The sequence below is a fragment of the Dryobates pubescens genome, chromosome 9 (genome assembly GCF_014839835.1).
Source record: "Dryobates pubescens isolate bDryPub1 chromosome 9, bDryPub1.pri, whole genome shotgun sequence".
Taxonomy (NCBI): Eukaryota; Metazoa; Chordata; class Aves; order Piciformes; family Picidae; genus Dryobates; species Dryobates pubescens.
Window position 1 is genome coordinate 43,532,638 of NC_071620.1, and position 133,379 is coordinate 43,666,016.

At 65.7% G+C, this 133,379-nt stretch overlaps 3 protein-coding genes across 3 annotated transcripts in view; all 3 read left to right on the forward strand.

Moving 5' to 3' along the window:
- The first annotated feature begins 669 nt into the window (after positions 1-669).
- Positions 670-67,099, forward strand: NFATC1 (nuclear factor of activated T cells 1). Its single transcript, XM_054164312.1, has 10 exons — positions 670-778; positions 8,127-9,306; positions 17,207-17,366; positions 29,313-29,515; positions 32,367-32,539; positions 33,106-33,246; positions 45,488-45,543; positions 46,483-46,615; positions 52,219-52,890; positions 66,786-67,099. The coding sequence occupies exons 1-10, from the start codon at positions 691-693 to the stop codon at positions 66,833-66,835; spliced, it is 2,856 nt and encodes a 951-aa protein (XP_054020287.1). The 5' UTR covers positions 670-690; the 3' UTR covers positions 66,836-67,099.
- An 18,552-nt stretch (positions 67,100-85,651) lies between these two features.
- CTDP1 (CTD phosphatase subunit 1) lies at positions 85,652-105,843 on the forward strand. Its single transcript, XM_054164028.1, has 14 exons — positions 85,652-86,108; positions 87,677-87,760; positions 88,357-88,450; positions 88,834-88,962; positions 90,389-90,539; positions 95,171-95,261; positions 96,177-96,343; positions 97,028-97,106; positions 97,162-98,237; positions 99,753-99,894; positions 100,519-100,749; positions 103,473-103,632; positions 104,933-105,138; positions 105,676-105,843. The coding sequence occupies exons 1-14, from the start codon at positions 85,804-85,806 to the stop codon at positions 105,821-105,823; spliced, it is 3,063 nt and encodes a 1,020-aa protein (XP_054020003.1). The 5' UTR covers positions 85,652-85,803; the 3' UTR covers positions 105,824-105,843.
- A 25,063-nt stretch (positions 105,844-130,906) lies between these two features.
- KCNG2 (potassium voltage-gated channel modifier subfamily G member 2) overlaps positions 130,907-133,379 on the forward strand; it is a 17,621-nt gene continuing 15,148 nt past the window's right edge. The window contains exon 1 of the mRNA XM_054164029.1: positions 130,907-131,026. The gene's annotated coding sequence lies outside the window, so the exon portion shown is untranslated. The remainder of the gene's footprint in view (positions 131,027-133,379) is intronic.

The window sequence follows — 133,379 nt, forward strand, 5'->3', positions numbered from 1 at the left end:
GGGGACACTCTCGGAAGAAGCCTTGGGGGCCCTCGGCCAAAAGGGGGCCCGGGCCGGTGGTCCCGAAGGCGCCCCCTCCCCGCCGAGGAGCCCCCACCCCGCGGGGGCCGGGGGTGGGAAGCGCCGCTCCTGCCGTCCTCATTGCGGTGGCGGCCTGGCACCTGTGCCAGTTAATTCGCGTGGGCGGCCGCTGGGGAGATGCCGCTGCCCGGCTACCCCCGGCCTCCCCATCCCACCCACGGCGAGCCGGGGGGCTGGAGCCCCCCTCCCCCCACTCCCCAGTGCCTGGAGCCCCCCGCTCGGGGGGGAAGGGGTGGTAAGCTCAGGGGGTGAGGGGAGGGGATCTCCCCTCGGCGCATAAGTAGTAGAGCCCGGGGCAGCGGCGGAGTGCGGGCACCGAGCCTGTTTGCATCGACCCGGAAACATCAACAGCGGCGAGGAGGAGGGCGCGGGGCGGACCAGAGGCGGTGGCACCGAGATAGGCCGCCCGTCGGGGCCGGGCTCACGTTACCGCCCCAGCCGCCGCCGCTGTCCTGTGCCTCGCCGGGACTTAGGCGCAGCCGCGGCCGCCGCTGCCCTGGGAGAGCTCGGCTCGGCTCGGCTCGGCTCAGCCCGGCCCGGAGGCAGCAGGTGTTCGGGCGCGACGGGGCAGGCTGGACGGGGCGGGCGGCGGAGGTGGCGGCGGGAGCCATGACTGGCGTGGAGGCCGAGCAGGAGTTTGACTTTGATTTCCTCTTCGAGTTCAAGCACAGCGATGAGGGCGGCGGAGGAGGAGGAGGTCTGTGGCGGCGGCCGGGGCACCCCCGGGGGGTTGCTGGCGGCGGGGATGCGGCGGGGAGCTCGCCGCGGGGCAGCGCGGTTCGGGACCGGGCAAAGGGTGGCCGGGGGTCGGCCCCCCCGCGACGGGAAGCGGCCAGAGGGAGGGAAACGCTGCCCTGGCAGCAGCTGGGTTCGGGTTTTGCAAAGGTTGGGGATTGTTCGAGCTCCTCCAGCCCCCCGCGGTGCCTGCCCGGCCGGTCTGTGCCCTCCGGCTGCGGGTCCCTGGCACAGCCTTCGCCGCCGGCAGATCCTCCGGGGGGACGAGCAGGGCTTTGGTTCGTGCTCGTTACAGGGCTGGGCCAGCTCAAAACCCACTCGTGTGCCCACCGTGAGCTGCAGCCCGTTAGGCTGAGGGTTAATTTGGAGGTCACCCAGGAATCAGACCAACGGGGCTGGCTTTATTGTGGGTCGCAGCGTGCCCAGCTCTGGTGCTGGCTCCAGCTGCCTTCCTTCATCACTTTTCACAATAGCTGAGGCAGAAGGAGGCAAAACAAAGTGTGGAATTGACCCCGGGAAAGTTGTTCCGTGGTAGGAGGTTGGCTGCTGGTAGCTGCTCACCATAAAAAGCTCTCCTGGGAGCATATGGTTTCAGGCATCCTCAGAGTAAGGCTGGCACCGACTCCGTGCTTCATCTTCTGCCTTTCCCTTGAGGCAGGGACCCCAGCCCCTTGCTGCAGCCCCTTGCAGCCTAGCTCATCCTGCCAGGGTGCAGTGAAGGTGTGGTGCTCCCCTGGCTCATCCTGTCTGGAGCACTGTCAGTGCCCAAACCGTTGTTAGGAGCCTCTCAAGGTTTAGTTTAATTGAAACACAAGAGGAACGTTATTCAGAGCTTCACCCCAAGCTTTGGGCACCTGGGAAGTGGCCTCGGCAAACTGAGTGTCCAGGTGGCAGTGAGGGAAGTCCCCAGCTCCAACAGGCAGCTTGGGAAAGGGTGAATTGAAACACACAGAGCTGGAGGTGGCTTCATCGTCATCATGTGAGATGTCCCCCAGCTGCTGGAGAGCTGCCGGCGCTCAGCATTCCCCTGCCCGGCAGCCGAGCGGCAGCTGGTGGTGCCCAGGTCCCGCTGGGGTCAGGCCCATTAGCAGCAGCAGCGGCAAGGACTCAAACCTTTGCTCTGTGAAGTGAACCAGAGGGGAAGAGACAAAGAGGAGCCTGTTTGTGTTGTCCCCCCGGTGAAATGTAAGCTGTGGAGATGTGATCCACCAACCAAGGGGTCCAGTTTCATGTCCTACTTACACCCCAGCCTGGGGGGTTGCTGGGGGAGAAGCCTTGCAGAGAGCTGCGCTGCCCTGCCTGGTGCTGGGGCTTGGCTGCAGGGGTTCAGAGCTCTAAGGGAGGTGCCTTGGTGAGGGCAGGTCCTGGTGCTGGGGTTTGGCTGCAGGGGTTCAGAGCTCTAAGGGAGGTGCCTTGGTGAGGGGAGGTCCTGGTGCTGGGGTTTGGCTGCAGGGGTTCAGAGCTCTAAGGGAGGTGCCTTGGTGAGGGGAGGTCCTGGTGCTGGGGCTTGGCTGCAGGGGTTCAGAGCTCTAAGGGAGGTGCCTTGGTGAGGGGAGGTCCTGGTGCTGGGGCTTGGCTGCAGGGGTTCAGAGCTCTAAGGGAGGTGCCTTGGTGAGGGGAGGTCCTGGTGCTGGGGCTTGGCTGCAGGGGTTCAGAGCTCTAAGGGAGGTGCCTTGGTGAGGGGAGGTCCTGGTGCTGGGGCTTGGCTGCAGGGGTTCAGAGCTCTAAGGGAGGTGCCTTGGTGAGGGGAGGTCCTGGTGCTGGGGCTTGGCTGCAGGGGTTCAGAGCTCTAAGGGAGGTGCCTTGGTGAGGGGAGGTCCTGGTGCTTGGGCTTGGCTGCAGGGGTTCAGAGCTCTAAGGGAGGTGCCTTGGTGAGGGGAGGTCCTGGTGCTGGGGCTTGGCTGCAGGGGTTCAGAGCTCTAAAGGAGGTGCCTTGGTGAGGGGAGGTCCTGGTGCTGGGGTTTTGCTCCGGGGGTTCAGAGCTCTAAGGGAGGTGCCTTGGTGAGGGGAGGTCCTGGTGCTGGGGCTTGGCTGCAGGGGTTCAGAGCTCTAAGGGAGGTGCCTTGGTGAGGGGAGGTCCTGGTGCTGGGGTTTGGCTGCAGGGGTTCAGAGCTCTAAAGGAGGTGCCTTGGTGAGGGGAGGTCCTGGTGCTGGGGCTTGGCTGCAGGGGTTCAGAGCTCTAAGGGAGGTGCCTTGGTGAGGGGAGGTCCTGGTGCTGGGGTTTTGCTCCGGGGGTTCAGAGCTCTAAGGGAGGTGCCTTGGTGAGGGGAGGTCCTCTGTGGGTCATGGTGGTGGCAGTGGCTCCATCATCAAGCGCTGCCTTCACAGAATCACAGTTTGGGTTGGAAGGGACCTTTTAAGGTCATCTGAGTCCAAGTACCCTGCAGTCAGCAGAGGTTTCTTCAGCTTGATCAGGTTCCTCAGAGCCTGGCCCAACCTGACCTTGAGTGTTTCCAGGGATGGGGCACCCACCACCTCCCTGGGCAGGCAGGGTCAGTGTTTCACCATGTGAAACCCGACTTAAATAACGACATTTGACTTAGGTTTTGGGGGACATGACTTCAATTCTACCAGTCTGTGAACCATTCCAGACCACAAGCAGGAGCAATGCCCCCAGCAGCTGTGCTGTGTGGTGCAGGTCCCTGCCCCTGCAGCCCACCCCACCTCCTGCCCCTCAGGGCTGGCACTTTGTTGCTGGGTGTCTTGCTGCACCCTGGTGAGGAACAGCAGCACGTTCTGGGTGCTGCCAGGGTGCAGCTGATGAGCTTGGAGCAGGCTGTGCCTGGGGGGGTTGTGAAGTTTCCCTTTCTGGAGATACTCCAAACCCACCTGGATGTGTTCCTGTGTGAGCTGCTCTGGCAGGGGGGTTGGACTGGATGATCTCTGGAGGTCTCTTCCAGCCCCTGGCACTCTGTGACTGGTGAGCCCAGAAGCTCTGGGGCAGAAAGTGCTGTCTCAGTAGCTGGGGCTGGTGGGGTTGAGCTCACAGCCCCTCCTTGGTCCTGTTCCTGCTCCTGGCTTTGGGGCTCCTCTGTTTGCTGGGCTGGCTTCTGGCCCTCTGCCTGCAGACCCAGCTGAGTCTTTGGAAGGCTTTGGGCCTTCCCCTGGTGCTCCTCAGCGCTGGGAGCTGTGCTGGGAGCAGCTGTGGCACACATTGCTTGGGTTTTTTCTTGGCCCTTTAAAAGCTGACCTCTTCAAAACCTGCATCGTGGCTCTGCAAGAGGCAGCTCCTTGCCACCTGCATTGGGGGGGGAGGGGATAGGGGACCTGTTGCTTGGAGCTTTTGAGGCTCTCTCTTAATTACTAATTAAAACCAAAACACCCCCGGGGTTTCCAGGCTGGGCTGAGCCTTTTACTGCCTCTTGGGCCTGGGCTGCAGATCTCCAGCAGGCTCCAGCCCCTGAGTTTCACCCTCGTGGGGAGCTTGCAGAGAGCTGCTGGGTCCCCAGTGCCCCTCTCACTGGTGCCAATTAGCCCTGCTGGGCTGATTGATTTGCTTAAGCCAAGATCTGCAGGCCCTGGTTCCACTGGCACCACCCTCTCTGCAAAGCCCACCTGGTGGGCACAGAGCTGGGGCAGCCTGTGGAGCCCAGGGTGTTCAGCTGTCTGTGGTGCCCAGCTATGCCATGGCACCAGTGGCATCTACACAAACGCCAGGCCAAGAGGCTGTGGAAGGGTCTGGGCAGCAGGGCAGTGCCAGGGGCATCACCTTCCTCCGGAGCAGGAGGAGGTGGTGAAAGGGTCGGAGGCTGCCTGGAAGGCAGTGCTGGGGTCCCCTCTCCGTGCTCACCAGGGCCGTGCCGCCTCGGGGGTGGTTTCTGTTCCCCTGAAGAGCGAGAGGGAAGCGGTGGTGGCTGTGGGGAGGCTGAGTGGCATGGCCATGTGGCAGGGCAGCCACCACAGGGGGCTAATTTTGGAAGGAGGGAAGGCTGATCCGCCCCCTCCCCCGCCCCGGGCAGCTCCGTGCCGCCCCGCAGCAGCATTTTCCATGCGCTGCCTCCGCGGCTCCTGCCCTGCCCCGGGGCTGGGCTGCAGCGGCAAGCTCTTCCCGGTGCCCTGCTTCATCCCTGCCACTCTCCCCTGGCACCCGCTGCCCACAGCGGGCAGGTCTGTGAGGGCAGGCTGCAGTGAGGCTCAGAAGGTGCTGATCACCCTTCCTGGCCGGGCACGGAGCCGGGCAGGGCCGGTGTGGAGCTCTGACAGCACCTCCATTGTTCCCCAGTTTGCCCTGGAGGGGTTGGCATCGGAAAGGGGAACACGGCCAGGGTGGCACCAGAGAGGGCTGAGCTGCTGGCAAACAAGAGCAGGAGAGGAGCTGATGGGTGAGCAGCACCCAGAGGCTCCCTGGCATCTGCAGGGCAGCTGGGCAGCAGGGTGTGTTGGGGGAACCAGTGGCTTCTCCAGCTTGCATAGAACCACAGCACTGCCAGGGCTGGGAGGGAGCTCAAGGCTCAGCCAGTCCCAGCCCCCTGCCATGGGCAGGGACACCTCACACCACAGCAGGTTGCTCACAGCCTCCCTGGGCAGCCTGTGCCAGGCTCTTACCACCCTCATGGGCAACAACTTCTGCCTAAGCTCTAATCTAACTCTCCCCTCCTTCCAGCTTGGATCCATCCCCCCTGCTCCTATCCCTCCCCAACACCCTCAAAAGTCCCTCCCCAGCTTTCTTGGAGCCCCCTGCAGATCCTGGAAGGCCACAATGAGGTCTCCTGGGAGCCTTCTCCTCTCCAGCCTGCACAACCCCAACTCCCTCAGTCTGTGCTCACAGCAGAGCAGCTCCAGCCCTCTGCTCCTCCTCCTGGCCCTGCTCTGGACACCTTCCAGCCCCTCCAGAGCCTTCCTGGCACAGAGGCTCCAGAGCTGGCCCCAGAGCTGCAGCTGTGGTCTCAGCAGAGTGGAGCAGAGGGGCAGAATCCCCTCCCTGCCCTGCTGGCCACACTTCTCTTGCTGCAGCCCAGGTTCTGCTTGGCTCTCTGGGCTGCCAGTGCTCACTGCTGGATCCTGTGGAGCTTCTCCTCCCCCAGCACCCCCAAGGCCTTTCCTGCAGGGCTGCTCTCAGCCAGTCCCTGCCCAGCCTGTGTTGGTGCCTGGGAATGCCCTGAGCCAGCTGCAGGACCTTGCCCTTGCCCTATCCCCAGCCAGACAAGAGGTGGTGGCACTGGGGGGCTCTGGCCATGGGTGCTGGTGGTGTCCCTGCAGCAGGCACTGGCACAGGCTGCCCAGGCAGGTGCTGGAGTCACCATCCCTGGAGATGTTCCAGAAGCCTGTGGCCCTTGGGGACAATGTCCCCAGGGTGGTGTTGGGTCAGTGGCTGGACTGAAAGATCTCAGAGGGCTTCTCCACCCCAACCCATTCTGTGTTTCCACGTCAGAAGGCACAGAGTGGATGGCTCCTGGCCCCTCCACTGCTCAGAACACCAGAGCCACATGGTTGCCCTTGGCTGAGGGCTGCCCATCTCCTGGCCTGTGGCCCTCCTGAGTGGCAAAGACAGAAAGCTGTAGCCCTGGCATGGGGGAGCAGAGCTGGAGGTGTCCCTTCAGCAGCCCAGCAGTGAGGAAGTTCTGCCTCAACACCAGAGAAAACTGAGGCTGCTGGAGCCCTGGGGCAGGCTGCCCACAGAGGCTGTGGAGTCTCCTCCTCGGGAGATCTTCAGGCCTCAGCCTGGCTGTGTTCTGTGTGCCCTGCCCCAGGTGCCCTGCTCTGGCAGGGGGCTCGGGCTGGGTGATCTCCCCAGGTCCCTTCCAACCCCTCCCATTCTCTGGTTTCCTACAGAGAGCTGTGGTGTGCTGGTGCCTGTGGTGCAGCAGGGCTGGAGGCACACAGAGGGCAGCTCCTTCCCTGGCACAAGCCTGGCTGTGTGCTCCCTGCCCTCCCCCCCCGAGCGTGCCCCCCTGCTGCCACCGCCTCGGTGCAGCCGGAGCCGTGCGGTGGGGAGGGCAGAGCCCTGCCTGGAGCTGCAGCTGCGTTGGAGCTGCCTTCAGATCCCTCACCTGGCCTCTGCCAGCTGGGCTGCAGGCTAAGTGGTCCCAGAAAGCAGAGCAGCAGGTCGGGAGCTGTGTCTGGTTCCTGGCTCCTCGTTAACTGGAACCAGTTGGAAAGTTGCTGTAATGGAAATCTGGGCTGAGAGTAATTCCTTCAGCAGGACGCAGCCAGCCCTGGGCCTTGCTGCACTCTGACTCCACTTCTCTTTTCTTCTGGGCTTTCCTTTTACTCTTTTATTGTCTCTCCTGGGTTCTCTGGGGGAGTTCCTTGTGTTTTGGTGAGGTCTTGGTGTGCTGCAGCTTTCCAGGAGGGAAGGAAGCTGCCTTGCTAAAAGCACATCCCCGGAGCACCCTCTGCAGGCGCTGGGCTTGCTGAGCTTGGAGGGCTTGAAATGGTCCTGGGGAAGGGCTTTTACAGTGCCAGGATGAGAGCAAAGGCCTGGAGCTGGGAGAGGGCAGGTTGGGACTGGAGAGCAGCAAGGAATTCTTCAGAGTGAGGGTGGTGAGACACTGGCACAGGCTGCACAGGGAGGCTGTGGATCTTCATCCCTGGAGGTGCTCAAGGCCAGGCTGGGTGAGGCCTGGAGTAGCCTGGGCTGGTGGGAGGTGTCCCTGCCCATGGCAGGGGCTTGGAACTGGATGGTCTTGAAGGTTCCTTCCAACTCAACCCATTCTAGGATCCTCCTGGAGCCCTCAGGCAGCTGTGTGCTGGCTGCAGCCAGGGGAGCGTGGGCAGGGGGCAGGAGAGGAGATCCTGCCCCTGGGCTCTGCTCAGACCTCACCTCCAACCCTGCCCCTGGGCTCTGCTCTGCTCAGACCTCACCTCCAACCCTGCCCCTGGGCTCTGCTCTGCTCAGACCTCACCTCCAACCCTGCCCCTGGGCTCTGCTCTGCTCAGACCTCACCTCCAACCCTGCCTCCAGCCCTGCTGTCCCCAGCAGCAGCAGGACACAGAGCTGCTGCAGAGAGCCCAGAGGAGGCCACAAGGCTGCTGCCAGGGCTGCAGCAGCTCTGCTGGGAGCACAGGCTGAGGGAGCTGGGGCTGTGCAGCCTGCAGAGGAGAAGGCTCCAGGGGCACCTCAGAGCTGCTGCCAGCCCCTGAAGGCATCCTGCAGGAAGGCTGCAGAGGGACTTTGGCTGAGGGGGGCTGGAGCCAGGCCCAGGGGCAATGGTTTGGAGCTGAGGCAGAGCAGGCTCAGGCTGCAGCTGAGGAAGAAGCTCTTCAGTGCCAGGCTGCTGAGGCTCTGGCACAGGCTCTCTCTGTGTCGCTCTGGGGCTCTCCCGGTGCAGCTCAGTCTCACCCCTGGTCTCTCTGTGTTTGCCTTCCAGAGCACTACGGCTACCCCCCGGCCAACGTGGGCGCCGGGCTGCCCCTGCCCGTGTCGCACCCCTCGCTGCCCGCCCCGTGCCACGGCCTGCAGACGCCCAACCCTCTCATCTCCGTGGTGCCCTCCTCTGCCGCTCACCCCTCGGGCTACGGAGGACACCTGGAGGGCGGCGGCGGCGCCTCCGACTACTACCTGCCGCCGCCCCCCGCGGCCAGGCCGAACGGCGCCCCCCCGGCGCTGGAGAGCCCCCGGATCGAGATCACCTCCTACCTGGGGCTGCACCAGGGCGCCGGCGGCAGCCACTTCTTCCAGGAGGAGGCGGCGGAGGAGGCGCTGCCCGGCGCCAAGCGCTCGCCCTCCACCGCCACCCTGCACCTGCCCAGCATGGAAGCCTACCGGGACCCCTCCTGCCTCAGCCCCGCCAGCAGCCTCTCCTCCCGCAGCTGCAACTCCGAAGCCTCCTCCTACGAGTCCAACTACTCCTACCCCTACGCCTCGCCGCAGACCTCCCCCTGGCAGTCGCCCTGCGTCTCGCCCAAGACCACGGATGCGGAGGGGGAAGGCTACCCGCGGGGCATGGCCGCCTGCGGGCTGCTGGGCTCCCCGCGGCACTCGCCCTGCGCCTCGCCCCGCACCAGCGTGACGGAGGAGAGCTGGCTGGGGGCGAGGGGCTGCTCCCGGCCGCCCTCCCCCTGCCACAAGAGGAAGCTGGGGCTGAACGGGCGCCAGGCTTCCTTCTCGCCGCACCGCTCGCCCACGCCGTCGCCGCAGGGCTCGCCGCGGGTCAGCGTCACGGACGACACCTGGCTGGGGGCGGGCGGCGGCCACTACGCCAGCTCGGCCATCGTGGCGGCCATCAACGCCCTCACCACCGACAGCACCCTGGACATGGGCGACGGCATCCCCATCAAGGCCAGGAGGACGGCTCTGGAGCACGGCCCCGGCGTGGAGCACGGCCCCGGCATGGAGCACGGCCCCGGGCTGGCTCTCAAGGCGGAGCCGGCGGCCGAGGAGCATCAGGTGGCCGCCGCCGCCTCGCCCGTCGCGGACCTCTCCCCCGAAGACTTCTCCGGCTTCCAGCACATCAGGAAAGGCAACTTCTGCGAGCAGTACCTGGCCGTGCCCCAGCATCCCTACCAGTGGGCCAAGCCCAAGGCGCTGTCCCCGGCGTCCTACGTGAGGTGAGCAGCGCTGTGGTGGCTTTGGTCACGGAGCCACAGCACTACCAGGGCTGGAAGGGACCCCGAGGCTCAGCCAGTCCCAGCCCCTGCCATGGGCAGGGACACCTCACACCACAGCAGGTTGCTCACAGCCACCTCCAGCCTGGCTGCAAACACCTCCAGGCAGGAGGCTTCCACCACCTCCCTGGGCAGCCTGTGCCAGGCTCTCACCACCCTCATGGGCAACAACGTCTTCCTCACAGCCAATCTGAGCCTACCCAAGCACAGAGTCTTCCAGGCACATAACCATAGAGTTACTGAGGCTGGCAAAGACCTCTGGGGTCATCAAGCCCAGCCTGTGACCCACCACCACCACATCAGCTAAACCATGGCCACCAAGTGCCACATCCAAGCTTTTCCTAAAGCCCCCCAGGGATGGTGACTCCACCACCCCCCGGGCAGTCCATCCCAGGCTCTGATTCCCCCTTCTGTGAGGAACTGCTTCCTAACATCCAACCTAAGCTCCCCCTGGCACAGCTTCAGGCCATGCCCTCTCCTGCTGGCACAAGTTGCCTGGGAGCAGAGCCTGGCACTCACCTGACTACAGCTTCCTTTCAGGTAGTGGTAGAGAGCGATGAGGTCACTCCTAAGGCTCCTCCAAGCTCAACTCTTAAGGTCTTTGAGTCCATCTCCACTGCCTGATTGCTTCTCCTCCTGCTTCACTGTGAGGCTCCCAGAGGCCTGAAGCAGGCTGCCCAGAGAGGTTGTGGAGCCTCCTTCTCTGGAGCCTTCCCAGCCCTGTCTGGATGTGTTCTGTGTGCCCTGTCCTGGGCTCTGTGCTCCTGCTCTGGCAGGGGGCTGGCACTGGAAGACCTCCAGAGGTCCCTTCCAACTCCTAACACCCTCTGGTCTGTGATCCTTCCCCTTCCTGCCTCTGCTGCTCACCACATCTTCTCATCCACTCATCCCAACCTGTGGTGTCGTGACGTGGCCAGGAGCAAAGCCTTGGGAAGGGTCAGCCCAGCAGCCCCAGCTGTGCCAGCGCAGTACCAGCTGTGCCAGGCTCACCAGCACGGTGCCCAGGCTCAGCCAAAGAGCAGAGGTGCAGAGCCCAAGCCCCAGCTCCCCCCCCCCCCCGTGTGTCTCTCTTTTTCCCCTCAGCGTTTTGGGTTTTTTCCACTGTCTGGGGCTGGTGCAAAGCTGTTTCCTGGCTCTCAAGGTGTTTCCACCTGATGTCATCCCTGGTGCTGGGGGGGGCTGGTGGAAGCTGACCCCCCTGCAGGGTGATTGCCGAGGGGGTGGTTGCCAGCCAGAGGGGCAGGGCCACGCTTCCTGCCGGGCACAGCACCCCTGGGGTGCTCCGCGGGGAGGCGCTGGGCAGGGACGTCAGCAGGGTCAGGACCCTCGCAGGGGCAGCGATGTTGTTGTGAGCCCTTCCCCACCCCTCCCTCTCCCCCAGGCTGGGGCAGGATCTGTCACAGCAGAGCTGGGGTCCTTTGTTTCCCTTCCTGTGCTGTCACACATCTGCTCCCCTTCAAACGGGAGGGCTGCAGGGGTGGCTTCCAGCAAACCGCTCCAGAGCCTCCCTCCGGCCACCAGTTGGAGATAAGCAGAGCTGGTTGCCTGCTCTGCCTCTTCCTGCCTCGGTGGGACAAATTCCATCAGCAGCCAGCATGCCCTGGAAAAGTCCCCCAGGCCTTTCCCTCCTGCTCCTGCGGGGACACAGCAGCCCCTGGCCAGGAGCCACCTCCTGCCCTGGGCCCGGAGGGTGGACGTCAGCCTGGCTGCTGGCTGGGTGGTGCTGCTGGCAGAGGTGATGGCTCCCGTGTGTTGTGATCAAAGCTCAGCCTGCTCCTCGCTCCCAGGAGGACACTGAGGGCTGGAGCAGGGCCAGGGAAGGGCAACCAGGCTGGGGAAGGGTCTGGGGAGCAGGGCTGGGGAGGAGCAGCTGAGGGAGCTGGGGGTGTTGAGTGTGGAGGAGAGGAGGCTGAGGGAGACCTCCTTGCTCTCTGCAGCTGCCTGAGGGGAGGCTGGAGCCAGCTGGGGGTTGGGCTCTTCCTAATGACAAGTGATAGAAGGAGAGGAAATGGCCTCAAGTTGCACCAGGGGAGGCTTAGGTTGGAGAGGAGGAGAAATTTCTGTGCTGCAGGAGAGGTCAGGGACTGGCACAGGCTGCCCAGGGGGGTGGTGGAGTCCCCATCCCTGGAGCTGTTCAAGGAGCCTGTGGCCATGGCACTTGGGGCCAGGGTTTGGTGGCCATGGTGGGGTTGGGTTGGTGTTGGGCTGGATGAGCTCAGAGGTCATGGCCATGGCACCTGGGGCCAGGGTTTGGTGGCCATGGTGGGGTTGGGCTGGTGTTGGGCTGGATGAGCTCAGAGGTCATGGCCATGGCACCTGGGGCCAGGGTTTGGTGGCCATGGTGGGGTTGGTTGGACTGGATGATCTTGGAGGGCTTTTCCAACCCAAACAAGTCCCAGAGCAAGGGATTCATGGCCACCTTCACAGGAGCCCAGCCTTGCTCCCAGTTCTCCTGGTTGCTTGCAAGGACACTGAGCTTGGAGACTCTTCCCAGTCCTTGGGCTCTCCAGGGCAGGTCTGGGCCCATGCACAGCCCTTGAGCTTTTATAGAACCACTGAGGCTGGAAAAGACCTCTCAGATCATCAGCTCCAACCTTCTACCCAACCCCTGCATGGCCACCAGACCACAGAATCATCAAGGTTGGAAGAGACCTCTTGGATCATCAGCTCCAATCTTCTCCCCAACCCCTCCATGGCCACTGGGCCAAGTCCCATCTTCCTTTCTTACCTGCCCCTGGGCACATCCCAAACCACCTTGTGCTGCACCAGAAGCTGGAGGCTCTGGTGGCCTCCTCTTCAGCCTGCAGTTTCCTCCAGGAAGAGCTGGGCTTGGGTTTGGTGGTTGGGTGTATAGCATGCAGGAGGTCTGCCAGCCAGAGGGGAGCCTCCAGGGACAGACACCCAGTGCCTGGTGGCTTCTGACAGCTGCCTGCTGTCTTCTTGACCAGTTTAGCTTTCTGAACCGTTGGAGGCCACACCTGCTTGAGCTGCAGCCTCCTTTCCAACCTCCCTGCATCCTCTTGCCCTCACAGGCAGAGGGCTGGACACGTGGAGGTCACAGTTTGCCCCCAGGGCAGGTGTGGCTGGCACTGTCCACCCCTTGCAAGAGGACATTTGCCTTCTGGGCTTGGTCAGGGCTTTCTTGGGGTTTTCTTGGGGTTCCACTTCTGTGAGTGACAGCTCTGGACCCAGGGGTGCCAGAGCTGGGCATCCAGGCCCCAAGCCTTGGGATTGCTTCCAAACTGGCATTTGAAAGGCTGCTTTTGTCTTTTCTCCTTCTTTCTGTGGAGCTGGGACCTTCCAGATGCTCTTGACCTTGGGGGTTGGTTGGTTTATTGGTTGGTTTCTTTGGGTCTTTCTTTGGTCTTTGGATGGTTTAGATGTCCTTTGGCTGCCTGGGGCTCAGCTGCTTGCTTGCTTGGATACTTGCTTGGTGGCTTGCTTGCTTGCTTGGTGGCTTGCTTGGTTGGTTGGTTGCTTGGTTGGTTGCTTAGTGGCTTGGTTGCTTGGTTGCTTGCTTGGTGGCTTGGTTGCTTGCTTGCTTGCTTGGATGCTTGGTTGGTTGGTTGGTGGCTTGGTGACTTGGTGGCTTGGTAGCTTGCTCAGTTGGTTGCTTGCTTGGCTGCTTGCTTGCTTGCTTGCTTGCTTGCTTGCTGGCTGGCTTGGTTCCTTGGTGGCTTGGTTGATTGCTTGGTTGCTTGGTGGCTTGGTTGGCTGGGAGCTTGGTGGCTTGGTTGGCTGGGAGCTTGGTGACTTGGTTGCTTGGTGGCTTGCTTGGTTGCTTGGTGGCTTGGTTGGCTGGGAGCTTGGTGGCTTGGTTGGCTGGGAGCTTGGTGACTTGGTTGCTTGGTGGCTTGCTTGGTTGCTTGGTGGCTTGCTTGGGGCTTGCTTGGTTGGAGGCTTGCTTGGGGTCTTGGCTGGTTGGTTGGGGGGTTGGACCATCAGCTCTGGGTGGTGGTGGGGGTTGGACTGTAAGGCTGAAGGCTGCCTGGGAGCCTCTCCCAGTGAGCTGATCTTTGCTGGTGGGATGTGGTCCTCCCCATGCTTTCTCCTGCTGTTCTTCAGGTCCCTCTGACCCCCCCTGTCAGCATCTTGCTCTTGACCTCCCTGCTCCAGCTCCTTTGGGCACCACGTGGGGCTAAACCCAGGGGGCTGGGGATGCCTCCTCCCTGGATGCAGTCAAGGCCAGGATGGATGAGGTCTAGTGGGAGGTGTCCCTGCCCATGGCAGGAGGGCTGGAGCTGGATGATCTTCAAGGTCCCTTCCATCCCAACCCATTCCATGACTCTCTGGTCTCCAAGGCACTCTGGGAGCAGGGAAGCTGCCCCAGCACTTGTCTCTCCATGCCCTCAGCAGCAGTCTGCTCTGTTCTCTGAGCCCCCAGATGCAGAATTCCAGAGGCAATCCCAGGCCTGGATGTGGAATTTAGGGGTGGAGAGCTGTTGTCTGTGAGGAATTCCTGCCCTGCTCAGAGGCAATCCCAGGCCTGGATGTGGAGTTTTGGGACGAGGAGCTGTTGTCTGGGAGCAGCTCCAGCCCTGCTGCAGGCCAGCAGAAGGCAGCCAAGCCTGGGGTGGGACACAGCAGCTCTGGGAGCAGCTCCCAGCCAGATTGCTCAACTCTCAGACAGGAAATGTGCAAAGAAAGGGGGAAAAGGGAGCAAAAACCCTGCCCAGAGCAGCTCAGAGGTGGAAGGGGAAGCAGGGAGGTTTGGTTTTCCCTGCCCACAGGCAGGCTGGTGGGGGCAGAGCCCTGGGGGTTGCTCTCTTGCTCTCCCAGGAAGCACCCAAGGGTGGGTGGCAGGCAGGCAGCAGCTGGGGTGTGAGGCACAGGTCAGGAATAACAAATAGCTGCAGCCCTGTTTGCTCCTGCAGAACAGCTGGAGCACAGCTGGAGCAGGGCAGGCTGGCAGCTGGGGGAAGCTTCAGCAGCCCTGCTGTGGAGCTCTGTGTCAGGAGTTCAGTGCAGGGCACCCAGTCCCAGCCATGCTCCTCCTGAGGCACTTCTGCTCTGGGGGCTGCCAGGCTGGCTGGTGGCACAGGCAGCTCTGGCTGGTGGAGGCCAGGGAATGGCTTGGGATGGAAGGCAGCTCAGAGCTCCTCTGCTCCAACCTCCCTCCATGCCCAGGGACAGCTCTCAGCCAGGCTCAGCTGCTCAGGGCCTCATCCAGCCTGGCCTGCAGCACTCCCAGGCAGGAGGCAGCCACAGCCTCCCTGGGCAGCCTGGGCCAGAGCCTCAGCAGCCTGGCACTGAAGAGCTTCTTCCTCAGCTGCAGCCTGAGCCTGCTCTGCCTCAGCTCCAAACCATTGCCCCTGGGCCTGGCTCCAGCCCCCCTCAGCCAAAGTCCCTCTGCAGCCTTCCTGCAGGATGCCTTCAGGGGCTGGCAGCAGCTCTGAGGTGCCCCTGGAGCCTTCTCCTCTGCAGGCTGCACAGCCCCAGCTCCCTCAGCCTGTGCTCCCAGCAGAGCTGCTGCAGCCCTGGCAGCAGCCTTGTGGCCTCCTCTGGGCTCTCTGCAGCAGCTCTGTGTCCTGCTGCTGCTGGGGACAGCAGGGCTGGAGGCAGGGTTGGAGGTGAGGTCTGAGCAGAGCAGAGCCCAGGGGCAGGGCTGGAGGTGAGGTCTGAGCAGAGCAGAGCCCAGGGGCAGGGCTGGAGGTGAGGTCTGAGCAGAGCAGAGCCCTGGGGAAGGGTTGGAGGTGAGGTCTGAGCAGAGCAGAGCCCAGGGGCAGGGCTGGAGGTGAGGTCTGAGCAGAGCAGAGCCCTGGGGAAGGGTTGGAGGTGAGGTCTGAGCAGAGCAGAGCCCAGGGGCAGGGTTGGAGGTGAGGTCTGAGCAGAGCAGAGCCCAGGGGCAGGGCTGGAGGTGAGGTCTGAGCAGAGCAGAGCCCAGGGGCAGGGTTGGAGGTGAGGTCTGAGCAGAGCAGAGCCCAGGGGCAGGGTTGGAGGTGAGGTCTGAGCAGAGCAGAGCCCAGGGGCAGGGTTGGAGGTGAGGTCTGAGCAGAGCAGAGCCCAGGGGCAGGATCTCCTCTCCTGCCCTCTGCCCACCCTCCCCTGGCAGCAGCCTGCCTGTGGGGTTTGGGTTGCTGGTGGCACAGCAGGCAGGGCACAGGTTTCCAGCAGGGAGTGGAAGATCAGCCCTGGGGGAGGCACAGCCATAGGAAGGCTGTGTGGGGACCTTTGGTTGCTCTTCTTGACCTCTCGTCCCCTCTGCCTGCTCCTGGCTGAGCTGCCCTGGGGCTCCCCATGCTGCTGGGCTTCACCTGCAGGCCTGCTTGCCCCCTTTGCTGGGGACCCTTTGGCTGTGGGCAGCTCAGGCTGCAGGAAATGAGGTGCAGGGTGGAGATAAAGCCAGGCTAGGAAACACCTCTGGCAGCCCCAGCCCCTGCCCGCGCCCCTCCGCTTCCTCCAGCAGGAAGAGTGCCATTAATTAGCAGGCTTTAATTGGGCAGGTGGGCTCCTGGCAGCCAAGGGGGGTCGGTTTGGTGCCCCTGGTGCTCCATCACATGTCTAGGGCCGGGGGGAGGCTCGGGAGAGGGGCTGGGGGTTGGCCATGAGGCTGTTAGGAGTCCTGGGGTCAGGAGGAGTTGGTTGTGGAGTTGTTGGTGTTGGTAATTACAGCATCACAGCACTGCCAGGGCTGGGAGGGACCCCAGGCATCACCCAGCCCCAGCCCCCTGCCATGGGCAGGGACACCTCACCCCACAGCAGGCTGCTCACAGCCACCTCCAGCCTGGCTGCAAACACCTCCAGGCAGGAGGCTTCCACCACCTCCCTGGGCAGCCTGTGCCAGTCTCTCACCACCCTCATGGGCAACAACTTCTTCCTCACATCCAACCTCAGTCTCCCCACTCTAGTTCTGCTCCATCCCATCCCCCCCAGTCCTATCCCTCCCTGACACCCTCCAAAGTCCCTCCCCAGCTTCCTTGCAGCCCCCTGCAGATCCTGGAAGGCCACAGGAAGGTCTCCTGGGAGCCTTCTCCTCTCCAGCCTGCACAGCCCCAACTCTCTCAGTCTGTGCTCACAGCAGAGCAGCTCCAGCCCTCTGCTCCTCCTCCTGGCCCTTCTCTGGATACCTTCCAGCCCCTCCAGAGCCTTCCTGGCACAGAGGCTCCAGAGCTGGCCCCAGAGCTGCAGCTGTGGTCTCAGCAGAGTGGAGCAGAGGGGCACAATCCCCTCCCTGCCCTGCTGGCCACACTTCTCTTACTGCAGCCCAGGCTCTGCTTGGCTCTCTGGGCTGCAAGTGCTCCCTGCTGGCTCCTGTGGAGCTTCTCCTCCCCCAGCACCCCCAGGGCCTTACCTCCAGGGCTGCTCTCCAGCCAGTCCCTGCCCAGCCTCTATCACTGCCTGGCATTGCCCTGAGCCAGCTGCAGGACCTTGCCCTTGGCCCTGTGGAGTTGTTGTTGTTAGTCATTACCTATGGGATTGGTGTTGGGAATTGGTTATGGGATGGGGCCCAGGGCATGGGGTTGGCATTGATGTTAGCCACTGGGCATGGGGTTGGCATTGGCCATGGAGCAGAGTGAATTGGTTTGGGGATTAGCAGCTGGTTATGGACTCTCAGTGATGAGTGATGGGGCTGGCATTAGCAATTAGTCCTGGGGTCATTAATTATTCCCATGTCCCTTTCCAAACCCCAGCACAGAGCCTCTCTCTCCTCTGGCTCCCTGAGCCAAGAGCCTGAGGTCTTGGCCAGCTGTGCCCTGCCCTCCTGCCCCGCAGCTTGGGCACCCCAGCAGCACCAACCTGCATCCTCTGCCCACCTCCCCCTCCCCTCCTCTGTCCCTGTGCAGGGTGGGGGGCTGAGCTGCTCTGGCTGTTGGTTCCTAACAGGATTTGCTTTCCCTTGCAGCCCATCCCTGCCTGCCCTGGACTGGCAGCTGCCCTCCCACTCCGGCCCCTACGAGCTGCGCATCGAGGTGCAGCCCAAGTCCCACCACAGAGCTCACTACGAGACAGAAGGCAGCAGAGGGGCGGTGAAGGCATCAGCTGGGGGCCACCCTGTCGTGCAGGTACCAAGCACAGAGCCTCTGGGCCGCACCCCTGCCCCTCCAGACCCCCAGAGGCAGGGGGGAACTGTCCCTGCCCTCAAAGACAGGGACGAAGGACATGGAGCTGCTGGAGCAGGACCAGCAGGGTGATCAGAGCGGGGAGAGCCTCCCCTGTGGGGACAGGCTGGCAGAGTGGGGGCTCTTCAGCCTGCAGAAGGCTCTGGAGCAGCCTGCCAGTAGCTGAAGGGCTCCAGGAGAGCTGGGGAGGGACTGTGGACAAGGGCTGGGGGTGCCAGGCCCAGGGACCATGGCTTGGAGCTGGGAGAGGAGAGACTGAGAGTGGAGATGAGGAAGGAATCCTTGAGAGGGAGGCTGGGGAGCCACTGGCACAGGCTGCCCAGGGAGGCTGTGGCTGTCCCCTCCCTGGAGGTGTTCAGGACCAGGCTGGATGAGGCCCTGAGCAGCCTGGGCTAGTGGGAGGGGTCCCTGCCCAGGGCAGGGGGCTGGAGCTGGATGAGCTTTAAGGACCCCTCCAACCCAACCCACTCTGTGACTGTGTGAATCATCAGCTGGGGATGAGCCTCAGGACAGGGAGCTGTGCCAGGGGAGGCTTAGGCTGGAGATGAGGAAAGATTTCTTGGCTGCAGGAGTGGTCAGGCACTGGCACAGGCTGCCCAGGGAGGAGGTGGTGGAGTCCCCAGGCCTGGGGGTGTGCAAGAAAGGTGTGGCCTTGGCACCTGGGGCCAGGCTCTGGTGGTGCTGGGCTGGTGCTGGGCTGGTGCTGGGCTGGATGAGCCTGGAGGTGATGGATTTGGCTCTTGGGGCCAGGCTCTGGTGGCTGTGGTGGTGCTGGGCTGGATGAGCCTGGAGGTGATGGCCATGGCTCTTGGGGCCAGGCTCTGGTGGCTGTGGTGGTGCTGGGCTGGTGCTGGTGCTGGCTCTTGGGGCCAGGCTCTGGTGGCTGTGGTGGTGCTGGGCTGGATGAGCCTGGAGGTGATGGCCATGGCTCTTGGGGCCAGGCTCTGGTGGCTGTGGTGGTGCTGGGCTGGTGCTGGGCTGGATGGCCTCAGAGAGCTTTTCCAGCCCAACCCACCCTCTGACTTGTCTGAAGCAAGCTGCAGGGTCTCTGACCTGGGGGACCCCCGGGGCTGGGTGGCTGCAGGCAGGGTGAATCCAATCCTGCCCAGAGGGATTCCCTGCAGGAGGCCTTGCAGCCACTCCCCTCTTGGAGCCATCTCCCATTGCTTCCCTCCAGGAGTGGTGCTGGGGAGCTGCATTCCAGCAGCCCTGGCTGAGGGCAGCAGTCTGGCAGCTGAGGGCTTGGGCTGGCTGGGGAGGGCTGGCAGCAGCTGGTGATGGATGGAGGCTGCGAGGTGCTCCGGTGGGGAAGGCAGCTCTGGAGGCAGGGCAGCACTGTGGCTGCCCCAGGTGGAATTTTTACAAGCAGGGAGTGGTGCATCTGGCAGATAAAACATCCAGGGGCTGGGGAATGCTTGGTGCAGGGCTGAGGAGCTGCTGCCAGGGCAGCCTGGGAGGGAGTCCAGCCCCGGGATGCACACAGGAGCCTGGCGAGCGCCGGCAGGGCTCGTGGGCAGCAGCCAGGGCTTGACCCCCCGGGTGCCAGGAGTGCTCTGCAGGGTCCCTGCTGGCATCAGGCAGGGAGCTTGGGCAGGAAAAGGCCTCTGAAGGGTTTTGCTCCTCTCTGCATCTGAGCAGAGCCAGGCAGGGGTTGAGTTCCTCCTGGCAGGGGGGTTGGAACAAGATGATCTTCAGCCTCCCACCAGCACAGGCTGCTCCAGGCCTCATCCAGCCTGGCCTTGAGCACCTCCAGGGATGGACATCCACAGCCCCCCTGGGCAGCCTGTGCCAGGCTCTCCCCTCCCTCACTGCCAACAACTCCTTCCTCCTCTCCACTCTGTCTGCGCTCCCCCAGCTCCAAGCCATTGTCCCTGGGCCTGGCACTCCCAGCCCTTGTCCACAGTCCCTGCCCAGCTCTCCTGCAGCCTCTTCTGCTCTGAGGTCTCCCTAGAGCCATCCAACCATGCCCCCATGTGCCATGTCCCCACCAGCCAGGCACTTTGGGTCCAGGTTCCAAAGCCTTTGAGGCACACCTGGGGACTTCTGAACCCTCTCCTGGCCTGCTTGGGTCCAGCCCTTCCCTCCAGCAGCTGCTGCCTCTGTCCTCTGCTCCACATCACTGCCAGAGTGGCCAGGGACTGCCCAGGGGGGTGGTGGAGTCACCATCTCTGGTGTGGCCATGGCTCTTGGGCCATGGTGGGGTTGGGGTTGGACTGGCTGAGCTCAGGTCGTGGCCATGGCACCTGGGGTCCTGTTTTTGCGGCCATGGTGGTTGATGTTTGGACTTGGATGAGCTCAGAGGTCATGGCCATGGCTCTTGGGCCAGGGTTTGGTGGCCATGGTGGTGGTTGGTTGCTGGCTGAGCTCAGGTCATGGCCATGGCACCTGGGGTCCTGGTTTTGTGGCCATGGTGGTGGTTGGTTGATGTTTGGACTTGGATGAGCTCAGAGGTCATGGCCATGGCTCTTGGGCCATGGTGGTGGTGGGTTGGGGTTGGACTGGGTGACCTCAGAGGGCTTTTCCAAGCCAACCAACTCCATGATTCCAAACTGCTGTAGCCTGGGGGGGTCAGCAGCCAGCCCAGCAAGCTGCAGGAGCAGCTGGGGCTGAGTGTGTGAGCACCTCCCAGCTTGGCAGAGCCACCTCTGCACATGGCCTCAGGGAGCCAGGCCATGAGGAGCAGGGCTGGGCAGACACACAGGAGGCAAGGTGGGAGGGAGGGAGAGAGGAGAGCTAAGGGAGAGGGAGGTGCTCAGGAAGGAGCTGGGGGGTTGAGGAAGCTGAGAGGAAGGCCCTTGCAGACAGAGCAGAGCCCTTGGCTGCTGCTGAAGTGCACAGCCTGGCACCCCTCAGCTGCCTGGCACAGGCTGCCCAGGGCAGTGGTGCTGAGGGCTGGGGTTCAGGGGTGGCCTGGCAGTGCTGGGGGACACTCAGTGCTCTCAGAGGTCCTTTCCACCCCACAGTGACTGTGGCTGCAGGGAGCTGTCCCCCAGCTGCTGCTGTGCCCCTCGGGGGCCCTGGCTCCAGCTCACAGCCATCTGCCCCCTGAGCAGGAGCAGTGGATGTGGAAGCACTCTGCTGGCTGCTGCCCCTGCCCTGAGGGTCTGCTCCTGGCTGAGCTGGGGCTCAGATCCCTCCCCTCCCCCAGGTGGGAGCAGGACCCTCTCCTCGGGGGGACATGGAGAAGTTATCCAGGCTGCAGCTGGCAGCACAGCCTCCAGCAGAGGCAGGGAGGCTTTGGTGGCCTCTGGCAGGCAGCTGAGCTCACTGCCTGCATCGCTGCCGCTGGAGCTCCCCTGGCAGCAGCAGCTGATGGGCAGCAGCCAGGAGCAGGACGCTGGGGCAGGGCTTTGCAGGCTGCCCCTTGCTGCTGGGGGGTCCCAGCCCCTGGCACCAAGCCCCCTGCAAGCCTGCTGGCAGATGGGGGCTGGGGCAAGGGGGCAGCTTCTCCTTTTGGCTGCTGCAGGTGAAGCTGGTCCCACAGGGCAGCCCCAGGGGGAGCAGCCCCAGGGAGAGCAGCTCCAGGGAGAGCAGCTCCAAGGGGGGCAGCCCCAGGGAGGGCAGCCCCAGGGAGGGCAGCCCCAGGGAGGGCAGCTCCAGGGGGAGCAGCCCCAGGGAGGGCAGCCCCAGGGAGGGCAGCCCCAGGGAGGGCAGCCCCAGGGGGAGCAGCCCCAGGGGGAGCAGCCCCAGGGGAGGAGCCAGGGGGGAGCAGCCCCAGGGAGGGCAGCCCCAGGGAGGGCAGCCCCAGGGAGGGCAGCCCCAGGGGGAGCAGCCCCAGGGGGAGCAGCCCCAGGGAGGGCAGCCCCAGGGAGGGCAGCTCCAGGGGGAGCAGCTCCAGGGGGAGCAGCCCCAGGGGGGGCAGCCCCCGCAGGCACAGCCCTGCACACCCAGAGCCCAGAGCCCCAGCGGCGGCGGCAGGCTGCGGGCTGTGCCGTGCCCCGGGCTGGGCTGTGCCGTGCCCCGGGCTGGGCTGTGCCGTGCCCCGGGCTGTGCCGTGCCGCGGGCTGTGCCGTGCCGCGGGCTGTGCCGTGCCGTGCCCCGGGCTGTGCCGTGCCGTGCCCCGGGCTGTGCCGTGCCGTGCCCCGGGCTGTGCCGTGCCGTGCCCCGGGCTGTGCCGTGCCGCGGGCTGTGCCGTGCCGTGCCGCGGGCTGTGCCGTGCCGTGCCCCGGGCTGTGCCGTGCCGTGCCCCGGGCTGTGCCGTGCCGTGCCGCGGGCTGTGCCGTGCCGTGCCCCGGGCTGTGCCGTGCCGTGCCCCGGGCTGTGCCGTGCCGCGGGCTGTGCCGTGCCGTGCCGCGGGCTGTGCCGTGCCGTGCCGCGGGCTGTGCCGTGCCGTGCCGCGGGCTGTGCCGTGCCGTGCCCCGGGCTGTGCCGTGCCGTGCCCCGGGCTGTGCCGTGCCGTGCCCCGGGCCGTGCCGGGCCGTGCCCCGGGCCGTGCCGTGCCGTGCCCCGGGCTGTGCCGTGCCGTGCCCCGGGCTGTGCCGTGCCCCGGGCTGGGCTGTGCCGTGCCCCGGGCTGTGCCGTGCCCCGGGCTGTGCTGGGCTGTGCCGTGCCCCGGGCTGTGCCGTGCCCCGGGCTGTGCTCTCAGCTGACTGCCCTGAATCAGTGGAAAGTGTGGGCTCAGGTTACTCGGAGGCTGTCTGCTGCCTGCAGGATGAGCAGGGCTGCAGCAATTCTTTCCTTGGGAAGAGCAGCTCCAGATCCTTCCTCCCCTCCCTCCCTCCTCCCCTCCCTCCCTGCTGGCTCTCCGGCAGCTGCCGTTGGCCTGCAGGTAGTAAATCTGCAGCAGCTTTGGCATCCCCTTGGGGAGCAGCTGGGGCTCGGGTTTCAGTGCCCCATGAAGCAGAGCAGCTCCTGGGTTTGCTCTGGGCCAGGGTTAGGCTCCCTGGGGGGCTTGGGGTCTGCTTGCCCTGGCCCCAGAGCAAGGCTGCAGGAGCAGAGAATCAGGAAGGGGCTGGGAGGGACCTGAGGGAGCAGTCATGGAATGGGTTGGCTGGGAAGAGGCCTCAGAGACCACAGAGCCATAGAACTGCTTGGGTTGGAGGAGACCTTCAAGCCCCAAGCCCCTGCCATGGGCAGCGACCCCCCCAGCAGCCCAGGCTGCTGCAGAGCTCCCCCAGCCCGGCCTGGAGCACCTCCCTGGCAGCCTGCTGCCGTGCTCAGGCTCCCAGCCAGCTGCTGCTTCCCTTCTGGGGGTTCCCAGGGGAGTGCTGCTGGCTGGACCCTGCCTCCCCCCTCCCGTGGTCCCTCTCAGGTCCCTAGGGATGCCCAAGCCTCCCTGCTCTGCCTCCCATCCCTGTGTCCCTCAGGCTGCCAAGCTCTTGCCTTTGCCCTCCTCTCTCTTTGGGCACACTGCAGCTTTCATGGTGTGCCCAGGTGGGCAAGGAGGGCACCAGCAGCCTGGCCTGGAGCAGCAGGAGCAGGGCAGGGAGTGTGCCCCTGGGCTGGGCACTGCTGAGGCCACAGCCTGAGTGCTGGCTTCAGCTTTGTGCCCTCACTGCCAGAAGGGCTTTGAGAGGATGGAGCAGGGGCAGGGAGGGGCAACAGAGCTGGGGAAGGGTCTGGGGAGCAGGGCTGGGGGGCAGCAGCTGAGGGGGCTGGGGGGAAGAGGAGGCTGAGGGAGACCTCCTTGCAGCTCCCTGAGAGGAGGCTGCAGCCAGGGCTGGGCTCTGCTCCCCAGCCTGCAGTGACAGAAGGAGAGGAAATGTCCTCAAGCTGCACTGGGGAGGTTCAGGCTGGAGAGGAGGAGAAGCTTCTGTGCTGCAGGAGGGGTCAGGGGCTGGCACAGGCTGCCCGGGGGGGTGCTGGGGTCCCCATGCCTGGCAGCTGTGACCATGGCACTGGGGGGCAGGGTTTGGTGGCCATGGTGATGCTGGGCTGGGGCTTGGCCTTGGCATCATGGAATCATAGAGTGGGTTGGGTTGGAAGGGACCTTCAAGACCTCCAGCCCCCTGCTGTGGGCAGGGAGACCTCCCCCCAGCCCTCCCCCAGCCTGGCCTCGAACAGCTCCAGGGAGGGCACATCCACAGCTCCCTGGGCAGCCTGTGCCAGTGCCTCCCCCTGGTGCTGCAGATCTTCCTCTGCTCTCAGAGGACTTTCCACCCCAAGCAGCTCCAGCACCTTGTGACTGCAGGGGGCTGGGAAGCTCTGTGAGGGGCTCTGGCCCCCAGCAGCCTGCTGGTGAAGCTCAGGGCAGGAGGCTGTGGTGGGCACTGCCCCGGCAGGGGTCTCCCCCAGCACCCTGCTGCATGTCTCCTTGGCCAGGGCTCCTGGGTGCTGGAGCAGCCTTGGCTGTGTCCCAGCTGGGCTGCAGGGGCAGCTCTGTGCTCTGGGGCTGGCTGCAGCTCTCTGGCCCCAGCTGGCTGCCTCAGTTTCCCCTCTAATTAGGGCGGCCTGGGGAGCTGTGGAGGGAAGATCTGAAGCAGGTCACACCTTCAGCCTGCCTCTGAAGGCAGCCAGCCTGGCTAGACCCTGCTGTCTGGAGCCACCTGGCCCTTGGCCACTGGACAGCCTAATTAGTGTCCCTGGGGCCACCAGGGGCCCTGGAAGCCCTCACCAGTCGCCCAGGAGCAGGGCTGGCTTCAGGTCGCCAAAGGAGGCTTGGCTGTGACTCACACCAGGGGCTGGGCTGCGGGGACCTTGAAGATCAATGCAGCTCCAAGCCCCAGCCAGGGGCAGGGACACCTCCCACAGCCCAGGCTGCTCACCCAGCTGCCTTTGAAGCCTTCACATCCTCCCGGCCCTGCCCTGGGAGGGGTCCGGGCTGCAGCCTGGGCTCTGCAGGCAGCAGGGTCAGCAGGGGCCGGCTGGGTGTGCAGGGAGTCAGCAGGGGCTGGCTGGGTGTGCAGGGAGTCAGCAGGGGCCGGCTGGGTGTGCAGGGAGTCAGCAGGGGCCGGCTGGGTGTGCAGGGAGTCAGCAGGGGCTGGCTGGGTGTGCAGGGAGTCAGCAGGGGCTGGCTGGGTGTGCAGGGAGTCAGCAGGGGCCGGCTGGGTGTGCAGGGAGTCAGCAGGGGCCGGCTGGGTGTGCAGGGAGTCAGCAGGGGCTGGCTGGGTGTGCAGGGAGTCAGCAGGGGCTGGCTGGGTGTGCAAAGGCTCAGCAGGGGCTGGCTGGGTGTGCAAAGGCTCAGCAGGGGCTGGCTGGGTGTGCAGGGAGTCAGCAGGGGCTGGCTGGGTGTGCAAAGGCTCAGCAGGGGCTGGCTGGGTGTGCAGGGAGTCAGCAGGGGCTGGCTGGGTGTGCAGGGAGTCAGCAGGGGCTGGCTGGGTGTGCAAAGGCTCAGCAGGGGCTGGCTGGGTGTGCAGGGAGTCAGCAGGGGCTGGCTGGGTGTGCAAAGGCTCAGCAGGGGCTGGCTGGGTGTGCAGGGAGTCAGCAGGGGCTGGCTGGGTGTGCAAAGGCTCAGCAGGGGCTGGCTGGGTGTGCAAAGGCTCAGCAGGGGCTGGCTGGGTGTGCAAAGGCTCAGCAGGGGCTGGCTGGGTGTGCAAAGGCTCAGCAGGGGCTGGCTGGGTGTGCAGGGAGTCAGCAGGGGCTGGCTGGGTGTGCAGGGAGTCAGCAGGGGCTGGCTGGGTGTGCAAAGGCTCAGCAGGGGCTGGCTGGGTGTGCAGGGAGTCAGCAGGGGCTGGCTGGGTGTGCAAAGGCTCAGCAGGGGCCGGCTGGGTGTGCAGGGAGTCAGCAGGGGCCGGCTGGGTGTGCAAAGGCTCAGCAGGGGCTGGCTGGGTGTGCAAAGGCTCAGCAGGGGCCGGCTGGGTGTGCAGGGAGTCAGCAGGGGCTGGCTGGGTGTGCAAAGGCTCAGCAGGGGCTGGCTGGGTGTGCAGGGAGTCAGCAGGGGCTGGCTGGGTGTGCAAAGGCTCAGCAGGGCTCAGGTTTCTCCTGGCAGGAGTCCCCCTGCCAGTGCAGCAGCCTGTGCCAGTGCAGCAGCCTGTGCCAGTGCAGCAGCCCTGTGCCAGTGCAGTGCCCCTGCAGTGAGGTGTCCCCACTGGCAGCAGCAGGTCCCTGGGCTGGTGGCAGCAGCAGGTCCCTGGGCTGGTGGCTGCAGCAGGTCCCTGGGCTGGTGGCTGCAGCAGGTCCCTGGGCTGGTGGCAGCAGCAGGTCCCTGGGCTGGTGGCTGCAGCAGGTCCCTGGGCTGGTGGCAGCAGCAGGTCCCTGGGCTGGTGGCTGCAGCAGGTCCCTGGGCTGGTGGCAGCAGCAGGTCCCTGGGCTGGTGGCAGCAGCAGGTCCCTGGGCTGGTGGCTGCAGCAGGTCCCTGGGCTGGTGGCAGCAGCAGGTCCCTGGGCTGGTGGCAGCAGCAGGTCCCTGGGCTGGTGGCAGCAGCAGGTCCCTGGGCTGGTGGCTGCAGCAGGTCCCTGGGCTGGTGGCTGCAGCAGGTCCCTGGGCTGGTGGCTGCAGCAGGTCCCTGGGCTGGTGGCTGCAGCAGGTCCCTGGGCTGGTGGCTGCAGCAGGTCCCTGGGCTGGTGGCTGCAGCAGGTCCCTGGGCTGGTGGCTGCAGAGCTCTGCTTGGCTCCAGGGCTCCACAGGAGCTTCTCTGCTGCTGGAGGCTCCCCAGGCCCTGGGGCCAGCTCCAAGCTTCCCACCAGGAGAACTGTTGGGCTGGAGGGGCTCAGAGGGCATGGCCATGGCACCTGGGGCAGGGTTTGGTGCCCATGGTGATGGGGGTTCGGGGTTGGACTGGATGAGCTCAGAGGGCATGGCCATGGCACCTGGGGCAGGGTTTGGTGCCCATGGTGATGGGGGTTCGGGGTTGGACTGGATGAGCTCAGAGGGCATGGCCATGGCACCTGGGGCAGGGTTTGGTGCCCATGGTGATGGGGGTTCGGGGTTGGACTGGATGAGCTCAGAGGGCATGGCCATGGCACCTGGAGCCATGGCACCTGGGGTGGTGTGGGGCCCCATGGCCCTGGAGGTCTTTCCCAACCCAGGCAGTTGCCCCATGGGGTCCTGTCCAAAGCAGGCCCCGAGGCTCTGGGGCAGGCTCTGGGGCAGGGCAGCAGCCAAGCCCAGCTGCACAGCCCCAGGCTGGCACAGCAGAGCCCAGCTGAAGGCCACCAGCTGCGGCCCCCCTGGCCGCGCCGAGCGCAGCCTGTGGGCACCTTGGCACAGGAGCTGCCCCGGGCTGCCAGGCTGGGCTTGGGTTACCCCTGGCTCTATTTTTAAGCCTGCAGCAGCCTGGTGACCTGAGCCCTGCTGCCTTCCCTGTGCCCTCTCCCTGAATAAAGCTCTGCCCATGACGTGGCACAGAGGTGGCATCAGCTGCTGCGTCACACAGCCCGTGCCCTGCCAGCCTGCCTGCTGCTGGGGCACGGCCAGCCCCGGGCACAGCCACCCCAGGGGCACCTCCTGCAGGGCCTGAGGGCAGCCTGGGCCCCATCCAGGTCACCCTCCCAGCCCCCAGGGCAGCAGTGCCCAGGCAGGGGGCATGGAGGCCAGGGGAGGCTGGTGGGGGGGCTCTGGGCACCACGGAACCACAGAGCTGCTGAGAGCTTGGAAGAGAACTCTGAGGTCATCAGGGTCCTGCTGCTCCCCTGCAGCTCACAACTCCCCCCCAGGTTTCTTGCAGCCCTGCAGAGGAGGACAGGGAAGGGAGGAGCTGGACAGGAGCCAGCAATGGGCACTGCCAGCCCAGAAGGCCAAGGGCAGCCCAAAGGCCTTCTGGGCTGGCAGTGCCCATTGCCAGAGGTGGAGGGAGAGGATCCTGCCCCTCTGCTCTGCTCTGCTCTGGGGAGACCTCTCCTGCAGGGCTGTGTCCACAGGCAGGACCTGGAGCTGATGGAGAGGGCCCAGAGGAGGCCACCAAGGTGCTGAGGGGGCTGGAGAGCCTCTGCCATGGGCACAGGCTGAGGGGGCTGGGGCTGTGCAGCCTGCAGGGGAGAAGGCTGCAGGCAGAGCTCAGAGCAGCCTGCCAGGGCCTGCAGGGAGCTGCAAGCAGGCTGCAGAGGGACTGCTGCCAAAGGGCTGCAGGGCCAGGCCCAGGGGCAGAGGTTGGGAATGAGAGCAGAGCAGATGGAGCTTGGCTGTGAGGAAGAAGCTCTGCCCCAGGAGGCTGCTGGAAGCCTGCAGCAGGTTGCCCAGGGAGGGGCTTGAGGCCCCCCCAAGCCTGGAGGTGTTCAAGGGGAGGCTGGAGAAGGCTGTGAGCAACCTGCTGTAGGGGAGGATGTCCCTGCTGGGTGCAGGGCTTGGGCTGGGGGTCTCTGGGGGTCCCTTCCAGCCCTGGAGGAATTCAAGCTCAGCCTGGAGGTGTCCCTGGGCAGCCTGCTCCAGCTGGAGCTGTCCCTGCTGCCTGCAGGGCGGTTGGACAGGATGCCCTTGGAGGGTCCCTGCCAACACCATCTGTGTCCCAAGGGGTGGCCTGGGGAGCTCAGGGCTGGGGGAGCTGTGCCCTCCCCACCTGCAGCCTCCAGCAGTTTGCCTCTCTCAGCCCTGGGCTGCAGGGGAGGTGACTTTGGTGCTCCTGGGGAGGTTGATTTTGGTGCTCCTGGGGAGGTGACTTTGGTGCTCCTGGGGAGGTTGATTTTGGTGCTCCTGGGGAGGTTGATTTTGGTGCTCCTGAGGAGGTGACTTTGGTGCTCCTGGGGAGGTTGATTTTGGTGCTCCTGGGGAGGTTGACTTTGGTGCTCCTGGGGAGGTTGATTTTGGTGCTCCTGGGGAGGTTGACTTTGGTGCTCCTGGGGAGGTTGACTTTGGTGCTCCTGGGGAGGTTGACTTTGGTGCTCCTGGGGAGGTTGATTTTGGTGCTCCTGGGGAGGTTGACTTTGGTGCTCCTGGGGAGGTTGATTTTGGTGCTCCTGGGGAGGTTGATTTTGGTGCTCCTGGGGAGGTTGACTTTGGTGCTCCTGGGGAGGTTGACTTTGGTGCTCCTGGGGAGGTTGACTTTGGTGCTCCTGAGGAGGTCATTTTGGTGCTCCTGAGGAGGTGACTTTGGGCATCCTGAGGGTCTCTGCCACCCTGAATGCCTCTCTGTGGTTGGTGCTGTGTGACTTGGTTGTGCTGAGGAGCACTGCAGGGCAGCTCAGGAGCTGGCCCAGGCTGAGCTGCCTGAGGTGCTTCAGGCACCGGCACTGAGTCAGGGGCAGAGGGAAGCTGGGGATGGACCTTCAGAGCTCTGCTCCTGCTGGGAGAGGTTCCAGGGGGTGCTTGGGAGTGTCCTGCTGCTGGGTGCTGTCCCCTGCTGATCAGTGTCCCCTGGTGCTGATTGCTGTCCCGCGGTGCTGTGCCCAGCTGCAGGGCGCCGCGGGTGCTGCGCAGCGGTGCTGAGCAGCGGTGCTGAGCGCCGCGGTGCTGTGCCCAGCTGCAGGGCGCCGCGGGTGCTGTGCCCAGCTGCAGGGCGCCGCGGGTGCTGCGCAGCGGTGCTGAGCAGCGGTGCTGAGCGCCGCGGTGCTGTGCCCAGCTGCAGGGCTACGCGGGTGCTGTGCAGCGCTGCCGAGCAGCGGTGCTGAGCGCCGCGGTGCTGTGCCCAGCTGCAGGGCTACGCGGGTGCTGTGCAGCGCTGCTGAGCAGCGGTGCTGAGCGCCGCGGTGCTGTGCCCAGCTGCAGGGCTACGCGGGTGCTGTGCAGCGGTGCTGTGCAGTGGTGCTGAGCGCCGCGGTGCTGTGCCCAGCTGCAGGGCTACGCGGGTGCTGTGCAGCGCTGCCGAGCAGCGGTGCTGAGCGCCGCGGTGCTGTGCCCAGCTGCAGGGCTACGCGGGTGCTGTGCAGCGGTGCTGTGCAGCGGTGCTGAGCGCCGCGGTGCTGTGCCCAGCTGCAGGGCTACGCGGGTGCTGTGCAGCGGTGCTGTGCAGTGGTGCTGAGCGCCGCGGTGCTGTGCCCAGCTGCAGGGCTACGCGGGTGCTGTGCAGCGGTGCTGTGCAGCGGTGCTGAGCGCCGCGGTGCCGAGCAGTGGTGCTGAGCGCCGCGGTGCTGTGCCCAGCTGCAGGGCTACGCGGGCAGCGAGCCGCTGACGCTGCAGCTGTTCATCGGCACCGCGGACGAGCGCCTGCTGCGGCCCCACGCCTTCTACCAGGTGCATCGCATCACCGGCAAGACCGTGGCCACCTCCAGCCACGAGGCGCTGCTCTGCAACACCAAGGTGCTGGAGATCCCCCTGCTGCCCGAGAACAGCATGAGAGCCGTGTAAGACCCCGACCCCCAACCCCCCTGCTGCCCGAGAACAGCATGAGAGCCGTGTAAGACCCCGACCCCCAACCCCCCTGCTGCCCGAGAACAGCATGAGAGCCGTGTAAGACCCCGACCCCCAACCCCCCTGCTGCCCGAGAACAGCATGAGAGCTGTGTAAGACCCCGACCCCTGCCCCAAACCCGACCCCCAACCCCCCTGCTGCCCAAGTGCAGCATGAGAGCCGTGTAAGACCCCTGACCCCCACCCCCCTGCTGCCAGACACAGATCCCCCCCGACCCCCCCCCCCTTCCCTGCCCAGCTCTGCCCCCCGAGGGATAGGCTGAGGGGCTTGGGGATGCTCGGCGTGGGGAGGCTCCAGGAGGGCTTAGAGCTGCCTGCAGGTAGCTGAAGGGCTGCAGGAGTGCTGGAGAGGGACTCGTGGTGAGGGCTGGGGGTGCCAGGACCAGGGGCAATGGCTTTGAGCTGGGAGAGGAGAGACTGAGCCTGGAGATGAGGAAGAAACTCCTGAGAGGAAGGGAGGGGAGAGCCTGGCACAGGTTGCCCAGGGAGGCTGTGGATGTCCATCCCTGGAGGTGTTCCAGGCCAGGCTGGATGAGGCCTGGAGCAGCCTGGGCTGGTGGGAGGGGTCCTTTGTCCTCTCCTGGCCAGGACAGAGGTCCCCTGCCCAGCATCACTTTGTGCCCTGCTGGCCAGGTCAGAGGTCCCCTGCCCAGCATCAGTTTGTGCCCTGCTGGCCAGGTCAGAGGTCCCCTGCCCAGCATCACTTTGTGCCCTGCTGGCCAGGTCAGAGGTCCCCTGCCCAGCATCACTTTGTGCCCTGCTGGCCAGGTCAGAGGTCCCCTGCCCAGCATCACTTTGTCCCCTGCTGGCCAGATCAGAGGTCCCCTGCCCAGCATCACTTTGTGCCCTGCTGGCCAGGTCAGAGGTCCCCTGCCCAGCGCCGCTGCCCTGTGCCTGCTTCCCCCAGGCTCAGGTTTCAGGCTGTGCAGCTCTGCCCTTTCAGGAGGAGCAGCTCAGTTTCCAAGCCCTAAATGCGTCCTGCCCCCAGCCCCTGCTGCCAGGGCCGAAGCCGACACCTGCCGCGCCGTGCCCAGGCGGCACAGCCGGCCCTGGCTGGCGCACAGGAAACTCTGTGCCAGCGTTTCCAGCGCCCACAGGCGTGACCTGGGCTCTGCTGAGGTCAGAGCCTCCCCCCTGCTTGCTTAGCTCAGCAGGAGCAGCGGGTTCCAGGCTGCTCCCTCGGGCAGGGGAAGCTGCCGGAGCTGCCAGGAGGGGCGGCGGTGACGCAGCCTGGAGGGCACCCTGCAGGCCTGGGCACTGCAGCAGGCAGGGGATGCTCGAAGGCTTCTGCTCAGTAGGAGTCTGGGTGCTAAGGAAGGGCTCTCAGCACACAGAGGGCTGCCCACAGTGCTGGGGGATGTGTCTGCCCTGGGGGTGTTCAAGTCAAGGCCGGATGAGACCTGGGGTGACCAAAGACTAGTTGAGAGGTGTCCAAAGCCAGGCTGGATGAGGCCTGGGGTGACCAAAGTCTCGTTGGGAGGTGGTGGAGTCCTCATGCCTGGAGGTGATCAAGGAGCCTGTGGCCATGGCCCTTGGGGCCAGGGTGTGGTGGCCATGGTGGGGTTGATGTTGGCCTGGATGATCTCGGAGGTCATGGCCGTGGCACTCTGGGATGTGGTTCAGTGGCCATGGTGGTGCTGGGCTGATGTTGGCCTGGGTGGTCTCAGAGGGCTTTCCCACCCAGCCCTTTGTGTAGTTCCTGAGCACCTTCAGAGCTTTGCCCCCGACAGAGCTTCCTCTCCAGCCCTCCTGTGCCCAGTGCAGTCGCAGGCAGCCCCCAGGCCCTGTGCAGGTGACCCCCACTGCCCTGCCCCCTTGGCTCTCCCGGCCTTGCTGTGACCCTCCAGCCCCTTCCTGGCAGGGTGTGCTGGGCCAGAAGGAGCTGAGCAGCACCCAGGGCTGGGGTGGCCCCCAGCAGCCTGCTGCCCCAGCCTGGCGCTGCCCCAGCCCGGCACAGCGCAGCCCCAGCCCCAGCCCGGCTCAGCCTCAGCCCCAGCCCCAGCCCCAGCCCGGCCCCAGCCCCAGCCCGGCGCAGCCCCAGCCCCAGCCCGGCTCAGCCCCAGCCCCAGCCCGGCTCAGCCCCAGCCCCAGCCCGGCTCAGCCCCAGCCCGGCGCAGCCCCAGCCCGGCGCAGCCCCAGCCCCAGCGCAGCCCCAGCCCCAGCCCGGCTCAGCCCCAGCCCGGCTCAGCCCCAGCCCCAGCCCGGCTCAGCCCCAGCCCGGCTCAGCCCCAGCCCCAGCCCGGCTCAGCCCCAGCCCCCGCCCGGCGCAGCCCCAGCCCGGCGCAGCCCCAGCCCCAGCCCGGCTCAGCCCCAGCCCGGCACAGCCCCAGCCCCAGCGCAGCCCCAGCCCCAGCCCGGCTCAGCCCCAGCCCCAGCCCGGCTCAGCCCCAGCCCGGCACAGCCCCAGCCCCAGCCCGGCTCAGCCCCAGCCCGGCTCAGCCCCAGCCCCAGCCCGGCTCAGCCCCAGCCCGGCTCAGCCCCAGCCCCAGCCCGGCTCAGCCCCAGCCCGGCGCAGCCCCAGCCCCAGCCCGGCGCAGCCCCAGCCCCAGCCCGGCACAGCCCCAGCCCCAGCGCAGCCCCAGCCCCAGCCCGGCTCAGCCCCAGCCCGGCTCAGCCCCAGCCCGGCGCAGCCCCAGCCCGGCCCCAGCCCCAGCCCCAGCCCGGCTCAGCCCCAGCCCGGCGCAGCCCCAGGCCACTGCCGGCCGGGTCAGGCTGGGCCTGTGTGGGCTGCGGGGGGCCGGGGGGCCGGGAGGGTCGCTGAGGAGCCGCCCCCTTGCCCCGGCAGCATCGACTGCGCCGGGATCCTGAAGCTGCGGAACTCGGACATCGAGCTGCGCAAGGGCGAGACGGACATCGGGCGCAAGAACACGCGCGTGCGCCTGGTCTTCAGGGTGCACATCCCCCAGCCCCACGGCAGGACCCTCTCCCTGCAGGTGGCCTCCAACCCCATCGAGTGCTGTGAGTGCCCCGACAGCTCCCTCCCCTCCCTCCCCTCCCTCCCCTCCTTCCCCTCCTTCCCCTTCCTCCCTCCCCTCTCTCCTTCTCCCTCTTGTCAGGCTGAAGTCCTTCCTCATTTCTCTCCCTCTCTCCCTCCCTCCCTCCATCTCTCCTCCCTCCTCGCCCCCCCCCCCAGCAGGCAGAGTGCCACAGGTCCCTGTCCCCTGTCCCGGGCACGGCTCAGTCCTTCTCCCTTAGTTTCCTGTTGAGGCTCTGGGCTGCAGAGCCCTGGGGAGAGCTTCGCTGCTGCTCTGCAGCAGGAGGCACAGCTCGGGGCCGTCCTGCTCGGCGCAGGGGTGCCCAGCTCAGGGAGCCGCTCGGGGGGAGGGAGTTGTGCCGGGGGTGCAGCTGGGGGGCTGCGCAGGGAGGAAGAGCCTGGGGGGGGGCTGCGCAGGGAGGAAGAGCCTGGGGGGGGCTGCCGGCAGCAGCGGCGGTGGTGGCGGCGCCGGCGGCACCGAGCAGGGCACAGCTGCCGGCTGCGTGCCCCGGGGCTGGCTCCGGGCTCACCTCCTTCCTCCCCTCTGCAGCTCAGAGGTCTGCCCAGGAGCTGCCTCTGGTGGAGAAGCAAAGCACCGACAGCTTCCCTGTCACCGGGGGCAAGAGGATGGTGCTGACCGGCCACAACTTCCTGCAGGACTCCAAGGTCATCTTCGTGGAGAAAGCTCCAGGTAGGCCCCGAAATGCCCTTTTCCTGCCCCATTTCACAGCTCCAGCTAGGCCCTGGGGTGCCCCTTCGTGGCCCTGTTCTGAGTGATGGAAGCAGTCAGCATGGGGATGCCATCTCCTCCTGGCCTCCATGTCCAGGGCTGGATGTGGAGCTGCCCTGGGCCGTGCCGGTGGCTCCCGGCGGTGCCCTGGGAGGTCAGGGTCTGGTGTCTGCTGCTGGGAGGTGTCCTGGGCAGGAGCTGGGGCAGGCTCTCTGGTGGTGTGTCCCCTGCAGGCCTGCCAGCAAGAGCCTCCTGCAGGGGGTGGGGGAGGCAGCAGTGCTGCTGCCACCTCCTGTGCCCAGCCAGAGCTGTGGCATGGCTGGCTGGGCAGCTGTGGGCAGCAGATGTGCTCCTGTGGGGGCCAGCCCGGCCCATGCCATGCCTGAGCAGCAGCACTGAGCTGAGCACAGCCAGCCCTGCCCCTGCCCAGCAGCACAGGAGGGTCCCTGTCCCTCCCAGCTCCTGCCTGCCTCTGCCAGCAGGTCACAGCAGCTCTGTGCCCTGGGGAGCTGGGGAGGGACTCAGGGGACCAGCTGGGGCTGGCCATGGGCTCTGGGGCTGGCCATGGGCTCTGGCTGGGGCTGGCCATGGGCTCTGGCTGGGGCTGGCCATGGGCTCTGGGGCTGGCCATGAGCTCTGGCTGGGGCTGGCCATGGGCTCTGGGGCTGGCCATGAGCTCTGGCTGGGGCTGGCCATGAGCTCTGGGGCTGGCCATGGGCTCTGGCTGGGGCTGGCCATGGGCTCTGGCTGGGGCTGGCCATGGGCTCTGGCTGGGGCTGGCCATGGGCTCTGGCTGGGGCTGGCCATGGGCTCTGGGGCTGGCCATGAGCTCTGGCTGGGGCTGGCCATGAGCTCTGGCTGGGGCTGGCCATGAGCTCTGGGGCTGGCCATGAGCTCTGGCTGGGGCTGGCCATGGGCTCTGGCTGGGGCTGGCCATGGGCTCTGGCTGGGGCTGGCCATGGGCTCTGGCTGGGGCTGGCCATGGGCTCTGGCTGGGGCTGGCCATGGGCTCTGGCTGGGGCTGGCCATGGGCTCTGGCTGGGGCTGGCCATGAGCTCTGGCTGGGGCTGGCCATGAGCTCTGGCTGGGGCTGGCCATGGGCTCTGGCTGGGGCTGGCCATGGGCTCTGGCTGGGGCTGGCCATGAGCTCTGGGGCTGGCCATGAGCTCTGGCTGGGGCTGGCCATGGGCTCTGGCTGGGGCTGGCCATGGGCTCTGGCTGGGGCTGGCCATGAGCTCTGGGGCTGTCCATGAGCTCTGGAGCTGCTCAGCCCCTGCCTGGTGGGCAGCAGCCCAGCCCAGCTCTTGAAGGCAGGAGATCAGAGGGCTTGGTGCACTCCCAAGCCCTTCATGGGACATGGGAATGTGGTGCTGCTCCCTGAGCTGCTGGCTGCAGCCCCCAAGCTTGGGAGGTAGGCTCCAGGAGCTAATTAATTCTCATCTGCATGCTTAATTGCTGAGACCAAAGACTTGGAGGACATCTGTTGGCCTTTTGTCTCCCCCCACTCCTGTCTGGAGGAGTTCTGGAAGTCTGCTGAGCCTGCTGTGACCTCCTGGAGGTTCCCTGAGTCCCAGGCTCTCTCCTTGGCTCAGCTGCTGTGGCCCCTGAGCAGCGGCACTGTCCTGGCCTCCTGCTGCTGCTGCAGCCTGGCTGAGCCCTGACTCATCCCCGAGGGAATCCCCGAGGAAGGATCCAATCAGTCCTTCAGCTGGCAGGCTGAGCTTAACCCTCCCCTGCCTGCTTCTGAGCCCAGGGGCAGAGCCAGAGGGACTCTGCAGCACTGCCCCCCGGGAGGGAGGCAGCTGAGGGAGGAGGCAGGGAGCTCTGAGAGGAGCTCTGAGAGGAGCTCTGAGAGGAGGAGCCATGGCTGCACAGGCTGCATCTGCTTGGGAGGGACCCCAAGGGCATCTTGTCCAACCCCCTGCTCCCGCTGCAGCAGGCTGCCCAGGACCACATCCAGTCTGATCCTGGGTGTCTGCAGGGATGGAGCCTGCACCAGCTCCCTGGGCAGCCTGTGCCAGGCTCTCCCCACCCTCGCTGTGAGGAGCCCCAGGGTGTGGTCCAGCACCCAGGCAGGACCCAGGCAGCACCCTCGGGATCAGAGGGACCAAGATGTGCTCCAGCCTCTCACAGGGCCCCAGCAGAGCTCTCCTGGGGCTTGAGGAGGGCAGGGCTGGGCTGGAGGTGAGGAAGGGTGGGGAGAGAGGCTGCCCAGCAGGCTGTGGGTGTGCTGAGTGCCAGGCTGGATGGGGCCTGGCTGGTCCTGAAGGTCCCTCCCAAGCCAGAGCACTCTCTGAGCTGTGAGTGCTTCAGTCAGGTCCCCAGCTCAGAGGGGCTGGGCCAGGGGCTGGCTGCTGGCACCTCGGTGGTGAGCCATGGGGGAAGGCAGCCTGCAGGGAGCCTCAGCAGCAGGGACAGTGCTGGGCTGTGAGGGGCTCAGGGTGCCCTGGGGCTGGGGAGCCCTACCCTGACCCTGCCTGGGGGTCCTCCTGCTCTGCTGCCAGCTGCTGGCTCTGGCTGCAGTCAGGGTTTGGTCCTCTGCCTTGCAGGAGGCCTCCATGTGCCCATGCTGGGGGCTGGCTCTCTTTGCTTCTACCTCCTCAGCCCCCTGGGCTCAGTCCTGGCTTTGTCTTTATGCCCTGCAGGGCCTTCAGAAGGAGCAGAGGTGCTGGCAGGGTCTGTGTGGAGCTGCTGCCATCCTTCCTGCCAGCTGTGCTGCCCCTGGGAGGGCTGCTGGGGGCAGCCTGAGCTGTGGGCACAAAGCAGCACACCCAGAAGGGCTGAAAAGCACCAAAGTGCTGGCTCTTAGCAGGCTGCCACGGCTGGAATGGGCTGGGAGGGGCCTGGGAGGTCACAGAGCCATGGGGTGGGTGGGAAGGGACTCCAGGGTCATGGACTGGGTTGGCTTGGAAGGGACCTTAAAGCTTACCCAGTTCCAGCCCCCGGGCATGGGCACAGCTCCCTCTAGCCCAGGGGGCTCAGGGCCTCATCCAGGCTGGCCCCAGAGCAGGTGCAGGCAGGGAGGTGGTGCTGCAGGGCAGCAGGTGGGGGGAGGCCTGGGGACAGCACCACAGGCTTGGTAAATCCCTGGCTGGCTTAGGTGGGAAGAGCCTCAGAGGTCATCTGCTGCAGCCTGCCTGCTGCAGCCTGCCTGCTGCAGCCTGCCTGCTGCAGCCTGCCTGCTGCAAGTGCCTGAGGGCCTGGGGCTGTGCAGCCTGCAGGGGAGAAGGCTGCAGGCAGAGCTCAGAGCAGCCTGCCAGGGCCTGCAGGGAGCTGCAAGCAGGCTGCAGAGGGACTGCTGCCAAAGGGCTGCAGGGCCAGGCCCAGGGGCAGAGCTTGGGAATGAGAGCAGAGCAGATGGAGCTTGGCTGTGAGGAAGAAGCTCTGCCCCAGGAGGCTGCTGGAAGCCTGCAGCAGGTTGCCCAGGGAGGGGCTTGAGGCCCCCCCAAGCCTGGAGGTGTTCAAGGGGAGGCTGGAGAAGGCTGTGAGCAACCTGCTGTAGGGGAGGATGTCCCTGCTGGGTGCAGGGCTTGGGCTGGGGGTCTCTGGGGGTCCCTTCCAGTCCCAACCATTCCATGGTTCTGTGAGCTCTGAGCTCCCTTCCAACCCCTTCCATGACTCTAAGGTCTTGAAGGTCTCTTCAGCCCAACCCATCCCAGGACTCCGTCTCCTGTGTGGGCAGAGGTCTCCTCCTGGCTGTGTGGAAGGTCCCTGAGGTGCAGGTGGCTCAGGTGAATGTTTTGGTTACCTCCAGGAGATCCTCCCAGAGGCTGTGGCCTGGGATGGGTCAGGAGCAGATGCTGTGGGCACACAGGGTAGCCCTTGGGTATCACCTGGGCTCCTGGCTGGGCTGAGCTGGGCTCCGGGGCTGTCAGGGGGCTCCGGGGCTGTCAGGAGGCTGTCAGGGGGCTCCGGGGCTGTCAGGAGGCTGTCGGGGGGCTCCGTGGCTGTCGGGGGGCTCCAGGGCTGTCAGGAGGCTGTCAGGGGGCTCCGGGGCTGTCGGGAGGCTGTCAGGGGGCTCCGGGGCTGTCAGGGGGCTCCGGGGCTGTCGGGGGCTCCGGGGCTGTCAGGGGGCTCCGGGGCTGTCAGGGGGCTCCAGGGCTGTCAGGGGGCTCCGGGGCTGTCAGGGGGCTCCAGGGCTGTCAGGGGGCTGCGTGGCTGTCGGGGGCTGCGTGGCTGTCGGGGGTCTCCAGGGCTGTCAGGAGGCTGTCAGGGGGCTCCGTGGCTGCCGGGGGCTCCGGGCTGTCGGGGGGCTCCGTGGCTGTCGGGGGGCTCCGTGGCTGTCGAGGGGCTCCAGGCTGTCAGGAGGCTGTCAGGGGGCTCCGTGGCTGTCGGGGGGCTCCGGGGCTGTCAGGAGGCTGTCAGGGGGCTCCGTGGCTGTCGGGGGCTCCGTGGCTGTCGGGGGCTCCGGGCTGTCGGGGGCTCCGGGGCTGTCGTGGGCTCCGGGGCTGTCAGGAGGCTGTCGGGGGGCTCCGTGGCTGTCGGGGGGCTCCGTGGCTGTCGGGGGGCTCCGGGCTGTCGGGGGGCTCCGTGGCTGTCGGGGGGCTCCGTGGCTGTCGGGGGCTCCGTGGCTGTCGGGGGCTCCGGGCTGCCGGGGGCTCCGGGCTGCCGGGGGGGGCAGCTGGGGGAGCTGAGCCCTGGCAGGGCTCCAGCCGGGAAAAGGTCTCAGATTCTCCGCGATCTTTCCGTTCCTCTTTCCATGGGCACAGCAGGCAGCGCGGGGGGCAGCTGCCAGCCGGGGGTCACGTTTCAGGCCGCTGCTCAGGCTGCAGCCCCGGCGCAGGGACCGCAGCTCCGCGCCCCGCCGGCCGCGGGCTCCAGCTGGCAGCGGAGAGCTTCCACTCTGACTCAGGACCGCGAGGGTGAAGCTCGGGGCTGGAAACTTGGGAGGCGTCCGGGCCGGGGCAGGGGTTCACGTGGAGGTCACCTGCAGCCTCCTGCCAGGGGGGCACGGAGGGCTGCCTGGGGCAGGGTCAGCCCGGGGTGGCAGCCGCCCCCGGGCGGGCAGGGGCCGGGCAGGGGCCGGCAGGAGAGGCCAGCAGGGCTCAGCTCGCCCTGGCTGCTGGGGCTGGGGTGGGGAATGCTCTCCCCCTGCTCCCCTGCCTGCCGTGGCAAGCTGCTGGGCTGGGGCTGGCTGCTCCTGCAGCCTGTGCCCGCCGTGCCTCCACAGCCTGCCCTGGCGCCTCACCCTCCCCCACCGCTCAGTGCCCCTCCTAGTGCCCACCCGGGCCAATGTTCACAGCAGGATGCCCCACAAGGCCTGCCTGGAGGGGTGCCCCAGCTCCTGGTGGCATCACCCGGGGCTGGTGCCCCAGGGTGGCATTGGCACCCCCGTGCCAGCAGCTGTGAGAGCCCTGCTGCTGTGAGCCCTGCTCAGGGCTGCTGTGGGAGCTGCTCTTGCCCACAGCCACCTCCTCACCCCCCTTCCTGGCCAGCCCAGGCACACACCTGGCCCAGCCTGCCCTCCACCTGCTGGGGGCTGCTGGCAGCACTGCCCACGGCTGCCCAGGGGGCTGGGGGAGTCACCATCCCTGGGGGGGGGGTCAGGAACGTGGAGGTGGCACCTGGGGGCATGGGTTGGTGGCCATGGCAGGGCTGGGTTGAAGGGTGGCCTGGGTGACCTTGGGGCTGCCTCCAAGCCAAGCAGCTCCCTGTCAGTGTGGCTCTGGTAGCTCTCCAGCAGGAGCCTTGCACAGAGGCAGGGCTCAGGTGGGGCTCAGCTCTTTCCCCTCCTGGGTTTCCAGCCGTGGGGGGAAGGGAGCTTGGTGCTGCATCTTCTTTCCCCTTTCTGTCCCCCACTGCTGCTCTGTGAGGAAGGTTCTGCTGTGACCCCTGGCAGCTTGTGGCCCTCTGAAGGACACTTGCAGGTTAGAGCCTCACAGAGGGCATCAGGCTGGAAGGGAACCTCCCAGGTCAGTTTGTCCTGCAGGCAGCAGGGACACCTCCAACCAGAGCAGGCTGCCCAGGGCCACATCCAGTCTGGTCCTGAGTGTCTGCAGGGATGGGGCCTCCCCTGCCTGGGGCCTCCACCTTCCTGCAGGATGCCTTCAGGGGCTGGCAGCAGCTCTGAGGTGCCCCTGGAGCCTTCTCCTCTGCAGGCTGCACAGCCCCAGCTCCCTCAGCCTGTGCTCCCAGCAGAGCTGCTGCAGCCCTGGCAGCAGCCTTGTGGCCTCCCCTGGGCTCTCTGCAGCAGCTCTGTGTCCTGCTGCTGCTGGGGACAGCAGGGCTGGAGGCAGGGTTGGAGGTGAGGTCTGAGCAGAGCCCAGGGGCAGGATCTCCTCTCCTGCCCTCTGCCCACACTCCCCTGGCTGCAGCCCTAACCTCTCCTCCCCTGCTCCAGTGCCAAACCACTGCCCCCTGCAAGCCCAGCCCTGGAGCCCCTGAGGGCTCTGTGCCCTCCTGCTGGAGGAGGCAGCAGCAAACCCTCCCTGGCAGACCCCTAAAGCTCTTGGTGTTGCCCTCCCAGGAGGGAGCCTTCCCCTGGCCTGCTCTGCAGTGCCAGCCCAGCGCTGCCCCAGGCTCCCAGCTCCTCTGCAGCTCCCTGGCTGGGCTGGAAGAGGCCTCCACAGGGCCCTTTCCTGTGGAGCTCCTGGAGCTGGGTGTGGTGGGGAAGCCAGGGAGTGAGTCAGGCTGCAGGGAATTCCCTGATGGATTTGGGGTATTTTTACTCCTGGACTCTGTGCAGTTTCCTTTGGCCTGGCTGGTGGCAGCAGCCTCCAAGGCACAGCCAGTGCCCAGTCGGGGGGGGTGGGGTTCCCCTCTGCAGAGCTGGAGTCCCACCCCAGCTGGCATGGGGGGCTCGTGGTGTGCCCACCACCAGCACCCCCAGAGCACAGCTGGAGAGGCTGCTGGTGGGCTGCAGGCAGAGCAGGGCTGGCTGTGAACGGCAGAGGTAGGGCTGGCAGTGCCAGGCTGCCTGGCACAGCCTGGTGTCTTCAGCTGGTGGCACTGCTGGGGGCCACCTGTCTGTGCAGAGAGCCTGAGGGGGGAGTCACTGTCACCCTCCTGCCTCTTTGGAGCAGGAGGGGCTCCAGGGGCCTCCTTCCAGCCCTTGCTGGAAGTCCCCAAGTGAAGCCTTGGCTCTGTCAGGTCAGCTGTAAGGGTGGAGAGGCACTGGCACAGGCTGCCCAGGGAGGCTGTGGATGCCAACCTCCATGGAGGTGTCCAAGGCCAGGCTGGATGAAGCTTTGAGCACCCTGTGCAGGTGGGAGGGGTCCCTGCCCATGGCAGGGGGCTGGAGCTGGCTGATCACAGAACGTGTTGGGTTGGAAGGGACCTTCAAGAGCATCCAGCTCCAGCCCCTGCCATGGGCAGGGACCCCTCCCACCAGCCCAGACTGCTCCAGGCCTCATCCAGCCTGATCCTGAGCACCTCTAGGGATGGAGATCCACAGCCCCCCGGGCAGCCTGTGCCAGGCTTTCCTCACCCTCACTGCCAACAATTTCTTCCTCATCTCCAGTCTCAATCTGCCCTCCTCGAGCTCCAGCCTCTTGCCCACAGTCCCTCCCCAGCTCTCCTGCAGCCCTTCAGGTGCTGGAAGCTGCTCTGAGGTCTCCCTGGAGCCTTGCCCTCCCCGGGCTGCACAGCCCCAGCTCTCCCAGCCTGCCCCACAGGGAGGTTCTTTAGCCCTTGGATCACCTCCCCTGGACCCTCTGCAGCGTTCATGTTCCTCCCCACTCCCAGCCCTTCTCCATCCCTTCTGTGGACACTTCCTGCTGCTTGCTGGGATCGAGGGGGCAGTGAGAGAGGAGTTGGGAGCAGCCTTTCCCTTCTGGGAGCCTCTCCCTGGAGGTGTTTGCAGCCAGGCTGGAGGTGGCTGTGAGCAGCCTGCTGCGGTGTGAGGTGTCCCTGCCCATGGGACTGGCTGAGCCTTGAGCTCCCTTCCAGCCCTGGCAGTTGTGTGACGGCTCTGTGGCTCTGCTCCCTGCCCCACCGGCCCCTTCCCGCTGCCGGCAGCCTCCCGTCGGGGCAGGGGGACTCCGGGAGCCGTGGTTCCCGGGAGCGCCGCCGGGGCGCTGCGGCGGCCGCGCTGTTGTGTCTGCCCGGGGCGGCTGTTTCCCTTTCGGGGGGCGGGGGGGAAGGTATAAATCGCTCTGCCGTGCAAGTGGAGCTGGGCAGGCGGCCAGAGGGAGTTGCCTGGGCTGCTGCCGCTGCTGCTGCAGATGTGGCAGGAGGACAATGGAAACTTTTGTGGCCGGAGCAGCGCAGGGCTCCCGCAGCCGGAGCGCCGCCGGCATCCCTCCCGCCGCCGTCGGGGGGCTCGGGGGGGTTAAATCCCGCCCCGCAGATGGCCGTGGTGCTGCGGGGCCGCCTCGGAGCCCGCCGCAGCTTCTGTCCCGCTGCCTTTGGTAGCTCTCTGGGGCCGCTGCTTGGCTCCGGGCGTGCTGGGGGCGGGCTGGGAGGGGGAGGCTGACGTAGGGCTCTAAGGTTTCCCTGCTGGAGCTGCGCCCGGGCCGTGGGCGTTGAGATTTCCCTCTTGGTTCGCCAGACGTAAGATGAGGAATTGGCTTTTTTTCTCTTTCTCTTTTTTTCGGTGTCTGTTGCTCCATAACAACTTTTCCTGCCTGTGTTTGTGTTGAGTGGAATGTCAGGGAGCTGTTAATGCCTTGTCTGTTCCCGGCTCTCCCCCCACCCTCCTGCTCTCTTCCCCCTCGCCCCAGCAGCCGCGGTCTGGACAGCCTCAAGAGGCTTCCTTGGAGTTGAAAACCTTTATTGTTCTGACTCAGCTGCCAAAGGCTGAGCCGCGGCTCTGCGCTTCGCTTTGCTGCTCGTAGTGGAGGCTCCTGAGGAGGTTTCTGAACCGAAACCTCTCTTTCCCCTCTGCCGGGGCCGAGCGGCTCAGGAGCTGAGGGCTGAGGTGATTGAGAGCTCAGCTCGAGGTTGGAGCTGCTCGGGGTTGGGTTCTAGTGTTATGGAAGGATCAGCGGGAAATAACCCCCCAGAAACCTGAGCCCAGATGATCGTTCGTCTTGCAGGGCAGAAATTAAACAGCTAAAGAGGGGGGAGGGGGGGGGAGGTGAGGGGGGAGTCCCCCCCAAGCCCTGCAGGTTCTGGAAATCCACTTCCAAAGCAGTTTGAGCAGAGAGTGACTTCAGCCAGGCCGGCTGCGGGCTCCGGGCAGCCCCCGGGCAGCCCCCTGCCAGCCCCCTGCCAGCCCCCGGGCAGCCCCTGCCAGCCCCCTGCCAGCCCCCTGCCAGCCCCCGGGCAGCCCCCGGGCAGCCCCTGCCAGCCCCCGGGCAGCCCCTGCCAGCCCCCTGCCAGCCCCCGGGCAGCCCCTGCCTGCCGCGGCTGAAGCTCCTCCGCGCTGCGGGAGGGCAGCCCCGGCGCTGCCCCGGCCAAAGCTGCGGGGCGGGGAGGGGAGGAAGGGCTCCAGGGGGAGATCCTAGAGATGAAGTCCCAGGCCCGGGCTGGGTCCTGGCTCGCTGGATCTCAGCCGGTTTGGGTTTTGTTTGGGTTTTTTTTTCACTCCTGACAGCATCTGTTGGATAAATCGCGGGGCGGCTGCCAGTCCTCCCGAGCAGTCTGGCTCGCTGCTGGCGCTCGCAGAAGACCTCATTAAGGAGGCTTTGAGCACGGTCTGGCTGCTCCTCCTCTCCTCCCCCAGCCCAGCAGAACGTGGCAGGACCACTGCAGGGCTTTTTGCTGGTGGTTCCTTTGTACCCCAGCATCACAATTTTAGGAAGCAGAAAGAAATGAAGGTGAGGCCTGGGGAGTGCCCTGCTCCAGGAGGGGCTGCCCTGCTCCAGGAGGGGCTGCCCTGCTCCAGGAGGGGCTGCCCTGCTCCAGGAGGGGCTGCCCTGCTCCAGGAGGGGCTGCCCTGCTCCAGGAGGGGCTGCCCTGCTCCAGGAGGGGCTGCCCTGCTCCCGGAGGGGCTGCCCTGCTCCAGGAGGGGCTGCCCTGCTCCAGGAGGCCAATTCATACAGCCAGAGAATGGCTCAGGCTGGAAGGGAGCTCAGAGCTCCTCTGCTCCAACCTCCCTCCAGGCCCAGGGACAGCTCTCAGCTGCTCAGGGCCTCATCCAGCCTGGCCTGCAGCACCCCCAGGCAGGAGGCAGCCACAGCCTCCCTGGGCAGCCTGGGCCAGAGCCTCAGCAGCCTGGCACTGAAGAGCTTCTTCCTCAGCTGCAGCCTGAGCCTGCTCTGCCTCAGCTCCAAACCATTGCCCCTGGGCCTGGCTCCAGCCCCCCTCAGCCAAAGTCCCTCTGCAGCCTTCCTGCAGGATGCCTTCAGGGGCTGGCAGCAGCTCTGAGGTGCCCCTGGAGCCTTCTCCTCTGCAGGCTGCACAGCCCCAGCTCCCTCTGCCTGTGCTCCCAGCAGAGCTGCTGCAGCCCTGGCAGCAGCCTTGTGGCCTCCTCTGGGCTCTCTGCAGCAGCTCTGTGTCCTGCTGCTGCTGGGGACAGCAGGGCTGGAGGCAGTGCCACAGGTGGGGTCTGAGCAGGGCTCTTTTGCTGCCCCCTCCCAGGCATTGCCAAGGGAAGGGTTTGGGTTGGTTTTGGCCTTGGTGCCTGCAGTGTTCCTGCCCCCCTGGGGCAGAGCTGCACACAGAGATGTTCTCTGCAGGCCCTGCTCGGGACTCAGGCAGCTCCCAGTGTGCCTCCTCCAGCTGCTGGCCCTGCAGGCAGAGGCAGAAGGGAATCTGCCCTCACTTCTCCTTGCCCAGAGCTGTGTGTGGAAGGCAGGCCCCAGGTCTAGGTGGGGAAGTTCCCAGCAGCTCCATCCCTGCATTCCCCTCTCCTGGTGCTGCACACAGGGAGGGGACAGCAAGTCTCTGGTGGCTGGCAGCTGGCAGTGGGTGGCACCAGTGCAGCTCCATGGCTGCCAGCCTGGGGCCTCTCCCACCCCTTGGTGCTTCTCCAGGCCTGCAGAATGGAAGCTTTGTGTGCTGAGTGGTTTGTGTGCTGCTGGCTGCTGGCTTTGGAAGCCACCAGGAAGGGGAAGAGCCCTGGGCTGGGCCACTCAGTGTCAGCACAGGGGGAAGCAGGGAATTGGGGTGGGTGGGAAGGAGGTTGTGGATGTGTCCCAGGCCAGGCTGGATGAGGCCCTGAGCAACCTGGGCTGGTGGGAGGGGTCCCTGCCCATGGCAGGGGGTTGGAGCTGGATGAGCTTGGAGGTCCCTTCCAACCCAAACCATTCTCTGGTTCTATGCTCTGTGAGGTCCCTTCCATCCCAGCCCACCCCATGACTCTGATCTGGAAGATCCCTCCGTGGTCTTGGAGGTCCCTTCCCTTCCAAACCTTCCCTGAGTCATCACCAAGTCCAGCCCCAAGCCAGCAGGACCAGAGAGTGCCCTGCAGAGGAGTCCTGCCCAGGGGGGCAGCAGTGGCTCAGCTGTGGCCCTGGCTGGAGGGCAGAAATGCAGCAGGTTGGGAGGCTCCAGCACAGCCCTGGAGGCAGCTCCACGGTGGTGCCACCGGCTGTGGCTCAGCCAAACCAACCTCTCGGCAGGGTCAGAAGGTCTCCTTCCTAGGAGCAGCAGAACTGGGACAGGCCAGCATTAAAATGCAGCCATGCAGGGCTGAGGAGCTGCCCTCCTGCTCCTGGCTGTCACCTGCTGCATCAAGCAGCCTCAGGCCTGGCAGGGGCTCGGTCTGGAAGGTGGAGGAGCTGAGGTGGAGAAGGGTTCAGTCGCCCAGGCTGGTGGCAGACTTCTGGGGGCCTCCCCATCGTGGGTCCCTGCACCCTGCCTCGTGGCTCCCTCCTCAGGAGGCTGAGTGGTGTCCTGGTGCAGCCTGCCCAGGGATCTGCTTCTGCTTGGGCAGCTCTTGGGCAGGGCACCTGGAGAGCTGTTTCCATCTGTTCCCAGATGGCATCAGGTTGGAAGGGGCCTCAAAGGTCATCTTGTCCAACCCTGCTGCAGGGAGCAGGGAGCAGGGAGCAGGCAGAGCTCTTCAGAGGCTGACAGAATGGCTTGGGCTGGAAAGGGTCTTCAAGACCTCAGAGTGGGTTGGGCTGGAAGGGATCCAGCTCCAGCCCCCTGCCATGGGCAGGGACCCCTGCCAGCAGCCCAGGCTGCTCCGGGCCCCATGCACCTGAAACAGCTCCAGGGAAGGGACATCCAGAGCCTCCCTGGGCCCCCAGAGGCTCCCCACAGCTGCCAGCATCTCAGAGGTTCATTTTTCTCTCAGAAGCTCTTCTGCTGCAGGCTTGGGAGAGAGAAGGAAGCCCAGGCCAGGAGCTGAGCTCTGCTCTCTTTTGCCTCCTAGATGGTCACCACGTGTGGGAGATGGAAGCCAAGACCGACAAGGAGCTGTGCAAGCCAGTGAGTCTGCCTGGGGGATGGGAGCAGCAGGGGCAGAAATGGACCTGGGCTGCTCCAGCTCTGCTGCTGAAGCCTTTCCAAGGCCCTTGGCACTCTCTCCCCTCCCTGACACAGAACAAGTGCTGAGGCCTCCCCTCCTGGCAGGCTCTCCCTGGTGGGAGCGTGGGGCAGGGAGCCTGGGCTGGAGCCATCCCAAGGAGCAGCAGAGGCCCTCTGGAAAAATGTCTCAGGCTGGGCCCTGCCTGCTCCTCCCCTGCCCTGCTGGGTGCCCTCTGCCCCCAGCTGCTGCTTGGCTCTTCCTGCAGCACTAGAGCTGAGTGCCCTCCCCACAGGGGCAGCCCTGTGCTGGGGGAGGTCCCTCCGGAGCCAGGGGCAGGCAGCAGCTGAGCGCTGCAGAGCTGCAGAGCTGCCCAGCTGGGTGCAGGCCAGGAGGAGCTCTGCCTCCTGCTCTGGCACAGGGTGCCAAGGCAGCTCCTGGCGGCCACAGCCGATGGCAGTGTGCAGTTGTGCCAGCTGGGGTCCCTGGGGCATCCCCGAGGCATCCCTTAGCCCTGTGGCCCCCGGCAGAGGGAGCCCAGCCCCGTGCCCTGCAGCCCCGTGCCCTGCAGCCCCGTGCCCTGCAGCCCCGTGCCCTGCAGCCCCCTGCCCTGCAGCCCCCTGCCCTGCAGCAGGAGCTGCCCGAGCTGCCGGGTGGCAGCGCCCCGGTGCCCATCTGCCTGCCCCGGGGAGCTGTGGTCAGGGGGAGGGACCCCGGGCTGCTGACCCCGGGGAGAGCCTCCTGCTGCCCAGCCCCGTGGCCGGCGCCCGGGGGGAAGCCGATGGCTTTGTGGAGCTCAGCCAGGCTGACCGCTGCCTCGCCGAGCCCCGGGCCGCGGCCGCGGAGCTGCCGGGGGCCAGCCCCAGCCCTGCCCTGACCCGCGGCTGCCTCCTGCCCGGCAGAACTCGCTGGTGGTTGAGGTCCCTCCCTTCCGCACCCAGAGGATCTCCAGCCCCGTGCAGGTCAACTTCTACGTCTGCAACGGCAAGAGGAAGAGGAGCCAGTACCAGCTCTTCACCTACCTGCCAGCCAACGGTAACCACCCTGCCCTGGCACCGCAGGCAGGGGAGGAGCCAGTGCCAGCTCTTCCCCTACCTGCCAGCCAACGGCAACCACCCTGCCCTGGCACCGCAGGCAGGGGAGGAGCCAGTGCCAGCTCTTCCCCTACCTGCCAGCCAACGGTAACCACCCTGCCCTGGCACCGCAGGCAGGGGAGGAGCCAGTGCCAGCTCTTCCCCTACCTGCCAGCCAACGGCAACCACCCTGCCCTGGCACCGCAGGCAGGGGAGGAGCCAGTGCCAGCTCTTCCCCTACCTGCCAGCCAACGGCAACCACCCTGCCCTGGCACCGCAGGCAGGGGAGGGAGGAGGGCAGCGCCAGCAGGCTCTGAGCAGCCTCCCAGCGAGCTGGGGGCACAGCTGGTGCTGGGCAGGGGGAGAGGAGCAGGTCAGCAGAGCCTCCCCCTGCTGCTCCCCCATCCCCCCCTGCTGCTCCCCCATCCCCCCCTGCTGCTCCCCATCCCCCCCTGCTGCTCCCCATCCCCCCCTGCTGCTCCCCATCCTCCCCATTCTTCCTCTTCCTTTGGGGGCAGAGAGCTCTTGGTGGCACAGAGCTCTTGGCACAAGGACTTTTGGGCTCTCTCTTGGTGGTACAGAGCTGCTGGGATTGATGTGAGGAGAGGGAGATTGATGCCCAGGGTAGGGGGCAGAGAGCCAGCTGTGCTCTGTGCCAGGCAGCAGGGAACCAGCTGTGCTGTGTGCCAGGCAGTACAGAGCCAGCCTTGCTGTGTGCCAGGCAGTACAGAGCCAGCCTTGCTGTGTGCCAGGCAGCAGAGAACCAGCTGTGCTGTGTGCCAGGCAGCAGGGAACCAGCTGTGCTGTGTGCCAGGCAGTACAGAGCCAGCCTTGCTCTATGCCAGGCAGCAGGGAACCAGCTGTGCTGCATGCCAGGCAGTACAGAGCCAGCCTTGCTCTGTGCCAGGCAGCAGGGAACCAGCTGTGCTGCATGCCAGGCAGTACAGAGCCAGCCTTGCTCTGTGCCAGGCAGCAGGGAACCAGCTGTGCTGCATGCCAGGCAGTACAGAGCCAGCCTTGCTCTGTGCCAGGCAGCAGAGAACCAGCTGTGCTGCATGCCAGGCAGTACAGAGCCAGCCTTGCTCTGTGCCAGGCAGCAGAGAACCAGCTGTGCTGCATGCCAGGCAGTACAGAGCCAGCCTTGCTCTGTGCCAGGCAGCAGAGAACCAGCTGTGCTGTGTGCCAGGCAGTACAGAGCCAGCCTTGCTCTGTGCCAGGCAGCAGAGAACCAGCTGTGCTGCATGCCAGGCAGTACAGAGCCAGCCTTGCTCTGTGCCAGGCAGCAGAGAACCAGCTGTGCTGTGTGCCAGGCAGTACAGAGCCAGCCTTGCTCTATGCCAGGCAGTACAGAGCCAGCCTTGCTCTATGCCAGGCAGTACAGAGCCAGCCTTGCTCTGTGCCAGGCAGCAGAGAACCAGCTGTGCTGTGTGCCAGGCAGTAGAGAACCAGCTGTGCTGTGTGCCAGGCAGTACAGAGCCAGCCTTGCTCTGTGCCAGGCAGCAGAGAACCAGCTGTGCTGTGTGCCAGGCAGTACAGAGCCAGCCTTGCTCTATGCCAGGCAGCAGAGAACCAGCTGTGCTGTGTGCCAGGCAGTACAGAGCCAGCCTTGCTCTATGCCAGGCAGTACAGAGCCAGCCTTGCTCTATGCCAGGCAGTACAGAGCCAGCCTTGCTCTGTGCCAGGCAGCAGAGAACCAGCTGTGCTGCATGCCAGGCAGTACAGAGCCAGCCTTGCTCTGTGCCAGGCAGCAGAGAACCAGCTGTGCTGCATGCCAGGCAGTACAGAGCCAGCCTTGCTCTGTGCCAGGTGGCACAGCCCCAGCTGCTGCAGTCTCTGCTGCCCCCTTGCTGCTGTGGCTGCTGCAGGGCTGCTGCAGGGCTGCTGCTGCCTCTGGGTTCCTCCGCTGCAGGGATCTGAGCTCCGGGAGAGCTGCAGGGGGAGGAGACCAAAGTGGGAGAGCAGAGCAAGGGGGAGGGCAGCAGGTGGTCCTGGTGGGCATGGCACCCCCCGGGGACCCCTGGCTGGGCACTCCTCACTCTGGCACTGCTGAGAGCATCTCGCAGCCCCTGCAGGGCTCCCAGGACAGAGGTGGGAGTGAAGCTGCTCCTGCTGGCATCAGAGGGCTGGCATGGAGTGGGCTGGGAAGGACCTGGAAGGTCACAGAGCCATGGGATGGGTTGGAAGGGACCTTGGAGACCACCTTGCCCCAACCCCCTGGGCAATGCCCACGTCAGGGGGGTTGGATCTGGATGACCTTGCCCCATCCCAGGCAGCCTGGCCTGGAGCAGCTGCAGGGAGGAAGCATCCACAGCCCCAGGCCGCAGCTGGGGAGCTGTGGGCACCCCTGGGCTCCCCAGGCCGAGGGGGACTGGCACCAGCTGGGGAGGGCACAGCAAAGGGCCACAAAGCCCTGAGGGGCCTGGGGCAGCTCTGTAGTGAGCAGAGGCTGAGGGCTCTGGGGGTGCTGAGCCTCCAGCCCCACACACAGGGGGTCCCTGCCAGCCCCACACAGAGGCTCCATTGTCCTCAGCCCCCCAGAGTGATGTCACAGCCCTGAGCCCTGCTCTGAGTCAGAGGCTTTGATTTGTAGCCCCCGGGGCTGCTGCCAGCAAGGAGCTGCTGAGGAGTTGGTGAGATCCTGAGGGGAGCCCAGGGGCTGAGCAGGCCTGGGGCAGCCCTGGCAGAGCACTCAGCACCGCTGGAGGTGCTGGGAGCTGGCAGGGTGCAGTACTCACAGCTCAGGACCATCTCAGTGCCTTAGGAGCCTCCAGCTTTACCACATGGACCAAGCTGGCACTGAGGGGCTGCTTTTTTGGGGGGCCAGGGACTGAGCCCCAGCAGGGCAGAGGCTGATCCCCCAGCAGGGCAGGATCTGATCCCCCAGCAGGGCAGAGGCTGATCCCCCAGCAGGGCAGGATCTGATCCCCCAGCAGGGCAGGATCTGATCCCCCAGCAGGGCAGGATCTGATCCCCCAGCAGGGCAGAGGCTGATCCCCCAGCAGGGCAGGGACTGAGCCCCAGCAGGGCAGGATCTGATCCCCCAGCAGGGCAGGATCTGATCCCCCAGCAGGGCAGGGACTGAGCCCCCAGCAGGGCAGGGACTGATCCCCCAGCAGGGCAGGATCTGATCCCCCAGCAGGGCAGGGACTGAGCCCCCAGCAGGGCAGGATCTGAGCCCCCAGCAGGGCAGGATCTGAGCCCCCAGCAGGGCAGGATCTGAGCCCCCAGCAGGGCAGGATCTGATCCCCCAGCAGGGCAGGGACTGAGCCCCCAGCAGGGCAGGGACTGATCCCCCAGCAGGGCAGGGACTGATCCCCCAGCAGGGCAGGATCTGATCCCCCAGCAGGGCAGGATCTGATCCCCCAGCAGGGCAGGGACTGAGCCCCCAGCAGGGCAGGGACTGAGCCCCCAGCAGGGCAGGATCTGAGCCCCCAGCAGGGCAGGGACTGAGCCCCCAGCAGGGCAGGATCTGAGCCCCCAGCAGGGCAGGATCTGAGCCCCCAGCAGGGCAGGATCTGATCCCCCCAGCAGGGCAGGATCTGATCCCCCAGCAGGGCAGGGACTGAGCCCCCAGCAGGGCAGGATCTGAGCCCCCAGCAGGGCAGGGACTGAGCCCCCAGCAGGGCAGGATCTGATCCCCCCAGCAGGGCAGGATCTGATCCCCCCAGCAGGGCAGGATCTGAGCCCCCCAGCAGGGCAGGGACCGAGCCCCCAGCAGGGCAGGATCTGATCCCCCAGCAGGGCAGGGACTGAGCCCCCCAGCAGGGCAGGGACTGAGCCCCCCAGCAGGGCAGGGACTGAGCCCCCCAGCAGGGCAGGATCTGAGCCCCCAGCAGGGCAGGATCTGAGCCCCCAGCAGGGCAGGGACTGAGCCCCCAGCAGGGCAGGATCTGAGCCCCCAGCAGGGCAGGATCTGAGCCCCCAGCAGGGCAGGGACCGAGCCCCCAGCAGGGCAGGGACTGATCCCCCAGCAGGGCAGGGACTGATCCCCCAGCAGGGCAGGGACTGATCCCCCAGCAGGGCAGGATCTGAGCCCCCAGCAGGGCAGGGACTGAGCCCCCAGCAGGGCAGGGACTGAGCCCCCAGCAGGGCAGGGACTGAGCCCCCCAGCAGGGCAGGATCTGAGCCCCCAGCAGGGCAGGGACTGAGCCCCCAGCAGGGCAGGATCTGAGCCCCCAGCAGGGCAGGGACTGAGCCCCCAGCAGGGCAGGATCTGAGCCCCCAGCAGGGCAGGATCTGAGCCCCCAGCAGGGCAGGATCTGATCCCCCAGCAGGGCAGGATCTGAGCCCCCAGCAGGGCAGGGACTGAGCCCCCAGCAGGGCAGGATCTGAGCCCCCAGCAGGGCAGGGACTGAGCCCCCAGCAGGGCAGGATCTGATCCCCCCAGCAGGGCAGGATCTGAGCCCCCCAGCAGGGCAGGATCTGAGCCCCCCAGCAGGGCAGGGACTGAGCCCCCAGCAGGGCAGGATCTGATCCCCCAGCAGGGCAGGGACTGAGCCCCCAGCAGGGCAGGGACTGAGCCCCCCAGCAGGGCAGGGACTGAGCCCCCCAGCAGGGCAGGATCTGAGCCCCCAGCAGGGCAGGGACTGAGCCCCCAGCAGGGCAGGATCTGAGCCCCCAGCAGGGCAGGGACCGAGCCCCCAGCAGGGCAGGGACTGATCCCCCAGCAGGGCAGGGACTGAGCCCCCAGCAGGGCAGGGACTGATCCCCCAGCAGGGCAGGATCTGAGCCCCCAGCAGGGCAGGGACTGAGCCCCCAGCAGGGCAGGGACTGAGCCCCCAGCAGGGCAGGGACTGAGCCCCCCAGCAGGGCAGGATCTGAGCCCCCAGCAGGGCAGGATCTGAGCCCCCAGCAGGGCAGTTTGTCAATGCAGACCTTGGCCAGGCCTGTTGGCATTTGTTGATCTGTTTGGAGGGGCAGTGCCAAGGTAGTGCCAGAAACAAGCTGTTGATTGGTGCCAGCCAGCAGTGAGTGGCTGAGGGAGACCTCCTTGCTCCCTGCAGCTCCCTGAGGAGGCTGCAGCCAGCTGGGGGCTCTGCTCCCCACTCTCAGGTGTAGAAGGAGAGGAAGTGGCCTGGAGTTGTGCCAGGGGCATTTGGGTTTGGAGATCAGCTCTGCTTTCACCTCTCAGCTCTCCCCTCAGCCCTGGAGGTGTCAGGGCCAGGCTGGATGAGGCCTGGAGCAGCCTGGGCTGGTGGAGGTGTCCCTGCCCGTGGCAGGGGGCTGGAGCTGGATGGCCTTCACGGTCCCTTCCAGCCCAACCCTTTCAGGATCTGTGAGGTCCCTTCCAGCCCATTCCACCCTCCACTGACCCCGGGGTGCAGCTCAGCAGTGCAGGAGGCAGGAGAGGGCCACGGCAGACAGAGCCCGGCTCAGGCTCCGCTGGCTCGCCGCTGCCGCGGCGCTCTCCTGGCTCCGTCGGGGGTCTCAGGGGGGGCGGCGGCAGCCCGGGACACCCAGAGGCTTGTGCAGGGCTGCGGGTTTGGCCGCGGGTGTGCCGGGCACAGCCCCGCGGCTCCTGCCGGTCTGAAGCCCCCCGGGGGTCTGTGTTTTCTCTCCGTGTAGTTCCCATCATCAAGACGGAGCCCACGGATGACTACGAGCCCGCCCAGCCCTGTGGACCAATGCCCCAAGGGCTCAGCCCTCTCTCCAAGCCCTACTACAGCCAGGGGCTGCTGCTGCCCCCCGAGCCGCCGCCGGGGCCCTGCCTGGTGCCAGGCTTCGCCTCCTGCCAGCAGCGCAGCCCCCTGCTGCCGCCCGCCCCCAGCGCCAGCCCCAAGCTGCACGACCTCTCCTCCTCCTCCTCCTCCTCCTCCTCCTCCTCGCCCTACGGCCACCTGGGACTTCAGCACCCCGCTGGAGGCGTCGCCACCATCCAGGAGGTGCCCCGGCCCCTGGTGGCGCAGCCCAGCCCCCCCGAGCCGCAGGTGAGTCACCACGGGAGCGGTAGCTGTCCCCTGGGCCACCAGCAAACACTCTGCCCCGGCAGCCCCTCTGCTCCAGCTCCATCTCTCACCCAAGAGCCGACCTGCCTGCAGCCCTGCAGCCCAGCTCACTGCTCCTCCATAACGGCTCCGCTGCAGCAGCTCCTGCCGAAGGCTCCCCGGAGGGAGGCTCCGCCCGGCCAAGCCCCGGCACTGCCGCGGGGGCAGGAGGGAAGTGAGCATAGCCTGGCCCCAATCCCTGTAACCATCAAGAGGGAGCCCGAGGAGTTGGACCAGATGTACCTGGATGATGGTGAGTCCCACAGCATAGGTTTGGCCTTCAAGCCTCTCTGCTCTCGCAGTCAGCTCCCTCACACCTCTGCTCCTCTCAGCACGGTGGGGAGAGGCTCCAGGAGCAGCCTGGGGCAGCAAAGGCTCCAGGAGCAGCCTGGGGCAGAAAAGGCTCCAGGAGCAAAGGCTCCAGGAGCAGCCTGGGGCAGCAAAGACTCCAGGAGCAGCCTGGGGCAGAAAAGGCTCCAGGAGCAAAGGCTCCAGGAGCAGCCTGGGGCAGCAAAGACTCCAGGAGCAGCCTGGGGCAGCAAAGGCTCCAGGAGCAGCCTGGGGCAGCAAAGGCTCCAGGAGCAAAGGCTCCAGGAGCAGCCTGGGGCAGCAAAGGCTCCAGGAGCAAAGGCTCCAGGAGCAGCCTGGGGCAGCAAAGGCTCCAGGAGCAGCCTGGGGCAGCAAAGGCTCCAGGAGCAAAGGCTCCAGGAGCAGCCTGGGGCAGCAAAGGTTCCAGGTGCAAAGGCTCCAGGAGCAGCCTGGGGCAGCAAAGGTTCCAGGAGCAAAGGCTCCAGGAGCAGCCTGGGGCAGCAAAGGCTCCAGGAGCAAAGGCTCCAGGAGCAGCCTGGGGCAGCAAAGGCTCCAGGAGCAAAGGCTCCAGGAGCAGCCTGGGGCAGCAAAGGCTCCAGGAGCAAAGGCTCCAGGAGAAGCCTGGGGCAGAAAAGGCTCCAGGAGAAGCCTGGAGGGAAAAAGGGCCCAGGACCTTCCTGGTGATCAAAAAGGTTCCATGAAGAGCCTGGTAGAGCACTGTGGACTTGTGCTTGGGCTGCCTGTACACAGTGAGGGCCTCCTTAGGTCTGTGTGAGGTGATGGAGCTGTGCTGGGGGTTCTCCAAGGGGACGTCTGAGGGTCTCTTCTGACCCCAGGCCACCTGTGGATGTCATCTGAGCTCTGAGGGTGGTTACCAGGAGCTGGCTGCAGGACCAGCAGCTGTGGTGCCTTCAGCTCTCATCTCTTCTCCTCCCTCCCTGGAGGTGCTCCAGGCCAGGCTGGATGAGGCCTGGAGCAGCCTGGGCTGGTGGGAGGTGTCCCTGCCCATGGCAGGGGGCTGGCACTGGGTCACCTCCCAGGTCCCTTCCAGCCCAAGCCCTTCCCTCTTGCGGTGTCACTCCTCACTCTGGGGGCATCTGGGGGTCTTCCACCCTTGCTTTGTGTTTTGCCTGTGCTGTCCATGCCCCTCTGGGAGGTGAAGATGCTGTGATGGCCCTTGCCAAGCCCAGTGAGCCAGCCCTGGTGAGAGGGACAGCCTGGGGTGGCCTCCAAGCTGGGAGTGTCTCAGCAGCAGGCAGCTCCAGGCTGAGCTCCCTGCCAGTGGCTCTGCCTGGAGGGTGGCACCAGCTGGTGCCAAGGAGCATCTGCCTGGGGTTATCCTCCAGGGACAGCCAGCAGAGCTCAGAGCCCTGCCCTTGGGAGCAGAACCCTGCAGGCTGGGATGGGTTTGGAGATTTCCAGCTCCAGGAGAGGTGGGGGTGGCACCGTGGGCAGGCCTGAGGCGCTTCTCCTCCTCAGGAGCTCCAAGTTCTGCACAGCTGCTCTGTGGTGAGCAGGTTGTCTGCCTTGGCACCTTCTGTGAGCAGCAAGGCCTCAGCCACCCAGGCCAAAAGCCATGCCCAGAGCTGGGGGTTGAGAGGCACCAGAAGTTAGCACAGAATGGTTGGGGTGGGAGAAGACCTCTAAGGGCACTGAGTTCAACCAATCAACCCCAACTCCGTCTGCTGCTCCACAGGACCTGGGCTGGGGGCCATGCAGGGCTGGGGGAGGAGGTTGGAGCTGATGATCCAAGAGGTCTCTTCCAGCCTTGGTGATTCTGTGGTCTGGTGGCCATGGGTAGAAGGTTGGAGCTGGAGCTCCCCCTAACTCCTCCTGGCTCCCCCTGACTCCTGGCTCAGCACAGCCCCCACCAAGTGAGGCTGCAAAACCATCCCTGGCATCTGGGTCAGGCCCTGGATGCCCTCTGAGTGCCACCCCCTGGCCGCTGGCAGAGTGAGAGCAGGGGGGGTCCTGTTTGCTGTCCTCCAGCCCTCAGCAGCCCCAGGCTGTGCCAAGCCCTCTGCCTGCTCCGGGGCTGCTGCAGCCTCTGCTCCTCCCAGCAGGGCCCTTGCTGGCTGCTTGCTGCCCCCTGCAGCAGGCTGGGAGCCTTCTTTTCCTCCCCCTTCTTTTCCTCCCCCTTCTTTTCCTCCCCCTTCTTTTCCTCCCCCTTCTTTTCCTCCCCCTTCTTTTCCTCCCCCTTCTTTTCCTCCCCCTTCTTTTCCTCCCCCTTCTTTTCCTCCCCCTTCTTTTCCTCCCCCTTCTTTTCCTCCCCCTTCTTTTCCTCCCCCTTCTTTTCCTCCCCCTTCTTTTCCTCCCCCTTCTTTTCCTCCCCCTTCTTTTCCTCCCCCTTCTTTTCCTCCCCCTTCTTTTCCTCCCCCTTCTTTTCCTCCCCCTTCTTTTCCTCCCCCTTCTTTTCCTCCCCCTTCTTTTCCTCCCCCTGCTATTCTTCTTTCCCCTTCTTTTCCTCCACTCTTCCTTCTTTTGCTTTCCGCCCTTCTGTTTTCCTCCTCCTTTCCCTCTCTTCCTCCCCTCCTTTCCCTCTCTTCCTCCCCTCCTTTCCCTCTCTTCCTCCCCTCCTTTCCCTCTCTTCCTCCCCTCCTGTCCCTCTCTTCCTCCCCTCCTGTCCCTCTCTTCCTCCCCTCCTGTCCCTCTCTTCCTCCCCTCCTGTCCCTCTCTTCCTCCCCTCCTTTCCCTCTCTTCCTCCCCTCCTGTCCCTCTCTTCCTCCCCTCCTGTCCCTCTCTTCCTCCCCTCCTTTCCCTCTCTTCCTCCCCTCCTGTCCCTCTCTTCCTCCCCTCCTTTCCCTCTCTTCCTCCCCTCCTTTCCCCCCTCCCCACTTCCTGCGGGGCTCTGGCAGCTCTGCAGAGCTCTGAAGCTGCTTCCTTGGTGCTCCCTGGGCCCCGAGCCTGGCAGTGCCTCCCGGGGCTGGCCGAGGGTCCTGCCCCGCAGCCTCCTCCCTCGGCCTCGCCCCATCCCTGCCCTGCCCCAATCCCTGCCCTGCCCCAATCCCTGCCCTGCCCCAATCCCTGCCCTGCTCCATCCCTGCCCTGCTCCATCCCTGCCCTGCCCCAATCCCTGCCCTGCCCCAATCCCTGCCCTGCTCCATCCCTGCCCTGCCCCAATCCCTGCCCTGCCCCAATCCCTGCCCTGCTCCATCCCTGCCCTGCCCCATCCCTGCCCTGCTCCATCCCTGCCCTGCTCCATCCCTGCCCTGCTCCATCCCACCCCTGCCGGCCGCGGGCAGCTCCTCTCTCCCACCCCCACGCTCAGCCCTTTCCCCTCTGCTCCCGGAGCTGCTCCCTGCTCAGCTCCACTTCTGTCTCTTGTTTCTACTCTTCTCTCCCTCCCAAGCCTTTTTCCCACCCTCCAGGACACCTCCAGCTGCCTCCCCAGCCCTGCTCCAAGGCTTGCTGAGGCTGGTTCAGCCTGGGGAGGAGAAATCTGCCACTCAGCAAGTTCTGCCTGGGACAGCAATGTGCCCTGGGGGCCAAGAGAGACAATGGGGTCCTGGGGGCAGCAGGGCTGGGGAGGTTCTGCTGCCCCTCTGCTCTGCCCTGCTGAGAGCACAGCTGCAATCCTGTGGCCAGGTTGGGGCTCCCCAGGTCAAGAGAGACAGAGAGCTGCTGGAGAGAGTCCAAGGCAGAGCCAGGAGGAGGCATAGGGGACTTGAGCATCTCCCCTGTGAGGAGAGACTGAGAGCCCTGGGGGTGTTGAGTCTGGGGAGGAGAAGGCTGAGAGGGATCTGATCAATGTCTATCAATAGCTGAGGGCTGGGGGGCAGGTGGAGGGGGACAAGAAGCCTCTTTTGGAGGCAGGGAGCCTCTTTCTGGGGGCAAGGCTCTCCAAGTGGTCCCTGGAAGCTGGGGAGGGATGTAGAACCAGCCTGTCCTTCCACACCCTGCAGGACAGACGGACATGGGGGTGTCCTCTCTGGGTCATAGGTGCCAGAGGTGCAAAGAGCTGCCTGGGGCCCAGGTTGGAGTGAGGAGGGGTGGGAGGCACTGGGGCAGGTTCTGGATGTCCCCTCCCAGGAGGTGCCCAAGGCCAGGGGTCAGGCCTTCAGCACCTTGGTGTAAGGGAACCCCCCAGGGCAGGGGTCTTCAAGGGATGGTCTTCAAGGGGCTTGGGACTTGCTGGTCTTGAAGGGGCTTGCAGTAGATGACCTTTAAGGTCCCTCCCGACCCAACCCGGTCTATGACTCTCCTGCAGTAGCTTCTCTCAGGTGGGCAAGGCCCTTTGTGCCCTCTGGGAGCTCTGCTGAGCTGCTGCCCCCTGCCCTGCGCTGCGTCGGAGGCCAAGGACACCACCCCCGCAGGTCCCTGCAGCACTTCCCCCTCCCGGCGCTGCTGTCCCTCTGCAGCCCTCCGCAGCCAGCAGGGACGGCAGGGACGCTCCCGGGGGCAGAGCCTGCGGCGCTGCTTATCTGGCCCGGGGGCCAGGAGCTCCTGGAGCCAGATAGTGCAGACAATGGGAGCAGGGCTGCAGAGCCTCCCCTGATACCCAGCGGGCACCCACAGACCGTTCCCATGGCCAGGCAGGGCCTTTGCTATCGCCGCGGAGCTGCCCTGGCGCTGGCCCTGGCTGCTATCGGCTCCCCCGGGAGCTCCATCCCTGGGCTCTGGGGGGGGTTGGTGTTTCCCAGCCCAGCTGTGAGCCCTGGCCCCCTGCAGCTGCTCTCTATCAGGCCCTGGCAGCTGCTGCTGCTGCAGATAGGGCAGGAAGCAGGCGGCGGCAGGCGGCGGCGGGGGCAGCCCTGCCGTGCCCCTGCCCTGCCCCGAGCTCTGCCACCTGGCAAGGCTGGCACCAAAAACCCACCAAAGCCACCCAAAGTTAAAGGGAGAGCTGGGGGGGAAGGGGTGGTGGTGTTAGGAAGGGCCCCAGCAGGCAGCTGTGCCTGGGCTGCCTGTGCCAGGGAGGAGAGGAGATGCCCTTGGCTGGGAGTTGGGTGCCCTGCTGGCACGGGGCAGCCCTGGTGCCCTCCTCTGCCAGCTCAGAGGAGCCCTCTCAGCTCCCCAGGGCTGGGCACTTCTGAAGCTCTCCCTCCTCATGCCCAGTGGGCACCTGGAGCAGGACAGCTCACCCAGCTGGCTCCCAAGGGCTCCTAGCAGCACCTGGCAGGGGACAGCAGCCAGAGGCAGTGGGGACAAAAGCCTCCAGAGCAAGAAACTCCTCTCAGTATCCTGGTGGTGGTTGTGGTGGTGGTGGTGGTGGTGGTTTTGGTGATGGTGGTTGTGGTGGTTGTTGTTGTTGTTGTTTGCATTTTATTGGCTTGATTTTTTACCATTTAACTGTTGTTATTTTTAATCATATTTTTTAATAGGTTAACCTCCAAACCTTGCAGTTCAGGAGGCAAAAAACAACCCTCTGAAAGTTTCAGTTCAGGAGAGAGAACAAAAGCAGACAGAAACCCCAAAGCTTTCAGCTCATCAGGAAAACAAAGGGAGTCCAGAGGAGAGGTCTGCAGCCTGCCCCCCGCCCCAGCTGTAACTTCCCGAGCTGGGTCTGCAGCATCCTCCTGCCTGCCCGGCAGACACAGGCAGCTGCCCTCCCCGGGCCGCCCCAGCCAGCTCCTGAGCATCTGCGAATGCTTTTAGGGGAGAGGGGAAACAAAGACCCAAAGCCAAAGCCGGCTGCGAGGCTTTTCCCGGGGCTGTCGCTGCGGGGCTGTCGCTGCGGGGCTGGGGCAGGGTCGCCGAGCGGAGCCTCTGCGCTTGCCGCTCTTGGCAGCGCTCCCTGCTCGCCCCCGCAGCCTCCCCGCAGCCCCCCCTGCAGCCCCCCCTGCAGCCCCCCCTGCAGCCCTCCCCCAGCCCTCCCCGCAGCCCCCCCCGCAGCCTCCCCGCAGCCCCCCCTGCAGCCCCCCCTGCAGCCCTCCCCCAGCCCTCCCCGCAGCCCCCCCCGCAGCCTCCCCGCAGCCCCCCCTGCAGCCCCCCCTGCAGCCCCCCCTGCAGCCCTCCCCCAGCCCTCCCCGCAGCCCCCCCCGCAGCCCCTTGCCCCTCTCTCCTGTGCCAGAGCCTCAGCACCCTGGCACTGAAGAGCTTCTTCCTCAGCTCCAGGCTGACCCTGCTCTGCCTCAGCTCCAAAACAGTTCAGGAGCTTTCTCTCCTGGACTGAAAGGTTTGGAGGTTGTTTTCTTTTCCTCCAGAACTGAAAGGTTTGGAGAACTTTTTTCCCTTTCTCCTGAGCAGGGAGCTTTGGAGGTTCTCTTTTTGCCTCTCCTGAGCAGGGAGCTTTGGAGGTTCTCTTTTTGCCTCTCCTGAACAGGGAGCTTTGGAGGTTCTCTTTTTGCCTCTCCTGAACAGGGAGCTTTGGAGGTTCTCTTTTTGCCTCTCCTGAGCTTTGGAGTGAGCTTCTCTCCCCTCTTCCACAGTAGCTGTTGCCAGCCAGCTGCAGCCCTCCCATATTTCACTCAGAGCTGAGGAACCCAAACCTTGAGACCAAATTAAACTCCTTGTTGACATTGCAATAAAAACCCCAAAGCAGGGCTCAGACTGAAGCAGCTTCAGCTGCAACCCCCCAGCCCCAAGCTGCACTTCAGCTCTTTTATGGATGGAAGATTTGTTTCCTGGGGTCCCCAGGCTCCCCATCCAGCAAAGTTATTTCCTCTTGGCAGCTGCCTGGAAATAAAAAAAAGAGGATATCAAAGCCCTGAAGCAGAGGTGGAGGGGAGGAGGAGCTGTGGCAGGCAGCAGGAGGAAGCAGAGTCTCCCCAGCACCTGTAAATATTTGCTCTGTGTCTTGGCCAGGGGGAAAGAAAGGAAGAAAGAAAGGGAAAAGGAGGGAAAATAATTGTCAGGGCATTTATTTGGTGAGTTGGGGAGGAAATAGAATCTGCAGCTGGCAGGAAGGTGGTGGTGTGGGGCTAGGAGGGGGAGCAGCAGAGAGGGGTTAGGTCCCCACTTCACAACCACCTCCAAGGGCAGTCAGCTTGCTGGCCCCTGGCTGGGCTGATGCCAGGGCAGTGTGGGCAGAGGGCAGGAGAGGGCATCCTGCCCCTGGGCTCTGCTCTGCTCAGACCTCACCTCCAGCCCTGCCCCTGGGCTCTGCTCTGCTCAGACCTCACCTCCAACCCTGCCCCTGGGCTCTGCTCTGCTCAGACCTCACCTCCAACCCTGCCCCTGGGCTCTGCTCTGCTCAGACCTCACCTCCAACCCTGCCTCCAGCCCTGCTGTCCCCAGCAGCAGCAGGACACAGAGCTGCTGCAGAGAGCCCAGAGGAGGCCACAAGGCTGCTGCCAGGGCTGCAGCAGCTCTGCTGGGAGCACAGGCTGAGGGAGCTGGGGCTGTGCAGCCTGCAGAGGAGAAGGCTCCAGGGGCACCTCAGAGCTGCTGCCAGCCCCTGAAGGCATCCTGCAGGAAGGCTGCAGAGGGACTTTGGCTGAGGGGGGCTGGAGCCAGGCCCAGGGGCAATGGTTTGGAGCTGAGGCAGAGCAGGCTCAGGCTGCAGCTGAGGAAGAAGCTCTTCAGTGCCAGGGAGCTGAGGCTCTGGCACAGGCTGCCCAGGGAGGCTGTGGCTGCCTCCTGCCTGGGGGTGCTGCAGGCCAGGCTGGATGAGGCCCTGAGCAGCTGAGCCTGGCTGAGAGCTGTCCCTGGGCATGGAGGGGAGGTTGGAGCAGAGGAGCTCTGAGCTGCCCCCAGCCTGGGCTCTGCCATGCTCTGCTCTCTCCCTCCTGGCTTTGCTTTTTTTCCTCTTCATTATCTTCTGTTTTTTTCCTGCTGTTTTCATCCTGCTCTGCTCCATGCAGAGGTTTCCATCCCACCCCTGCCAGCTTTCCACTCTTCCTGAGGACTTCCCGTGGTCCCCCCTGGCCCAGGCTGGGATGAAGGAATGCCAGCGATGTGTGCAGGTGGAGCTGCTGCAGATAAAGGCTGTTTGATGTCAGCTGGGTGGGCACCAGGCCTGCTGCAGCAGGAGGGCTGCAGTGGTGGCACAGACAGCCAGCAGCTTGCACTGCCAGGGCCTTTGTTGTCACACTCAAAGCTTTTGGGCTCTCCTCCCTTCCGTGGAATGTCCTCTGTGCCCCCAGGGCCCCCAGCCTGGGAGGCTTTGTTGTGTGGAGCCTAGGGGCTCCAGCCAGAGCTGGCCCTTGCTGCTGGGCTGCTCCTGTCACAGGGCTGCTTCTGAAGGGGAGCCAGGTCAGAGCATCCATCAGAGAAAGGGTTGGGGTGGAAGGGATGCCCAGAGGCCCCCAGCCCAACCCCCTGCACCCAGCAGGGACATCCTCCCCTACAGCAGGTTGCTCACAGCCTTCTCCAGCCTCCCCTTGAACGCCTCCAGGCTTGGGGGGGCCTCAAGCCCCTCCCTGGGCAACCTGCTGCAGGCTTCCAGCAGCCTCCTGGGGCAGAGCTTCTTCCTCACAGCCAAGCTCCATCTGCTCTGCTCTCATTCCCAACCTCTGCCCCTGGGCCTGGCCCTGCAGCCCTTTGGCAGCAGTCCCTCTGCAGCCTGCTGCTCTGTCTTCTCTCCCCTTCCCCTTCCCCTTCCCCTTCCCCTTCCCCTTCCCCTTCCCCTTCCCCTTCCCCTTCCCCTTCCCCTTCCCCTTCCCCTTCCCCTTCCCCTTCCCCTTCCCCTTCCCCTTCCCCTTCCCCTTCCCCTTCCCCTTCCCCTTCCCCTTCCCCTTCCCCTTCCCCTTCCCCTTCCCCTTCCCCTTCCCCTTCCCCCAGCAGTATTTTTTGTTTCCAAACCTGACCCCAGGGTGGTGGAGGCTGGAAGGGACCTGTGGAGATCAGCCAGAGCAGGCTGCAGAGGGCCACATCCAGGTGGGGCTCCACCACCTCTGGGTGGTCAAACCTCTTCCTGTGCCATGTGCCTGCTGCCTGTTGCCATGTGAGGTGCCAGGGGCTGGGGGCAGCTGCTGGCAGAAGGCTGGTGCTGGGTGCATGCCTGTGGGGTGCTCCTGTGGCAGGGCAGGAGGTCCCCAGGCAGCCACCCCTAGCACTGGGCTCAGAGCTCTGCAGTGTGTCCCCCACTGCCCTGCACTGCCCCTGAGCTTCAGGAGCTGCCAGCACCTGGGGCCATGAGGCCTCAACCCTGCTGCTCTCTAGGGAGCTGCTGGAGGGCATGAAGGAACAGGTGGCCGTGGCACCTGGGGCAGGGTCTGGTGGCCACGGTGGGGTTGGGCTAATGGTTGGGCTGGATGAGCTTGGAGGTCATGGTCTTGGCTCTTTGGGCCATGGTTTGGTGGCCATGGTGGTGTTGGGTTGGTGTTGGCCTGGATGGCCTTAGAGCTGGTGGCCATGGCTCTTTGGGCCATGGTTTGGTGGCCATGGTGGTGTTGGGTTGGTGTTGGCCTGGATGGCCTTAGAGATGGTGGCCATGGCTCTTTGGGCCATGGTTTGGTGGCCATGGTGGGGTTGGGTTGGTGTTGGACTGGATGAGCTCAGAGGTCATGGCCATGGCACCTGGGGCCAGGGTCTGGTGGCCATGGTGGTGTTGGGTTGGTGTTGGCCTGGATGGCCTTAGAGCTGGTGGCCATGGCTCTTTGGGCCATGGTTTGGGGGGCATGGGGGTGCTGGGCTGCTGTCTGGACTGGGTGCTCCCAAGGGCTTCTCCAACCCCAGCAGCTCTGTGGCTGCAGGAAGGATTTCTCCAGGAGCAGCTTTGCAGGAGGAGTTTTCCTGACTCATTGCAGGATCTCAGCCCCAGCTCAGTGCTGCTCCTTGCAGCTCCCGGGGAGGGATGCTGCTAATTAGTGAGGAAGTGACAGGAGCAGGAGGGTTCTCCTCCTCTGGGGGGGCTGATGGCAGCAGCTGAACTTTCCTGGCTGATTTTTGTCTATATTTGGCCATTTTGTTCTCTTTTAAGCAAAATCTGGCCAGGGAGCTGGGGAGAACATCTCCCTCCCCTCCTCCTTCCCCTCTCTATTTCCAGTCCCTCTGCACAGAACCATTAAGGTTGGAGAAGCCCTCTGAGATCCAACCACCCAACACCACCCTGGCCCCAAGGGCCATGTCCCTGGCCTCTGAGACCACCCAGTCCAACCTTCAGCCCATCACCACCATGGCCACCAAACCCTGGCCCCAGGTGGCCCTGGCCCACCTTTCTTGAGCTCCACCAGGGATGGGAACTCCACCACCCCCCTGGGCAGCCTCCCTGGGGCATTTTCATTCGCAGTGAAGGATCTCAGGGGTCATGGCCATGGCACCTGGGCCATGGTTTGGTGGCCATGGTGGGGTTGGGTTGAGGTTGGGCTGGATGAGCTCAGAAGGCTTTTCCCACCCAACCCATTCCTTGATTACAGACTCATGGCTCTCAGCTCACAGAATCTCCCAGGGGCAGGGGTCAGGAGGGACCTCTGAAGATCACCTGGTCCAACCCCCAGCCCCAGCAGGGTCACCTGGGGCAGCTCAGTCTCCTGCCTTCCATTGTTACAGTCTCCTGGGCTCCTATCTTTAGGAGCATGAAGCTCCCCAAGGAGCTCCCCAGCAGGGGAAGCCCCCAGGCCATGCACCACCAGCCTTTGTAGCTCCTGTGGGAGGAGTGGGAGAGAGTCTGAGCTGGGAGGTGGCACAGCAGGGCCACACTGCTGTCCCTGCTGCCAGCCAGGGGCAGGGGAGCTCAGTTGCTGGTTGCTGGAGTCCACAGAGCCACCAAGTGCTGCACATCCATTGTCACTGCCCAGGAAGGTCCCAGCTGAACATGGAGCCCCCCAGCACCTGCAGTTTTCTGCCATCCTCAGCTCTTTGCCCCTTTGCACCATTCTGGGGCTGTGCTGTGGGTGGGAAGGCTGCAGCTGGCTGTGGGAAGTCCCCAGCAGGGTTTCCCCTGTGGGTGGTACCCCTGGGAGCAGCAGGGATGCCCCCAGAGCCACCTGAAGCCAGAGCTGCTGCAGAGCTGCTGCAGAGCCTGCTCTGATCTCCCCTGCAGGCAGCAGCCTGCTGCTCCCAGGGAAGTCTTCTGCTTGAGCTGGGCCATGAGGAGTCACAGAATGGGTTGGCTTGGAAGGGACCTCCCAGATCATCCCTTCCAGCCCCTGCAGGTCCCTTCCAGCCCAGCCCACTCTGCTCTGCTCTTGGGAAGGACAATCTGAGGCCAGCCTCCCACAGGACCTTTGATTCTCCCTTGGCAGAGTCAAGAGCAGCAGCGTGGGGCCAGACACAGCAGCCCAGCCCCTGTGGTCCCAGCTAAGGCACCTGCAGGGAGGTTGGGTGCCAGGGGCCATTTGTTGCCTGCAGGAGGGGTCAGGGGCTGGCACAGGCTGCCCAGGGGGGTGGTGGAGTCCCCATGCCCGGAGGGGTTCGAGGGAGCTGTGGCCATGGCCCTTGGGGCAGGGTTTGGTGGCCATGCTGGGGCTGGTGTTGGCCTGGAGGATCTCAGAGGTCTTTCCCACCCCAAACCATTCCATGGTTGTCTCTCAGAGCTGCAGGGAGGGAGGAGCTGCCAGCATGGCAGTGCCAGAACCTGGAGCTGGAGCTGGGCTGGGGAGCAACCTTCTGAGCCCCCCCAGCAGGTGTCCCTTCACGTGGCCTTGCTGCCACCCCTGCCACCCACCAGAGAGCTTCCCTCCCAGCCCCAGGTGCCCCGGGGGGAAGTCCACTCTGGGCACACTTCCCCTTTCCACTCCCACCCCTGGTGCTCTCTGTGGGTGCTGGAGCTGTGCCAGCCTGCCTGCCCTGCTGGAGCGTGCATGGTGCCCCCTGGGCCTGCTGCCTGCCCCCTGGCCCTCCCTGCAGGCCTTCCCCGGGGGTGTGTGGGGGCAGGGCAGGAGGTGGCAGCGAGAGCAGGAGCCCCGTGCCCGAGCCGCCCAGGTGCCACCACGGGCAAGGGGTGCTGGGCATCCTCTGTGGCACAGTCTGGCTGTGAGCTCTGCTGGAGTGGTTGCCCTTGGGCTGAGGTCTGGCTGCCTCCTGAGGCCACTCTGCTCTTGCCCAGCTGCACAGGGCACTGGCATGGGCACCCCAGGCCTGGCTGCTCCTTGCCACCAAGCAGGGCAGGGCTTGCTGCCCCCCTGTTTCTGGAAGGCCAGAGGGGGCCCCCGAGGGGGCTCAGGGAAAGAGCTGCTGCACAGCTCAGCTCCCACATCCCCTCCCCACACCCTGCAGCTGCTCAGGGCCAGGCTGGATGAGGCCTGGAGCAAGCTGCTCCAGTGGGAGCTGTGCCTGGGCATGGCAGGGGTTGGCACCGGGCGATCTTGAGCGCAGACCATCGGCTGTGGGTGTGTGGAGCCTGCCCTTGCCGGGCTGCCACGGCCTGCTGTGTGCAGAGCTGAGCTCCCTGAGCCTGGGGCTCTGGGGGAGCCGCTGCCAGGGGTGGGGTTGGTGGCCAGGAGCTGCTGAGAGCTCCAGGAGAGCTCCAGGAGAGCTCCAGGAGAGCTCCAGGAGAGCTCTGAGTGCTGCAGGTGCTGCAGGGGCAGTAGTCTGCAGGGAAAAAACAAACACCAGGGGCACCACAAAACCTAACCAAAACGCCCTGCCCTGCCCTGCCCTGCCCTGCCCTGCCCAGCCCTGCCCAGCCCTGCCCAGCCCTGCCCTGCCCAGCCCTGCCCTACCCAGCCCTGCCCAGCCCTGCCCTACCCAGCCCTGCCCTGCCCAGCCCTACCCAACCCATCCAACCTAACCCTACTCAACTCAATCCAAGCCATTCCAGGGTGGGTGGAGATGGCAGGGGGGAGATGGCTGGGGGTGGGATGGGGCTGGCAGGGGGTGGGTGGAGCTGGTGGGGCTGGGGGTGTTGTGCAGGCTGCAGAGGGCCTTGGCCAAGTGCAGTCACTTCCTGCCCCTCTGCCAGAGCTCACAGCTGATAAAGGGCCAGGGCTGGAGTGTGGGAAAGCTCCAGAGCTGGGTGGGCTGCAGGCAGGGTGCAGGCAGGGGGAGGAGAAGGCTCCTGGGGAGAGCAAGCAGGACTCTGTCAGTGGAGAGGCAGGGCTTGGGCCTCCTGTCCTCTGCCTCTTGCCCAGGCTGGGAGCTTGCTCAGCCCTCCCCTCGGCAGGAGAAGGGTGAGGGGGGCCCTGAGCAGTGCTTGCAAGCACCTGGGGGGGTGGGGACAGGAGGCTGAGGCTCTGCTCAGTGGTGTCCTGTGCTGGGACACAGACTGGAGCCCAGGGGCCTCCACCTCAGCAGGAGGAGAAACTTCTCTGCTGTGAGGCTGCTGGAGCCTGGGGCAGGCTGCCCGGGGGGGCTGTGGAGTCTCCTGCTCTGGGGACTTTCAGGACCCACCTGAAGTGTTCTGGGTGCCCTGCCCTGCTCTGGCAGGGGGCTTGGGCTGGGTGACCTCCAGAGGTCCCTTCCAGCCCCGCTCTGATTCTGTGTCTCTGTGGGTGGCAGCAGGGACTGGACACAGGAGGTGTTCCTGGGTGCTGCTGGGGTCTCCAGGGAGCAGGCAGGCAGGCAGCAGCTCTCTGCTAGCAGCTCACCATGGGAAAGGGCTCAGCCCACCCTGGGGGAGCTCTGTGCCCACCGTGGGAAAGGGCTCAGCCCACCGTGGGGGAGCTCTGTGCCCACCGTGGGGGAGCTCTGTGCCCACCATGGAGGATCTGTGTTCCCTGGAGGCCCCGGGGCTGGGCACTCCCAGCTCTTGCTGCCCCAGCAGCTGGCACGGCCACCACGGCCCTTGCTGCGGCAGTGGCTTGCTCCGGGCTGCCCCGGGCTCCGCTTTGCTGCCCGTGCCCAGGGCAGTGCCCAGTCTGTGCCCCTGGGAACGGGAGGCGTTGGATGCCCCGCGGGCTGCAGGGAGCTGCTGCGGTCGTGCTGCTTCCCAGGGTGTTGGGCACCGCCCCCGCCTCGGGCAGCCCTCTGCTGACTCCTGCCGGTGCCACCGGGGCGGATGCCAGGCGGGGGTGCTGCGGAGAGCCTGCCGCAGCAGGGCAGCGCTGACCAAGCCTCCTCTCTCCTCTCCTCTCGTTGCAGTAAATGAGATCATAAGGAACGACCTCTCCGGCACCAGTGCCCACTCCTAGCTGTCGCCCCCAGGCCTGGCAGCAGGCCCTCAGACACCTCTGGCCTCGCTGGGCAGCAGCGGGCACCCAGCCCTGGCACCGCTCTGCTCTTCCACCTCGCCCCACCCCAGGAACGAAGACTCGCCTCTGGCTCCCAGGGGAGCTCCTCAGGCAGCAGGAGCTCCTGGAGGGACTTCACCTCAGAGGGAGGGAGGAGAGGCTCAGACAGGACAGCACCAGGGGAGCTTGGCCAAAGCCAGGCAGCCCCTGCCCGGCACTGCCCCCGGGCACGGCACTCGGCCCTGGCGCTGCCTTCCCCGAGCAGGCTTGGAGCCTGGGAAGCCTTGGGAGGTGCAGCTCTGGAGCTGGCATCCTGCAGCGAGGTGTGGAGAGCCCCCCTGCTCCAGCCAGGCGGCAGCAGGGCTTCCAGAGCTCCTGCAGCTCCTCCTCTGCCGGCGGTGCCCAGCCTCTGCCAGCGGTGCCCAGCCTCTGCCAGCGGTGCCCAGCCTCTGCCGGCGGTGCCCAGCCTCTGCCAGCGGTGCCCAGCCTCTGCTGGCTGTGCCCAGCCTCTGCTGGCGGTGCCCAGCCTCTGCCAGGGGTGCCCAGCCTCTGCCGGCGGTGCCCAGCCTCTGCCGGCGGTGCCCAGCCTCTGCCAGGGGTGCCCAGCCTCTGCCGGCTGTGCCCAGCCTCTGCCAGGGGTGCCCAGCCTCTGCCGGCGGTGCCCAGCCTCTGCCAGCGGTGCCCAGCCTCTGCCAGGGGTGCCCAGCCTCTGCTGGCGGTGCCCAGCCTCTGCCAGGGGTGCCCAGCCTCTGCCGGCTGTGCCCAGCCTCTGCCAGCGGTGCCCAGCCTCTGCCGGCGGTGCCCAGCCTCTGCCAGGGGTGCCCAGCCTCTGCCGGCTGTGCCCAGCCTCTGCCAGCGGTGCCCAGCCTCTGCCGGCGGTGCCCAGCCTCTGCCAGCGGTGCCCAGCCTCTGCTGGCTGTGCCCAGCCTCTTGCCTTCCTTTTCAGCCCATGCCAGGAGGCCTCCTGGCTGTTGGCGTCATCTCAGCTTGGTTCTGCCCTGCATCTCCTCCTTAATGCCCTGCAAGGGAGCACAGGAGTCTGAGAGCAGCTTGGAGAGGACCCTCCTGGGTGCCAGGGTAAGGACCCCCCAGAGCTGAGCCCCAGGAGATGGCACCAGAGCTCACCCCTGGGGATGTGGCACCAGAGCTCAGCCTGGAGCTCAGCTCTGATGGTCAGCCCTGGAGCTGCTGCTGCCTGCCTGGCGAGGGGCAGAGGTTTACCAACCCCCTCCTCCCCCCCCCTGCTCTGCCCTGGGGCTCTGGAGGGGCTGCCCCCGGGCTGGGCACTGGCAGCGGGCAGGGAGGGGCAGGGGGCACAGGGAGGAGAGGCCTGGCGATGGGAATGGGAAGGGCTTTCAACTGGAGCTGAAGCCTTTGCCTCCTCAAGTTAATTCTCATTTGCATTTCCAGTCTCGTTTTCAGTTTGAAGATACAAAACTCCAAATGGAAATTTAAAACAAATACATTTGAAACTGAATTTGAAATAGAAAAGAACAATTGAAAATAAATTTACATGGAAATAAATTGACTAAGATTTAAAGTTAAAAATGAAAGGAAACTGTCAATGGCGAAGGAAAAGCCAACATGAAATTTAAAGTTGCATGAAAGAGAAAATGAAAAAGAAATGGAAAAATAAATTTCAGTGAAATTTTAAAATTAAATTTTCATTTAAATGGAAAATTTTTAAAAATGAAATTTAATTGAAAATTAAAGTAAAAATAAATTTGAATGGAAATTGAAATTTTAAATGAAAATTTTTAAAAGTTTTAAAATTGGAATGGGAATCAAAATTTTCAATTTAAATGGAAAACAAAACCGTTAAAAACATTTGAATGGGAATCAAAGTTTTCAATTTAAATGGAAAATGAAAAGTTTAAAAAATGGAAATCAAAATTTTATATTTATATGAAAAATTAAAGAGTTTAAAAATTTGAATGGAAATAAATAAATGTAAATTAAAATTTTAAAAGTTTTAAAATTTGAATGGAAATTGAAATTTTCAGTTTAAGTGGAAAATAAAAAGTTTAAAAATTGGGAATCCAAATTTTCAATTTAAATGAAACATTTAAAAGGTTAAAAATTTGAATGGGAATCCAAATTTTCAATTTAAATGAAAACTAGAATGAAACCTTTAAATTGCATTTAAAATTTAAATTTAAAATGGAATGGAAATTAACTTTAAAATGCCGTTCCAAATAACATTTCAACTAAAAGTTAAAAGGAAATTTAGTTTAAAATTAAAGACTAAAAACTAGCATCGCAATGAGATTACAGTGGGAATTTAAAGGACAATAAAGGTCAAACTTTCAATCACAAATGGAAGGAAAATGTGCATAAAAATCCAAGCGGGAGCTGAGCTGAAGGCAAAGCGGAGGAGGAAAGGGGATTAAAAGTCGGTCAGACTCAGGAAGGAAAGCGAAAAGGGGAATTAAAAAGGTAGGAAAGGTTTAAATCGAACACAAATGGGATTGAAAATGAAGCCAGCTCGAAGCCGCTGCGCCCTGCGCGCCCTGCGCGCCCTGCGCGCCCCGCGGCTCCGCGCTCCTGCCCTCGGCGCACGCCGGGAGCGCCGCAGCCGCTCTGTGCCTTAGGCCCCTGCGCCCCCTGCTGGGCCTCCCCCCGCGCTGCAGCTCCCTGCGCGGTTCCTCCTCGGCCGCCGGACCCGCGGAGGGCTCCCCCCGGCCGGGGAGGTGACTTCTGCGTCCTGCTGCCTCGGCACGGCACCCCGCGGTCGAGGCCATAGTGGGCACCGCTGGCACACGGCTGGCACACGGCTGGCACGCCTCGGGAGGGACGAGGACAGCCGGGGGGCTTGTGCGGGAGAGCGCCTGCCTTGAGCCTCCTCCTGCCGTGGGCTGCCTCCTGGCTTGGGCTGCCTCACGGGCTGCTCCTGCTCACGGCCTGGTGCCCCCAGCTGTATTTAACCCCCAGCCCCTGTATGTAGCTCTGTATCCCCCGCCCGGAGCCTCTCCCGGCGGCTGCCAGCCCCGCAGCAGCCGTGCCCGTAGCTGGGGCGCAGACTCTCGAAGCCAGCTGCTGCTGGGCTCAGCCCCAGAGCGCTTCCTCTGATGGCATCTCGACAAATCTTCCTTCTCTTCACCTCAAGCCAGCAGCTCTCCTTGGCCTGTGGACAGAGCCAGGCACCTCCAGCTCCTCTGCTTGCACCCTGCTGGAGCCTGGCCCGGCAGCCTCCCGCCACGGACCCTGCTCGCCCAAAGACCTCGGCTGCCAAGGAGGGCAGGGGATGGACTCCGCTGGCTCCTCACCTCCTGTGCTCTCAGACTGTTCAGAAGGGTCCCCAGAGCGTGGAGGGGAAACCTCTGCTCATGCCAAAGCTGTTCTGTTTCTGTCTCTCTTAAGCCGGTAGCTGATGGAAGGGGCCCAGGCTGGGAGGGGGCCCAGGCTGGGAGGGGCCCCAGGGCCATCTGCTCCGACCTGCCTGCCACGGGACCTGGGGAGGGCCCTTGGGTGAGGCTCATCCAGCACAGGGTGCTCCACAGCTTGCCTTTCAGCCAGGCGCCCAGCTGCATGGCTTGCAGATGTTGCACCTCCTGCATCCTTCTTGGGATTTTGTCCTCTTTAAGCTATTTTTGGGGGGGAAGAAAAAAGCCTCAACCCCACTCAGCCCCCCCACTGCAGGTGTCCCCTCCCTTCAAGGCTGGATGATGGAAGATGCTGCCTCTCCTGTCTCTGTATTGATGAAATAAAGCCAAAAGCAGAACAGTTTGGACACCATCTCGTTTGGGGGGGAGCAGGAGGGGAGGGGGGGTCCTGCTGGCCCCTGCTCACCGTGGATCCCACCAGCCCTTGGCTGCAGACAAAGCGACACCCCCCCCCCCACAAAGGCAGCACTCGGAGCAGGTCCTCACAAGTCTGGGGGGGGGGAAGGCCACGACTCGGGTATGGTGCTGGGGGCTAAGGAGGGTCCTTGGGGGGGCTCTGGGTGCTGGCACAGCTGAGGGGTGTGGCACAGCTGCAGCTGTGATGTGGGCAGCAGTGGCCCTGCCCTGCCTGCAGCTCTAGGGGGCTCTGGGGCTGGGGTCTGCAGGGGATGAGAGGCAGGGGGCTGAGGCTGCCCACACAGCAGGGCACAAAAGGGCAGCTGGCCAGGAGCTGCCTCACTGAGCTGGAGCTGTGGTGGAGCTGAGGAGAGGTGGAGCTGAGCTGTGGTGAAGCTGACCTGGAGCTGAGCTGTGGTGGAGCTGTGGTGAAGCTGAGCTGAGCTGTGGTGGAGCTGTGGTGAAGCTGAGCTGTGGTGGAACTGAGCTGAAGCTGAGCTGAGGTGGAGCTGTGGTGGAGCTGAGCTGAAGTTGAGCTGAAGCTGAGCTGAGGTGGAGCTGTGGTGGAGCTGAGCTGTGGTGGAGCTGTGGTGAAGCTGAGCTGAGCTGTGGTGGAGCTGTGGTGAAGCTGAGCTGTGGTGGAACTGAGCTGAAGCTGAGCTGAGGTGGAGCTGTGGTGGAGCTGAGCTGAAGTTGAGCTGAAGCTGAGCTGAGGTGGAGCTGTGGTGGAGCTGAGCTGTGGTGGAGCTGTGGTGAAGCTGAGCTGAGCTGTGGTGGAGCTGAGCTGTGGTGAAGCTGAGCTGAGCTGTGGTGGAGCTGAGCTGAAGCTGAGCTGTGGTGGAACTGAGCTGAAGCTGAGCTGAGGTGGAGCTGTGGTGGAGCTGAGCTGTGGTGAAGCTGAGCTGAGCTGTGGTGGAGCTGAGCTGAAGCTGAGCTGAGGTGGAGCTGTGGTGGAGCTGAGCTGTGGTGGAGCTGAGCTGTGGTGAAGCTGAGCTGTGGTGGAGCTGAGCTGAGCTGAGGTGGAGCTGAGCTGAGGTGGAGCTGAGCTGAGGTGGAGCTGTGGTGGAGCTGAGCTGTGGTGAAGCTGAGCTGTGGTGGAGCTGAGCCGTGGTGAAGCTGAGCTGTGGTGGAGCTGAGCTGAGGTGGAGCTGAGCTGAGGTGGAGCTGTGGTGGAGCTGAGCTGTGGTGAAGCTGAGCTGTGGTGGAGCTGAGCTGAGGTGGAGCTGAGCTGAGCTGAAGCTGAGCTGAGGTGGAGCTGTGGTGGAGCTGAGCTGTGGTGGAGCTGAGCTGTGGTGGAGCTGAGCTGTGGTGAAGCTGAGCTGTGGTGGAGCTGAGCTGAAGCTGAGCTGAGGTGGAGCTGTGGTGGAGCTGAGCTGTGGTGGAGCTGAGCTGAAGCTGAGCTGTGGTGGAGCTGAGCTGAAGCTGAGCTGAGGTGGAGCTGTGGTGAAGCTGAGCTGAGGTGGAGCTGAGCTGAAGCTGAGCTGAGGTGGAGCTGTGGTGGAGTTGAGCTGTGGTGGAGCTGAGCTGAAGCTGAGCTGAGGTGGAGCTGAGCTGAAGCTGAGCTGAGGTGGAGCTGTGGTGAAGCTGAGCTGAGGTGGAGCTGAGCTGAAGCTGAGCTGAGGTGGAGCTGTGGTGGAGCTGAGCTGTGGTGAAGCTGAGCTGAGCTGAGCTGTGGTGGAGCTGAGCTGAAGCTGAGCTGAGGTGGAGCTGAGCTGAAGCTGAGCTGAGGTGGAGCTGTGGTGGAGCTGAGCTGTGGTGGAGCTGAGCTGAAGCTGAGCTGTGGTGGAGCTGAGCTGAAGCTGAGCTGAGGTGGAGCTGAGCTGAAGCTGAGCTGAGGTGGAGCTGTGGTGGAGCTGAGCTGAAGCTGAGCTGAGGTGGAGCTGTGGTGGAGCTGAGCTGTGGTGGAGCTGAGCTGAAGCTGAGCTGAGGTGGAGCTGTGGTGAAGCTGAGCTGAGGTGGAGCTGTGGTGGAGCTGAGCTGTGGTGGAGCTGAGCTGTGGTGAAGCTGAGCTGAGCTGTGGTGGAGCTGTGGTGGAGCTGTGGTGGAGCTGAGGAGAGCTGGAGCTGAGCTGGGGCTCCAGCAGCCACCCCAGCCGCCCTCAGCAGCCGCCCCGGGGTGTTGCTGCCCTGGCCGGGGGGCTTGGGGACACCATGCATGGCTCGGACAGGGTCACCGCGCGGGAGGGAGGGACAGGAAAAGCTCAGACCTGGTAAAACCAAATCTGGGCTGCCCCCAGCGCGCTCCTGGGAGCCGCGGGCGGCGCCACCGGAGCCGGGGGGAAGGCAAAGCTGCTGCTGAAAGCAGGCTGGGAACTGCCTGTGGCGTCTGGGGGCCAGGGGTAGCCTGCAGGGGACACCAAACCCTGTCCCTGGGGGACATCCAGCCCTGTTCCCAGCGGACATGGCCACAGCTGCCTTGAGCACCCCCAGGCATGGGGACCCCAGCACCCCCCCGGGCAGCCTGTGCCAGCCCCTGACCCCTCCTGCAGCACAGAAGCTTCTCCTCCTCTCCAGCCTGAACCTCCCCAGCGCAGCTTGAGGACATTTCCTCTCCTTCTGTCACTCCAGGCTGGGGAGCAGAGCCCAGCCCTGGCTGCAGCCTCCTCTCAGGGAGCTGCAAGGAGGTCTCCCTCAGCCTCCTCTTCCCCCCAGCCCCCTCAGCTGCTGCCCCCCAGCCCTGCTCCCCAGACCCTTCCCCAGCTCTGTTGCCCCTCCCTGCCCCTGCTCCATCCTCTCAAAGCCCTTCTGGCAGTGAGGGCACAAAGCTGAAGCCAGCACTCAGGCTGTGGCCTCAGCAGTGCCCAGCCCAGGGGCACACTCCCTGCCCTGCTCCTGCTGCTCCAGGCCAGGCTGCTGGTGCCCTCCTTGCCCACCTGGGCACTTTGCTGGCTCACATCCAGCTGCTGGCACCCAGCACCCCCAGGGTGCTGCATCTCTGGTGCAGTGAAGGCTCAGCCTGACGACCACCACCTCCTGAACCTCTCAGCCCACCAGGGGCTGGTGCAGGGCTGGGGGCAGCTGCTGGCCAGGCTGCCCTGCCCGCTGCCAGGGGCACCTCTCAGGCCAGGCTGGCCTGGGGCAGGGTGTGAGCTGCAGGCAGCAGGAAGGTGGTGAAGGAAGCCCCAAGAGCTGAGCCAGGGGGGAGCTGGAGGTGCAGGGAGGGTTTGGTGTGGGCAGGAAACCTGCTGGGGGAGAGCAGCAAAGCCCCAGGGCTGAGGGGAGGGCTGGAGCTGGGCAGGTTGGGCACCTGCAGGGGCAGCTGCAGGAGCCTGGAGGGGGCAGGGAGGTGGTGCTGAGCACCCACTGCTGTGCACAGCTCTGCTCCCAGACCCTTCTGTGTCCTCCTGCCTGCTACCAGCTGGCCTGGGCCCAGCCTGCCTCACTTTTTCCGTTGTAAAACAGCCTCCTTTCACCCTTCTGGAGGCTCCAACCCCTCCATTGTCTGAGCTTGGCAGGGACAGAGCCCCCGGGCTGGAGCAGAGCCCTTTGCCTTTCATCCCTGAAATTCCAGCCAGGTTTGGCTGGATGTTAAAAAACAGCCCCCAAAACCCCCCAACCTGTTAAAAAATTCACCATTTCCCTTCTCTGGCTCCTCTGGGCCTCAAAAATGTGCTGGAGGGCTGCCAGGGCAGCAAGTGGAGGTGAAACTGAGCCCAGGTTGGCACCAAAGCAGCTGCAGGCTCTGCTGGGAAAGGCTGGGGGCTGCCAGGGCAACTGCAGGCAGCAGAGCTGGGGGAGACCCCAAGCAGGACCACGGGAAAGGGGGTCACAGCACTGGGGGGTCCCAGCCCAGGAGGCTGTGCAGGAGGAGCAGAGCCACAGCCTGCTGCAGGCAGTGGGCAGCAAACAGCTGGAGCCAGGTATGGGGAGAGAGGAGCCTGGGGGCACAGGGAGGGGAGCACAGAGCAGGGAAACTTGGAGCTCCTCCTGGGGCAGAGCTGGCAGAGGCCTGGCAGAGGCCTGGCAGAGGCCAGCACAGCACAGCCCTGGCACAGGAGCCCCTGGGTGAGAGCCAGCAGCAGAGGAACCTCTCCTCTGGTGGTCTCCTGCTGCAGCTTTTGGCCCCCACAGGAGAGCCCTGGCAAGAGTGGCCTTGGAGAAGCTCTGCAGCCAAGCTCTGCCAGCTGTGCCAAGCCCTCCTCCAGCCCTGAGGAGCAGGCAGGAGGAGGATGCCACAGCTGCCTTGGACCCCTCCAGGCATGGGGACCCCAGCACCCCCCCCGGGCAGCCTGTGCCAGCCCCTGACCCCTCCTGCAGCACAGAAGCTTCTCCTCCTCTCCAGCCTGAACCTCCCCAGCGCAGCTTGAGGACATTTCCTCTCCTTCTGTCACTCCAGGCTGGGGAGCAGAGCCCAGCCCTGGCTGCAGCCTCCTCTCAGGCAGCTGGCAGTGAGGTCTCTCCCCCTCAGCTCTCTGCTGCTCAGCACCAGCCTGGGGCTGGGGGGGTCTCGGAGGCAGACAGCAGCGCGCCGCTAGAGGGCGCCGCTGGAGGGCGCCGCTGGAGGGCGCCGCCACTAGCGGCTCTGCTGGATGGTGCCCCCTGGTGGGCGCCGTGCGGAGGGCACTCCTAGAGGCTGCCGCTGGAGGGCGCCGCCTGGCGGACGCCGCCCGGAGCTGCCCGGCAGCCGGAGGCGGTTCCCGGCGCCTGTCCGCAGCCGCCCCGGGCCGGGGGGCGGAGGGGCTGCGCTGAGTCAGCGGGGCCGGGGCGGGCAGCACCCCAAAGGTCAGGCCGTGGGAGTCTGTCTAGACGGCGCTGCTGCAGCCGCTCCGCTGCTCCCTGCGGCTGTGGCGACCCCTCCCCAGCAGCCGCAGCCCCCCGGGCTCTCTCCAGGGCTCCCTCCAGGGCTCCTTTCTTCCCCCAGCCCAGGCGCCGGGCAGCCAAAGCAACCTGCCCGCAGCCTGGGAGGGGGCACAGGGCAGCTCCCTTGAGGAGACCCCCGAGGAGGTTGGGCACCTGCCCTGGGCACAGAGGACAAGAGATAGGCACCAGGTGGTTCCTGTGGGTGCCACACCACAGCCTGGCACCCTCAGAGTCAGGGAATCAGAGAATTGCTTGGGGTGGAAGGGACCTGGAAGGTCATCAACTCCAACCAGCAGCCCAGCACCACCATGGCCACCAGGCACAGGGAGCAGAGCAGGCTGCAGCCTCTGTGCCCAGTGCCCTGCACTACAGCTGGCACCGACCCCATGGATTCCTATGCCCCGGGAGCTGCTTCCTGGCAGGGCTGCTGTTGGTCAGCTGTGGGCATTTTAGCTTCCTCCTCAGCATCTCCCGTGGCAGGGCCCTGACCTGCTCTCTGCTGCACAGCACCTGCTTGTGCCAGGGTGGTGCTGACCCAGCAGATGTTCCTCTGGCACCGTCGGGAACCCTCCCCCGGCAGGGCTCTGCCTGCAGGGCAGTTGGCATCACTGCCCTGTGCTTGGGCTCCACAAGCTGAACCTGCCCCAACCAGCACAGGGCACTGAGGGCTGGAGAAGGCCAGGGAGGGGCAGCCAAGGTGTGAAGGGTCTGGGGAGCAGCAGCTGAGGGAGCTGGGGGGGTTGAGTGTGGGGAAGAGGAGGCTGAGGGAGACCTCCTTGCTCTCTGCAGCTCCCTGAGAGGAGGCTGCAGCCAGCTGGGGGTTGGGCTCTGCTCCTCAGTCTCAGGGGATAGGACAAGAGGCAGTGGCCTGAGGTGGTGCCAGGGGAGGGTTAGGCTGGAGATGAGGAACAATTTCTGTGCTCCAAGAGCGGTCAGGGGCTGGCACAGGCTGCCCAGGGGGGTCGGGGTGGAGTCCCCACCCCTGGAGGGGTTCAAGGGAGCTGTGGCCATGGCACTAGGGGGCAGGGTTTGGTGGCCATGGTGGGGCTGGGCTGGGCTGGGTGGTCTCAGAGGGCTTTCCCCACCCGAGCCAGCCTGTGGCTCTCTCACCATCTCCACCCTGCAGACTAGGAGTGGCTGGAGCAGAGCAGGGCTTGGAGGAATGCTCACAAGGTTCTGAGGTGTGGCCCTGCTGGCAGCTGAGGAAGGGCTGCAATTAGCTCAGGCTGTAATTAAGCTGCAGCGTGGTGGTGCTGAGGGAGGGCTGCTGGGGCAAGCAAGGCTGCTGCGCTGGCACCACCTGAGTGGGCTGGAGGTGAGGAGCTCCCCGGAAGGGTTCTCAGGCCCTGGCACCCCGCAGTTCCCGGCTCTGGGCTGCCCTCCCGTGGGTTTCCCAGCGCTGGCAGCCCTCCAGAGCTGTGCCCCTGGGTCGTGCCCTCCCCCGTGGCAGTGCCCCCGGGCAGCTGCGCAGCAGTGGCTCCCGCGGGGCTCTATCTCGTTTGGGCAGCAGCCCCCCGCAGAGTCTCCGATCTGCTCCTTTGTTCTGTTCCTTATCTCCCTGCCAAGCTCTCACCTCCCTCTCTTCTTGCTTGGCTCCTTTCCAGGGGCTCTTTCCCCTCCACATCATTTCCCTCCCTGTTAAGTATTTTGCTCTCCCCAGGACTTTTTTCCTTCCCCTTTCCCTTTTTCCTCTCTCCCACATTTGGTTTCTGCTCATGGCCTCCATCCTTCTTCTCCATCTCCTCTGTCCCACACTGCTGCCAGGGCTGCAGCAGCTCTGCTGGGAGCACAGGCTGAGGGAGCTGGGGCTGTGCAGCCTGCAGAGGAGAAGGCTCCAGGGGCACCTCAGAGCTGCTGCCAGCCCCTGAAGGCATCCTGCAGGAGGGCTGCAGAGGGACTTTGGCTGAGGGGGGCTGGAGCCAGCCCCAGGGGCAATGGTTTGGAGCTGAGGCAGAGCAGGCTCAGGCTGCAGCTGAGGAAGAAGTTCTTCAGTGCCAGGCTGCTGAGGCTCTGGCACAGGCTGCCCAGGGAGGCTGTGGCTGCCTCCTGCCTGGGGGTGCTGCAGGCCCTGAGCAACCTGGGCTGATTGGAGGTGTCCCTGCCCGTGGCAGGGGGGTGGAACTGGATGAGGTTTGAGGTCCCTTCCATCCCAACCCAACCCCTGCCATGACTCTATGACCTTCAAGGTCCATGTTGTGACCATGGCACCCTGGGAGAGGGTTGGATGGCCCTGGTGGTGCTGTGCTGATGGAGGCACCCCATGCCCTTAGAGGGCTTTTCCAACCAAGCCATGCTGAGCCATGGCCACCACCTCTGAGACCATCCAGCACATCAGCCCAGCACCACCATGGCCAACACTAACCCCCAGGAGGTCAGGAATTCCCTCTCTACTCCTGGGAGGAGCCCAGTGTGAGGTGGTGGCCACCAAGGCAGTGGCTGCCAGCAAAATGTTCCATCCCCTCTCCACAGGTGGAGTGGAAGGAGCAGTGGTGCTCTGCTGGGAGCAGAGGACTCAGCACCAGCATCTGCAGTGCTCTCAGATGAGGCCCAGCACAGATGCCAAAGCTCCCCAAGGTATGGAGGTCCAGCAGCCCCCTCAGGCCCAGCCATGCTCCCTGCAGCTCAGGGCAACTCCAGTGCCTCTCCTCAGGGGAGGCTCATGTTGGAGAGGTGCAAGAGTGGGCAGGGACTGGCACAGGCTGCCAGGGAGGTGGTAGAGTCCCCATGCCTGGAGGGCTCCAAGAAGCTGTGGTCATGGTGCCTGGGGACAGGGTTTGGTGGCCATGGTGGGGTTGGGTTGAGGCTGGGCTGGATGAGCTCAGAGGTCATGGCCATGGCACCTGGGGCCATGGTGGGGTTGGGTTGAGGCTGGGCTGGATGAGCTCAGAGGTCATGGCCATGGCACCTGGGGCCATGGTGGGCTTGGGCTGAGGTTGGGCTGGATGGTCTTGGAGGGCTTTTCCTTCCCTGGCCCTGTTCCAGCCCCTCCTGTTCCTGTGCTCTTTGCACCACAGTCCCCACCAGGAAGCCACAAACCCCTCCCGGCTTGTGGTGCTCTTTCCACCTGAGCTCCTCAGGTGCCTCTGGTGGTGCAGCAGCAGCCGAGGTGGCTCCATCCCTGGAGAGCACGGCCTGGGACCCCGTGCGGCCCTGGGGGTCCTGTGGCACTCCAGCCAAAGTCACAGCAGCTGGTGCTGGGCTGGCACTGCTGGCACCCAGGGAGGGAGCTGCAGGCACCGCCAGTGTCGGTCGTGTGCGGATGAGTTACGGTCAGCACCTCCCCGGCGGAGAGCTCTGCCCAAGGACCACTGAAGCTCCGGGGCAGGCTGCCAGGGAAGTGCCAGCTGCTGCTCTGATCTTTTCTAATGCCAAAAACCCTGGACAAAAGTGGTGCCTGACCCCCCCCAGCCCCCCCGGGACTTTCCTGGCCCAGGCGTCTCAGCCACCACTCAGCAAACTATTTAGAGCAAAACAAGGAAGCAGCAGGATGAAAATAAGTTGCGCTCGAGCTGAACTTCCTCTTCTGCTGGGTGCTTCTGTTCGGTCCTTCCCGCAGCCGGCAGGGAAGCCTGCAGGGGACGTGGGGACTGCAAGGCGCTGCGGGCAGGCAGCGCCCGCAGGAACCTCGGGGGGAGCCGTCGGGGACAGAGCCCCCCCTTGGTGCCCCGTCGGGGTAGAGCCTGCCAGGCTCTCCCGGAGCTGCCCCTGCAGGCTGCCAGGTGTCTGCCGCCGGCCTCGGAGGCAGAGGAGGAGCCCGGGCCGCATCCTGCCGGCATTTCTGGCAGCCCCGGAGACGAAAAGTGGGGGCGGGGGAAGGGCAGCAGAAAAAGGAAACCTTAACCTTTGGAAACTGCACCGCAGCGCTTCGGCAGCAGGAGAGGCACCGGCAGCTAGCAAAAAATAACCGGGGGGAGGAACATAACATTTGGAAGGAGCTCGGGGCGGGGGGGCCCCATTTAGCGCAGCCTCCCGAGGCGGCAGCCCCGCAGCCAGCCAGCTCCCAGCTGCCTTTTTCTTTTCGAGGCAAGAGCTTCTAAAATAGGTTTTCCTTCTGGCTCAGCCTCCCCTCATTTCCCCTGGAATTCGTGCGGGGAAGGGGCCAGGGGAGCAGGAGGGCACCGGCAGAGGAGGAGCGGAGCCATAAAGCGCTGAGCTCGACTCGATCGAAGCAGCTTGAGCTGGACGCGAGGTTAGGCTGTCTAAAGATAGCTGCAGGCTCCCAGGCTCCGCTCCCGGAGCTCTCTTTAGGGCCGTGGTCGGGGCTGCGATGGGCACCGAGGGGCTGCCTGCTCCCCGTGCTCACTGCTGGCTCTGCTCCACCCCACCTCAAGTGAGGAAGCTCTGCTGCGCGGCAGGGGGCAGCGGGGAGGGGGAGATGGCCTCGGAGCGGGGAAAGAGCAGGGCAGAGCCCAGGATGCCCCCAGCGAGCACCGAGGCATTGATACCGAGCGGGGTGGGAGAGGTTCATCGGTGGTTACCGATTGTAGGGGGGGTGGCAGAGGTTTGTTGGCATTTACTGATGCCAGGTGGGGTGGCAGAGGTTTGCCTCCCGTTAGGCAGCAGCCTGCTCTGTCCAGCAGCCACTAGAGACCAAGTTCCAGCTCCATCTTTGAGGCCATTGGAAGCTGTGTGCCAGGCAGGACTCCCCCTCGGGTATCCAGGGGCAGAGCAGAGGGAGTGAGGCCCTCTGGGCTCTGCATGAGGCTCCATCAGGGCTAACCTTGGCTCTCAGGTACCTCAGCTGCTAAGGAGGTTCCTGGAGTCCCTTGAGGGCTAGGAGGAGGCTCCTCAGGCGTGGTGCAGCACTGCAAAGCCTCTTTGCACCTCCAGGCTGGTGAGGTGCAAGCAGCACTGGAGGTGTTCCCATAGAGAGCTGCAGCAGGCTCCAGCAGCTGGACAAGGCTCCTGCAGCTGGCAGCTGCCAGCCCTGCTCTGGGTTTTCCCCTGGCATGAGGAAGTGACTCCCAGCCTGATACTAAGGGTGGACTCACAGCATACTCACTGACCACAGGGCATGAGTGTGAGACACCAGCTGGGGACCTGCATGAGGAATCTTTGCCTGGGACAGCAGCTGGGGTTGTATTTATAGACAGCTCCAGGGGTGGGGGCTGCTGTGGCTCAGGGACTGCAGAAATAACACCCCCCAAGGGCACCCCCCCAAGGGCATTCCATGAAGATAATCCAAGGGCTGGAGCAGCTCTGCCATGGGCACAGGCTGAGGGGGCTGGGGCTGTGCAGCCTGGAGGGGAGAAGGCTGCAGGCAGAGCTCAGAGCAGGCTGCAGGCAGAGCTCAGAGCAGCCTGCCAGGGCCTGCAGGGAGCTGCAAGCAGGCTGCAGAGGGACTGCTGCCAAAGGGCTGCAGGGCCAGGCCCAGGGGCAGAGGTTGGGAATGAGAGCAGAGCAGATGGAGCTTGGCTGTGAGGAAGAAGCTCTGCCCCAGGAGGCTGCTGGAAGCCTGCAGCAGGTTGCCCAGGGAGGGGCTTGAGGCCCCCCCAAGCCTGGAGGTGTTCAAGGGGAGGCTGGAGAAGGCTGTGAGCAACCTGCTGTAGGGGAGGATGTCCCTGCTGGGTGCAGGGCTTGGGCTGGGGGCCTCTGGGGGTCCCTTCCAGCCAAAGCTCTCTATGATTCTATGAGCTAGAAGCTGCTGCAGCACTTCCAGGCCATCCCTCTCACCTCTGCAGCAGGGGCAGGCAGTGGTCCCAGGTCTGAACCTGCCAAGTGCTGCTCAGGAAGGTCATGGGCTGCAAAGGTTCCTTCCACCCCAACCCATTCCATGATCCTATGACCTCCCAGGTCCCTTCCACCCCATTCCATGGCTCTATGACCTTCAAGGTCCCTTCCAACCCAGGAACACAAAGTCCTGACTGCCTCCTGGGCAGCTTTGGCAGCTCAGGTTGCTGCAGAGAGCTGCTGGGGTGGGGGACAGGAGCCAGACCTGCTGGGGCCGCACCTGGCAAGAAGGATGAGGCAATGAGGGGGAAGGAATGAAGCTATCAGAGGCTGTCAGAGGAAAGGGAGTGCTGGAGGAGAGGCTCTGGCATTAGGGAGCTGATGAACATAAGTGCTGCTCAGAGAGCCTGGGGATGGATGTGCCACTGGAAACCTGACATCGGTCAGTGGGGCAGGGAGGGCCTCCAGGCTCAGCCCTGCAGAGCCAGAGCAGTGCTCCCTGCACCCCCAGCTCCTGCACCCCCAGCTCCCTGTCTGTATTTCACACTCCCTGCACCCCCAGCTCCTGCACCCCAGCTCCCTGTCTGTATTTCACACTCCCTGCACCCCCAGCTCCTGCACCCCCAGCTCCCTGTCTGTATTTCACACTCCCTGCACCCCCAGCTCCTGCACCCCCAGCTCCCTGTCTGTATTTCACACTCCCTGCACCCCCAGCTCCTGCACCCCAGCTCCCTGTCTGTATTTCACACTCCCTGCACCCCCAGCTCCTGCACCCCCAGCTCCCTGTCTGTATTTCACACTCCCTGCACCCCCAGCTCCTGCACCCCAGCTCCCTGTCTGTATTTCACACTCCCTGCACCCCCAGCTCCTGCACCCCAGCTCCCTGTCTGTATTTCACACTCCCTGCACCCCCAGCTCTCTGTATTTCCTGTTTCATGTATTCCATATTTCATTTATTACCTGCTGGGCTGCAGGAGAGGAGATCCTGCCCCTGGGCTCTGCTCAGACCTCACCTCCAACCCTGCCCCTGGGCTCTGCTCTGCTCAGACCTCACCTCCAACCCTGCCTCCAGCCCTGCTGTCCCCAGCAGCAGCAGGACACAGAGCTGCTGCAGAGAGCCCAGGGGAGGCCACAAGGCTGCTGCCAGGGCTGCAGCAGCTCTGCTGGGAGCACAGGCTGAGGGAGCTGGGGCTGTGCAGCCTGCAGAGGAGAAGGCTCCAGGGGCACCTCAGAGCTGCTGCCAGCCCCTGAAGGCATCCTGCAGGAAGGCTGCAGAGGGACTTTGGCTGAGGGGGGCTGGAGCCAGGCCCAGGGGCAATGGTTTGGAGCTGAGGCAGAGCAGGCTCAGGCTGCAGCTGAGGAAGAAGTTCTTCAGTGCCAGGCTGCTGAGGCTCTGGCCCAGGCTGCCCAGGGAGGCTGTGGCTGCCTCCTGCCTGGGGGTGCTGCAGGCCAGGCTGGATGAGGCCCTGAGCAGCTGAGCCTGGCTGAGAGCTGTCCCTGGGCATGGAGGGAGGTTGGAGCAGAGGAGCTCTGAGCTCCCTCCCAGCCTTTCACACATTTCATCTTTCATTCATTTCACACAGTTTGTATTCCCTGTGCCCTGAGCAGTGTCCCCCCCTCAGCCCACCCCTGCCATGCCTCTGTCCTGTCCCCAGCAGGAGCTGGAGCCAGGGTGGGAGGTTTGCTCAGGGAGGACACTGTGGGACCTCAGTCCCTGCTCTGCCTTCCCCTGGGGCACTCAGGCTGGGGCTGGAACTTTCCCACATCTTCAGTCCCTCTCCAGCCCCCTACTCCCTGGGAAGCAGCCCCCCCTCTGCTGTGCCCCTGCCCCAGTCACAGCTCCCGGGCTGCAGGCCTGGGCAGCAGAGGGTGAGGCGCTGCCCAGTGCCTGCCTGGCAGCAGCCGGCGCCGGGAGCTGCATCACTGCCAGCCGCTGACTGCCGACAAAGCAGCAATCTGCAGGATGGATGCCCCGGGGCGGCTGCCTGGCTGCCTGCTCATCCTTCCAGCTGCCTGGCACCGGCAGGGCAGGTCGTGTGCTTAACCCTTGGGCACCCCCCTGAAGGCAGCGCTGCTCTGGGCCCCTTGGCTCGGGCACCGGCGCGGAGCTGTCCCTGCAGCCTGGGTGAGCAACCTCCCGGCTCTGCCTCTCCCCGGAGGTTGCTGTGCAGAGCTGTGGCTGCTGCGGGGGCGCAGGAAGGGGAGGCAGAGCTGCCCCCCCCGGCACGGTGCCATCAGCAACCCACCCTGCTCCGGACCTTCCCTGCTGCTCACCTCCTGGCAGCTTGCTCTCCCTGCACCCTGCTCCTGCCCCGGCCCCGAGGAGGGAGGCGTGGGGGGCTGCGGGACACAGCCCTGCGGTGGCTCTCCGGCCGCCGGAGCCGCAGGGGTTAACCCCTGCCCGGAGCGGCGGGGCAGGATTTATCTGCTGCCCGCCGCGGAGGACTCAGCCTCTCCAACACCTCCGAGCCCCGCAACCATTTTTCCTCGCACCGGCGCACGAAGATCTTTATCTTTTTATTGCCCCTGCGTGGTTGATGGTCGCTGCCCGCCCGCCCCCGGCCCCGCGCATTCCTCCTGCTCCTTCCCCCTCAATCCCGTGCCCAGCGTCCTGCCAGGGCAGCTCACACACCCCCCGCCCGCTGCCAGCCTGATGCCAGCAGGTGCTTTAGGAGCAGCCTGGGCAGTCCAGAAGCGCCATCCCGGGGCACCACCAGCTGCCTGCATGCCAAAGCCGCTCAGGCTGCAGCACCTGCAGGGGCTCTGCACCAAAGCCCAAGCAGCTGAAGGGGTCAGGGAATGGAGTCCTGGCCAGCAGAGGACCAAAGGTGCCACTGATGCCAGCGGCTCTCTGCTGCCGCTCTGCCTGGCTGCAGTCTCAAGGGACGAGGAATGGAGCTCCAGGGAAACCTTGAGCCTCAGGGCGCTTCAGGACAGGCTTTGGTGGTCCCGGGCAGAACACCTCCCGCGGCGGCAGCGCCGTTGTGTGCTGCTCGGCGGTGCCTGCAGGCAGCCGCTCTGCCGGCTCTGCTCTGCCCTCTCGGCGGCCCTGGCACACGGGGCACGGCTGCCAGCCGCCGAGCTGCAGCTCCCGCGGTGCCACCTCGTGGCGCCGGCTCCGGGACGCGCAGCTGAGAGCTGCGGCGAGCGGCCAGGGCTGGGGAAGGGGCTGGGACGGAGCGGGGACCCCTGGGGCGTTCTACCCGGGACCACCCCAGCCTGTCCCGAACTGCCCCGAGGCTCAAGGTTTCCCTGGAGTTCCTTTCCTTGCTCCTTGGGAGCGCAGCCCAGGCAGCAGCTGCTCAGTGATGGTTGCCCAACCTGTGCAGCTGCAGCTGTCACAAAGGCTTTGAGGAGCTCAGGTGGTGGTGAGGGAAGTTCACCCTGAGCCCAGGGGCAGGAAGATCAGAGTCAGGGAGTGGGTTGGGGTGGAAGGGAGCTGGGAGGTCACTGAATCAGACTTGGTTGGGTTAGAAGGGAGCCTGAAGCTCACCCAGCTCCTCCCCGCCGCCCTGGGCAGGGACCCCTCCCTCCAGCCCAGGCCTCACCCAGCCCGGCCCCAAACCCCAACCAGGACAGGAACTGAGCAACCAGCAGCTTTCGGTACTTTTTTATTACCCGCATTTTTCAGTCTCTCAAACTCGCCCAAGCCCTCGGGAGCCTCCCTGCGGCTGCCACCCCTTCAGCTGCACCCTTCCTGCCCAACGCTTCCTACAGCAGGAGCATCAGAGAGGCCTGGTCCCCCCGCAGGCTCCCGAGCAGGCCTCGGCCCAGGCGGGAGGGAAGGCTCTGCCCAGCACACTGCCGGCAGCCTGGGCGGCGCTCTCCTCTCCGCCGCTGGTTGTGCCGATTACGTTAACCGCTCAGCTTCCCCCCGCGGGGAGCGCCCCCCGCAGCCCCAGCGCCGCACTGCAGCTGGGAGCCGAACCCAAGGCACCGGGCGGTTCCGGCGGGCCCGGCCGGGGAAGGTGCTCTGCGCTTTAGAGGCTTCGGCTCAGCTCGCCCCGACCACCCCAGCTGCGGACGCGCAGGCTGCGGGCGGCTCCTGCACCTTCTCCGCAACCGCAGCTCCCCCCGGCCCGAGGCTCCTCCTGGCAGCCAGAGGCCGCTCCCGGCAGCCGCTCGGCCAGGCCGCGACGCTTCCCGCCCGCGGCGCCACTTCCGCTCCCGGCAGGCCCTGCGCGGCCCCGCCTGACCCCTCCCGGGAGCCGTAGTTCGCGCGGCGCGGCCCGGCCCCGCCTGACCCCTCTCGGGACCCGTAGTTCGCGCGGCCCGGCCCCGCCTGACCCCTCTCGGGACCCGTAGTTCGCGCGGCGCGGCCCGGCCCCGCCTGACCCCTCTCGGGACCCGTAGTTCGCGCGGCGCGGCCCCGGAAAGGCGCTGGGAGCGCGGCAGGGGCGCGCCGGGGACTGCTCCGCGGCCTGCTCCGCTCCGCTCCGTTCCGTTCCCTCCGCTCCTGCTCCTTCCCCTTCCTCACCCCCGCGCGGCGCGGGCCGGGCGCGCCTGTGCCTCGAAGCGCGGCCGGCAGCCCCGCGCCTGCGCGCAGCGGCCGTGACCTCGCTGCCGATCGGCGTCGCCGCCGGTGACTGTTGGGGCGACCCCAGCTTCCTGCGGGGCCCAGGCTGCGGCCCCGCCGCCGGGCCGCAGTGACGCACCCGCCCCTCCGCGCCGCGCCGGAGCCATGGAGGGGCCGGCGGAGAGGGGCGGCGAGGCCGGCGCGGAGGGCACGGCGGGGGTGATCACGGAGATCCGGGCGCCGGGCCCGCGGCCGCTGCGGCTGCTGGAGTGGAAGGTGTCGGTGGGGACGGCGGTGCAGATCGGGTCGGTGCTGGCGCTGTGCGCGCCCCTGCCGCCCGCCCCGCCGCCGGCCTCCGGCGGCGCCAGCGGCCGGCCGCAGCGGCCGGGCCCGGAGCGCAAGCTGAAGGCGGAGCGGCCTGGCGTGGTGCGGGAGCTGTGTGCGCGGCCCGGACAGGTCATCGCGCCCGGGTGAGTGCCGGCGGCCCGCGGAGCTGGCACCGGCCGCAGGGGTCGCGGTGCCTCTCCCCGCGCCCGGCCTGCCCGGAGGGACGGCGGCCCTGGGGCCCCTGGGGCCGCCGCTGGCTCCTGGGCTCCCCGGGGTAGCCGGCCTGGAGCGGCAGCCCTGCCCCGGCCGTGAGCTCCGCTGCCCCCTCGGGCGGAGCCTGCAGCCCTGCTGCCCCCCGGCTCGGCAGAGCCCTCCCGCCGCAGCTTCGGACCGGGGCAGGCAGCCGGGCAGGGGGGGAGGCAGCCGGGCAGGGGGGGCAGGCAGCCGGGCAGGGGGGCAGGCAGCCGGGCAGGGGGGGAGGCAGCCGGGCAGGGGGGGAGGCGGCCGGGCAGGGGGGGAGGCGGCCGGGCAGGGGGGCAGGCGGCCGGGCAGGGGGGGAAGCAGCCGGGCAGGGGGGCAGGCGGCCGGGCAGGGGGGCAGGCGGCCGGGCAGGGGGGGAGGCGGCCGGGCAGGGGGGCAGGCGGCCGGGCAGGGGGGCAGGCGGCCGGGCAGGGGGGGCAGGCGGCCGGGCAGGGGGAGGCAGCCGGGCAGGGGGGCAGGCGGCCGGGCAGGGGGGCAGGGGGGCAGGCGGCCGGGCAAGGGGGGGAGGCGGCCGGGCAGGGGGGCAGGCGGCCGGGCAGGGGGGCAGGGGGGCAGGCGGCCGGGCAAGGGGGGGAGGCGGCCGGGCAGGGGGGCAGGCGGCCGGGCAGGGGGGCAGGGGGGCAGGCGGCCGGGCAGGGGGGCAGGCGGCCGGGCAGGGGGGCAGGGGGGCAGGCGGCCGGGCAGGGGGGGCAGGCGGCCGGGCAGGGGGAGGCAGCCGGGCAGGGGGGCAGGCGGCCGGGCAGGGGGAGGCGGGGGGCGGTTGCTGGTCTCGGGGCTGGGGTCTTGGCCGGGAGCTGTGCCTGGAGGTGCTGCTGGCTGCAGCCCGGGCGCGATCCCCTTCCCCGCGCAGGGCGGCAGCTCCGGCAGGGCTGGGGCGCAGTGGGGGCAGGGCAGGCAGCGCGGGGGGCCCGGCTCGGCCCGGCTCGGCCCGGCTCGGCTGGTGGCGTTCCCCTGGGGCCGTGCCGCGCAGGGGGGCAGTGCCGGGGGGGTCCTCGTCGGCACCACGGCCCAGGGGGGGCTCTGCCGGCTGGAGGGCAGGGCAGCTGCTGAGCTCTGTGCCCAGGGCTGCTGGGGGGGGAGGAGAGGGGCTGGGGGGGGGAGGAGAGGGGCTAGGGGCAGAAGGAGAGGGGCTGGGGGGGGAGGAGAGGGGCTGGGGGCAGAAGGAGAGGGGCTGGGGGGGGAGGAGAGGGGCTAGGGGCAGAAGGAGAGGGGCTGGGGGGGGGAGGAGAGGGGCAGCCAGGCCTGCTCTGGGTGATCTCTGCTTTGGCTGCCCTGGGGCTGGGAGCTGGCAGCAGTCTGCAGCCCTCTGCCTGCTGGGTGACTGCCCCAGGCCTGGGGCACAGCCCAGTGCCAGGGGGGCTGCCACTCACTGGGCCCCCAGGCGGCAGGGGCTGTGCCCTGGGCTGTGCCAGGCTGCAGCAGGGAGGGCAGTGCCCTCTGTCTCTTGCAGGGGTGTCCTGGTGAGGCTGGAGGGCTGCAGCCACCCGGTGGTGATGAAAGGACTCTGTGCAGAGTGTGGCCAGGACCTGACCCAGTGAGTGCTGTGCTTGCTCAGCCCCAAGCCCTTCCCCTGGCCTGGCTCCAGCCCCCCTCAGCCAAAGTCCCTCTGCAGCCTTCCTGCAGGATGCCTTCAGGGGCTGGCAGCAGCTCTGAGGTGCCCCTGGAGCCTTCTCCTCTGCAGGCTGCACAGCCCCAGCTCCCTCAGCCTGTGCTCCCAGCAGAGCTGCTGCAGCCCTGGCAGCAGCCTTGTGGCCTCCCCTGGGCTCTCTGCAGCAGCTCTGTGTCCTGCTGCTGCTGGGGACAGCAGGGCTGGGGGCAGGATCCTGGGTGCCCTGCCCTGGGTGCCCCTGCTGTGGCAGGGGGCTTGGGGTGGTCCCTGCCAGCCTCTGCCCTCCTGGGCCTGTGGTGTCCCTGCCCTGGAGGTTGTCTGAGCTCTGGGTGCAGCCACAGCCCTGCCCTGCTGCTGCTGTCCCAGGCCGCCCTGGAGGCCCCCTGGGGGCTTGCAGTGCAGTCAGCTGGGGTCTGGGGGCGCCCCGCCCCGGCCCGGCCCCGCCCCGCCCCCGCCCCGCCCCGCCCCGGCCCCGCCCCGCCCCGCGCCGCGCCGCTGATGCTGTCCCCCGCGGCCGGCAGGATCGGCAGCAGGAACGGGAGGCAGAGCGTGGCCCTGTCCACAGCCACCGTGTCCATGGTGCACAGCGTGCCGGAGCTGAAGGTCAGCTCTGAGGTGAGACCCTGACGCCCCTCCCCCGCTCCTGCCTCCCTGCAGCCCAGCCCCCCTGCCCCCCTGCCCCCCTGCCCCCCTGCCCCCTCCCCAGCTGCCCCTGCCCTGGCGCTCCCCCTGGCTGTGCCGAGCACCCCTGGCCGGTGGCAGTGAGCCCAGGGCAGTGCCGGGGGGGCAGGGGGCTGGCTGGCAGCCCGTGCCAGGGCTGTGCCAGGGCAGTGCCAGGGCAGTGCCCCTGAGGCAGGCTGTGCCAGGGCAGTGCCCCTGAGGCAGGCTGTGCCAGGGCAGTGCCCCTGAGGCAGGCTGTGCCAGGGCTGTGCCAGGGCTGTGCCCCTGAGGCAGGCTGTGCCAGGGCAGTGCCCCTGAGGCAGGCTGTGCCCGGGCAGCAAGCGGAGCAGCTGGGCAGGGAGGATCAGCAGCGCCTGCACCGCAGCCGCAAGCTGGTGCTGATGGTGGACCTGGACCAGACCCTGATCCACACCACGGAGCAGCACTGCCAGCAGATGTCCAACAAGGTGAGGCTGGGGCTGGGCCTGGCACGGGCAGGGCCTGGGGGCACCTTGCAGCCTGGCACGGGCAGGGCCTGGGGGCACCTTTCAGCCTGGCACAGGCAGGGCCTGGGGGCACCTTGCAGCCTGGCACGGGCAGGGCCTGGGGGCACCTTGCAGCCTGGCACAGGCAGGGCCTGGGGGCACCTTGCAGCCTGGCACAGGCAGGGCCTGGGGGCACCTTGCAGCCTGGCACAGGCAGGGCCTGGGGGCACCTTGCAGCCTGGCACAGGCAGGGCCTGGGGGCACCTTGCAGCCTGGCACAGGCAGGGTTTCCAGCTCTGTTTCCCTTCCTGTGCAGTTCACAAGCTGAGGGCTCAGGACTGAGCCCTTTGTTCCCTGCAGGCCTGAGGTGCCCATGGTGAGCCCTGGGGGTGCCCATGGTGAGCCCTGGGGGTGCCCATGGTGAGCCCTGGGGGTGCCCATGGTGAGCCCTGCAGAGGAGAAGGCTCCAGGGGCACCTCAGAGCTGCTGCCAGCCCCTGAAGGCATCCTGCAGGAAGGCTGCAGAGGGACTTTGGCTGAGGGGGGCTGGAGCCAGGCCCAGGGGCAATGGTTTGGAGCTGAGGCAGAGCAGGCTCAGGCTGCAGCTGAGGAAGAAGCTCTTCAGTGCCAGGCTGCTGAGGCTCTGGCACAGGCTGCCCAGGGAGGCTGTGGCTGCCTCCTGCCTGGGGGTGCTGCAGGCCAGGCTGGATGAGGCCCTGAGCAGCTGAGCCTGGCTGAGAGCTGTCCCTGGGCATGGGGGGAGGTTGGAGCAGAGCTCTGAGCTGCCCCCAGCCTGAGCCCCTCTGGGGCTGGTCTCTGAGCTCCCTGCAGGTTTCCCCCAGGCTGCTTCCAGCCCTGAGCCTCTCACTGGAACTGGCCTCAGCCAGGACCTGCTCAGCCCTGCAGCTCCCTGCGGGGCTCCACACAAGCCAGCTGGGCTGTGCCCCCTCCAGCCCCCCTCTGTGGCACACAGGGGGGGCACAGAGCCCTGCTGGGGGGCACAGAGCCTGCTGGGGGGGCACAGAGCCTGCTGGGGGGCACAGAGCCTGCTGGGGGGCACAGAGCCTGCTGGGGGGGCTCAGCCCTGCTGGGGGGCACAGAGCCTGCTGGGGGGCTCAGCCCTGCTGGGGGGCACAGAGCCTGCTGGGGGGCTCAGCCCTGCTGGGGGGGCTCAGCCCTGCTGGGGGGCACAGAGCCTGCTGGGGGGGCTCAGCCCTGCTGGGGGCTCAGCCCTGCTGGGGGGCACAGAGCCTCCTGGGGGGGCTCAGCCCTGCTGGGGGCTCAGCCCTGCTGGGGGGCTCAGCCCTGCTGGGGGCTCAGCCCTGCTGGGGGGCTCAGCCCTGCTGGGGGCTCAGCCCTGCTGGGGGGCTCAGCCCTGCTGGGGGCTCAGCCCTGCTGGTCTCTTGCAGGGCATCTTCCACTTCCAGCTGGGCCGTGGGGAGCCCATGCTGCACACCAGGCTGAGGCCTCACTGCAAGGAGTTCCTGGAGAAGATTGCCAAGCTGTATGAGCTGCATGTCTTCACCTTTGGCAGCAGGCTCTATGCACACACCATTGCAGGTGAGTCCTGCTGCATGCCTGCATGTCTGCAGCAGCCTCTGCATGCCCAGCCCAGCCCAGCCCTGCCCAGCCCAGCCCTGCCCAGCCCTGCCCTGCCCTGCCCTGCCCTGCCCTGCCCCCTGCCCAGCCCAGCCCTGCCCAGCCCTGCCCAGCCCAGCCCTGCCCAGCCCTGCCCAGCCCAGCCCTGCCCTGCCCAGCCCAGCCCAGCCCAGCCCTGCCCAGCCCAGCCCTGCCCTGCCCAGCCCAGCCCAGCCCTGCCCCCAGCCCAGCCCTGCCCAGCCCAGCCCAGCCCTGCCCCCAGCCCAGCCCTGCCCAGCCCAGCCCTGCCCTGCCCAGCCCAGCCCAGCCCTGCTCCCAGCCCAGCCCTGCCCCCAGCCCAGCCCTGCCCAGCCCAGGCTGCTGCCCCCAGCCCTGCCCAGCCCAGGCTGCTGCCCCCAGCCCTGCCCAGCCCAGGCTGCTGCCCCCAGCCCTGCCCAGCCCAGGCTGCTGCCCCCAGCCCTGCCCAGCCCAGCCCTGCCCTGCCCAGCCCAGGCTGCTGCCCCCAGCCCTGCCCAGCCCAGGCTGCCTCATTTCAGACCTCCTCCTGCTGTTTCCCATCTCCCTTCCCTGTTTCCCTGCTGGGGGTCAGAGGCAGCAGCCCCTGGGGGGTCCAGCACTGCCCCTCAGCTGCATGGGCAGCAGCAGCTGCAGCCACAGCAGCAGCATGAGAGCAGGCAGCAGGCTGAGGGAGCTGCCTCTGCCCCCCTCTGCTTGGCCAGTGCTGGGATCTCCAGCTGCAGGGGGACAGGGAGCTGCTGGGGAGGGGACAGCAGAGGGCTGAGGAGGTGCTGTGGGGTCTGGAGCCCCTCTGACACATCCAGAACCCATGGGCTGGGGGTGCTGAGCCTGCAGAGGAGCAGCCTGAGGGGCATCTGAGCAGTGCTGGGTGGCAAGAGGCTGGCACCAGGCTGGGGCCAGTGGTGCCCAGGGGCAGGCCAAGGGGCACAGGGCACAGACTGGGGCATCAGAGGTTGATCTGAGCATGAGGAGGATCCTCTGCAGCTGAAGGGAGGCAGAGCCTGCAGCAGGCTGCCCAGGGGGCTGTGGAGCCTCCTGCTCTGCAGCCCTCCCAGCCCCACCTGGCAGGCTGTGGCTGCCCTGCCCTGGCAGGGGGCTGGGCTGGGGGACCTCCAGAGGTCCCTGCCAGTCCTGCTCCCCCTGCCTGGGGTAACTGCTGGCTGAGCTGTCAGCCCCTGGCTTGGACAGCAGCTCTCTGAGCTGGGTGAGGAACTGGCTGGAGGCTGAGCCCAGGGAGTGGTGGTGAATGGTGCCACAGCCAGCTGGCAGCCAGGCACCAGTGCTGTGCCCCAGGGAGCAGTGCTGGGCCCTGTGCTCTTTAACATCTTCATTGATGATCTGGATGAGGGCATCGAGTCAGTCAGCAGCAAGTCTGCAGATGGCACCAAGCTGGGGGCAGATGTTGGTCAGTCAGAGGGCAGAAGGGCTCTGCAGAGGGACCTTGCCAGGCTGGGCAGATGGGCAGAGCCCAACAGGATGGCATTCAACAAGTGCCAGGGGCTGCACTTTGGCCACACCAACCCCAGGCAGAGCTACAGGCTGGGGGCAGAGTGGCTGAGAGCTGCCAGACAGAGAGGGACCTGGGGGTGCTGATTGACAGCTGCCTAAACATGAGCCAGCAGTGTGCCCAGGGGGCCAAGAGGGCCAGTGGCATCCTGGCCTGCATTAGGGACAGTGTGGCCAGCAGGAGCAGGGAGGTCATTGTGCCCCTGTACTCTGCATTGGTTAGGCCACACCTTGAGTCCTGTGTCCAGTTCTGGGCCCCTCAGTTTAGGAAGGACATCGAGACTTGAAGGTGTCCAGAGAAGGGCAACAAGGCTGGGGAGAGGCCTTGAGCACAGCCCTGTGAGGAGAGGCTGAGGAAGCTGGGGTTGCTTAGCCTGGAGAAGAGGAGGCTCAGGGGAGACCTCATTGCCCTCTACAACTACCTGAAGGGAGGTTGTAGCCAGGAGGGGGTTGGTCTCTTCTCCCAGGCAAGCAGCAGCAGAACAAGAGGACACAGTCCCAGGCTGTGCCAGGGGAGGTTTAGGCTGGAGGTGAGGAGAAAGTTCTTCACTGAGAGTCGTTCCCATTGGGGGGTGGTGGAGTCCCCATCCCTGGAGGGGTTCAGGGCAGATTGGATGTGGTGCTTGGTGCCATGGGCTAGTTGTGAGGTCTGTGGTGACAGCTTGGACTCAATGATCCTTGGGGTCTCTTCCAACCTTAGTTACTGTGAGGCTGTGAACTGTGTGCACAGACAGAGGCACAGCACCAAGGTGGGTTGTGGGGAAGGCCTCTGAGGCCTCCCAGCAAAGGAGGTTTGGCAGCCACAGGTCCCTGGGCAGCAGCTCCCCAGCTGTGTGCTGCAGCTGCCTGCAGGAGCCCAGCTCTGGCAGGGGCTGCAGGGGGCTGCAGAGCTTAGCAGGACCTTGTGGCACAGAGTGGGGGCTGGGGCAGCCTGGGGGCCACATCCTGCCCTCTGCCCCCAGGGGACACTTGGTGGCACTGCTGGCCCCGGGGTGGCTCGGGGAGCTGCTGGGGGGCTGCTGCCTGCCCCCAGGGTCCCCCTGCTGCAGCAGCTCTGCTGGGAGCACAGGCTGAGGGAGCTGGGGCTGTGCAGCCTGCAGAGGAGAAGGCTCCAGGGGCACCTCAGAGCTGCTGCCAGCCCCTGAAGGCATCCTGCAGGAAGGCTGCAGAGGGACTTTGGCTGAGGGGGGCTGGAGCCAGGCCCAGGGGCAATGGTTTGGAGCTGAGGCAGAGCAGGCTCAGGCTGCAGCTGAGGAAGAAGCTCTTCAGTGCCAGGCTGCTGAGGCTCTGGCACAGGCTGCCCAGGGAGGCTGTGGCTGCCTCCTGCCTGGGGGTGCTGCAGGCCAGGCTGGATGAGGCCCTGAGCAGCTGAGCCTGGCTGGGAGCTGTCCCTGGGCATGGAGGGAGGTTGGAGCAGAGGAGCTCTGAGCAGCTGAGCCTGGCTGAGAGCTGTCCCTGGCCATGGAGGGAGGTTGGAGCAGAGGAGCTCTGAGCAGCTGAGCCTGGCTGGGAGCTGTCCCTGGGCATGGGGGGAGGTTGGAGCTGGATGATCTCTGAGGTCCCTTTGTGGCCACTCTCTGCTGCTCAGTGCAGCCCTGGCCCAGGCAGCTGTGCAGCTGTGCAGCTGTGCAGCTGTGCAGCTGTGCAGCTGTGTGCAGTCCCCTGCCTGCAGCTGTCTCAGTCCTGTGCCCAGGTCTGCCAGGGCCCCCTGCAGGGAGGCTGCCTCCAGCCTGCAGCATTGTTAAGCCTAGTGGGTGAGTGGAGGCTGAGCCTCTGCCCTTAGCTCCCTGCTGGGGGGGCCCTGGGCTGCCGCAGCTGCACTGCCCCAGGCCCCAGCAGCAGCCTGCCAGCGGAGGGCGCTGCAGGCCCCTGTCTCCCTGCCCCCCCCGTGGGCACAGCCAGCTGCCTGTAGCCTGGCAGCTGTCTCCAAGGAGCTCAGCTTGGGCCCTGCCCCCACAGCCACAGGGTGCTTGGAAGGGACCTCTGGAGCTCATCCAGCACAGCCCCCTGCCAGGGCAGGGCACAGGGCACAGGGCACAGGGCACAGCCAGCTGGGGGGGGTCTGCAGAGGAGGCCCCACAGCCTCCCTGGGCAGGCTGCTCCAGGCCTCCAGCAGCCTCACAGGCACTGAGGGTCTCCTGCCTGCACCTCCCAGCCCCTGGGAAGGCCAAGCTGCCCCAGAGCCTGCAGCTGGCTGGGAGGTGCCCCCAGGGCAGGGCCAGGACAGGGCTCCCAGAGCAGCCTCAGTGCTCCCCAGCAGAGCAGGGGGTGATGCCAGCTGCAGTGCCAGCCCAGGCAGAGCTGCCAGCTGAGCACCCCGGGTGCCAGCTTCTCCCTGTGCCCTGCTGCTGAGGGGGCACCCAGGGGCTGCTGCAGGCTCAGCCAGCTCAGCCTCACCCCTGGGCTCACAGGGGGCGGCCAGAGAGGTCCCCTGGGGCCCAGGGGGTGCTGGTTGCTGGGCCTGGATGGGTGAGCTGGACAGGTCCAGCCTGGCACCTGCCAGGGCAGGAGCTCCACCCAGCTCTGGCCCACCCTGTGCCAGCTGTGGGGAGGCTGCTCCACAGCCCTGGGGCAGAGGGGGCTCAGAGGAGCCCCCAGCTGCAGGCAGCCACCTCTGGAGAGGGCTGGCAGTGGCACAGGTCCCCTGCAGCTGCCAGCTGCTGCCCCCCAGCTGCTGCCCCCCAGCTGCTGCCCCCCAGCTGCTGCCCCCCAGCTGCTGCCCCCCCAGCTGCTGCCCCCCTGCCAGCCTGCCCCCCCCAGCTGCTGCCCCCCTGCCAGCCTGCCCCCCCCTGCCAGCCTGCCCCCCAGCTGCTGCCCCCCTGCCAGCCTGCCCCCCAGCTGCTGCCCCCCAGCTGCTGCCCCCCAGCCCCTGCCCCCCAGCTGCTGCCCCCCAGCCCCTGCCCTGCTCCCGGGCGGGTGCTGCCCTGGGGCCTGCGGTGGGGTCCTGAGCTTTGGCCCCGCTGCAGCAGCCCCCTGCAGGAGCCCCACAGGGCTCCCTGTGCCCTGAGCTGGGGGTGAGAGGGGAGCCCCGGCCCTGGGCCTGAGCTGGGGCTGCTTGACCCTGCCAGGCTTCCTGGACCCCGAGAAGAAGCTGTTCTCCCACCGGATCCTGTCGCGGGACGAGTGCATCGACCCCTTCTCCAAGACAGGCAACCTCAGGTGGGGCTGGGGGCCTGGCAGGGGGCAGGCCCGCGGGGGCACCCCTGGGGCACCCCTGGGGCACCCCTGGGGGCGCCAGGGGCGTTGCTGTCTCCATGCTGGAGCTGGCTGGGGCTGCCCCTCGGGGGAGCTCCACAGCAGTGCAGCAGGGGCAGTGCTGCCCTTGGGGCAGTGAGCCACAGCTGGGCCAGGGAAGGGGCTGGGGGGGCCACAGAGCCAGGGATGGGGCTGGGGTGGGGGACCTGGGGGGGCCACAGAGCCAGGGAAGGGGCTGGGGTGGGGGACCTGGGGGGGGGGGTCACAGAGCCAGGGAAGGGGCTGGGGTGGGAGGAGCTGGTGGGGTCACAGAGCCAGGGATGGGGCGGGGGTGGGGGACCTGGGGGGGCCACAGAGCCAGGGATGGGGCTGGGGTGGGAGGAGCTGGGGGGGTCACAGAGCCAGGGATGGGGCTGGGGTGGGGGACCTGGGGGGGCCACAGAGCCAGGGATGGGGCTGGGGGGGTCACAGAGCCAGGGATGGGGCTGGGGTGGAGGACCTGGGGGGGCCACAGAGCCAGGGAAGGGGCTGGGGTGGGGGACCTGGGGGGGCCACAGAGCCAGGGATGGGGCTGGGGTGGGAGGAGCTGGGGGGGGGGTCACAGAGCCAGGGATGGGGCTGGGGTGGGGGACCTGGGGGGGCCACAGAGCCAGGGAAGGGGCTGGGGTGGGAGGAGCTGGGAGGGCACTGAAGCACAGAGTGGTTTAGGTCGGAAGGGATTGCAGAGCTCATCCAGTTCCAAGCCCCTGCCGCAGGCAGGGACCCCTGCCCCCAGCCCAGGCTGCTCAGGCACACAGCCTGCCCTGCAGAGCCCCAGAGCAGAGCCCCCGCGCAGCCCCTGCGGGCCCTGCCCGGCTCAGGGTGCCCTCTGTGCCCCAGGGACCTCTTCCCCTGCGGGGACTCCATGGTCTGCATCATCGACGACCGGGAGGACGTCTGGAAGTTCGCCCCCAACCTGATCACGGTCAAGAAGTACGTCTACTTCCAGGGCATCGGCGACATCAACGCGCCCCCTGCCGCCAGGGACCCCCACGGCAAGAGGAGAGGTAACTCTGGGTGGGCTGCCGGCAGGGGGCAGCCCCAGCCTGCAGCACCAGGGCTGGGAGGGACCCCAAGGCTCAGCCAGCCCCACGGCCAGGGACACCTCACCCCACAGCTGGCTGCTCACAGCCACCTCCAGCCTGGCTGCAAACACCTCCAGGCAGGAGGCTGCCACCACCTCCCTGGGCAGCCTGTGCCAGGCTCTCACCACCCTCCTGGGCAACAACTTCTTCCTCACAGCCAAGCTCCATCTCCCCACTTCTAGTGCTGCTCCAGCCCCCCCAGTCCTGTCCCTCCCTGACACCCCAGAGCAGAGGGGCAGGATCCTCTCCCTCCACCTCTGGCAATGGGCACTGGCAGCCCAGAAGGCCAAGGGCAGCTCAGCTGCTTCTGGGCTGCCAGTGCCCATTGCTGGCTCCCTGTCCCAGGCCTGATTCCTGCCCCCCTCAGAGGTGTCCCAGACCCCCATCCCTCCGCCTGCACAACCCCAACTCCCTCAGTCTGTGCTCACAGCAGAGCAGCTCCAGCCCTCTGCTCCTCCTCCTGGCCCTGCTCTGGACACCTCCACAGAGGCTCCAGAACTGGACCCAGAGCCAGGCTCCAAACCAACCAAGCCTCACCCCAGCCCCCCCAGTGCCCCCCAGCCAGCAGCCCTGTCCATATCTGCTTCCCTCTGTCCTGTGCCTCAGCAAACCACTCCCCGAGGGCAGAGGCCCTGGAGCCGGCGCCGGCAGCGCCCCGGGACGGGGAGGAGGTGCGGAGCGCGGCGTGCGCGGAGGAGCAGAGCAACGGCCTGGGCAGGGCCCCCCCGGGACTGCTGCAGGGCCAACGGCAGCGGCGCGGCCGGCGCGGAGAGCCCCGCCCGGGAGGCGCACCCCGCGGAGGCGCCGGGCGCTCAGCACCCCGCGGGCGCCGCTCAGCACCCCGCGGGCGCCGCTCAGCACCCCGCGGGCGCCGCTCAGCACCCCGCGGGCGCCGCTCAGCACCCCGCGGGCGCCGCTCAGCACCCGGCGGGCGCCGGCGGCCGGCACAGGACGGAGGGCGATGCCCCGGAGCCGCCGGACGGAGCGGCAGGGCGGCAGCGCCGCGGCCGGGCGGGAGGCGACTTGGACTTCGAGCTGTCCAGCGACAGCGAGAGCGAGGCGGGCGCGGACCCCGGCGGCCGCCCCCCGAGCGCGGACCCCGGCGGCCGCCCCCCGAGCGCGGACCCCGGCGGCCGCCCCCCCGCCCTGCCCGGCAGCGAGGGCAGGAGGAGCTGGAGGAAAGCCAAAGAGCCCCTGCGGGAGGGCAGCGGCGGGGAGCAGAACGAGGGGGAGCTGCGGGGGGGGCTGGCCGACCGGGGCGGCGAGCCCGAGGCCCCGGGCAGCGCCAGCGGCCGTCGGGGAGCGGGGCCGGGGGAGGGCGAGCCCGAGGAGGAGGAGGAGGAGGAGGGCGAGCAGGGCGAGGCGCTGTCGGAGCTCGGGAACGGCTGCGCCGACAAGAAGGAGGCGGAGACGGAGTCGCAGAACAGCGAGCAGTCCGGCATCACCATGGGCGAGTCGCTGGACCAGAGCGTGGGCGAGGAGGAGGAGGAGGAGGACACCGACGACGACGACCACCTGATCCACCTGGAGGAGATCCTGGCGCGGGTGCACTCCGACTACTACCGGCGCTACGACCGCTTCCTGCGGCGGGAGACCCCCGAGCCCCCCGACATCCGCCGCATCGTGCCCGAGCTGCGCAGCCGGGTGCTGGCCGACGTCACCATCCTCTTCTCGGGGCTCTACCCGACCAACTTCCCGGTGGAGCGCACCCGCGAGCACTACCACGCCACGGCGCTGGGCGCCAAGGTGGTCACCAGCCTGCTGCCCGGCGCCGACGCCGCGGCCCGGGCCACGCACCTCATCGCCGCCCGCACCGGTGGGTGCCCCGCGGCGCGGCCCCGGGGAGCGGCTCCCGGCCCCCCGCCAGCCTCTGCCCGCCCCCGGCCCTCTGCCAGCCTCTGTCCGCCCCCGGCCCCCCGCCAGCCTCTGCCCGCCCCCGGCCCCCCGCCAGCCTCTGTCGGCCCCCGGCCCCCCGCCAGCCTCTGCCCGCCCCCGGCCCCCCGCCAGCCTCTGCCCGCCCCCGGCCCTCTGCCCGCCTCTGCCAGCCTCTGCCAGCCCCCAGTCCCTCCCCAGCCTCTGCCAGCCCCTCGCCAGCCTCTGCCCGCCCCTAGCCCCCCGGCCCCCCGCCAGCCTCTGCCCGCCCCTAGCCCCCCGGCCCCCCGGCAGCCTCTGCCCGCCCCCGGCACTCTGCCCGCCTCTGCCAGCCTCTGCCAGCCTCTGCCAGCCCCCAGTCCCTCCCCAGCCTCTGCCAGCCCCTCGCCAGCCTCTGCCCGCCCCTAGTCCCCCGGCCCCCCGCCAGCCTCTGCCAGCCCCCAGCCCCTCGCCAGCCTCTGCCAGCCCCCAGTCCCTCCCCGGTCCTCTGCCAGCCTCTGCCAGCCCCCAGTCCCTCCCCAGCCTCTGCCCGCCCCCGGCCCCCCGGCAGCCTCTGCCAGAGGGAGGTTCTCGGGGCTTGCCGGGGGGCAGGTCAGAGCAGATGGGGCAGGGGCTGAGGGGTGGGGGCTGGGCTGGAAGTCACCTTCATGGTCACAGAGTCACAGAAGGGGTTGGGTTGGAAGGGACCTCGAAGCTCATCCAGCCCCAAGCCCCTCCATGGGCAGGGACCCCTCCCACCTGCCCAGGCTGCTGCAGGCCTCACCCAGCCTGGCTCTGCCCCCCCGAGTGGCTGGGTGTGGGGTGAGGCTGGGGGGGCAGAGGGTGCCACGGGGTCAGCCCTAGGGAAGTGCTTGCAGGGGCTGGGTGCCTGCAGGCACTGCCGGGCAGGGGGCTGGGAGGTGTCCCTGGGCAGGGGGCTGGGAGGTGTCCCTGGGCAGGGGGCTGGGAGGTGTCCCTGGGCAGGGGCTGGGAGGTGTCGCTGGGCAGGGGGCTGGGAGGTGTCCCTGGGCAGGGGGCTGGGAGGTGTCCCTGGGCAGGGGGCTGGGAGGTGTCCCTGGGCAGGGGCTGGGAGGTGTTCCTGGGCAGGGGGCTGGGAGGTGTCCCTGGGCAGGGGCTGGGAGGTGTCCCTGGGCAGGGGGCTGGGAGGTGTCCCTGGGCAGGGGGCTGGGAGGTGTCCCTGGGCAGGGGCTGGGAGGTGTCCCTGGGCAGGGGCTGGGAGGTGTCTCTGGGCAGGGGGCTGGGAGGTGTCCCTGGGCAGGGGGCTGGGAGGTGTCCCTGGGCAGGGGCTGGGAGGTGTTCCTGGGCAGGGGCTGGGAGGTGTCCCTGGGCAGGGGGCTGGGAGGTGTTCCTGGGCAGGGGGCTGGGAGGTGTCCCTGGGCAGGGGCTGGGAGGTGTCCCTGGGCAGGGGCTGGGAGGTGTCCCTGGGCAGGGGCTGTGGTGATGTGGAGCTTGGCTGCAGGCACGGAGAAGGTGAGGCAGGCTCAGGACTGCAAAGACCTCCACGTGGTGAACCCTGACTGGCTGTGGAGCTGCCTGGAGCGCTGGGACAAGGTCGAGGAGCAGCTCTTCCCCCTGAAGGATGACTACATCAAAACACACAGGTGGGGGCAGGGGGGCTGTCAGCTCCCTCCCACCCCAGCCCCTTCCCTGGCCCTGTGCCCTCCCAGCTCCCTCCCACCCCAGCCCCTTCCCTGGCCCTGTGCCCTCCCAGCTCCCTCCCACCCCAGCCCCTTCCCTGGCTCTGTGCCCTCCCAGCTCCCTCCCACCCCAGCCCCTTCCCTGGCTCTGTGCCCTCCCAGCTCCCTCCCACCCCAGCCCCTTCCCTGGCTCTGTGCCCTCCCAGCTCCCTCCTACCCCAGCCCCTTCCCTGGCCCTGTGCCCTCCCAGCTCCCTCCCACCCCAGCCCCTTCCCTGGCCCTGTGCCCTCCCAGCTCCCTCCCACCCCAGCCCCTTCCCTGGCTCTGTGCCCTCCCAGCTCCCTCCCACCCCAGCCCCTTCCCTGGCTCTGTGCCCTCCCAGCTCCCTCCCACCCCAGCCCCTTCCCTGGCCCTGTGCCCTCCCAGCTCCCTCCCACCCCAGCCCCTTCCCTGGCCCTGTGCTCTCCCAGCTCCCTCCCACCCCAGCCCATCCCATGGCTGAGCCCTCAGAGCCACTCTGTCTCACTCTGGTTCTATCTCTGCTTTTGAAGGCCTGAAGCCTTTTCTTGTGCTCTTCTTGCCCCCCAGGGAGAGCAGCCCTGCCACCTTCCCTGAGGCTCCCAGCAGCTTCCAGACAGCTCTGTTCCACCCCACCCCCATCCACCCCCGGAGCCAGCCTGGCCCCGAGGTCCGGCTCTACGACCCCACCACGGGCAAGCTGATCAGGAAGGGAGCCCAGCCCCCGGGCCAGGCCCTCTTCCTGCAGGCTCCAGCTGCTGCCATCACCCTGCCAGGCCACGGGGAGCACTCCTCCTTCAGGTACCAGGGCTCCCTGAGCCACCCAGGGCTCCCTGAGCCACCCAGGGCTCCCTGAGCCAGCCAGAGCACCCTGAGCCAGCCAGGGCACCCTGAGCCACCCAGGGCACCCTGAGCCAGCCAGGGCTCCCTGAGCCAGCCAGAGCACCCTGAGCCACCCAGGGCACCCTGAGCCAGCCAGGGCTCCCTGAGCCAGCCAGGGCTCCCTGAGACACCCAGAGCACCCTGAGCCACCCAGGGCACCCTGAGCCACCCAGGGCACCCTGAGCCACCCAGGGCTCCCTGAGACACCCAGGGCTCCCTGAGCCAGCCAGGGCTCCCTGAGCCACCCAGGGCTCCCTGAGCCAGCCAGGGCACCCTGAGCCACCCAGGGCTCCCTGAGCCAGCCAGGGCACCCTGAGCCAGCCAGGGCTCCCTGAGCCACCCAGGGCACCCTGAGCCAGCCAGAGCACCCTGAGCCACCCAGGGCTCCTGCAGCCAGCCAGGGCTCCCTGAGCCAGCCAGAGCACCCTGAGCCAGCCAGGGCTCCCTGAGCCAGCCAGGGCTCCCTGAGCCAGCCAGGGCACCCTGAGCCAGCCAGGGCTCCCTGAGCCACCCAGGGCACCCTGAGCCAGCCAGGGCACCCTGAGCCACCCAGGGCTCCTGCAGCCACCCAGGGCTCCCTGAGCCAGCCAGAGCACCCTGAGCCAGCCAGGGCTCCCTGAGCCACCCAGGGCTCCCTGAGCCAGCCAGAGCACCCTGAGCCATCCAGGGCACCCTGAGCCACCCAGGGCTCCCTGAGCCATCCAGGGCACCCTGAGCCAGCCAGAGCACCCTGAGCCATCCAGGGCTCCTGCAGCCAGCCAGGGCACCCTGAGCCACCCAGGGCTCCCTGAGCCAGCCAGAGCACCCTGAGCCAGCCAGGGCTCCTGCAGCCACCCAGGGCACCCTGAGCCACCCAGGGCACCCTGAGCCATCCAGGGCACCCTGAGCCAGCCAGGGCACCCTGAGCCAGCCAGGGCTCCCTGAGCCAGCCAGGGCTCCCTGAGCCACCCAGGGCACCCTGAGCCAGCCAGAGCACCCTGAGCCACCCAGGGCTCCCTGAGCCACCCAGGGCTCCTGCAGCCAGCCGTTTGTCTCTGGAAGCTGTGTGGGTGAGGGCTGGGTGGCACTGCAGCCTGGCAGGGGAGATAGGCAACAAGGACCTTGAGGCATAGAGACAGCAGCAGGAGCTGGGCAGCTGCCAGCTGGGCTGTCAGTGGTGCTGGGGGAGCAGAGCAGGGCTGAGTGTGTGCAGCAGTGCCAGGGCAGCTCAAGGGGGGGCTGATGCCTCAGGCCCTGCTCTGGGCACAGCAGGGTTGGTGCTGGGCCCAGGGGTGCCAGCAGCTGCAGTCAAGAGCTGTGCCCACGCCTGAGCCTCTTGGCTGCTTGGGAAGCTGTTAAACAGCTCAGGAGCAGGGCTCAGGAGCAGCAGGGCCTGGAGCCCTCAGGCTGCAGGGGAGCAGGGCCTGGAGCCCTCGGGCTGCAGGGGAGCAGCAGGGCCTGGAGCCCTCAGGCTGCAGGGGAGCAGGGCCTGGAGCCCTCGGGCTGCAGGAGCAGCAGGGCCTGGAGCCCTCGGGCTGCAGGAGCAGCAGGGCCTGGAGCCCTCGGGCTGCAGGGGAGCAGCAGGGCCTGGAGCCCTCGGGCTGCAGGGGAGCAGCAGGGGAGCAGCAGGGCCTGGAGCCCTCGGGCTGCAGGGGAGCAGCAGGGCCTGGAGCCCTCGGGCTGCAGGGGAGCAGCAGGGCCTGGAGCCCTCGGGCTGCAGGGGAGCAGCAGGGCCTGGAGCCCTCGGGCTGCAGGGGAGCAGCAGGGCCTGGAGCCCTCGGGCTGCAGGGGAGCAGCAGGGCCTGGAGCCCTCGGGCTGCAGGAGCAGCAGGGCCTGGAGCCCTCGGGCTGCAGGAGCAGCAGGGCCTGGAGCCCTCGGGCTGCAGGGGAGCAGGGCCTGGAGCCCTCGGGCTGCAGGGGAGCAGCAGGGCCTGGAGCCCTCGGGCTGCAGGGGAGCAGCAGGGCCTGGAGCCCTCGGGCTGCAGGGGAGCAGGGCCTGGAGCCCTCGGGCTGCAGGGGAGCAGCAGGGCCTGGAGCCCTCGGGCTGCAGGGGAGCAGCAGGGGAGCAGCAGGGCCTGGAGCCCTCGGGCTGCAGGGGAGCAGCAGGGCCTGGAGCCCTCGGGCTGCAGGAGCAGCAGGGGAGCAGCAGGGCCTGGAGCCCTCGGGCTGCAGGGGAGCAGCAGGGCCTGGAGCCCTCGGGCTGCAGGAGCAGCAGGGCCTGGAGCCCTCGGGCTGCAGGAGCAGCAGGGCCTGGAGCCCTCAGGCTGCAGGAGCAGCAGGGCCTGGAGCCCTCGGGCTGCAGGGGAGCAGCAGGGCCTGGAGCCCTCGGGCTGCAGGGGAGCAGCAGGGCCTGGAGCCCTCGGGCTGCAGGGGAGCAGCAGGGCCTGGAGCCCTCGGGCTGCAGGAGCAGCAGGGCCTGGAGCCCTCGGGCTGCAGGAGCAGCAGGGCCTGGAGCCCTCGGGCTGCAGGAGCAGCAGGGCCTGGAGCCCTCGGGCTGCAGGAGCAGCAGGGCCTGGAGCCCTCGGGCTGCAGGAGCAGCGCTGGGGGTGGTTGGCGCTGGAGGTGCCAGGCTCCCTGGGGCGGAGGCAGAGGTGCCCTGCAGCCCAGCCTGGCTGTCAGGACTCCTCTCCCTGCCAGCCCAGGCAGCCTGGTGCCCTTTGCAGGGTGGTGCAGCCCCAGCAGCAGCTGTTTGCAGAGGAGCTGGCGGCAGGGCAGGCCGGGGAGCAGGCAGCGCCCTGCAGGCGCAAGCGGCAGCCCAGCATGTCGGAGACCATGCCCCTGTACACCCTCTGCAGGGAGGAGCTGGAGAGCATGGACAGGGAGGTGAGTGCCAGCAGGGGCACAGCGCCAGCAGGGGCACAGTGCCAGCAGGGGCACAGTGCCAGCAGGGGCACAGGGGAGGGCCTGGGTAAAGTGGGGAGTGCAGACACGGGGAAGGATGGCACAGGGAGGAGGGTGGCACAGAGGGGAGGGTGGCACAGAGGGGAGGGTGGCACAGGGGGGAGGGTGGCACAGAGGGGAGGGTGGCACAGGGGGGAGGGTGGCACAGAGGGGAGGGTGGCACAGGGGGGAGCTGCCCTGGATCTCTGCAGCCCCCAGAGGGACTCCTGTGCCCTGTGCCAGCTGCAGCACAGAGGTGCAGCTGCTGAGGGGATGCACAGCTTGGGCCTGTCCCTGCAGTTTGCCAGCCTGGTGCCAAGGTGGGCACTGCCCTGGCCAGCAGGTGTCTGACAAGGCCAGGGGGGCCCAGTGCTTCCTCCACGTGCTGGGCACAGGTCCTGGTGCCCTCTGTGCCCGCAGCACTCTCTGCCTCAGTTGCTTTTCCTCCTGGCTCCTCCCTCCCTGCAGGCTGCAGGAGGGCACAGAGGGGCTCCCAGGTGACCCCTGCAGGGTGCCAGCTTCCAAGGGCAGGGACAGAGCTCCCTTGGCTCTCCTGCTTGTTTGGGGTCTCTGGCCCCAGGCAGAGGCTGGCAGTGCCAGCAGGAGGCAGCCAGCCACAGGCCCTTGGCTCTGGCTGCCTGCAGCAGCAGCCTGTGTGCAGCTCTCCAGCCCCGAGGGAAGCTGCACAGAGGCCTTCCAGTAGAGATCCTGGGGAGGGCTGCAGCAGGGCAAGGGAGCAGCCCCTGCCCCCTGCCCCCTGCCCCCTGCCCTGCCCAGGCCACAGCTGCAGGGCTGTGCTGCCCAGGGCAGGAGGATGCTGTCTGCTGTGCTCTGAGGGTGGCAGAGCCCTGGAGCAGGCTGCCCAGAGGGGCTCTGGAGGCATTCCCACCCCCCTGGCTGGGGGCCTGGGCTGGGTGGTCTCCAGAGGCCTCCTCCCCACTGTGGCTGTGATGTGCTCTGAGCCAGGAGAGGAGACTGCAGCAGCAGCTGGAGCTAACCCAGCCCTGGGCAGTGCTGGGGGGCTGCCCTGCCCTGCCCTGCCCTGCCCTGCCCTGCCCTGCCCTGCCCAGGGGGGCTGCCCTGCCCGGCCCTGCCCTGCCCTGCCCGGCCCTGCCCTGCCCAGGGGGGCTGCCCTGCCCTGCCCTGCCCTGCCCTGCCCTGCCCTGCCCGGCCCAGGGGGGCTCAGGGCAGCCCAGCAGTGGGGGGAGGCTGCCAGAGCTGCCCTGGCTCTGCTCCCTGGCAGGTGGACGACATCCTGGGGGAAGGCAGCGACGAGAGCGACAGCGAGAGAAAAAAGCCAGAGGAGGAAGGGGAGAAGCCAGAGCCTGGTGCAGCAGAGCCCCCGGGGCTGAGAGCAGAGCAGAGGCCTGGATCCTCCTCCTCCTCCTCATCCTCCTCCTCCTCAGCAGCTGCAGGCAGCGGAAGGAGCTCGGCGGGCAGCGTGCACAGGTAGGAGCTGCCCAGGGCCGGCGCAGCCTGGGCTGCTGTCCCCTGCTGTGCAGCGCTGCAGCCCTGCATGCAGCCACTGGCAGCCTGGCAGGGCCCTGCTGGCTGCAGCACTGGGGCTGGCTGCAGGAGAGGCTCAGCAATGTCTCTGGAGCACCAGGAGATCTCCAGGGGCACCTCAGAGCTGCTGCCAGCCCCTGAAGGCATCCTGCAGGAAGGCTGCAGAGGGACTTTGGCTGAGGGGGGCTGGAGCCAGGCCCAGGGGCAATGGTTTGGAGCTGAGGTGCTGGCAGCAGCTCTGAGGTGCCCCTGGAGCCTTCTCCTCTGCAGGCTGCACAGCCCCAGCTCCCTCAGCCTGTGCTCCCAGCAGAGCTGCTGCAGCCCTGGCAGCAGCCTTGTGGCCTCCCCTGGGCTCTCTGCAGCAGCTCTGTGTGCTGCTGCTGCTGGGGACAGCAGGGCTGGGGGCAGTGCTGCAGGAGGGGCCAGGGCAGGCAGCAGGGAGGGTCCCTGGGCTCAGGGCCTCCCTCTGCCGTGCTGCAGGGGTCACAAGCGCAAGCTGGAGGAGGAGGAGGATGGAGGTGGCAGTGACTCCAGCAAGGACTCCAGCAATGAGGATGAGGAGGGCAGCAGCTCTGAGGCAGACGAGATGGCAGCGGCCCTGGAGGCAGAGCTGAACGACTTCATCTGAGGAGGAGCTGGGGCCGGGGCCGGGGCCGGGGCCTGCCCTGCTGCTGCCCAGCCGGGAGCTGAGCCGCCCCCGGGGCGGAGCTCTGCGCAGCCGGCAGCTGGGGCAGGGCTTGGGCAGAGCTCTGCTTCAGGCTTTGGCTAAAGCAGATTCTGCTGCTGCACCCCAGGGGGCTGGGCCGAGGATTGTGCTGTGCCAAAGGCTGCAGGGGGCTCTGCAGGGGGCAGTGGCTGGGACCTGCCGAGCCGGGTGCCCTGTGCCCTGTGCCAGCCCAACCTCCTGGGCCTGAAGGCTTAGCCTGGGGCTGTGTGCAGCAGGGGCTCAGCTGCCAGCTCTGGGCCTCCACACCTGGCTCCCCCCTCGGCGCTGCTGCCAGGAGAGCCCCTCCCGTGCTGCCAGCGGTGCGGCACAGCCTGGTGCCCTGCAGTGCCCTGGGGGCAGCCCCTGGCCAGGAGCCTGCTGTACAGTTTTGTACATTCTCTTCCCCTGTCCCTCAGAGCAGATTTTGTTCTCTCCTTTAATAAAGTCTTTGTTTTGTAAGCCCCTGGTGCTGCTCCCTGCCCCCAGCAGGGGCACCGTGCCAGGGCCCTGCCCTGCGGGGAGGGTGGCTGAGGAGCTGCCCTGCTGGCACCTGCTGAGCTCCCTGCAGGGCTGCTGCGCTGCTGGGGCAGTCCTGAGGCTGGGCAGCTGCTGAGCAGGGAGCCTGGGCTGGCAGCTGGCAGCCTGCTGGCTCCCTGGGCACACAGCAGCTCCCTGCCGCCAGCAGAAGCTGCTGGCAGCCTCTTTGAACCTGGCAGGAGGCACTGCCTGAGTGCCCCAGGCTGGCACTGCCAGCAGGCAGCTCCCAGCCTGCCCTGGGCAGCTGCTGGCACTGCAGGAGCTGGGCTCAGGGAGGTGAGGAGGGTCCCTGGCAGGCTGCTGCTGGGGGCAGAACAAAGCTGAGCTGCAGCCTGCTGCAGTGCTGCAGCTGAGGGCACTGCTGGGGCATGCCAGGGGCAGTCTGCACCGTGGCTGGCACCTCCCTGTGGCCTGCCAAGGTGGTTCCCCTCCAGAGCTTTGGCTCAGGGCTGGCTGTGCCCTGAGCTCTCAGCCCCAGCTGGGGGAGTTCCTCTCCCTGCCAGTGGAGAAGCCTGGAAGGCTGAAAGTCCTTTGTGCCCACTCTGGGCACCCTGAGGGGCATGCACTCCCTGGCTGCCCTGGGCACCCTGAGGGGGGGACTTGCACCCCCTGGCTGCCCTGGCAGCTCCTGCTTGTGCTGCTGCTGGCTGTGCTGAGCAGTGCAGGCAGGACTCCTGCCCGGGCCCTGGCACAGCAGCCCTGCTCGCTCCTCGCCCTGCTCCTGCTCTGCCTCCTGCCGCTGCCAGCCGCTGGCACTGGCGAGGAGAAGAACTGCAGCAGCCTGCAGCTGGGCTCCTGCTCGGCCCTGCCCGAGCAGCAGCCCAGCCTGCAGCCTCTCTGCTGGGTGCCCTGCACGCACCCTGCCCGCTGCTGGCACCCAGGGAGCTCAGCTCTGCCGTGGTTTGGGTGCTGCACAGTGGCACTCGCGGCTGCCTGCAGCTGGCATCTCGCTGCCCTGCTGAGCTGAGAGGTCTCTTCCAGCCCTGCCCCTGGCTCTGTCTGCTGGGCAGGGAGCGGATCCCGGCACGGGAACACCACCCGGGGGGCGCAAGTCCCCTCCCCGGCCCCGGAGTCCGCCGCGGAAGCTCTGGAGGAGCTTCGGCAGAGGTCAGGGAGGAGACGAAGCTTCGAAGAGGCTCAGAGGCGCGGAGCTGCTGCCTGCCCGCGGGGGGCTCGGGGGCTGCCTGCCCGCGGGGGGCCCGGGGGCTGCCTGCCCGCGGGGGGCTCGGGGGCTGCCTGCCCGCGGGGGGCTCTGGAACTGCCTGCCCGCGGGGGGCTCGGGGGCTGCCTGCCCGCGGGGGGCTCTGGAACTGCCTGCCCGCGGGGGGCTCGGGGGCTGCCTGCCCGCGGGGGGCTCTGGAACTGCCTGCCCTCGGGGGGCGCTGCCTCAGGGGCAGCTCCGGGAGCAGCCGTGACGGAGGTGGAGTGCTCGGAGCAAAGCCTCTGCTGCTTCTGCTTCAAGGGCTGGCACCAGCTGCAGAGAGCTGCCCTGCATCCCTCATGGGGAGCAGAGGGGAAGCACCACCACCCCTGGCACCTCAGAGTGGCACAGCTGCACGGTGGCACAGCTGGACAGTGGCACAGCTGGACAGCCATCCTGCAGCAGCTCTCCTGGCCACTGCTTACCTCAGCCTTGCAGGGCACTTAGCCTGGCACCAGACTGTGAGAGCTGTGCCCTGCTTGGCTGTGTCTGCACCAGCCTGGTGCCGAACCGCAGCCCCCTCCCACCACACCCCCCGGTGCGCTGGGTGGGGAAGGCAGGCGGCTGGCAGCAGTCCTGCAGCAGCGGTGAGCACAAGGTCAGGAGCTGCTCGGGCTCTGGGAGTGATCCGTGGGCAGCAGTGCCAAGGCAGAGCTGGGGAGGCCATCAGGAAGATTGAGTCCCTGGCACTGCTGGGTTGTGCCAGAGCAGGGCACGGGATGAAGGGAGCAGGCAGCAGCCCCGCAGTGGCGCCTTGAGTCACGGCTCGGGGGCAGGGAGCTCGCTGGCACCGGGGCTGGGCGCAAGCAGTGGGCAGTGGAGGGTGGGATGGGGCTGGGGCGTGGGGCAACCTCCCCCAGGCAGAGAGCTGCGGGGGGAGGTCCTCTGAGCCGGGCAGTTGGCTCTGCTGGGCTGGAGCAGCTTCGCCCCCCCTGGCCTGGCGTTCCGGAGCCACTGGCTGAGAGCAGGCACCAAGGAGCAGCTCCAGGGGGGTGACACTGACGAATGTCTGGCACAGCTTGGAAGGTGCCAGCTTGGAAGGGACCCCAGGGCTCAGCTCATCCAACCGCTCTGCAGCAGCCTTGCTTCAGAGGCAGAGATGCTGCAGGTGCCAGGACCAGCCAGAAGTTTCTGCCGAGGTGTGGGGGGAAGGAAATACCGAAGCAAGAACAGAAGGTCAGTGAATGCCAGGGCGCCCAGAGGGTCCTCAGCAGCTGCCTCGGCGGGCAGGGCGCCGGAGCCAGGCTGCGGAGGTGTCCTGAAGAGACGGGCAGGAGATAAGGGGCACCAGAGGGAGGGGGTTCGAGCCTCGCAGACGGCTCGCAGCTCGCTGTGGCAGGGGAGCTTGGGGGTCCTGAAAACATCTCTGCAGGAGCACGGTGCCTGCTGCTGGCACCGGGGAGCAGCCCCCCGGGCACGCACTGGCACACTGCCCACAGACTGCGAGCGGCTGTGCCCGAGCGGCCGCGACCCTCCCTGCCTGCTTTGTGAGACGAGGGTCCGGGCACGGCCAGGGCACGGCCAGGACAGAGCAGCGACCCGCAGCCCGCGGGGTGCATCCCGCAGCACCAGAGGCTGCCGAGGGGCACCGGCAGACCCCGGGCAGAGCCAGGGCAGAGCAGCTTGGTTGGTACCGCGGCACCTGGCCGTGCCCAGCCTACAGGGAAGGGGGGCTGGCCGCGGGCGGGCTTACGGCTGCCCCCCGGGAGCAGCCCCCCGGGAGCAGCCCCCCGGGAGCAGCCCCCCGGGAGCAGCCGCGGTCACGCGTGGCAAGCGCCTTACCCCGGGGCTCGGGGTCGGCCTGTGGGCAGCCCGCAGCCGCTTGCGGGGGGCGCCTGGCCGGCGAGGGGCGAAGGGGTCGGTAACCTCATTGACCCCGCCGGAAGCCCCGCGGGCGGAGGCTGCCCCCGGGACCCCCGCCCCGCGAGGCCGCCTGGGCTCGGCGCTGCCCCCGCTGGCTGCCCCGGCGGAGGGGGGGCCGGAGGCTCGTCCCGGGGCAGGGGCCGCCCCCCGCCGGCCCGACCGCAGCGATGGAGCGGGGAGCAGGCGGTGCCCGAGGTGAGAACGGGGCAGGGCGCAGGGGGTGGGCGAGGAGCCGGAGCCGGGGGCGGGGGCTGCGCCGGTGCCTCCCGCCCGGCGCTGGGCAGCGGCAACTTCGCGGCTGGCAGGCGGCGCCGGACGGCAACTTGCTGTGTCCGCCGGCAGCGGAGCCGCACAGAGCGGCAGATCTCCATCTGGGGAGCTCATCCTGCCCTGTGCTCCGCACTGCTTAGGCCACACCTGGAGTCCTGTGTCCAGCTCTGGGCTCCTCAGGTTAGGAAAGAGGTTGAGCTGCTGGAAGGTGTCCAGAGAAGGGCAACAAAGCTGGGGAGGGGTCTGGAGCACAGCCCTGGGAGGAGAGGCTGAGGGAGCTGGGGTTGCTTAGCCTGCAGAAGAGGAGGCTCAGGGGAGACCTTCTTGCTCCCTCCAACTCCCTGAAGGGAGGGGGTTGCCAGGTGGGGGTTGGGCTCTTCTCCCAGGCACCCAGAACAAGAGGACACAGTCTCAAGCTGTGCCAAGGGAGGTTCAAGCTGGAGGTGAGGAGAAAGTTCTTCCCAGACAGAGAGATTGGCCCTGGGGATGTGCTGCCCAGGGAGGTGGTGGAGTCAGTGTCACAAGAGTGAGCAGAGGGCTGGAGCTGCTCTGCTGTGAGCACAGACTGAGGGAGTTGGGGTTGTGCAGGCTGGAGAGGAGAAGGCTCCCAGGAGACCTCATTGTGGCCTTCCAGGATCTGCAGGGGGCTGCAAGAAAGCTGGGGAGGGACTTTGGAGGGTGTCAGGGAGGGATAGGAGCAGGGGGAATGGATCCAAGCTAGACGAGGGGACATTGAGATTGGATGTTGGGAAGAAGTTGTTGCCCATGAGGGTGGTGAGAGCCTGGCACAGGCTGCCCAGGGAGGTGGTGGAAGCCTCCTGCCTGGAAGTGTTTGCAGCCAGGCTGGAGGTGGCTGTGAGCAACCTGCTGTGGTGTGAGGTGTCCCTGCCCATGGCAGGGGGCTGGGGCTGGCTGAGCCTTGAGCTCCCTTCCAACCCAAACCATTCTCTGATTCTATGATCTTCAAGGTCTCTTCCAAGCCAAACCATTCCATGGTTGTCTGATCCTGAAGGTCCTTTCCAACCCAACCCATTGCCTGCTTCTGCCTGCAGTGAATGTGAAGCCCTCCTGTGAGAGCAAAGGCTGCAGGTGTCCCAGTCCCCCCTGCAAGCCTTTCCCAGTGCCTTCCAGCCCTGGCAGCGCTGGGATTCTGTGATTTCCATCTCCATTCATTCTCAACAGCTCTGGTTTCACTCTCTGCCCCCCTTCCCCCCACACCTGCCCCAATTTTCCCCTTTTTCCCCTCAAACCCAGGGCAGCTGTGCTCTCTTGGAGTCTCCTCCCACCCCAGCTGTGGCCACTTGGCCCTCCCCACCCACTCCTCCATTTATTCCCCAGCAGGAGGGGCAGCAGCCCTAAGCTGAGCCCTTCGGGGCTGGAGGATCCTCCTCTGATCTCAGGTGAGTGCCCACAGCGCACACTGGGTGATGGTGGTGGTGACACAAAGGCCGGGGGGCCTGGTGGCCCCCCGGCTGTTAGGGCTTACATTGCTGCCTTTCCCCCTCCCCTGCACGGGTGTGGGCTGGGGCTGAGCTGCTCTGGGTGGTGCCTTGGCTGGGTGAGGCTCTTGCCCCTGGCCCTGGGATGGGTGGAGAATGGTAGTGGTGGAGCAGGAGCTGCTGAGGCAGGGGGGAGCCAGGGGTAGAGGGAGCAGGAGCTGCTGAGGCAGGGGGGAGCCAGGGGCAGAGGGAGCAGGAGCTGCTGAGGCAGGGGGGAGCCAGGGGCAGAGGGAGCAGGAGCTGCTGAGGCAGGGGGGAGCCAGGGGTAGAGGGAGCAGGAGCTGCTGAGGCAGGGGGGAGTCAGGGGTAGAGGGAGCAGGAGCTGCTTGAGGCAGGGGGGAGTCAGGGGTAGAGGGAGCAGGAGCTGCTGAGGCAGGGGGGAGCCAGGGGCAGAGGGAGCAGGAGCTGCTGAGGCAGGGGGGAGCCAGGGGCAGAGGGAGCAGGAGCTGCTGAGGCAGGGGGGAGTCAGGGGTAGAGGGAGCAGGAGCTGCTTGAGGCAGGGGGGAGTCAGGGGTAGAGGGAGCAGGAGCTGCTTGAGGCAGGGGGGAGCCAGGGGCAGAGGGAGCAGGAGCTGCTTTAGGGAGGATTCCTTCTTCCACCCCCTCCTCTGTAGGGACAAAAATGTTCTCCTCTGGGCTTTGTTGCTTGCCTAATGCAGGCAGCCTCAGTGTTCTCTCTGCAGCTGGCTCTGAGCAGCACCAAGAAGCCTTCACCTGGGTCAGAAAGAGCTTCTGGATGGAAGTCTTAGCTCCCAGCCACATCTGCTGGGGGGCTGGCCCCATGGGTAAGACAGAGCTGCTACCTGTGTGGGCTTGGATGGTTCAGGGCTCCCCAGGGAGCTGCTGGAGCTCCCCATCCTTGCAGGTGTGGAAGGAAGCTGTGGCCATGGCTCTTGGGGCCATGGCTTGATGGCCATGGTGGGGTTGGGTTGCTGGCTGGGCTGGCTGCTCCTGGAGGGTCTTTCCACCCCAACAATTCCCTGACTGCATGCTCTACTTCCTCCACCCACTGCTGCAGCCCCCCAGTTCGAGCTGTGTGACCCCAGGACATCCTCTTCCCAAGGAGCTGTTGGAGGCTCCTGGATGGCTCCAGTTCACCCCAGTATGGTTAAAGACTCCTTCTCATTTCTGCCTGTGGTACAACTCTCTTCAGCTCACCCTGGGGACAGAGGTAGGGAGGGGGGAACATCCTCATCATCAACAACAGAAGAGGCCTTGTTAGGCTGTCTCTGTTACCCAGAACTGATTTGTCCTGGAGCTAATGCAGAAGATGCAGTTTTGTTTCCAGGCTGTGTCCTCTGCATCGAGGTCATCCCAGGCCTGGCCACTGAATGGCTCCAGCAGCTCCACCTGCTCCTGGAAGGTGATGGCCACACAGGTGAGCCAAGGGCTGGAGCAGCTCTGTCATCAGCAGGAGCCAGCAGTGCCTCCTGCAGCCCTCAGGCAGCTGTGTGCTGGGCTGCAGCCAGAACAGCTCCTGAGCCTGGCTCTGCTCCCTGCAGAGCCTGTTGCTGCTCGCTCTGCTGTGAGGAAGTGTCTGAAGCAGCAGCTCCACACCTCACACCCCCTGACACCTGAGCCCTCTCTTCCAGGCCAGCAGGTGGATGCTCAGCTAATGAGCCTCCTGCCCCTGTGGACATGGATGAAGGAAGGACTCAGACCAGAGAATCACAGAATGGTTTGGCTTGGAAGGGACCTCAAGGCTCATCCGGTCCCAGCCCCCTGCCATGGGCAGGGACACCTCCCAGCAGAGCAGGTTGCTCACAGCCTCGTCACAGGGGAGTGATGCTCAGCACTGGGGAGGCCACACCTGAAATCCTGGGCTCAGTGTTGGGCTCCTCACTCCCAGAAGAACACTGAGGGCCTGGAGCAGGGCCAGAGAAGGGCAACCAAGCTGGGGAAGGGTCTGGAGAGCAGGGCTGGGGAGGAGCAGCTGGGGCTGTTCAGTGTGGGGAAGAGGAGGCTGAGGGAGACCTCCTTGCTCTCCACAGCTCCCTGGGAGGAGATGGGAGCCAGGTGGGTTTGGGCTCTGCTCCCCAGTCTCAGGTGACAGAAGGAGAGGAAATGGCCTGGAACTGTGCCAGGGGAGGCTGAGGCTGGAGGGGAGGAAAAACTTCTTTGCTGCAGGAGTGGTCAGGGACTGGCAGAGGCTGCCCAGGGAGCTGGTGGAGTCCCCATCCCTGGCTGGGTTCAAGGGAGCTGTGGCCGTGGCACTGGGGGGCAGGGTTTGGTGGCCATGGTGGGGCTGGGTTGCTGGTTGGACTGGATGGTCCTGGAGAGCATTTCCAGCCCTAACAACTCTGTGCTGGCTGTGTCAGCTCTCTGCTGGGATGTTCCAACTCCCCCTGTGGTGGATTGGTTTCTTTTCTTGCTGTTGCCCTGCCAGGCACGTTCCTGTGAGCTGCTCCAGGTGATCCTGCCCTGGCAGGGGTGGTTGGGCTGGCTGACCCTTGGAGGTCTCTTCCAACCCCTCATGCTCTGTGGTTCTCTCCCACAGCCTGCAGCTGAAGCCTCCTGGCCTCCAAGCCCCTCCAGCAAACCAGCAGGCACTGCTTGTCCATCTTCCCCACCCAAGTGCTTCACAAGCCCCCCTGACAAGCCACATCATTCCCAAGGCTCTCAAAAGCAGCTGAAGCAATGTTCATAGCAGCAATCATTAGCAAGCAGCCCCTCTATGACTAATCACAGCCATTCCCACCCAGATCCCTTGTTTTCACAGCCCAATCCATTATCTGCTTCAATGAACCGGCCTGCTGTTAATTTGCAGCGCTCTCAGCCCTAGGTGATGGAAATACCTGCCCCCTTCCCAGCCTCCCATTAAGTGTGGTGCTCACTGAAGATGTATAATTCATGAGGAAAGGGGGAAAACCCACTGAGGTTTGGTTTGTCAAGCGTTCCAGACAGGTCACTGAGACCCCAGATCCATCGATAATGTTCACACCCAGGGGGGAGGAATGGAAATCACCCTCCCAGGGAGAGCTGCTGCAGGGCTCCCTCCAAGCAAAGGCAGCCTGGCCTGCCCCAGCAGCAGGGAGCTCATCCTGCCCTGTGCTCAGCGCTGGTTAGGCCACACCTGGAGTCCTGTGTCTGGCTCTGGGCCCCTCAGTCCAAGAGGGACAGTGAGAGACTTGAAGGTGTCCAGAGAAGGTTGATCAGATGGTGTTGGGTGATAGAATAGAACAAACCAGGTTGGAAGAGACCTTTGAGATCACCAAGTCCAACCTCTCCCCCAGCACCACCGAATCAGCTCAACCATGCACCAAGTACATAGAATGCATCTAGAAGTGTATAGAACAAACCAGGTTGGAAGAGACCTTCAGGATCATTGCATCCAACCCATCAACCAATCCAGCACCACCTAAACAACTAACCCATGGCACCAAGCACCCCATCAAGTCTCCCCCTGAACCCCTCCAGTGATGGAGACTCCACCACCTCCCCAGGCAGCCCATCCCAATGGGCAATCACTCTCTCTGTGTGGAACTTCTTCCTGACATCCAGCCTAAACCTCCCCTGGCACAGCCTGAGACTGTGCCCTCTTGTTCTGGTGCTGGCTGCCTGGCAGAAGAGCCCAACCCCCCCCTGGCTACAACCTCCCTGCAGGGAGTTGGAGAGAGCAAGAAGGTCTCCCCTGAGCCTCCTTCTGCAGGCTGAGCAACCCCAGCTCCCTCAGCCTCTCCTCCCAGGGCTGTGCTCCAGACCCCTCCCCAGCTGTGTTGCCCCTTCAGGTAGTTGTAGAAGCTTTTAGCTTCTCATCAGGGAATCAGGAACCTGGAATCATGGATTCCTTGGATCACAAGGCATTAGAAGTGTGGAAGCATAAAAGCTTGGCACCCTGGACTCTGGATGGGGGAGATGGTTCAGGTGGCCTTCAGCTTCCATAGGACCATGGAATCATAAAGCTATGGAATCACAGGCTGTGGGTGGGGGAGAGGTTGTAGGTGGCTTTTAACTTCCAATCATGGAATCAGGGAATGGTAGAAGCATGGAATCCTAAAAGCATAGGATCACAGACTTGGAGAATCATGAAGCCATGGAACTGTGGAATCACAGAGCCATGGGATCATAAACCCATGGAAGCACAGACTCTGAATGGGGAAGGTATTCCAGGTGGCTTTTAGCTTCTAATCAGAGAGGGATGGAATCATGGAATCATCAAACCATAGACCCACAGACTCCTAGGAGCATGGAGTTATACAAGCATGGAAGCATTGAATCATAAAGACATAGAATCATGGAGCCATGGAATTAGGGAATCATGAAAGCATAGAATCATAGACTGGGTGGGGAAGATGTTTCTGGTGGCTTTTAGCCTCTAATCATGGAATCAGAGACTGATAGACTGATGGCATCACAAAACCATGGAGTCATGAAACCCTGAGACCATAGACTCATGGATTCATAGACTCCCAGGATCATGCAACCAGAGAATCATTCAAGCAGAGAATGGGTTGGGTTGGAAGGGAGCTTCAAGACCACCTAGCTCCAGCCCTTGCAGACCACCTAGCTCCAGCCCTTGCAGACCACCTAGCTCCAGCCCTTGCAGACCACCTAGCTCCAGCCCTTGCAGACCACCTAGCTCCAGCCCTTGCAGACCACCTAGCTCCAATCCTTGCAGACCACCTAGCTCCAGCCCTTGCAGACCACCTAGCTCCAGCCCTTGCAGACCACCTAGCTCCAGCCCTTGCAGACCACCTAGCTCCAGCCCTTGCAGACCACCTAGCTCCAGCCCTTGCAGACCACCTAGCTCCAGCCCTTGCAGACCACCTAGCTCCAGCCCTTGCAGACCATCTAGCTCCAGCCCTTGCAGACCACCTAGCTCCAGCCCTTGCAGACCACCTAGCTCCAGCCCTTGCAGACCATCTAGCTCCAGCCCTTGCAGACCACCTAGCTCCAGCCCTTGCAGACCACCTAGCTCCAGCCCTTGCAGACCATCTAGCTCCAACCCTTGCAGACCATCTAGCTCCAGCCCTTGCAGACCACCTAGCTCCAACCCTTGCAGACCACCTAGCTCCAGCCCTTGCAGACCATCTAGCTCCAGCCCTTGCAGACCATCTAGCTCCAGCCCTTGCAGACCACCTAGCTCCAACCCTTGCAGACCACCTAGCTCCAGCCCTTGCAGACCATCTAGCTCCAGCCCTTGCAGACCATCTAGCTCCAACCCTTGCAGACCACCTAGCTCCAACCCTTTCAAGACCATCTAGCTCCAGCCCTTGCAGACCACCTAGCTCCAGCCCTTGCAGACCACCTAGCTCCAGCCCTTGCAGACCACCTAGCTCCAGCCCTTGCAGACCATCTAGCTCCAGCCCTTGCAGACCATCTAGCTCCAACCCTTGCAGACCACCTAGCTCCAGCCCTTGCAGACCATCTAGCTCCAGCCCTTGCAGACCATCTAGCTCCAACCCTTGCAGACCACCTAGCTCCAGCCCTTGCAGACCATCTAGCTCCAGCCCTTGCAGACCATCTAGCTCCAACCCTTCCAGACCATCTAGCTCCAACCCTTCCAAGACCATCTAGCTCCAGCCCTTGCAGACCATCTAGCTCCAACCCTTGCAGACCACCTAGCTCCAACCCTTTCAAGACCACCTAGCTCCAGCCCTTGCAGACCATCTAGCTCCAGCCCTTGCAGACCACCTAGCTCCAGCCCTTGCAGACCACCTAGCTCCAGCCCTTGCAGACCATCTAGCTCCAGCCCTTGCAGACCATCTAGCTCCAGCCCTTGCAGACCATCTAGCTCCAACCCTTTCAAGACCACCTAGCTCCAGCCCTTGAAGACCATCTAGCTCCAGCCCTTGCAGACCACCTAGCTCCAGCCCTTGCAGACCACCTAGCTCCAGCCCTTGCAGACCATCTAGCTCCAGCCCTTGCAGACCACCTAGCTCCAGCCCTTGCAGACCATCTAGCTCCAGCCCTTGCAGACCATCTAGCTCCAACCCTTGCAGACCACCTAGCTCCAGCCCTTGCAGACCATCTAGCTCCAGCCCTTGCAGACCATCTAGCTCCAACCCTTCCAAGACCATCTAGCTCCAGCCCTTGCAGACCACCTAGCTCCAGCCCTTGCAGACCACCTAGCTCCAGCCCTTGCAGACCATCTAGCTCCAGCCCTTGCAGACCATCTAGCTCCAACCCTTGCAGACCACCTAGCTCCAGCCCTTGCAGACCATCTAGCTCCAACCCTTCCAGACCATCTAGCTCCAGCCCTTGCAGACCATCTAGCTCCAGCCCTTGCAGACCATCTAGCTCCAACCTTTCAAGACCATCTAGCTCCAACCCTTCCAAGACCATCTAGCTCCAGCCCTTGCAGACCATCTAGCTCCAACCCTCCTGGCAATTTGGGACCTCCTCCACTGGACCAGATTGCTGAAGGTCTCATCCAAGCAGACCCTGAGGCACTGAGCAATCTGGTTGATGAGAATCATAGAAGAGAATCCATTAGGTTGGGGAAAACCCTTCAGGATCCTGGAGCCCAAAGGTGCCACAGAGAGATGTGATTTTAAAGGCCATTGGACTTGATGACCTCAGAGCTCCTTTCCAGCTGAAGCAGTTGGATGGTTCTCTGCAAGCTGTGCAGCTGATGGCTCTGAGCTTGCTCCTTGCACAGAGGGTGGCACTGGTGATAAGGTTTGCTTCGGGACTGCACTCCTGGCCATCATTTAAAGGCTAATTGGATGATGTGGAGGTTCTGCCCAGCTCAAAACCCAAACAAGACTGTCCTGAGGACCTGGAGGGGGCCTGCCAGAAAGCTGGAGGGGGCTTTTTACAAGGGCTTGCAGTGATGGGATGAAGAACAATGGGCTGAAGAGTGAGGAGAGCAGATTGAGGCTGGAGGTGAAGACCTTCCTGACAGGGAGCGTGGGGAGGCACTGGAATAGGTTACCCAGGGAGGCTGTGGATGCCCCTTGCCTGGAGGTGTTCAAGGCCAGGCTGGATGAGGCCTTGAGCAGCTTGGTCTAGTGGGAGGTGTCCCTGCCCGTGGCAGGGGGGGTTGGAACTGGGTGATCCTGAAGACCCCTTCCAAGCCCTTGTCTGAGTCTCTGAGTTTCCTTTGCTGTGCAGTGCACCGAGCTCCTCGCACGGCGACTTTCAAACCCCACCCGGACGTGTCCCTGGGCACCCTGCTTTAGGTGACCAGACTTCATCAGGGGATTCTGGGCTAGGTGGTCTCCAGAGGTGCCCTCCAACCCTCAGCACGCTGTGATCCCATGTGTAAGCTGCACCCACTAGTGTCACCCTTCCTACACCTCTTGAGGAGCAGCCCTAGGAACCTCTCCCCCTCCGCTCGGTCTCTCTTGTCCTTGCGTGGTCATGGTCAAGGGTAAAGCTCTGGCTTCCTAGGTTGGGTGGCACCAAGGGGCAGTGAGGTGGAACATAACCAGGTAGAAGTCCTGTATGAACTGATTTTCATCCAGTATATCATATCCTGAGAGAGGCAGTTGCACATTAACCAGGCTTGTGACTCGGCGCCCGCCGCCGCCTTGGCTCGGGATAGCCAAGGTGGGTTGTGCCAGAGCAGGGCACGGGATGAAGGGAGCAGGCAGCAGCCCCGCAGTGGCGCCTTGAGTCACAGCTCGGGGGCAGGGAGCTCGCTGGCACCGGGGCTGGGCGCAAGCAGTGGGCAGTGGAGGGTGGGATGGGGCTGGGGCGTGGGGCAACCTCCCCCAGGCAGAGAGCTGCGGGGGGAGGTCCTCTGAGCCGGGCAGTTGGCTCTGCTGGGCTGGAGCAGCTTCGCCCCCCCTGGCCTGGCGTTCCGGAGCCACTGGCTGAGAGCAGGCACCAAGGAGCAGCTCCAGGGGGGTGACACTGACGAATGTCTGGCACAGCTTGGAAGGTGCCAGCTTGGAAGGGACCCCAGGGCTCAGCTCATCCAACCGCTCTGCAGCAGCCTTGCTTCAGAGGCAGAGATGCTGCAGGTGCCAGGACCAGCCAGAAGTTTCTGCCGAGGTGTGGGGGGAAGGAAATACCGAAGCAAGAACAGAAGGTCAGTGAATGCCAGGGCGCCCAGAGGGTCCTCAGCAGCTGCCTCGGCGGGCAGGGCGCCGGAGCCAGGCTGCGGAGGTGTCCTGAAGAGACGGGCAGGAGATAAGGGGCACCAGAGGGAGGGGGTTCGAGCCTCGCAGACGGCTCGCAGCTCGCTGTGGCAGGGGAGCTTGGGGGTCCTGAAAACATCTCTGCAGGAGCACGGTGCCTGCTGCTGGCACCGGGGAGCAGCCCCCCGGGCACGCACTGGCACACTGCCCACAGACTGCGAGCGGCTGTGCCCGAGCGGCCGCGACCCTCCCTGCCTGCTTTGTGAGACGAGGGTCCGGGCACGGCCAGGGCACGGCCAGGACAGAGCAGCGACCCGCAGCCCGCGGGGTGCATCCCGCAGCACCAGAGGCTGCCGAGGGGCACCGGCAGACCCCGGGCAGAGCCAGGGCAGAGCAGCTTGGTTGGTACCGCGGCACCTGGCCGTGCCCAGCCTACAGGGAAGGGGGGCTGGCCGCGGGCGGGCTTACGGCTGCCCCCCGGGAGCAGCCCCCCGGGAGCAGCCCCCCGGGAGCAGCCCCCCGGGAGCAGCCCCCCGGGAGCAGCCGCGGTCACGCGTGGCAAGCGCCTTACCCCGGGGCTCGGGGTCGGCCTGTGGGCAGCCCGCAGCCGCTTGCGGGGGGCGCCTGGCCGGCGAGGGGCGAAGGGGTCGGTAACCTCATTGACCCCGCCGGAAGCCCCGCGGGCGGAGGCTGCCCCCGGGACCCCCGCCCCGCGAGGCCGCCTGGGCTCGGCGCTGCCCCCGCTGGCTGCCCCGGCGGAGGGGGGGCCGGAGGCTCGTCCCGGGGCAGGGGCCGCCCCCCGCCGGCCCGACCGCAGCGATGGAGCGGGGAGCAGGCGGTGCCCGAGGTGAGAACGGGGCAGGGCGCAGGGGGTGGGCGAGGAGCCGGAGCCGGGGGCGGGGGCTGCGCCGGTGCCTCCCGCCCGGCGCTGGGCAGCGGCAACTTCGCGGCTGGCAGGCGGCGCCGGACGGCAACTTGCTGTGTCCGCCGGCAGCGGAGCCGCACAGAGCGGCAGATCTCCATCTGGGGAGCTCATCCTGCCCTGTGCTCCGCACTGCTTAGGCCACACCTGGAGTCCTGTGTCCAGCTCTGGGCTCCTCAGGTTAGGAAAGAGGTTGAGCTGCTGGAAGGTGTCCAGAGAAGGGCAACAAAGCTGGGGACGGGTCTGGAGCACAGCCCTGTGAGGAGAGGCTGAGGGAGCTGGGGTTGCTTAGCCTGCAGAAGAGGAGGCTCAGGGGAGACCTTCTTGCTCCCTCCAACTCCCTGAAGGGAGGGGGTTGCCAGGTGGGGGTTGGGCTCTTCTCCCAGGCACCCAGAACAAGAGGACACAGTCTCAAGCTGTGCCAAGGGAGGTTCAAGCTGGAGGTGAGGAGAAAGTTCTTCCCAGACAGAGAGATTGGCCCTGGGGATGTGCTGCCCAGGGAGGTGGTGGAGTCAGTGTCACAAGAGTGAGCAGAGGGCTGGAGCTGCTCTGCTGTGAGCACAGACTGAGGGAGTTGGGGTTGTGCAGGCTGGAGAGGAGAAGGCTCCCAGGAGACCTCATTGTGGCCTTCCAGGATCTGCAGGGGGCTGCAAGAAAGCTGGGGAGGGACTTTGGAGGGTGTCAGGGAGGGATAGGAGCAGGGGGAATGGATCCAAGCTAGACGAGGGGACATTGAGATTGGATGTTGGGAAGAAGTTGTTGCCCATGAGGGTGGTGAGAGCCTGGCACAGGCTGCCCAGGGAGGTGGTGGAAGCCTCCTGCCTGGAAGTGTTTGCAGCCAGGCTGGAGGTGGCTGTGAGCAACCTGCTGTGGTGTGAGGTGTCCCTGCCCATGGCAGGGGGCTGGGGCTGGCTGAGCCTTGAGCTCCCTTCCAACCCAAACCCTTCTCTGGTTCTGTGATCTTCAAGGTCTCTTCCAAGCCAAACCATTCCATGGTTGTCTGATCCTGAAGGTCCTTTCCAACCCAACCCATTGCCTGCTTCTGCCTGCAGTGAATGTGAAGCCCTCCTGTGAGAGCAAAGGCTGCAGGTGTCCCAGTCCCCCCTGCAAGCCTTTCCCAGTGCCTTCCAGCCCTGGCAGCGCTGGGATTCTGTGATTTCCATCTCCATTCATTCTCAACAGCTCTGGTTTCACTCTCTGCCCCCCTTCCCCCCACACCTGCCCCAATTTTCCCCTTTTTCCCCTCAAACCCAGGGCAGCTGTGCTCTCTTGGAGTCTCCTCCCACCCCAGCTGTGGCCACTTGGCCCTCCCCACCCACTCCTCCATTTATTCCCCAGCAGGAGGGGCAGCAGCCCTAAGCTGAGCCCTTCGGGGCTGGAGGATCCTCCTCTGATCTCAGGTGAGTGCCCACAGCGCACACTGGGTGATGGTGGTGGTGACACAAAGGCCGGGGGGCCTGGTGGCCCCCCGGCTGTTAGGGCTTACATTGCTGCCTTTCCCCCTCCCCTGCACGGGTGTGGGCTGGGGCTGAGCTGCTCTGGGTGGTGCCTTGGCTGGGTGAGGCTCTTGCCCCTGGCCCTGGGATGGGTGGAGAATGGTAGTGGTGGAGCAGGAGCTGCTGAGGCAGGGGGGAGCCAGGGGTAGAGGGAGCAGGAGCTGCTGAGGCAGGGGGGAGCCAGGGGTAGAGGGAGCAGGAGCTGCTGAGGCAGGGGGGAGCCAGGGGTAGAGGGAGCAGGAGCTGCTGAGGCAGGGGGGAGTCAGGGGTAGAGGGAGCAGGAGCTGCTGAGGCAGGGGGGAGCCAGGGGTAGAGGGAGCAGGAGCTGCTGAGGCAGGGGGGAGCCAGGGGTAGAGGGAGCAGGAGCTGCTGAGGCAGGGGGGAGCCAGGGGCAGAGGGAGCAGGAGCTGCTGAGGCAGGGGTGAGCCAGGGGCAGAGGGAGCAGGAGCTGCTGAGGCAGGGGGGAGCCAGGGGCAGAGGGAGCAGGAGCTGCTGAGGCAGGGGGGAGCCAGGGGTAGAGGGAGCAGGAGCTGCTGAGGCAGGGGGGAGCCAGGGGCAGAGGGAGCAGGAGCTGCTGAGGCAGGGGGGAGCCAGGGGCAGAGGGAGCAGGAGCTGCTGAGGCAGGGGGGAGCCAGGGGCAGAGGGAGCAGGAGCTGCTGAGGCAGGGGGGAGCCAGGGGTAGAGGGAGCAGGAGCTGCTGAGGCAGGGGGGAGCCAGGGGTAGAGGGAGCAGGAGCTGCTGAGGCAGGGGGGAGTCAGGGGTAGAGGGAGCAGGAGCTGCTTGGGGCAGGGGGGAGCCAGGGGTAGAGGGAGCAGGAGCTGCTGAGGCAGGGGGGAGCCAGGGGCAGAGGGAGCAGGAGCTGCTGAGGCAGGGGGGAGTCAGGGGTAGAGGGAGCAGGAGCTGCTTGGGGCAGGGGGGAGCCAGGGGTAGAGGGAGCAGGAGCTGCTTTAGGGAGGATTCCTTCTTCCACCCCCTCCTCTGTAGGGACAAAAATGTTCTCCTCTGGGCTTTGTTGCTTGCCTAATGCAGGCAGCCTCAGGGTTCTCTCTGCAGCTGGCTCTGAGCAGCACCAAGAAGCCTTCACCTGGGTCAGAAAGAGCTTCTGGATGGAAGTCTTAGCTCCCAGCCACATCTGCTGGGGGGCTGGCCCCATGGGTAAGACAGAGCTGCTACCTGTGTGGGCTTGGATGGTTCAGGGCTCCCCAGGGAGCTGCTGGAGCTCCCCATCCTTGCAGGTGTGGAAGGAAGCTGTGGCCATGGCTCTTGGGGCCATGGCTTGATGGCCATGGTGGGGTTGGGTTGCTGGCTGGGCTGGCTGCTCCTGGAGGGTCTTTCCACCCCAACAATTCCCTGACTGCATGCTCTACTTCCTCCACCCACTGCTGCAGCCCCCCAGTTCGAGCTGTGTGACCCCAGGACATCCTCTTCCCAAGGAGCTGTTGGAGACTCCTGGATGGCTCCAGTTCACCCCAGTATGGTTAAAGACTCCTTCTCATTTCTGCCTGTGGTACAACTCTCTTCAGCTCACCCTGGGGACAGAGGTAGGGAGGGGGGAACATCCTCATCATCAACAACAGAAGAGGCCTTGTTAGGCTGTCTCTGTTACCCAGAACTGATTTGTCCTGGAGCTAATGCAGAAGATGCAGTTTTGTTTCCAGGCTGTGTCCTCTGCATCGAGGTCATCCCAGGCCTGGCCACTGAATGGCTCCAGCAGCTCCACCTGCTCCTGGAAGGTGATGGCCACGCAGGTGAGCCAAGGGCTGGAGCAGCTCTGTCATCAGCAGGAGCCAGCAGTGCCTCCTGCAGCCCTCAGGCAGCTGTGTGCTGGGCTGCAGCCAGAACAGCTCCTGAGCCTGGCTCTGCTCCCTGCAGAGCCTGTTGCTGCTCGCTCTGCTGTGAGGAAGTGTCTGAAGCAGCAGCTCCACACCTCACACCCCCTGACACCTGAGCCCTCTCTTCCAGGCCAGCAGGTGGATGCTCAGCTAATGAGCCTCCTGCCCCTGTGGACATGGATGAAGGAAGGACTCAGACCAGAGAATCACAGAATGGTTTGGCTTGGAAGGGACCTCAAGGCTCATCCGGTCCCAGCCCCCTGCCATGGGCAGGGACACCTCCCAGCAGAGCAGGTTGCTCACAGCCTCGTCACAGGGGAGTGATGCTCAGCACTGGGGAGGCCACACCTGAAATCCTGGGCTCAGTGTTGGGCTCCTCACTCCCAGAAGAACACTGAGGGCCTGGAGCAGGGCCAGAGAAGGGCAACCAAGCTGGGGAAGGGTCTGGAGAGCAGGGCTGGGGAGGAGCAGCTGGGGGTGTTCAGTGTGGGGAAGAGGAGGCTGAGGGAGACCTCCTTGCTCTCCACAGCTCCCTGGGAGGAGATGGGAGCCAGGTGGGCTTGGGCTCTGCTCCCCAGTCTCAGGTGACAGAAGGAGAGGAAATGGCCTGGAACTGTGCCAGGGGAGGCTGAGGCTGGAGGGGAGGAAAAACTTCTTTGCTGCAGGAGTGGTCAGGGACTGGCAGAGGCTGCCCAGGGAGCTGGTGGAGTCCCCATCCCTGGCTGGGTTCAAGGGAGCTGTGGCCGTGGCACTGGGGGGCAGGGTTTGGTGGCCATGGTGGGGCTGGGTTGCTGGTTGGACTGGATGGTCCTGGAGAGCATTTCCAGCCCTAACAACTCCGTGCTGGCTGTGTCAGCTCTCTGCTGGGATGTTCCAACTCCCCCTGTGGTGGATTGGTTTCTTTTCTTGCTGTTGCCCTGCCAGGCACGTTCCTGTGAGCTGCTCCAGGTGATCCTGCCCTGGCAGGGGTGGTTGGGCTGGCTGACCCTTGGAGGTCTCTTCCAACCCCTCATGCTCTGTGGTTCTCTCCCACAGCCTGCAGCTGAAGCCTCCTGGCCTCCAAGCCCCTCCAGCAAACCAGCAGGCACTGCTTGTCCATCTTCCCCACCCAAGTGCTTCACAAGCCCCCCTGACAAGCCACATCATTCCCAAGGCTCTCAAAAGCAGCTGAAGCAATGTTCATAGCAGCAATCATTAGCAAGCAGCCCCTCTATGACTAATCACAGCCATTCCCACCCAGATCCCTTGTTTTCACAGCCCAATCCATTATCTGCTTCAATGAACCGGCCTGCTGTTAATTTGCAGCGCTCTCAGCCCTAGGTGATGGAAATACCTGCCCCCTTCCCAGCCTCCCATTAAGTGTGGTGCTCACTGAAGATGTATAATTCATGAGGAAAGGGGGAAAACCCACTGAGGTTTGGTTTGTCAAGCATTCCAGACAGGTCACTGAGACCCCAGATCCATCGATAATGTTCACACCCAGGGGGGAGGAATGGAAATCACCCTCCCAGGGAGAGCTGCTGCAGGGCTCCCTCCAAGCAAAGGCAGCCTGGCCTGCCCCAGCAGCAGGGAGCTCATCCTGCCCTGTGCTCAGCGCTGGTTAGGCCACACCTGGAGTCCTGTGTCTGGCTCTGGGCCCCTCAGTCCAAGAGGGACAGTGAGAGACTTGAAGGTGTCCAGAGAAGGTTGATCAGATGGTGTTGGGTGATAGAATAGAACAAACCAGGTTGGAAGAGACCTTTGAGATCACCAAGTCCAACCTCTCCCCCAGCACCACCGAATCAGCTCAACCATGCACCAAGTACATAGAATGCATCTAGAAGTGTATAGAACAAACCAGGTTGGAAGAGACCTTCAGGATCATTGCATCCAACCCATCAACCAATCCAGCACCACCTAAACAACTAACCCATGGCACCAAGCACCCCATCAAGTCTCCCCCTGAACCCCTCCAGTGATGGAGACTCCACCACCTCCCCAGGCAGCCCATCCCAATGGGCAATCACTCTCTCTGTGTGGAACTTCTTCCTGACATCCAGCCTAAACCTCCCCTGGCACAGCCTGAGACTGTGCCCTCTTGTTCTGGTGCTGGCTGCCTGGCAGAAGAGCCCAACCCCCCCCTGGCTACAACCTCCCTGCAGGGAGTTGGAGAGAGCAAGAAGGTCTCCCCTGAGCCTCCTTCTGCAGGCTGAGCAACCCCAGCTCCCTCAGCCTCTCCTCCCAGGGCTGTGCTCCAGACCCCTCCCCAGCTGTGTTGCCCCTTCAGGTAGTTGTAGAAGCTTTTAGCTTCTCATCAGGGAATCAGGAACCTGGAATCATGGATTCCTTGGATCACAAGGCATTAGAAGTGTGGAAGCATAAAAGCATGGCACCCTGGACTCTGGATGGGGGAGATGGTTCAGGTGGCCTTCAGCTTCCATAGGACCATGGAATCATAAAGCTATGGAATCACAGGCTGTGGGTGGGGGAGAGGTTGTAGGTGGCTTTTAACTTCCAATCATGGAATCAGGGAATGGTAGAAGCATGGAATCCTAAAAGCATAGGATCACAGACTTGGAGAATCATGAAGCCATGGAACTGTGGAATCACAGAGCCATGGGATCATAAACCCATGGAAGCACAGACTCTGAATGGGGAAGGTATTCCAGGTGGCTTTTAGCTTCTAATCAGAGAGGGATGGAATCATGGAATCATCAAACCATAGACCCACAGACTCCTAGGAGCATGGAGTTATACAAGCATGGAAGCATTGAATCATAAAGACATAGAATCATGGAGCCATGGAATTAGGGAATCATGAAAGCATAGAATCATAGACTGGGTGGGGAAGATGTTTCTGGTGGCTTTTAGCCTCTAATCATGGAATCAGAGACTGATAGACTGATGGCATCACAAAACCATGGAGTCATGGAACCCTGAGACCATAGACTCATGGATTCATAGACTCCCAGGATCATGCAACCAGAGAATCATTCAAGCAGAGAATGGGTTGGGTTGGAAGGGAGCTTCAAGACCACCTAGCTCCAGCCCTTGCAGACCACCTAGCTCCAGCCCTTGCAGACCATCTAGCTCCAGCCCTTGCAGACCACCTAGCTCCAGCCCTTGCAGACCACCTAGCTCCAGCCCTTGCAGACCATCTAGCTCCAGCCCTTGCAGACCACCTAGCTCCAGCCCTTGCAGACCACCTAGCTCCAGCCCTTGCAGACCACCTAGCTCCAGCCCTTGCAGACCACCTAGCTCCAGCCCTTGCAGACCATCTAGCTCCAGCCCTTGCAGACCATCTAGCTCCAGCCCTTGCAGACCACCTAGCTCCAGCCCTTGCAGACCACCTAGCTCCAGCCCTTGCAGACCATCTAGCTCCAATCCTTGCAGACCATCTAGCTCCAGCCCTTGCAGACCACCTAGCTCCAGCCCTTGCAGACCATCTAGCTCCAATCCTTGCAGACCACCTAGCTCCAGCCCTTGCAGACCACCTAGCTCCAGCCCTTGCAGACCATCTAGCTCCAGCCCTTGCAGACCACCTAGCTCCAGCCCTTGCAGACCACCTAGCTCCAGCCCTTGCAGACCACCTAGCTCCAGCCCTTGCAGACCACCTAGCTCCAGCCCTTGCAGACCATCTAGCTCCAGCCCTTGCAGACCACCTAGCTCCAGCCCTTGCAGACCACCTAGCTCCAGCCCTTGCAGACCACCTAGCTCCAGCCCTTGCAGACCACCTAGCTCCAGCCCTTGCAGACCATCTAGCTCCAGCCCTTGCAGACCACCTAGCTCCAGCCCTTGCAGACCACCTAGCTCCAGCCCTTGCAGACCACCTAGCTCCAGCCCTTGCAGACCATCTAGCTCCAGCCCTTGCAGACCACCTAGCTCCAACCCTTGCAGACCACCTAGCTCCAGCCCTTGCAGACCATCTAGCTCCAGCCCTTGCAGACCATCTAGCTCCAACCCTTGCAGACCACCTAGCTCCAACCCTTTCAAGACCACCTAGCTCCAGCCCTTGCAGACCACCTAGCTCCAGCCCTTGCAGACCACCTAGCTCCAGCCCTTGCAGACCACCTAGCTCCAGCCCTTGCAGACCATCTAGCTCCAGCCCTTGCAGACCATCTAGCTCCAACCCTTGCAGACCACCTAGCTCCAGCCCTTGCAGACCATCTAGCTCCAGCCCTTGCAGACCATCTAGCTCCAACCCTTGCAGACCACCTAGCTCCAGCCCTTGCAGACCATCTAGCTCCAGCCCTTGCAGACCATCTAGCTCCAACCCTTCCAGACCATCTAGCTCCAACCCTTCCAAGACCATCTAGCTCCAGCCCTTGCAGACCATCTAGCTCCAACCCTTGCAGACCACCTAGCTCCAACCCTTTCAAGACCATCTAGCTCCAGCCCTTGCAGACCATCTAGCTCCAGCCCTTGCAGACCACCTAGCTCCAGCCCTTGCAGACCACCTAGCTCCAGCCCTTGCAGACCACCTAGCTCCAGCCCTTGCAGACCATCTAGCTCCAACCCTTGCAGACCACCTAGCTCCAGCCCTTGCAGACCATCTAGCTCCAGCCCTTGCAGACCATCTAGCTCCAACCTTTCAAGACCATCTAGCTCCAACCCTTCCAAGACCATCTAGCTCCAGCCCTTGCAGACCATCTAGCTCCAACCCTCCTGGCAATTTGGGACCTCCTCCACTGGACCAGATTGCTGAAGGTCTCATCCAAGCAGACCCTGAGGCACTGAGCAATCTGGTTGATGAGAATCATAGAAGAGAATCCATTAGGTTGGGGAAAACCCTTCAGGATCCTGGAGCCCAAAGGTGCCACAGAGAGATGTGATTTTAAAGGCCATTGGACTTGATGACCTCAGAGCTCCTTTCCAGCTGAAGCAGTTGGATGGTTCTCTGCAAGCTGTGCAGCTGATGGCTCTGAGCTTGCTCCTTGCACAGAGGGTGGCACTGGTGATAAGGTTTGCTTCGGGACTGCACTCCTGGCCATCATTTAAAGGTTAATTGGATGATGTGGAGGTTCTGCCCAGCTCAAAACCCAAACAAGACTGTCCTGAGGACCTGGAGGGGGCCTGCCAGAAAGCTGGAGGGGGCTTTTTACAAGGGCTTGCAGTGATGGGATGAAGAACAATGGGCTGAAGAGTGAGGAGAGCAGATTGAGGCTGGAGGTGAAGACCTTCCTGACAGGGAGCGTGGGGAGGCACTGGAATAGGTTACCCAGGGAGGCTGTGGATGCCCCTTGCCTGGAGGTGTTCAAGGCCAGGCTGGATGAGGCCTTGAGCAGCTTGGTCTAGTGGGAGGTGTCCCTGCCCGTGGCAGGGGGGGTTGGAACTGGGTGATCCTGAAGACCCCTTCCAAGCCCTTGTCTGAGTCTCTGAGTTTCCTTTGCTGTGCAGTGCACCGAGCTCCTCGCACGGCGACTTTCAAACCCCACCCGGACGTGTCCCTGGGCACCCTGCTTTAGGTGACCAGACTTCATCAGGGGATTCTGGGCTAGGTGGTCTCCAGAGGTGCCCTCCAACCCTCAGCACGCTGTGATCCCATGTGTAAGCTGCACCCATTAGTGTCACCCTTCCTACACCTCTTGAGGAGCAGCCCTAGGAACCTCTCCCCCTCCGCTCGGTCTCTCTTGTCCTTGCGTGGTCATGGTCAAGGGTAAAGCTCTGGCTTCCTAGGTTGGGTGGCACCAAGGGGCAGTGAGGTGGAACATAACCAGGTAGAAGTCCTGTATGAACTGATTTTCATCCAGTATATCATATCCTGAGAGAGGCAGTTGCACATTAACCAGGCTTGTGACTCGGCGCCCGCCGCCGCCTTGGCTCGGGATAGCCAAGGTGGGTTGTGCCAGAGCAGGGCACGGGATGAAGGGAGCAGGCAGCAGCCCCGCAGTGGCGCCTTGAGTCACAGCTCGGGGGCAGGGAGCTCGCTGGCACCGGGGCTGGGCGCAAGCAGTGGGCAGTGGAGGGTGGGATGGGGCTGGGGCGTGGGGCAACCTCCCCCAGGCAGAGAGCTGCGGGGGGAGGTCCTCTGAGCCGGGCAGTTGGCTCTGCTGGGCTGGAGCAGCTTCGCCCCCCCTGGCCTGGCGTTCCGGAGCCACTGGCTGAGAGCAGGCACCAAGGAGCAGCTCCAGGGGGGTGACACTGACGAATGTCTGGCACAGCTTGGAAGGTGCCAGCTTGGAAGGGACCCCAGGGCTCAGCTCATCCAACCGCTCTGCAGCAGCCTTGCTTCAGAGGCAGAGATGCTGCAGGTGCCAGGACCAGCCAGAAGTTTCTGCCGAGGTGTGGGGGGAAGGAAATACCGAAGCAAGAACAGAAGGTCAGTGAATGCCAGGGCGCCCAGAGGGTCCTCAGCAGCTGCCTCGGCGGGCAGGGCGCCGGAGCCAGGCTGCGGAGGTGTCCTGAAGAGACGGGCAGGAGATAAGGGGCACCAGAGGGAGGGGGTTCGAGCCTCGCAGACGGCTCGCAGCTCGCTGTGGCAGGGGAGCTTGGGGGTCCTGAAAACATCTCTGCAGGAGCACGGTGCCTGCTGCTGGCACCGGGGAGCAGCCCCCCGGGCACGCACTGGCACACTGCCCACAGACTGCGAGCGGCTGTGCCCGAGCGGCCGCGACCCTCCCTGCCTGCTTTGTGAGACGAGGGTCCGGGCACGGCCAGGGCACGGCCAGGACAGAGCAGCGACCCGCAGCCCGCGGGGTGCATCCCGCAGCACCAGAGGCTGCCGAGGGGCACCGGCAGACCCCGGGCAGAGCCAGGGCAGAGCAGCTTGGTTGGTACCGCGGCACCTGGCCGTGCCCAGCCTACAGGGCAGGGGGGCTGGCCGCGGGCGGGCTTACGGCTGCCCCCCGGGAGCAGCCCCCCGGGAGCAGCCCCCCGGGAGCAGCCCCCCGGGAGCAGCCCCCCGGGAGCAGCCGCGGTCACGCGTGGCAAGCGCCTTACCCCGGGGCTCGGGGTCGGCCTGTGGGCAGCCCGCAGCCGCTTGCGGGGGGCGCCTGGCCGGCGAGGGGCGAAGGGGTCGGTAACCTCATTGACCCCGCCGGAAGCCCCGCGGGCGGAGGCTGCCCCCGGGACCCCCGCCCCGCGAGGCCGCCTGGGCTCGGCGCTGCCCCCGCTGGCTGCCCCGGCGGAGGGGGGGCCGGAGGCTCGTCCCGGGGCAGGGGCCGCCCCCCGCCGGCCCGACCGCAGCGATGGAGCGGGGAGCAGGCGGTGCCCGAGGTGAGAACGGGGCAGGGCGCAGGGGGTGGGCGAGGAGCCGGAGCCGGGGGCGGGGGCTGCGCCGGTGCCTCCCGCCCGGCGCTGGGCAGCGGCAACTTCGCGGCTGGCAGGCGGCGCCGGACGGCAACTTGCTGTGTCCGCCGGCAGCGGAGCCGCAGCCGCAGCCGGGGCCGCTGCCGTCCCGCTGCCTCCTTCCCTCCTTGTCCCTCCCGCCGGGAATCGCCGCGACGAGACCCTGCTGCTGCCCGCCGGACCCCGGCCGCGGCGGGTGGGCGGCAGCCCCAGGTACCGCCCGGGGTCTGCGCCGAGAGCGGGGGCCGGGGGCGCTCGGAGCGGGTGGGGAGCGGCATGAGCGGCGGCTGCTCGGTCCTGAGCTGCCCGAGGGAACTTCTGGTGCGGTTTGGGATCCGTGAAGGGTCGCGGTGAGCTGGGCTGGCGCTGGAAGTGACGGTGTGGAGCTCTGGCACGGAGCTGGGCGGGGGTCCCGGACCCCATCGGAGCTGCACAGGCGCCCCAAATCCTGCGGTAGCTCCTCAGGAGCCCCATACCTCATCGGAGCTGCTTGGGGACCCCAGTCCCATGGCTTCTCGCTTGGGCAGAGCTGCTGCTGGGCTCTGGGGTCTCTGTCAGGGTTTACACAAATGGATCTCCAGGCAGGTTGGGACCTCTGGCCAGTGCAGCTCGGGTGGGTCTCTGTCGGGATCCGGAGCAGGGCTCCCTCCTGCGTGCCTGGCAGGCAGAGGCTTGCTCAGAGTGCCACGGAAGGTGTCCTGCATGTGCTGGCATCAGCCCGCGCGTGGGGAAGGGGCAGCAGGAATCTGCCCTGCTCCAGAGCCACCCCAGGTGGTTCACACCAGGGTCAGCACTGGCCCTGAAACCAGGGGCTAGGGTTTGTCCCGAGGAAGAAGGCTCTTGTCCATGAGCCCCTCGGTGGCCCCGGTCGCTTCTGGCAGGGGTCCTCCTGCAGGGGCAGCCTTCCCTCCCCGTGGCAGGAGCATCACTGCTGGCCCGCAGGAGGGCTGCCTGGGGCCACACAGAGTGGCAGATCTGCACCTGGGGACTTGTTTTCAGCCCAGCCTGCAGCACCAAAGCCGTTCAGAGGGACAGGAGGTGTCCTTCAAGTCTGCTTACTACCCTGCCTCGCCCCCCGCCCCATCCTCCCCCCATCGCCCGCCCCCCCCCCCCCCCCCGGCTATTTCCGTGGCTCTGAAGTGCCTTGAGGGTGACCTTCAGAAGCAGAGAAGTCAGCTTTGCTCAGGGGGCTTCAGACCTCTTTTGTTTGCTCTTCTGAAGGCTTCCCTCAAAGAAGCGATCAGAGAGAGCACTCGGGAGGGAAGCTGGGAGTGAATCAGTCTCTCTCCCTGGGCAGAGCCTGGGAGGACTTCCCACTGCCCTTGGAGAGGGTTCTCAGCAGGCACAGAAGATCAGGGCTGGCACTGGAGAGATTAAACAGGAGGTGAGCAGAGGGCAGGGCAGGGAGCAGAGCAGGGCAGGGCAGGGAGCAGAGGGCAGGGAGCAGAGGGCAGGGAGCAGAGGACAGGGAGCAGGGCAGGGAGCAGAGGGCAATGAGCAGGGCAGGGAGCAGGGCAGGGCAGGGAGCAGGGCAGGGCAGGGAGCAGAGGGCAATGAGCAGGGCAGGGAGCAGGGCAGGGAGCAGGGAGCAGAGGGCAATGAGCAGGGCAGGGAGCAGAGGGCAGGGAGCAGGGCAGGGAGCAGAGCAAGGGAGGAAGCAGAGCAGAAGGCAGTGAGCAGGGCAGGGAGCAGAGGAGGGCAGCCCTTTTCTGTCCCTCACTGCTGCTGAGGTGTTAGGGGTCAGAAGGCAGGGAAGTGGCTCAGCACCTTCCTTTGGGACACCTCTGGGGGCACTCAGGTTGTGTGGCAGCTCCAGGCCTGCCTGTGAGCAGAGGCACCCTGGACATGGCTCAGTGGCCACGGTGGTGCTGGGCTGGATGACCCTGGAGGGCTTTGCCAGCCCCAGCACTGCTGTGCAGCAGGGGCAGGAGATGCTCCGGGGCAGCCTGGGGCAGGAGCAGCACCTGGCCCTGAGCCGCTGCCCTGGTGGGGGAGGGAGGTGAGGTGGTGGCAGCTCCGCAGCAGATGTCCAGCGGGGCTGCACCACGGAACGCGTTTAGCACAGCCCCCAGGGCAGAGCTCGGCGCTGTGCGAACAGCTCCTGCGCTCCGCCGGCAGCCTCCACACCGCCGAGGCCCTGCTCCGCTCCTGCGGCTTCGGCTCTGCAGCCCTCGGGAGGGGGAGGTCTGTGCTGCGCTCCCCTCCGGCGGCTGCTTGGTTTCTGTGCTGAGCAGGGCGCTCAGGCAGGCTGCTGCTGCGCCCTGGCTGCTTCTCCTCTTTCCCCTCCCGGGTGGTTGGCTCTGGGAGAAGTCCTCTTCAGTGCCTGGCTGTGACCGTGGGAGAGGCTGAGAGATGGCAGCCAGGGGCAGCCGGGCTGTGCCTTGCCCTGCAGCCAGGCAGCACCTGGCACCAAGCTGGTGCTGGGCAGTCCCTGCAGCCGGTGGCAGCTCTCACACCTCTGCAGCACGGAGCCTGCTGGCTGGAGGTGCTGGAGCAGGAAGGGCTGGTGGGAGCTGGCAGTGCTGAGGCTGCCCTGTGCTGGTAGCACCCGTGGGCACTGCAGGGG

Coding starts and splice junctions, on each gene's coding strand:
- NFATC1 (XM_054164312.1), top strand. CDS start 691: ATGACTGGCGTGGAGGCCGAGCAGGAGTTTGACTTTGATTTCCTCTTC. Junction 29,516..32,366: donor GAGAACAGCATGAGAGCCGT/GTAAGACCCCGA, acceptor TTGCCCCGGCAG/CATCGACTGCGCCGGGATCC. Junction 52,891..66,785: donor CCAGATGTACCTGGATGATG/GTGAGTCCCACA, acceptor CTCTCGTTGCAG/TAAATGAGATCATAAGGAAC.
- CTDP1 (XM_054164028.1), top strand. CDS start 85,804: ATGGAGGGGCCGGCGGAGAGGGGCGGCGAGGCCGGCGCGGAGGGCACG. Junction 88,963..90,388: donor GCCAGCAGATGTCCAACAAG/GTGAGGCTGGGG, acceptor GGTCTCTTGCAG/GGCATCTTCCACTTCCAGCT. Junction 100,750..103,472: donor GGGGAGCACTCCTCCTTCAG/GTACCAGGGCTC, acceptor TGCCCTTTGCAG/GGTGGTGCAGCCCCAGCAGC.